Genomic DNA, 144,179 nt, shown 5'->3' on the forward strand with positions numbered 1-144,179 from the left:
GAAAAAAATGTAAAAGTATGTTCCCCACAATGTAGTTGTTTTTGACTTGAGCCTGAAGAGTTTGACAAATACTTCAAACAATTCAGCAACTTACTGTTATAACAGTTTTATGTCCTAATACTTTTCACTGGACGCACATATGAACCAGTGATTAAAGGAATTTATAAAAATAGGGCAGTAAGTAATCCCGCCAAGACTTGCATACATTCTGGCTCATGTTATTGCTAACTTGCTTAATGTGGGATCCGAGGATGGGTAACATCTTACAGGACTGAAAAGAGACTGCAAGAGGATTTTTAGGAGCGAAGAATATAAATCCCAAACATAGTACAGTCAGCAAAGAACTCCCTCTCCTCTGAAAATCATAATTTACTTGAAATAATATTAGAATTGAGCACAAATCACATGTCACTGCAACATTATTTTATCCTGAGTCATGATTAGTCTTCATTTAAACAGTCGGCTATTTTGCAATTATTTTGTAACTCTAACTCAAAACCTCTAAACTGTAAGATGACATGTATGCCAAGTAATTTCAATAGATTTGTTTTATTACAGATGAATTCGATAGCTAACTGGAAGAAAGTTCAGTTTGATACACAAGGTCAAACCTCTATAATATACTGACTTTAGATCTTGGAAAAAACAAAAGAACACAGTCAACACAGTGAGAGCTAACCACAATAACCCCACGTTACAGTGTCTCCTATTGAGAAAAAGGCCAAAGAAATGTCAGCTAGAAATAGAGAGCTGTCATGGTAACTCCAATATCTGGCTTAAACGATTTTACAAAAGCCTTTGTCCGCTCTGGACTGCTGAGCTCATAGAAACCATGGCAACACCTCAGAGAGGGGAAAACGTTCTTTTCTGGACCACTAAAAGGTTTAACAGACAAAGATGTAAACATAAAGTTTTGAAAGGGGCAACACACTTCTGTCTTCAGAAATATTTGTGCTCCTTTTATTACAGTTATAACATCACATTTGCATGATGTGATTTCCATATCTACTAATCTTCTGATTAAGAATTTGCCCATAAGTCTCCCACACATTTGATGACTTCTTCTTCGTTGTTTCATGAATAAATACTGCAGTAGCCTGCATGTGCTGGCAGATTCCATATAGACAAGCAATCTGATGTGAAATGCTTGTCCCATGAGGCAATGCACTCAGCTTATCAACATGATTCATCTTTGTGATAACATGGTGTGTGTTAGTGGTGGTGGTGGTGGTGGTGTGGGGGCAGTGTATGATGGGTGAAAAGCACAGTGATCTGCTGCTGCTGCTGCTGTGGTGGTAGAACACAGGGGGAATGGCTGGACATAAAAACACTTCATGCTTATTACATTTCTCACCACGAGTTTAGTGAATGAAATAGGGCGTTACTACCGTTATAGACACTGTAGTATTGTTCTACTTCATTCATGTAAATGTTCAATGCTCTTTTCTCTTGGTCATATAAAACCTTCTGTCTCGGAAAAATGTCTCCCAAATGTCATTCAACACAACATGAAAACACTCCTCTCCGTTATTGTTAGCTTATGGTATTGCTAATAAAATATGAAAGCAGCTGGAGCTACAGTGTGAGTGGTGACTGCAGCCCAGGTAGGGGTATAGCCGCTACGGGCACGTGGAACATTAATCATGGTATACTGCGCGTGCACTTGAGCTGAAACGCTAAGTGCTAGAAACCTTAGGGTCTCATATATAGACTACTTAGGGGGGGCTATACCAAAAAGGAATGCAGGAAAGACCAACCCCGCGTGCGTGAATAAACAGGAGTTGCGGAGCGCGAGGGCAGTCTGAAAACTTAGGCGCTGTCCACGGTGCTGAATCGCCACTCGGCGAGAGGACCGACGAGCCTGTGAGCGTCATCTTTTCTTCACGACCCGTTTCATACCTGAGCACTCCATGAAGACGGGGATGATGGACGTCTACAGTTTCAGACACCATATTTGAGTCGGACGCCAGGATGAAGGACTTGTGGATTTAAACCCCTGAATGAAGAATCCGCCTCGGCTCGACAAAATGTTTCTGAAGACATCATTTGTCACGTACTTTAACTGGCTATCTATTTACCGACCAACTCGAGTCCGATTCAGCCAGTAATCGTTCATTCATTCATTCATCAACATGATATAAGAATGAACTGATGCAATTGAGTTGCCCATCAGGCATAGGAGATCTGTGTTTTAATCTACTGTAAGAAGAGCAACCATACGCAACGAGACATGGCTCGCCTGCTTGTTTTGGTCAACTCCGTGGTCCTGTTGCTTTTTGGCAGTGACATGTTTTTGGTAGGAGCAAGTAAGTATAAGCCTCCAGGAGTCAAATCAATTACTGTGCACGTGTAAAATGCGCCATTAGCCATGGTCAAAGTATTATAAAGCTGCCACTGTGTGTGTTAAGAGTCGTGTATTTTATGATCCACTTAATTCCACCCTTAATACACATCAAACAACACCTAAAGTATGTTTTTATGCTCAGGTCTACTCACCTACTGTAGCTCATCCAGTAACACTTGTTTAACCAGATAATACATTACTGGTATGTTTAGGTTAAAGATGGGCTGTTAGACCTTTACTTTCTCATAATAATTTACAAAAACAAGACATGGTGTCAATTTAAAAAATATCCTTTTGTTTTACATTTACATTCATATAACTATATAATAACCTTTAGAATAAGCTTGGCAGCCTGCCACTTCTGCATCTAATAAAAAACTAAACAATGTACACACGTGTACAGCAAGAAACCTGCCAATAATGTCCTAAAAAGGGAATCTGCATTACAACACATCCAGGCTTTTCCCAATGTGACTTGTAAAAGCTGTCCTTGGGAGCCATAATATACAGTTCATGTACAGAGGCATTCACTTTTCTATAATAATGTGCCACAAAAACACCAGTTGCAAAGCCAACACTGTCTTCAGTGAGATCAACATAAAAGAGATTGCTTAAACTGGTCTCATATACAACAGTGTACATACACCCAGTGTAATTATGTTTGCATTCTTTCCATTGCAAGCTCAGCTTCAGACTTTTTATGAATCTTGTTTCTGTAGCAGAAACCTTTTCCATCTGCCGATGCATGCGTGCCTCTGCAGTATCTCTGTGTCTTTATCTACCTGTCTACCCCTATCACTTCCTCCCTCGCCTCTCAAGGGAACTGAGTCTTACATGCGATAGCGCCTTGAGGAAATCAGATTGGCACTTCACGGTTTGCTGTGGGTGTGTGCACTGTCTGCCTGATATAAATAATCAGAGCTTTTGTTATGTTCTGCCCTGACATGTGAAATGAAAAGCATCTTTGATCTTAGTGGACTTCTGCATGGGGCTGTCAAGAGCAGGAAAAGCCACTATTAATATAATAAACACTCATTAATATAAATATGGCTGTTTGAAGCAATGAACTTCAAAGTAAATACAAATTTATGTTGGATTCATTACTGCCAGCTTCATGCATGCTATGACACTATGGGATTCACAGTGACACTCAGCTCTAAATTAATTGTAAGCTTCTTTGGTTCAAAGTGAGGTCCATAAAAATAAAACCGCAGAAAAAGGGAGCATTTCAGTGAAGTTTCTCTTACCTAATACAAGAATGAATTTTGCTTGAATATTTTAAAAATTATGCTAAAAATATGTAATGGTGGACAATTTCTTCTCAAAGCTTTAAATTAATCCATTAAGCATGCTTCTCAACATGACATTGGGTCCAGATGATCATGTATTAAAGTCAACATTTGAGCTTCCAATATTTAGATGCCATTGAGAAAAATTCCAGTATGATGCTATGATGATAATCGAACAGTGCAAACCCACACAAGGTGTTGGATTTTTTTTGTTCCAACCTGACAAGAAATACTGAAATGTGTGTAACAATATTTGCATTCACGCAGTCTGAAAACAAGCATGCTAGAAAATGAATTCCACCAACCACAGCTTTAGGCAAACGTGAATTAGAATTTATTGGATTTATTTGGATGGTCAGGCTTCAAATTGGCAATCTGCTGTTGATAAACCTGGTGACACATTCTTGATAAATATGATAAATAAATAATGAATCCATCAGAGTGAGGGCCAATGTTTGTCTTTCAGTAGCTCACACAACTTACTCAGAAGTAGTAAACACCAACTGCAGCCAATAAAATGAATGGTACAATCTCTGTACAACGACTTGTTCATAAATCTGCTCCTGCATGCTAGCCTTTACAGTTTTGGGATGATGAAGTAATGTTAGCTTGCGGCTGGAAAGCCTTGGGGTTTGGCCAGTGGTTACATTAACCTTAGATTGGCACCTAGACCCATCTGGTCCCGCTGCAGTTTCGCAGCCTCTGAGTCAGTAAGAAATAAGACAGTGTGTACCTAAGGGAGGGACAGTAAGAACCTCTACTGTAGAGAGGCTCTGAAATGTAAGAAAAAGCTCTCCCATCTGTATACATCTAAATAGATAATTCATACTGCTGTTGCTGCACTGGATAGATACTTGCGAAGAGCGTAAGATATATATTCGAAGATCACATGAAGTCACTGCACAAACATGGCATGAAATGGGAAGGAAAGGCAGGATCTCAGAAGGGTGTGGAGTTCGGAGATAAAACTAAATGTTTTTGTTTTTTTTAAACGACATTGCTTAAGAGCTCCACTACCAGGCAATTTGCAACACTGGGGCCTGTGAGCAGATGCGCAACAAACTCCTGCTGTGCACAGGAGAACATTTAAACTTCCCACAACTGGGGTTGAAACACAACCAGATAAAGCCATTTAAAGCTTGACTGGGCAACACATCAAAATTCACGGCAGCTGTTACGAGTTATTGCTGTTATTTATAAGATGTCAGTGAATACATTATCTCACAAGTGACTGAGGCATTATAAGTATTAGAAAATGATTACATTACAAGCAGCCCTTCAAATTGTCACCAGTTTCAAGGTAATTGAGACTGAAATATGATCGATAATACAGTCCACAACCTTGGTACACCACAGTGTTTTCCATCTTAAAAGTGTATAATGCAATATAAATTATTCACCTTTGAGAGTTTTATTGTGCGATCAATCATTTGGAACATTTATGAACATGTATTGGTGAATAATGAGCTGAGCACTCATTTATGTCAGGTTTGTACGGTGGCCCTGAGAGGCCACAGCACGCAACAATAAGACAACAGGTGCAAATAAACCACAGCACGCACTAATAAGACAACACGTGCAAATAAGACAACACATGCAAATAAACCACAGCACGCAACAATAAGACAACACGTGCAAATAAGACAACACGTGCAAATAAACCACAGCACGCACTAATAAGACAACACGTGCAAATAAGACAACACGTGCAAATAAACCACAGCACGCACTAATAAGACAACACGTGCAAATAAGACAACACGTACAAATAAGACAACACGCACTAATAAGACAACACGTGCAAATAAGACAACACGCAAATAAACCACAGCACGCACTAATAAGACAACACATGCAAATAAGACAACACGTGCAAATAAAACCACAGCACGCACTAATAAGACAACACATGCAAATAAGACAACACGTGCGCAAATAAGACAACACGCGTAAAATAAAACCACACCACGCACTAATAAGACAACACGTGCAAATAAGACAACCCAAAAACACAACACGCACTAATAAGACAACACGCATAACACGCAATAGCAAAAACACGCAATAATAACACAACTAATTAAGACAACACGCGCTAATAAGACAACACGCGTAATAAGACAACACGCGACTAATAAGACAATAACACACGCTAATAAGACAACACGTAATAACACGCACTATTAAGATAACACGCACTCGCTATAAGATAACACGCCTAATATATACACACACTAATAAGACAATAACACGCAATAAGAAACACGGGGAATAAGACAACACGCGACTAATAAGACAACACGCAACACGTGTATTAATAACATCGCAAATAAGACAACAACGCTAAGACAACACGCAAATAGCATGAGAACATCGGCAAAATAAGACAACACTTTGCAAATAAGACAACATCGCAAAAGTTATCAACACGCAATAGCACGTTATCGCAACAAGACAACACGCGTAACACGGCAATAATAACACCCCTGCAAATAAGATATACCGCGCAATAATAACAGTTAATATCAATTAAGCCATTATCAACATAATTGTAATAAATAACGAGTGTATCGACTTTACGTAATATACCTCAATCATTGGTTTGCGGTACATAACGGCACCAAACAACAAGTACAATTTTAACAATTTTCGCCATTTTATTCATCACCAAATTCACTTCTGAATACGTTTTAGGCAGAAATGAACTCTTTAGATTTCGAATATAGGCAGTCTTGCGAAAATCGTTGCCGAATTGACAATTTGTTTCAAAGTTTTCGGAATTGAGTAGCTCCATAAAGTGACGCGACAGCTAGCTAGCGCCTGCCGTATTCAGAAGTGAATTTAGTGATGAATAAAATGGCGAAAATTGTTAAAATTGTCCTGTTGTTGGTCTGTCTATGTACCGCAAAGCCAATGGTTGAGGCACATGTGCATCACTTAAAAAGTGTCCCCTGGAAACACTTCCGTTGTGGTGTGGGCATTTACATACAGTGTTGTCTTATTAGTGTGTGCTGTGGTTTATTTGCAGGTGTTTCTTATTTGCACGCCTTATTTGCAAGTGTTGTCTTATTTGCACGTGTTGTCTTATTAGTGCGTTGTCTTATTTGCACGCGTTGTCTTATTAGTGCGGTTGTCTTATTAGCGCGTATTGTCTTATTTGCACGTGTTGTCTTATTAGCGCGTGTTGTCTTATTAGTGCGTTTGTCTTATTTGCACGTGTTGTCTTATTAGTGCGGTGTATTCATTTGCACGCGGTTGTCTTATTTGCACGTGTTGTCTTATTAGTGCGTGTTGTCTTATTTGCATGTGTTGTCTTATTAGTGCGTGTTGTCTTATTAGTGCGTGTTGTCTTATTTGCACGTGTTGTCTTATTTGCACGTGTTGTCTTATTAGTGCGTGTTGTCTTATTAGTGCGTGTTGTCTTATTAGTGCGTGTTGTCTTATTAGTGCGTGTTGTCTTATTTGCACGTGTTGTCTTATTTGCACGTGTTGTCTTATTAGTGCGTGTTGTCTTATTTGCACGTGTTGTCTTATTAGTGCGTGTTGTCCTATTTGCACGTGTTGTCTTATTTGCACGTGTTGTCTTATTAGTGCGTGCTGTGGTTTATTTGCACGTGTTGTCTTATTGTTGCGTGCTGTGGCCTCTCAGGGCCACCGTAGGTTTGAGGTAGAAAAAGTAGCCGCTTCCGTCTTTTTACCGAGTCATAGAACTAATTGTTACACTTCTAACTGTAAATTAGTACATGAGCTGTTTGAAAGACCATTCAAAAGAAAGAACAGGGTTCAAAACTGTCTAAAGAGATTTGAAGATGCCAATCTGCAGAGGATGTCTTTTTTTCAAGATTATTTTTTTGGCTTTTTTTAATTGATAGGACACTTGTAGTAAGGAAAGGGGGGAGAGAGACGGGGGACAACATGCAGCAAAGGGCTGTGGGTTGGAATCGAATCCGGGCCACTGCGGTAAGGACTGAACCTTGGTACATGGGGCGCATGCTCAACCAGGTGAGCTACCAGAGTGCCCCAATCTGCAGAGGATTTCTGATACGAATGGGATCCTGATAGGTCTGCTATCATATTTTCTAAAAGAAATGCGTAGAATTGTGATGTCTGCTTATCATCCAATCATTCAAAAGCAAACATCAGATGCAAAAAGCAAACACAAAAAGGAAGATATATTGCTTTTTGCATTGGTTTCACATTTCAACCTTAACACTTTTCTTCGGGCGTCATCAAACTAAACGCAAAATGGAGATAACATGCCATCTGTACATAAATTATGTTCCTGGTAAAACCGACAGGTGATGTAATCTCCAAATTTTTACTCACATCAAATTTGTTTCTGTTGTGTCACAGTTATCAAAGGTAGTCTGCAATCAAAAGCTTATTAGGATAAATCCAAAAATGGTATTGTTTGACCATAAAAAACAATCAATCAGCCTCTGCTGTTATGCTGTGAATATACAGTATAAGCAACCAATAAACTATGTGTAAATCAGGATATAATAATTGTGTAAATAACTGTGCTGATATACTGAGCAGATATACAGTAGAGGGCAAACTATGAAATACCTCGCTCTAACAAATCATACTGGGCTCCTTTCCACGTGGTTCGACAACCATTCAGAGATCCACCCGCACTTTCACTATCTCTCTGTGCACTCTGGGAAGATGCAGAATAGCTAATGTGCTCGGCTCTGGCTATACGCTATGATTCATCCTGGCAGTGCACCCACATCCCAAGAGGGTCTTACTATTTGTTTGCACTGACACACGCCTCGGCTGCTGTGACCTATTGCTGTCTGATCTCAAATCTTACATAATGCACTGTGTGAAGTGGGGCTTACTCAGGATACGTGGCTGATAACAAATACTGAAGTACCGGTATCCGCAATGACACTTATTACTACAGAAGGGAACATCAAACAAGCATGGGGGAAAGGGCTAGACTATTGGACTTTCTATTAGACTTCACATCAATAAAAATATTTGCATTAGAAAATCATGTCATCTGTTGTTTTCTCATGAGCCAGCCGTGATTACATTTTACTTCTAAAATAGGAAATTAATGAATACATTAGTTTCAGTTGGCTATATCTTTATGTTCTACAGTGCAAAAAGTCCCCTTACCACTTCAAGTTAAAAATATACTTGTCCTGCCCAACTGCCTGCAATGGCAACAACATCATATAGGGATAGGGCACTTATACATCAGTGATGATTCATGGCCTGCTTCAACTGAACTGTCACCTGCTCCATCACCAGTAAATGAGCCGCAGACAGTGCATCATGGTTACTGGCTGCTTTTTTTGCCCATGCGTGGCTGTCTGTAACCCCCATTACCTGAAGGACAATTAGCTTCAGGACAAATGAATGTCGCCGGTCTTAGATAAATGTTGCACCCGATTCTGAAGTATGTGTGCACTGTATGACACATCCTATAGGCTTCATAGTGTTGACCCATTAACTAGTCAGATTTTGTGTATTGGGAATGATGCAGTTGCAAGAATAAAAGCTTCAGTGTGGCTTTTAGAAATGCAACACTGTTCATTGTGGGGATATTTAAAAGAGATATAAAGAAATACATGTAATCCTGGTGTGAAAAAGCCATATGCAACATCTGAGAACGGATGTGTTGATTAATTTTGTTAGATTGCATGCTGTGACGCAAGTTTACTGATAAAAGTTTCAATTATAAGACCATTAGCATGACCATCACATGTCATTTAGACCCAAGGACAGAGGAGCAATTAAAAAACATACGTATGACTCATTCCCCGTAGCTTTCCAAAGATCAAGTATATATATATATATATATATATATATATATATATATATATATATATATGACTAGCTCTCACTTTTAACCTTTTGTACGTCTATCTTAACACATAAGTACCTACTTCCATAAATAATCTTCTCATTAAATGGACAAAATGAGACAGATGTAACCTCTTAACCTGTTACCAACAGCCAAGCCCTCTGTGCTACCCGCTCTCTCTACAGTTGAAAGATTAATTTCCTTTTTGTGCTCTCTACCAAAGGCTTAGCCTTAGTCTGGCCTCTTGATCATCTCATTTGCTCCCCTCCACAAACCAATCTCTGAGCGTGTCATGAGCCCGAGGAACTGAGCGCCATGCCTATGTTCATCACCTTGAACCCCCTGCCCTCCCTGAGGTTTATAATGCCACAAGGCAGACTGATAGCCTCGCCTGACCCGAGGGTCTTGAGATCTGCCTCAAAGTCACCTTTTGCACTGAACAGAGAGGCCATCATTGATCGTCTCAGAGATAAAAAACAGACAGAAGTGCAAGAAACGAAAGTGTGAGAGAGAGAGAGATAAAAGGGGACACATTGGGCGATAAGAGGAGATGGATGCGAGAGGAACTGAGCTAGAAAACGGCAAATAATTTGAAATAGCTCCCAATTTCATGATTTTGTGTTTCGTCTTTCTCAAGTGCTTGGATGAAATATTGTCCATATCGTACAGCACATGCCTTTGGCTGTCATCTGAAGATAACTGTGTTACGGGTTATTACGTCCGTGCTCCATGAAGTAATAATAGCGCTTGAAATACAAATTGACTGTACAACCATCAATTAACAACCTCTTTGTAATGAACTGCTACAGAAAGCTGTGACAAAAAAAAAATCGTACTACTGGTACTTAAAGAGCAGCTGTAGTTACATTTCATTAGGAAGAGCATTTATGTCTTTTTCTTTTTTACATATCTGACAGCTGAAGACATTTCTACTCACTCAGCCCTCTCGACATTGCTTCAATTACTTTCTGCGAAAACACACAAAGTCCATTAGGCCCACGTTAACAACAAAAGCCCTGAGGATGGCCTCCAGGACTCCATCTGCCTGGCTATTCCCATCTTACTTATCCATCTGACTCGAGCAATTGTTTGGAGACTGTGAAGCCATACAGGAACCTCAATTAGATGTGTCGCCCTCCGTTTCTCTTGCCTTTTATTTCTCAGGCTTTTGTCCCACTTTGCAATCAGCATTTCCACCGGCAACCAGATGATGATAGATGGCTACAGAGTGACAGGGTGAAGAAACGTAACCCTGTCCGAGGGAGTTGGACATGAAAAAGACACTGTGGTTACTTTGCTTAGGTTGACAGACCTAGACATAGAGGGAAAAAAGAAAAAATGTGAAATAAAATTATAAATAGCTTTGATTTTTAACAAATTCTGCAGGTTCATAATAAAATACAAGCAAGCAGTTTATTTAAACAGCTAGTAACTAGATGAGTTAACTGATCAGAGGAGTTGATACAGTATTGTGTTGTTATCAGTGGCCTCCCCTCACAAATACACATTACAAATATTGCTCTCACTCCAAAGAGTTCTAATGATTTGTTTTTAACTGAGACTACCTTTGAAAACATTTGTATTTATGACATAATGTCCTGTATGTTCTTTATGACCCTAAGGACACCAAACCACGTTGGGACACTCCTGTTTAGAGCAAAGAGTCTGTTTAAATGTGACTGGCATGGACTTTAAGTAATCCAGTAGCAATGAAAGAAATAAAGTGACACTACTTCAGTCATGTGATAAGGTAGTTGAGATGGCAACCTAATGGTTTATTGGTCTGAGGAAAGTGGTTTAGAAAACAGTGACACGTACTGTATCGTATGATGAAAGGAAGAGCAGGAACGCACAGTACTTGAGTAAAATCAAACTATGTAGCCTTTCCGAACTACATTTTCAGTCTAGTTTAGTTCTTGAACACAAAACTCAACAGTTTATTGTACATTGATGACACATACAGCCTAATATCCCATATTGCTGTATTTACTGATTCCTAATTCATCGACAAACCTGACCACATGAGTTTAATTCAAAACAAACACCTGTGGTAAATTCAGAGTGCCAATACAATACTTGAGACTTTCCAAGTGCAGTGTGGACACCGTTGGTGTGGATAATTGAATATCTAGATAAATAGGTGGATTAACAGACCCCTCTGTTTCGGTTTCCTTTCCTTCAGACCGGCCCCCAGCTCCCGTCAATGTGTCCGTCATGCACCTGCGGGCCGACTCTGCAACTGTATCCTGGGAGGTTCCAGAGGGAGATATAATAATTGGCTTCTCGATCTCGCAACAGGTAAGTCCTAAACGTAATGTAAATCTGGAAGATTACGGTGCATTTGTTTTATTTTTGCCCATAGTCATTTGTGGTTAGGCATTGAGCCTTCATCATGTCCTATTGAAATTGTGTTGGCATACCACACAGCCAGTAAAGAAGTGCACCTGGTATCCATTTTCACAGTTTGTGACAGCTTGTGGAACTCGTTGGCATAAAATGGGTATGGGCGAAACATATTTTCGGACAACAAAATGTTAATATAGTCACTGAGTGAAGTCCATAGAGGAGATTGTGTGTGCTCAGCAAACCCCTAACTACGTATCATGAGTTTGTCCAGCATACTGAGTAAGTAGTAGCACAAGATCCCAGGTGAATAAAGACGTGTTTTTGTCTGGATGTATATTCTTAGGAACCCCTTAAAGCTTTGCTTAGCATGGAGAGAGGCTTACTAAATCTTCAAGCCTGGAGTCAGGATAAAACTTGGCATGGTCGATTTGTCAAGAGAAAACAAGGGGTGCAGCAGGACTATGTGAAGCTGCCAATCTGCATTTTTTTTTTAGGCTAAACAGATTTCCTAGGCTTAAAATAGACAAACCCATGAATGCTAACACTGAATGACTGAATGCCATATGCTGCTTTAATCCTGTTTATGGTTTATGCAACTCAGGACATCATGCAGCTCTTTAACTTTACTCCGTGCGACTGACGTACGACACCCAACTCAATTCATCATGCAGCTGAATTTTGGTTATTGCCTCAGTGTATATGGCTGTTTTATAATTACATTATTTATTGTTTATGGAGAATAACAAGTATTTTTTAAATCAGATATCTCCGTCAAGCAGGGCCATTGAACACAGACATCTGGCCCAACGCCACTTCATATTAGGTGCAGATGGGCTGGAGAGCACATTAACAAGAGAGCTCTGCATGCAAGCGGGAGGAGTAATTCTCACAGCTTTGGGTCTTGATTGCTCAAATAACATTTTGAAAGGTCAAAGACAAAGTCTGAGACACTGAAAGTGTGTGACTTAAGAGCATTGCAGTCCAAAATAATCAGAATATTGACTCCACAACTTTTCAATTCCCAGTCAAGACTCCATATGGCCGGGGCGGCCTCTAGCTCACCCATGTTGGCTGAGTCCTGCAGCAGTGCAGGGTTCAAGTCCGACCTGCTGCCCTTTTCTGCGTGTCATCCCCTATCTCTCTCTCCCCCTTTCATGTCTATCACTTTCAAAAATAAAAAGGGAAAAGCCCCCAAAAAATAATCTTTAAAAAAGACTCCAAATGGCCCACTGTTATTATAATAAAGTACACCGCATGTCTTTCTCAAGCAACTTGAACATGTTTCTATTTGGTCACCTCCGTCTCTCATTACCATAGCTCATATACTTTATTGTTTTTAGTTATTTTTTTATTTTATTTTTTTTACAGGGGAGTGTCTCCGTTAGGGACACATTTGCGAACTGGTATTTCTCTGTGGTCACCTTGATCACCTCAACATCTGTATTGATTATGTTATCTACTCAATAGGTCAATCCATTCTGTTGTTCTCTGTTCCTATTTCAGAGACAGGAAGGACATATGCAGCGATTCATTCGGGAAGTCAACACCACCAGCCGCTCTTGTGTCCTTTGGGACCTAGAGGAGGAGACAGACTACATCATTCAGGTCCAGTCAATTGGCCTCTATGGGGAAAGCCAAGCCAGCAAGAAGGTCCATTTCCGCACCCTCAAGAAGACAGACCGCTTTCCCTCCAACAGCTCCAATCAAGGTAATCTGCTCTGAGATATATAAGCATTAATAATTACCTGTGGAAAATGTTTCTGTCTGTGTTCAAGGACAATAATAGAGCATGATTCGAATAGTAGGGGCTTGTGTTTCCTCAAATACTAATAAATCTTTAGATTAAAGGATATGGCTGGCATTATCTTTTCATTATCATGACGAAGACAACAATCAATCTATCCTGCTGAAAAGTATTGTTTGTGTAGCCACAGATATAGTTTATAGCTTCTTGCAATGGGACTCCATTACTGTTCAAAAACAATTAACAAAACTTGTTAGTCTACAGCCATGCTCTATATTTAACATTACATTTACCAGGTTCTTTATCTTAGTTTAGCGTGTTAGCATGCAATCATTTGGTAATTAGCACTAAACACAAAGCTGCTGAGGCTGATGGGAATGTCATTCATTTTGTAGGTATTTGATCATAACCCAAAATATTGGGCAAATTAAAATGTTGACCTGATGATGGCACTAGATGAAAAGTCTGGAGATCACTGAGGCTATTCTGTTCAGATTCATCCTCTGGCGACCATGAATGTCAGTACCATAGACTATATAAAATATAGACAAAGTCTGCGTGACGTCACCCATATGTTTCTAAAGAGCCAAGATGTAAGATGTAGCTCAAAGTGGGCAGCTCTCAGTGGCTCTGGCCATCGCCATCTTGGCAGTGCCTGAAGTCGCCTAACTCCCAGCTGATCCAAAAATGGGCAGAGAGGTGGAGCGTGGATGGAGCTGAGGTGGGCCAAATTATACCTCCAGCCTCCTGTGACGGTACCCACCTGTCAGTCAAAGCGGCACACCCTTAATTATGCATATCTTTAAGCCTTAATATAATTTAAACAGATAAGTTAAAAAATAAAAAATAAAAATAAAATCATCCCCCATACAGTTGTAATGAAGGGGAAAATTAGCTATAGATACCAAAACCGTTTTTTGTAGCAGGCTGTAAATGTTTATTTCTGCGGTAATGTTGGGCATTTTAACTTGGGGGTTTATGGATATTAGTCTATATCCACGATGTTTCACTTCCGGGATTGCTCCGTTGCCGCCCGGAATTCCGCCAAATTTCACTCTTTTTCGGACGGATATCTGGTACCTTTCGCTTTCTTTGTGTTGGAATTTTAAACTCCGGTGTATTATAAGGACTATGGTTAAATGCTCCTCAGATCTCTGCAGGGTAAATCGAGACAGCTAGCTAGACTATCTGTCCAATCTGAATTTTCTGTTGCACGACTAAAACAACCTTTGAACATTCATATGTTCTACCAAAACAAGTTCCTTCCCGAGGCTAATTTGCAGCGGCTTAGTGACGTCCATGACAACTGTGATTGGTTTAAAGAAATGGCAAAGCGAGACTATTGGGGATTGATTCACTTTGGAAGCCAGCCTCAAGTGGCAATTGGAGGAACTGCAGTTTTTGGCACTTACTTTTGAGCACCGGAGGTAGCCGTTGGTCAGTACCCAGTTTCAGTCAGTTACATTCAATAGTTGTTGATATGCTGCTAGCATGGCTAAAAACTATTAAACACACAGAAAAAAACATAAGGTTGGACTGCGTGACATTTGTTGTTAGAATTAAAAAATTGCACTTGTGGAGTTGTTTCAAATTGAACGTTTGTTGTAATGAAGATACACATTTGACCAAGTGCAGTTGTGTGGCTCTGTTTTTGGTAGTTTTTTTTTATGATAATATACAGTAGTTCCACGGGGCAGAGGTATAAGATACATCAGGCTTTGGACACCGACAATACTTGTTAGTAGGATTAATTAATTGTGTTTATGTGTCTGTTAATATCAAGAAAATTATCATTTAACTGCCAGATATTCTGTTAGTTCAGAGTCTCTGCTCAAGTCAACAAGATGCTATAAAGTTTGCCAAAATGCAGTATAATTTATAAGGTCACAATAGGTCACTGCAGCAATCTTTTTAAGTGTTTAAACTCACTCTGTTACATAACATAATGGTTTGCTTTTAATTCTGCAGTACGTGGTACAGCACAGGCCTTTTTCTCTCTAGGCACAGACAGGAGCAACCCATTACAGATGCGTTTTCTGCTGTTTTTCTAAAGCCTCTTCTGGCTGTTAAGCATGCTGACACTGAAAATGAGGTACAGTAATGGCTAGTGCCAACATAAGCCAATTGCACGTTTAGCTCCACCCACATTGAGCCACTCCTCGATCTGTGTACTGCAGTCAGGGCTTACTCGACATAAGTGCAAGTAAGTGTCTGAGTGGGCTCTATGCAGGTTTATTTTTCTCCTGGACACTAATTAATTATTAACAGACTATTCAAGCATGGCTTTAGGCAAGCCCCTCTGAATTTATACAAGTCTATATCACTCAGGGTGCCTAATCAGGATTTTGACACACACTCTGAAGGCTGGGTCATGACCGAAAGAACGAGATCCATGGGTTTCCTCAGGAGAGTGGCTGGCGTCTCCCTTAGAGATAAGATGAGAAGCTCAGTCATCCGTGAGGAGCTCGGAGTAGAGCCGCTGCTCCTTTGCATTGAAAGAAGCCAGTTGAGGTGGTTCGAGCATCTGGTAAGGATGTCCCCTGGGTGCCTCCCTAGGGAGGTGTTCCAGGCACGTCCAGCTGGGAGGAGGCCTCGGGGAAGACCCAGGACTAGGTGGAGGGATTATATCTCCAACCTGGCCTGGGAACGCCTCGGGATCCCCCAGTCAGAGCTGGTTAATGTTGCTCGGGAAAGGGAAGTTTGGGGTCCCCTGCTGGAGCTGCTCCCCCCACGACCCGACACCGGATAAGCGGACGAAGATGGATGGATGAATGGACTCTAAAGCACTTTGGATTCAGTGTCTGGGCTCATGGGCTGGAGGAAATATTAAGACCATGACCAATGGAGAATAAGTTCAGTAGCTCTCAATTTCATTCAGCAAATATATGGAAAGAGGGAGAAAAAGCTATTTGCTTTTTATAATAAGAAGTCTGGATGATTCTACATTTCAGAAAAAACACCTTCACAAATCTTCCCTGCATTCTTTCAGCCATGATGAGCCAAATGCATTTACTCTGTAAAATAATGGTATAGAAACAATGTTTTCCTCTGTTATGCGATGGTGTGACTGAGGTTGTGAATATAGGAAGTGCTGATGCAAGTGAATCATAGCTGTTTCTCTTCAGCTGACTCAGGTTTGGTACCATTAGTTAAGCTGGCAAGATCGGCGAAAGAGAAGGAAACTAATTTAGGCTCAAGCTTAACATGAGCCTATACACTGTCCATTAGCCTCAGACAAACACTGGCATTACACTCCTTTCCTATTGCTTTACATTAAATACTCAGGCAATTATTTTCTGTACTTATGTTTGATATAATCATCCAAGAAAAAAAGCCCAATGAGCTTCATTTGTGGGAGTTTTTGTAATTGTCCTTTAAATCTACCAGCCATTTTCATATTATACCAACATTTGCAGCATCTTGAGCCTACCCAGAGTAGTTTTATTCTCCCTGAAACAAGTTTCCTTTTTATTTTTAGAGAACTATAAAAAAAAAAAAAGAGATGGCAACTTTTTTTTGCAACTTTCACTGTCCACTGGTGCAATCAGTAAAACATCAAAAGTAACATGCAGCCTTAAAGTTAGGTAAACTACAACAATATCAACAACACACCAGTATTTCAGAGATTCCACCTGTGGCTACATATCCTAAAAATTTACAAGTTATGTACATTAGCCAAGCTAATATTTATGTATCGACTCCAATATGTACAATGTGATTCAAGTGAGTCTACTTGAGCAAGGAGTGAGATAAAAACATGTATGCATGCTAAATGTTTGACACTTAATCTATGTTATCAATGCTGAATTAACTGCTACAAAGGAAAGGTACTGGCAATGGTACCGCTGGACATTTTAATCGTGTTATCAAGTGCGATATTGTGGCAAGCTAATGCTTGTTGGATCACTCTTAAGAGAAGAAATGACAGCTTTTTATTATTTCCTATACACTTTCACCCATTCCAAAATATTATTAAATTAATATTAATTAACAACACCTGCTAATTAATTCCTGTTGCTTTTTGAAAATTAAACTTGTCCTTGTCCTTGCATTTGCCCTCTATGAAGAATGTTTACAATGTTTCCTCCTAAAATAGGAACCTATGTATTTGTCATTGCACCTTAATTTAATGTGACATTTTTTGTTCAGGATCTTGCTGCTGATCATTGTTCTTTAAAAAGCCTTTTTAATCGAGTTTGCTCCATCATGACAGAGCCATTTCAGAGATACTTTGTCACAGCCAAGTGCCTGCTATTGAAACTGAATTGATTTTCGGTATGTTCTAGGCATTCCCAAGAGCCAGAGCTATGATACCCATAAATCAATAATGCTCTTATTTTTTTCCTCAATGCAATTCTCTTTGATAATGTGATTATATATTAGTGCATATGCCACGGAATGTACACCTGTCCTGAGCCAGATTTAAAATCAATTTATTTCATATAAAGCATTTCCTGGCAAGATATACGCCATGTGTTGCTGGATAATTTTAATTTAAATAGGCTACTGTGGATTTCAGTATCAATATGTCTTTCCAAAGTCTATTTCAATTTCATTAGTTCCATGGAAAGCTTTTAATCAGAGTATATATTTGTGTGCTTTGTGTGTCCTTCAAGAGTGTCCCTCTTGCAGCACAGCAAAACAATATATAGCCTATTTTCTAACGTTAAAGAACGTAAATAATATCAAAATAACTTCAATTTCTATTCTTGCACAAAATATATAAATTCAAGCACTTTCAATGATCCATGACTATTTATGTATAATTTTACAAATTTTTAAGGCCTTGATTTTTTTCCCTCAAATTCACAAACTTTCAAGTATTTTAAAGACCCGTGGGAACCATGATGTATTTGCAAAGCAAACATATTTTTGAAGAACGCACATAGAATTAATAAAAAAAAACAGTTATTATTCCAGCATAATGGAGGGACTTTTTGAAATAGAAGGGATAATGTAACATTTATGTGATGTGATTTGCTGATTGATTCGGTAATTCGCTTTTGCTTACAGACAGAGATCTGTGATAAAAGTGTAGAAATGAATACTATGCTGTACTCATTAGCATGAACAGTGATGCCACAGTCAGTACACAGAATCTCCAAATACTTTATATAAATCCTTCCCAAACAAAAGACATGAAGTCTTGTTACCTGCTACCACTGAGCTGTCAAATTGTTTCACACAGGAGAGCAAAACAAAAGAATATTTTCAAAGGATGGATGCCTTGAGCAGTCAAATCTAACTAGGTAGGTATTCCCCTTAGACACAATTACTTTGTGATACTTCAAAGAGTTGCCAAGCTGTCATTGCTGAGTCAGAAGCTACACCTACTAGGCTCTCCTATTAACAACACTGAGACAAATCACTACAAATGTGTCCGTTTGCTCCCTGCTAAATATTCTTTTGACTTTAATACTCAAATTTTCCATCTTTAGTTATTGTTCTATATACATATAAGCACCAGACTTAGCACTGACCTGAGTCCTGACCTGGCATTTAAGTGTAATGTGCAGCCTGACATCAACTCTAGAGCTCACTGTGCAATGGGAAGACACAATCAAAACATTGGTTGGGATTTTTTCCCAAGTTTTTCCTAATACAACCCTTACATGTCATAAGTACAGTAGGTTGAAAGAGTGGGACACTGTAATCCACACTAGCTGAGAAGTGATACAGAGCAACTACAGTGTGAAAGATGAGAGCGAAAATCTATAGCAAAACTGCAATCTATAGTTCAGTCGAAGTTAATATGAAGCTTCAGCAGTCAATTAGTCGAATCAAGTGAATATATTTATCCTGGCAGTCGTGTGTAGGTTTATTGCCAGTGTTTTGTTCCGGTAACAAACGTACATTCTACTACGTAGAAGTATCCCTCCACTGCTGCCCTAGAAGAAGATCTCATTTCTGAGGGTTTTTTTTGAGACTTGTGAGAGGCTTGCACTGCTTGCCCTTATATCCGTTGTTTTGCTTGAGAAGTGGCCAGTGCCAAGTTAGCCTGACCCACAGTCAGAGTGGCCACAATTATGAGAATAAGAAAAATAACATATGTTTCCTTATAACATATAAATATCAAGCACTTTTCTGTGACTTGAACTAAGTAATTTTTTTTATTAAACTGTGGTGTACTCCTTCCCTCTCTCAACTCACATTCCCTTGGATACTACTACAGTACCAAGACTTTAAAAACATGGCACTATAATTGACCCCGGAATGTCTCCAACAACCATCATGCAAAGACAGCTAACAATCTGGCATACTGGGCCAGTTTCTTGACAACTTGATTCACTAAAAAAGGCAATTTGGAAGAGTGGCGCTCTGGAAGAGTTCCATCCATGCGGGATAAGAGATAGTTTGGAGAGTGGAAATAAGGCCCATAGTCAATCCACTTAAAGGAGGATTAATGCTACAGGATTGATTTGTGGTAATGCCCACCGCATTTTCTGATTACTACAATTTTATGTTAAATGGCATAACAGTCATGAGAGATAAAGGGAGTGTCCACTTTTGCCAGTCCTTACTGACTTAATGTGAGCTTAAGGTCTTTCATTATCAGGAAATCCAGTAAAGTAGCTCTGCAACTAACAGTTGTGACCGCTCTACCACTGGTAGAGCGGTCGCCTGCTAATCGGAAGGTTGGTGGTTCGTCCCATGTCGAAGTGCCCTTGGGCAAGACACTGAACCCCGAATTGCCCCCAATGCTGCGCATCGGAGTGTAAATGTGTGTGAATGTTTATATGATGAGCAGGTGGCACATGTACAGCAGCCTCGGCCAATGTGTATGAATGTGTGTGAATGGTGAATGATTCCTGTACTATGTAAAAGCGCTTTGAGTAGTCGTTAAGACTAGAAAAGCGCTATATAAAAACTGATTTTGTCTATTGGACTGCATATTAATGCCCAATGTATGTGTTGTCCCTTCCAATCAAATTAAGGGAAGGACTACATGTTCAGTACTCAGTATTTAGTGTTTACAGTAGTTTAGGAGTCTGTGTTGACTGCAACTGTCCCGTCTGTGCTCTCTCTCTTAGATGACCCCACTGTGCAGGGCCTGGACAAGTCCCGGCATCTACAAACAGGAGAGATGATCATAATTGTGGTGGTCTTGCTCATGTGGGCAGGTAGGTTTGCAGACTGGGTGAGGTAAATAATAATTCAGTCTTAAGCAAAATAAATCAAAGGGAAAGAAGAGGAAAAACAATTTAAAGTATGATAAAGAACAATACATGAACATTTGAAGGCATAATGTTCCACAAACGTACCGACTGAACTAACGTTAGCTTGCTAATATATGACCTGTTTAGATTAAGAGTATAGAGGCAATGGGGCAATGTGGTATTTCTTCATAGATGCATATACAACTAAAACAAAGTCATACACATATACAAATGTTCAGCAGTTAAGATATATAGTTTGCCCCCTAAACTGTTATTTTAGGAAGTAACAGCTTGCTGCAATTACTTCCTGTTTACGTAAGTGATTGCTTTTAAACTAGACGCTAGATGTTTCCTAGCAACCAATTTACACAATGCTAAGGTCTTCACTGTACTGTAGCTAATTACATTTACTAGTGTAATATATTATAAGCAATATAATATACTGTCTGTATACTAAGCTCCTTTGTGCTGTCACAGTAGCACAAATCTCAATGTCTCTTCTATCTTTTAAGAATGATTAATAGCCTCATTCAATATGATCTCATATTTATAAATCTAATGCAGAGCACAAGATGTTCTTGATCAGTTGTTGTCAGTGGTGAAATTACGATAAAGCCTAATAAATAAGCTAAAAGAAAAGTGAGAACTGTAACTTGGTTGAATTTGTTGTTATTGTCATTTATTGTCAGCTTAGCTGATATAGACTAATGGTGCACACAGATGTTTTACACTGTAGATTATCTTATAGTTACATCAATACATCGACACACTAATCAATAATTCACTAATCAATGGACAGTCATCCAGAACAATGCCTAGAGGGTCCATATTAAGTGGAAGTTAAAGTCCCAAAACATGAGTACAATAAGTCTGACTGACAAATAAATCCGCCAACTGTGAAAGTCGCGTCTTTTTTTAGGCTTTTTTGCAACAGTGATGTCAAACCAACATCACGCTTTTCTGAGCACTCTCTGCATCTAAGCTCTCCATTCATGTAAGAGTTTCTACTCCTTTGAGGGAGTGTGCTGAATAATGAAATGTTGAGGCACAATGAGAAGTGGCATATCTGACAGGCTGCCATGAGTGGGGTTCCCACTCCCGAACAACAGAGTGAGATGTTAAATAATACTAATGAGAGAAATCAAAGTAGCTCAGATGCTGTAAAGAGTGGGACTAAAAGAACAAAAAACCCTGCCAAATTTGCAGAGTAGCTGAGGTTTTTGCAGATATCTTGAGGAAAATGTCCCATTAAAATAACATGACAGTAAACTGCAATGTAATCCGTTTTATGCAGACAAATCATTTCTAAAATTACACAAACACTGCTGTAATTTCACCACGAAATGAACCACTGGAAATGCCTACGAATGGCTCTGTTGATCTCTGCTACAGATACAATGACATGTAGCTGCAATATTGCACTACTTACTGTACATGATGCATAAATAATAATTTGTTAATTAAATGAATTATGCTAAGCTTCTATTTCTCACAGCATCAGTACTTGTCATTACCAGGACCCCATACCACTGAATATTTAATGATGGCATTCTCATACAAATGTATAACCTCAGTGAAGCAAAGCCGTTAATTGTGAGCATACAGTCCTTCTCCAAACTGGAGGCCCAACTGCATCTGGCAGTTTGAATACTAAAGCAAAGTAAACTCCATGGAGAATTGGTGTCTTCCAAGCTTCCAGATAAAGGCACAGCCCTCACACTCCCATGGGAGCAGACTTCAATTTTTCACATGGCCTTTCAACATGCTTAGTTAGAGGAGGTAGTGACATGTCTGTGAGTGACAGTTGCCGCCTCATGACTGAATTCCATTCCTTGTTTGTTTGTGTTGCACATGTGCCCATCTCTCACCTCCCGGCAGCTGTTATTGCCCTGTTCTGCCGGCAGTATGACATCATCAAGGACAATGACTCCAGCAACAGTAAGGAGAAGGCCAAGCCGTCGTCAGAGAGGAGCACGCCGGAGCACCACAGTGGTGGGCTGCTGAGGAGCAAGGTGAGCGTTACTCCACTAAATAATACAGGCCCACATAAAGGCTCTTTCAACAGCTGTATATTTAAACAAACAGCATCTCTCACTACGGGGCATTGAGCCAGCACGTACAATTCCACGACCCAAAACTGCTAATGGATGTCAGGCATCATAATTCTTATATACACTTTTTAGTTTTTTATTGAGACGTGTCAAAATGTCTTCTTTTTGTTCTATGTTGTGCCGTTGCTGTTGTTCCTCCAGTGATTTACAACATTATTGTAATCTAATCTATGAACTCAGCCAACTCACACTGGCGTGAAGTGCCTACCTCTTTGGCTGGACATTGACATGATTACTGTCTGTCACGGAATCAGAGAATGTCTGACCCAAATGCAGAGACAGACAGGCAGTGTTGAGCTTGAGGATTTAATGAACAATAATCCATCCAAAACAAGTCCTGAAGAAAGCAGGCAAAATACAAAAACAGGAACAGGCAGAATCCCAAAAACAGGGACAGGCAAAATCCCCAAAACAGGAATCACAAAAATACCAGGAACACCAAGACCAACGGGGTAGACAACACACACTCTCACACGGAATACCATACACAGTACAATGACCTGACAACAGACAAAGGAAACACAGATACTAAATACAAGAGTTAACAAGCAAACAAGGGACAGGTGACACTAGGGCTAGGGAACAGGGGAAAGACATCAGGGCGGAGCAAACAATCACAAAGGTCGGGAAAACCAAAAGACAGGAAGTAAACAAGACAACACATAAGAGAACAGAGAGACGACACAATAAAACAGGAAATGGGAAAACCAACAGAAAACATGAAACCAACTAAACACAGAAACTTGACGAGACGTGACAGCACCCCTCCCTCAAGGAACAGCTACCAGACGGCCCTGAAATAACAAAACTAAATTGTCCACAGAATAAGCGGGACGAACAAAAGTCAACCCTGGAAGGGCGGAGGCAGGACAAGAGACCATGGGGCTCGGGAATTGAGGACAGTGGGGCTTGGGGACCAGGGGCTGCTGGCAGCCAGGCTCAGGGACAGAGACTGCGGGACGCGGCGAAGACGGAACACCTGTGGCGGCCAAGCAGGACGGCTAAGACTCTCTGGAGACCGGCAGCGAAGGCAGGAACCTTCTGGCGGCCGAGCACGACGGCGAAAACTCTCTGGAGGCCGTCAGCGAAGGCGAAATCCCTCTGGAGGCTGGCGGCGAAGGTGAAACCCCTCTGGCAGCCAAGCAGGTCGGCCAAGGCTAAAGAAAAGGCTGGAGCAGGGTCCTGAGGTGGGACAGCTGGACCAGGGTTCAGCAATAAGGCAACAGGAACAGGAGTTGGCCGAGACTCCAACAGAACACGGGGAGCAGGAGTCTCTGGATCGCCGGGTAATGGCAAAGTTTCTGAGGTGCCGTGCACCGTCACAGTTTCTGAAGTACCAGATAACAGCACAGTCTCTGATGTACCGGACAACAGCACAGTCTCTGAAGTACCGGGCATCGGCACAGTCTCTGAGGTGTCCAACATCGGCACAGTCCCTGAGGTGTCAAGCACTGGCACAGTCTCTGCGACAACGGTCAACAAAGGCTCTGGGAGACTGGTCAGCTGAGGCTCTAGAAGACTGGTCAGCTGAGGCTCCGGAAGACGGGTCAGCTGAGGCTCCGGAAGACAGGTCAGCTGAGGCTCTGGAAGACGGGTCAGCTGAGGTTCTGGACGGTGGGTCCGCTGAGGCTCTGGAAGGCGGGTCCGCTGAGGCTCTGGAAGGCGGGTCCGCTGAGGCTCTGGAAGGCTACATGTCAGCTGAGGCTCTGGAAGGCTGCACGTCAGCTGAAGTTCTGGAAGGCTACACATCAGCTGAGGTTCTGGAAGGCTGCATGTCAGCTAAGGTTCTGGAAGGCTGCACATCAGCTGAGGTTCTGGAAGGCTGCACGTCAGCTGGGGTTCTGGAAGGCTGCACGTCAGCTGGGGTTCTGGGAAGGCTGCACATCAGTTGGAGCTCTGGAAAGCTACGCATCAGTTGGGGTACTGGAAGACTGGTCTGCTGAGGTTCAGGAAGGCTGGTCCTCAGCTGGGGCTCTGGAAATCTGCACGTCAGCTGGAGCTCTGGAAGACTGGTCAGCTGAGGCTCCGGAAGACAGGTCAGCTGAGGCTCTGGAAGACGGGTCAGCTGAGGCTCTGGAAGACTGGTCAGCTGAGGTTCTGGACGGTGGGTCCGCTGAGGCTCTGGAAGGCGGGTCCGCTGAGGCTCTGGAAGGCTGCACGTCAGCTGAAGTTCTGGAAGGCAACACATCAGCTGAGGTTCTGGAAGGCTGCATGTCAGCTAAGGTTCTGGAAGGCTGCACATCAGCTGAGATTCTGGAAGGCTGCACGTCAGCTGGGGTTCTGGGAAGGCTGCACGTCAGTTGGAGCTCTGGAAAGCTACGCATCAGTTGGGGTACTGGAAGACTGGTCTGCTGAGGTTCAGGAAGGCTGGTCGTCAGCTGGGGCTCTGGAAAGCTGCACGTCAGCTGGGGCTCTGGAAGACTGGTCAGCTGAGACTTTGGGCCGCTGACAGCACGGGCTTGGGAACGCTGGACAGTACGGGCTTGAGATCGCTGCACAGCACGGGCTCTGGGCCTCTGTACAGCACGGGCTCGGGGCCGCTGCACAGCACGGGCTTGGGGCCGCTGGACAGCACGGGCTCTGGGCCTCTGTACAGCACGGGCTCGGGGCCGCTGCACAGCACGGGCTTGGGGCCGCTGGACAGCAAGGGCTAGAGTCGCTGGACAGCACGGGCTCGGGGCAGCTGGACAGCACGGGCTCTGGCTCACTGGACATCACGAGTTCTGGGCTGAAGAGAAGTTGAAGCGGGGCATGGCAATGGGAGTCATGTTGTCCTTTTCCCCGTCTACGGCCTCCACGGGTCCCACGGAAGATAGCCAGACAGGTACCCTCAAAGGACTGCTTGTAGTCGGGGGTGCCCGCTGAACAAGTAGCAGTTGAGCCAACAGACAGGAGTTCAGGGGAGCTGCTAATAGATGTACTGGACTTTTGTCTTCCAGCTTGAAGGCTGGCTGCTTTGGCCTCCTCAGTCTTTCTAGCACACATAGCAACATATTGGAATACAGTCATAAAAGTCTCTGGCTCTACTCCAGGTTGAGAAACGTCATTACTTGGAGAAGCAGGCAAAGGGGCAGACCAGGTCAAGAACAAAGATCCTGTAGCCAAAATGCTAGCAGACCGAGCAACAGGCAGGCTGGTGGGTCCTAACTGGCACGGAGATAGGCCGGGAATCCGATTAGGAGCATTTGTGGAGCTAACAGGATTGGATGAACTCAACCCATTAGCAGGTGGAGGAGCTGGAGTGGAAATGAAGCGGATAGCCCAGTTAGGAACAGAGTCCTTTAACCAACAGACAGGCAGTGTTGAGCTTGAGGATTTAATAAACAATAATCCATACAAAAAGAAAGCAGGCAAAATACAAAAACAGGAACAGGCAGAATCACAAAAAACGGAATCACAAAAACACCAGGAACACCGAGACCAACGGGGTAGACAAAATACACTCTCACATGGAATACCATACACAGTACAATGACCGGACAACAGACAAAGGAAACACAGATACTAAATACAAGAGTTAACAAGCAAACAAGGGACAGGTGACACTAGGGCTAGGGAACAGGGGAAAGACATCAGGGCGGAGCAAACAATCACAAAGGCGGGAAAACCAAAAGACAGGAAGTAAACAAGACAACAGAGAGACTACAAAATAAAACAGGAAATGGAAAACCAACAGAAACCATGAAGCCAACTAAACACAGAAACTTGTCACTGGAGACGGGACACTGTCATTTTGTAGGATGTATGTACATCTGCCTCTGCTGTACAAGTTGGAAAACAAAGAGCTCCAATATGCCAATGAATGTTGATGGATTTATCTGGAGATGATGCTTGATCAATAACTAAGATATTGCCCAGTGATGGTGTATGTAGCAGGTTCACATATACTTCTGCTGACCTACTACAACCTTCTCTCCTGTGCTTTACCCATCCTCACATTCTCATATAAAAATTGATTAACAGCAATCTGTTCCCATGATTAAAATGCAAGACATAAATTGACATTTATTTGATTAGCAAATGCAATTTGCATCTGGAGGCATGTAAATAATGATAATGTTTAATTAGAAAATATGTTTTCCTTTAAAGTAAAAAAACAAACATCTTTTATTAAACCAAGGACGATACCGTTAACACTGGTAGAGAAAAAAAGCTTGACTTTATTTTTTATTTTTTTTATTTGAATTATTCTTTGTCATTTACGTTGTATGTTGTAGACCATGCTATATGTAGACGCTTACCACTTTCTGGTACTGTACATAAATCGTCCAGTAAACATTACAGTTAACTGTTGAAACTTTACCTTAGTTTAATGCTTGAATTTACCTTTGCTGTATATAGACAGCACTGTTGCTGGAACACGTCTCGACCATATAGTTTATTTCTTAAGCTTGACCTTATATGTATACTGTATGGCAATTCATTTGAACCATTTCAGAGAAGAACTCTTGTAAAATATATACTGTTGTAAAATGCAACCTTTCTCTTAAAAAATGCGTCTTGCATTAAAAAAGCACCTAATGGAAATGGTTTCTTTTGCAGATGTCATCACAGAAATCTCCAAAGATACATTCCTCAACCGCAGTCTCCAGTACTTATAGAAAACATACAAGCAGCATGTCTGTTATGTAAAATACAGTACAGGCCAAAAGTTTGGACACACCTTCTCATTCAATGGGTTTCCTTTATTTTCATGACTATTTACATTGTAGATTCTCACTGAAGGCATCTCCTCTTAACAGTTGTTCTAGAGACGTGTCTGCTGCTAGAACTCTGTGTGGCATTCATCTGGTCTCTAATCTGAGCTGCTGTTAACTTGCGATTTCTGAGGCTGGTGACTCGGATGAATTTATCCTCAGCTGCAGAGGTGACTCTTGGTCTTCCTTTCCTGGGGCGGTCCTCATGTGAGCCAGTTTCGTTGTAGCACTTGATGGTTTTTGCGACTGCATTTGGGGACACATTTAAAGTTTCGCAATTTTCCGGACTGACTGACCTTCATTTGTTAAAGTAATGATGGCCACTCGTTTCTCTTTACTTAGCTGATTGGTTCTTGCCATAATATGAATTCTAACAGTTGTCCAATAGGGCTGTCGACTGTGTATCAACCTGACTTCTGCACAACACAACTGATGGTCCCAACCCCATTAATAAGGGAAAAAAATTCCACTAATTAACCCTGACAAGGCACACCTGTGAAGTGAAAACCATTTCAGGTGACTACCTCATGAAGCTCATTGAGAGAACACCAAGGGTTTGTAGCGCTATCAAAAAAGCAAAGGGTGGCTACTTTGAGGAATCTAAAATATAAGACACTTTTTTGTTAAGTACATAATTCCATATGTGTTCATTCATAGTTTTGATGCCTTCAGTGAGAATCTACAATGTAAATAGTCATGAAAATAAAGGAAATGCATTGAATGAGAAGGTGTGTCCAAACTTTTGGCCTGTACTGTATATGTTGCATGTGCTGTAATTATACAGAGTTGGTTTAAGATTGACACTATTGAACGCTCAGTGGTAAATTTAAGAATAGACAGGTCCATGTCTTGGAAAAATATAGACTTAAGTCAGAGGTGAAGCTTTGTGTGAGAAATGCCATTAAAAAGTACCAGCGGACAGATGTTTGCAGTCACAGCTCAGTAATGAGGTCATGGTCAATCAATAATTGAGGTCATTTGCATAGTGAGAGTTACCTCTGGCTGGGATTTAGCATAGAAACATATTGAGTTCTCTTTTTTTTTTAATTAGCTGAGGGACAATTGTAGGATTCCTCATTGTGTTGGCTTATCTCTCCTTCCAGTCCTCATTAGGTGGTCAGATTTTTACGCTAAGGTCGGTGGTTTAGCAAAACTCCTAAAAGGTGTTTAGTCTCACCACTGCTTGTGCGAGAGAGTGGATGTATGCAGACAGATCAGTGCCATATTTCTGTCAATTTAAAACATCTTCATGAAATAGTATTTGAAACTATAGATCTTGATTGTTTGAAACATATTATGTAAGAAATACACATACAGTATATATCTACTGTAAATTGTATGTATTTCTGATATTTCTTTGAATAAAATATTAGCTTTCCTTTTAAATGTTCCTCAATTCATACAAAACCAGGCTGTAAAAAAAGATGGGGGGGAAATATACCACTGAACAATCGTGTGAAATTTAACAATAAATACACCTTTCTTACTTTTTCACAATAACGATTTCTAAATCTTCTAGCGGTTAAAGTGGAATGCAGATTGTCTTCTAGCATTTAAATACGGTAATAATACCTGGGTTCATGGCTCCTCTGCCAGATACAGTATTGTTTACTGTAACAGTAACAGCGTATTTGTCTTCTATGATCAAAGCATGCCTTTATTGTAGAGGAGAAAGTAAAAATAATAATAATGATTTTTATCCTTTCTCTTACAGTTCCATCCTTCTGTGCCGTCTATCAACATCATCGAAGTTTGAGAAGAAGGAATTCCTCTCTCTCTAATACGATCAATGCATTTCCACCTTTCTCACTGATGAGTTAAAAAAACTGAAAACAGTGAAGTTTCTGAGGGTCATCATCAGTGAATAAGGTTGGCTGAGGCTGTCTTTGCTAAAGACATGCATGCACACAGTATTTATAGAAAAACACTATAAACTACAAGTGCACACCAATTCACATGACCCTACACACCCCAATACACACACACACACACACACACACACACACACACACACACACACACACACACAATACAGTAGCTAACAGAACCTACTCCTGCAGGTTGATAGTACATAAACTAATGATAACCCATGGTGCAGTTAACATTGAAGACTTTGCCAGGTGCTTAGTACGTTATTGCAATACAAAACACACAATCATCTCTGGGAGGCGGGGCTTCATGACTTTAAATACGCAGTGTATTTTTGATATTGGCATGTGCAATTAGACACCACATTCCCCTGTTATAGATAACTCAGCTCCAAATAAATCAACATTTTCCCATTGCAAATAGTGTTAATAAATGATATTGTCTCATCACAAATGTATTGTGATGCAGATTGTTAATAAGGAAAGAAAGAAAATACATGTATTCATTTGTAAGAACCACCATGACGATGTCATAACGTTTTCTAGTAATATTAAAATACCATTTGCTGGTCAACATTGTATTTTTTCATGTCATAAATAACGAACATTATGTCTGTACATAGTGCATTCATTTACTAAAGTTGCATGCAGGTCATTTGCCTGTAGAATAGCATTTGATGTGCATTCAAAGTTAGATGCCAAAAATCAAGTAATAAATAATGATTGCAGTCCTGTGAAGCTGTTCATGTTTTATTCTATTCTGCCAGCATTTAGAACAGGACGTTAACTTTCATCAGCCAGTGTTTCATTTCAGATCTCGTTCATTTTCCGACAATTATATTTTCTGAAGTGTAAAATAAATAATTTTTTGAATGTCCCATCACAAAGTTGCAGCTAATGTAATGTGATTTTTCTCACCGAAATGCTTCACTTCTAGCCTAGAAATCTAGACGCACCCTAGCGGCAGCAAAATTATTTTGCAGCCAGGGGGTCTAGGCACTCTCCGTTGACTTGCGAGCTGGAAAAACCAAACTCTGGTCAGGCCAATCACATCGTGTATATAGTAGGTGGGCGGGCTTAAATGGCGCACAAAATGCACTTTCACACACAAACTGCTCATCAACTGTCACAGAGATGCATTTTGTGCATTAAATGCTGGCTTGAGACTTACAGTACAATAGAAAAACTGCACTTCATGCACAAAATGCTTGCCAAGTCGTGTCACAAAAAAGTGTTTTAAGGCAGTTACGGAGTGCTACAAATTAATTAGGTAATTATATAGTAGTTACATTTATCCATGCATTTACCTTCATTATGAAGTACAAAATGCATATATGGATGGATGAAAAGTGACAAATTAAATCCTAACGTGTACAGTATTTTGTTGCTCAAACTGTATTTTGTGTATGTGAAACCTGGTGCATTATCCATAAAATTGGGTGGTGCACTGTAAAATATTACAGACCCATTTAGTTATGTCCACTTATTTCTTATTTTTAACTGAACGAGCTTATACAAGTTGTGGATTTTGAACTCAACTTTATGAGTTTTTGAAAGTTAAACTTGCATTTATTCATTGGGTTGACTATTTAAAAAAATGTATGTGTTGATTGAACTTGGATATGTAAGTTAAGTTATCAGTTGAAAAAAAAGCGTGTGTGTGTGTTGCAACAAAAAAGAGCTGCCTTTCGAGTTTTTTTCCACGGCAAAGTTAAAGCATGGACACAATAAATTAATTATACACCGCCGATAAGTGATGTAGGCTATTCAAATTTCTACTAAAATATAACACGTGTTGTGGCAAACAAGAAAGCACTGGTGCCCGGCGGAGGGAGTACCTGTCAACAACTTGTGAATTTCACTCTTATCAAATTGAAATGGAAAGTTCTTTTCAAAAGTCAAACGTTTAGCTCCGCCCACATTTAGCCCAATCCCGATCTGCGTACTGCAGTCAGGACTGCAATTGGTTCATTGGCTGGCCAATTCCCATGATGCAAGGCGGTAAATAGAGTTGTGTTAAAATTTGCTTAAACGTTTGCAGTTTGTTTGAAATATAAATCTACAAGATCAGTAGAGAGGCCGCTATTTCGCATGGGGCCCTGGGCCAGCCCCACCCAAGCACCCGAGCTATCGCCGCTATAAATGTGGTTATGTTGTTTTAACTTGAAACTGTGAGTTGAAATAAAGCAGAAAAGTATGTCTGTTATACTAGGCAAGGAAGGTTTCTTGCATTATTAAAGAAAATAAATTATTTGTTTTAACTTAAAGTATGAAGTTAAACCAAGTAATAAAAAGTTAATGCAACTAAAAGAACAACTTTAACAAAACTAGAACACACACATTAACTTTAATTTTTAAGTTGAGTGAACTTCGATTTTCAAGGCAGCAGGTGAACTTTCATTTCCAAGTTAAACTAACATGAAATTTATTACAGTGTGGAATTCATATTCAAGAACTTTAAGAGAACCCAGTTAATATTAAATACTGGACAATATGGTGCACAAATGAGCACAAATAAAAACCCTAAAACAATAAAACCACAACATATTCTTAAGATATTCATATTCTTAAGAAAGCCAAGTAATACAGCTGGGATTGTGATGTGATGTAAGGGATAACAGGCAGGAATTTTGAAGAGATAAACTCCTTTCTTGTTAAAGGTCTTCAGTTCAAGAGATGGAACTTGAATCGAATGGCTGCTCTGACACTCAGTGATGCTGTTCTGGGAACCAATGTTGTAATAATAATAGAAATAACATTTATTTTTATAGTGCCTTTCATGAAACCCAAGGACACTTTACAGAATTAGTGGCTATACTAAGGGAGGTTGTAGGCTGTGGTAAACAAGTGGTGTTTCAGGAGTTTTTTTTTTAAATGTCCAGGGATGTAGCAATTCAAATATCTGCAGGGAGGGTTTTCCAGAGGGATGGGGCTGCAACACTAAAGGCTCTGTCTCTGATGGCACAGAGTCTGGTGTGGTCATCCGAAGCAAACAGTGGGCGCGAGCAAGGCATCACCACCTAGCATGGACATCTCGAACCGCTTTGCACTACTGGCAACTGATGATCCTCCGACTCCGGCCGCTCTCCAGGTGGCTAGCTCCACGGATGGCGACTCTCCTGATCCAGCCCTCCATCGGCCGAACGGCAGGGCGACTGCCAATCCGCTGACTTCGGCTCCTCCACTGGCCTCGACTCACCAGCTGGCCGACGACCTCAGGCTCCCCTCCAGGATTCAGCCCCCCTGCAGGCTCCGGCTCCCCTCCAGGCGGATGGGCCAATGGCAGGTGACTACCTGGCTCTGGCTCCCAGGTGTTTTGTCAAGTGCCTGAAATCATACCTGCAAGACAGTTTTTTTGTTGCCATTGGCAACTGCACCTCAGCACCTACGTCCTTGACCTGTGGAGTCCCCCAGGGCTCAATTTTGGGTCCGCTTCTTTTTAACCTATATATGCTCCCACTTGGACAAATCTTAAAGAATAATCTTATCTCCTATCATAGCTATGCTGATGACACCCAAATCTACCTAGCTTTGAGACCTAATGATTATGGCCCATCTCTTAGTCATTGTATTGAGCAAATTAACCACTGGATGTCTCAGAACTTCCTCCAGCTAAACAAAGACAAAACTGAAGTAATAATTTTTGGTAAAAAGGAGGAAAGATATAGGATTGCCACCATTCTCGACAAAAAAGGATTTAAAACAAAGGATATGGTTAGAAATCTTGGTGTCCTCATAGACAGAAATTTTAACAGTCACATGAAAGCAATTACTAAATCAGCATTTTACCATCTCAAATATATAGCCAAACTTAGGGGTTTTATGTCAAAAGATGACTTAAAGAAACTGATTCCTGTAGGGTTGATTACTGCAATGGGCTGTTCACAGGCCTTCCTAAAAAGACCCTTAAACAGCTTCAAATGATACAAAACGCAGCAGCCAGAGTTCTTACAAAAACAAAAGAACTGAGCACATCTGACTGCTTCAGGGCAGCGGAGCGGCTGGGGGTTGACTCTCCACGGTTCTCATTGGCTTTATAAGTCCTAATGTGAAAAAGCTTAACATGGTTTAATGTATCTAAACAACGATCAATCATCACCAAAAATCCTCTTCTATATTGCTCATCATAACCACATAAATCGTTGGATTTCGATTTAGTTTTTTTGACAGGCTTAAGTGTTCATGACAAGATATGACCATGATACATCTGGTGATGATTGATCGTTGTTTAGATACATTAAACCACGTTAAGCTTTTTCACGTTAAGCGTTTTAGAATGTCCCATTACCTGAGGTTAAGTACGATTCGAGTCAGGAGTCCAGAGAATAGCCACTCAAGTCGGACTGGAGTCCGAGTCCAGGAGTCGAGTACTCAATCACTGACTATTTCACACAAAAGTAGTCAGAAACTTCATCCAACTTCCGAGTCCTATTTATTATGAATGCTCATGTCCGATTTCATAAATCCTCAAGACCAAGTCATCAGTGCGCGAGTCCAAGTCAAGGAGCGCAGAGAATAGCCACTTGAGTCAGACTTGAGTCCAAGTCCAGGACTCGAGTACTCCATCAGTGCTGTGAACATAATTTGACTGGGAGAAAAGCTCAGTGGATATCCATGAGAGTCGGACTGACATCGGTCTTAAGATTACAGTATATTGCTACGGTTCATTGATTGGAAACACAAATGAAGTTACTGTATTTGTTTACTTTCCTTAATAATAAAACCTCTACTAATAGCTAAAGGGTAGTCATCAAGCCGTTATTTAACCAACAACTGCTACATTTATCCACAGTGAAGCAGAAGTTACAACACAAGACTGTCTGCTGCAGTAAAAATTAATTAAGCCATTTCACCTGGCCTTTAAACTAGAATGTTCCTAATCAAAATGTAATTACATAGAAGTATCCAAGAATACAGCTCATCCTAAAATAGAAAGTGATTACAGCCTCCCAGGGATTAATAGGTAATATTGTATACCCTTCCTTTTTTCTAACTCTGACTCAGTGCAGCACTGCAGACTTCTTTCCATTAGTTGTTCATGTGATTTATGGGCTGTTATTATGACTGAGACAAACTTTGGTTGGAAGTGATTCAGAGATCCAAGTTTTTATAAATATAGGGTTTGCATAGGAGAGTACTTTTATTATCGTAGCACTTGGCCCCCATGTGTACAACAATATTAGCAGCGTCCTCTTTTCTCCATATGTACTTTATTTCTACATGGAGTAAACATTTTTTTTTTAGAAGACAAAGTTTTTCTGAAGTTGAAAACTGCTTTATTTAAAAAAAAAAGGAGAAAGTAAAAATAATAATAATGATTTTTATCCTTTCTCTTACAGTTCCATCCTTCTGTGCCGTCTATCAACATCATCGAAGTTTGAGAAGAAGGAATTCCTCTCTCTCTAATACGATCAATGCATTTCCACCTTTCTCACTGATGAGTTAAAAAAACTGAAAACAGTGAAGTTTCTGAGGGTCATCATCAGTGAATAAGGTTGGCTGAGGCTGTCTTTGCTAAAGACATGCATGCACACAGTATTTATAGAAAAACACTATAAACTACAAGTGCACACCAATTCACATGACCCTACACACCCCAATACACACACACACACACACACACACACACACACACACACACACACACACACACACACAATACAGTAGCTAACAGAACCTACTCCTGCAGGTTGATAGTACATAAACTAATGATAACCCATGGTGCAGTTAACATTGAAGACTTTGCCAGGTGCTTAGTACGTTATTGCAATACAAAACACACAATCATCTCTGGGAGGCGGGGCTTCATGACTTTAAATACGCAGTGTATTTTTGATATTGGCATGTGCAATTAGACACCACATTCCCCTGTTATAGATAACTCAGCTCCAAATAAATCAACATTTTCCCATTGCAAATAGTGTTAATAAATGATATTGTCTCATCACAAATGTATTGTGATGCAGATTGTTAATAAGGAAAGAAAGAAAATACATGTATTCATTTGTAAGAACCACCATGACGATGTCATAACGTTTTCTAGTAATATTAAAATACCATTTGCTGGTCAACATTGTATTTTTTCATGTCATAAATAACGAACATTATGTCTGTACATAGTGCATTCATTTACTAAAGTTGCATGCAGGTCATTTGCCTGTAGAATAGCATTTGATGTGCATTCAAAGTTAGATGCCAAAAATCAAGTAATAAATAATGATTGCAGTCCTGTGAAGCTGTTCATGTTTTATTTATATTAAGACAAAGTTTTTCTGAAGTTGAAAACTGCTTTATTTAAAAAAAAAAATTTTTTTAACAAATGCACCCATTTTTTCCTGTTCCTGTTGTATGAACATGGTTTCATAGCATGTTAACACTTCAAATACATCATTCAAATAGCAGCAACTAGACATCTGCTGTGTACTAAAATAACCTGCACAATCACACCTCTAACTCACTAGGGAATATCCACAGTACTTAAAGGTCATTGCACTCTATATGCAGCTTTCTTAGATGGAGTTCAAACTTTAGCTTATCTGACCTCCACAAGCCAGTTTCAATAGATTCTCTATATCAAACAGTAAAACTATTACCAATTAAACATTAAGCCATTAAATAAGTGTGGAACACCCTATCAGTAGTGAAGTAGCCATTTCAAAATTGTATTAAATAGCCCATTAGCGATTAATTACACAGTTATGAATACTAAATGAGCTGTTCATTGATAGATCCCAGGACACCACGGACAAATAAGACATTGGTAAAGAACATATTGCCTTGTTAAACAAGAATTCCTGAAATAGAATCTAGTGAATTACAAACCTTTTGTATTGTGACAATAGTTGGGAATATGTTCGGAGAACAATCTTGTAATGCTTAGGTCCAGAGGTGGTTAGGGTCACTGCTCAGGACACCAAACAGTGACAGTGTGGCTATTAACTGCAGAGTGGCGTAACAGGACAAAATATGTAGTTGTCCTATCCATTATTCGTACTCTTATTCACTAAAATAGGTCGCTAGACTCTGAAGACATGACATGCAGGTACTTGTCGGTTTGCAGTGAGCTCACATCTGTCAAACATCTGCAAGGAGAGCAAAAAGCAGTGAAAGTGGAGAGAAGCAGACAGGCTCTTTCCATTGACTCAGCATCTCTAGTGTATTGATTAAAACAAAACCAACATCAATGGCATTTTAAAACCTAAAATTGTGAATTGTTGTCACCACACAAATGTAATGCCACAGTGCACAGAAGCAGAAAACAAGAAGCAGCAATGTTGTGGTTGTCAATGTAGTACATGAAATAACACCAAGTAGCTTCTCAGTCTCCAGTGAGTTTTCCTAAAACATCAAAGTGATCAAAGTGCACTTTTTCTTTGATTGCTCACTGCAGTCTTTGTTCACCCACAAGACGGGGTGGTGATCACATTGAGGTTTCTGGAAAGTTCAAAGTTACAGTAGACTGGTGGATGAATGTGTTATTTGATTAGTAATTTGTATTTACCACGAGTAAGCTTGCAGGTAATTTTCAAACCCTCGTCTCATAACAAAAATTGGAGGCTCCCTGCCATGATGCAGCCTCCACGTCTTTAAAAGTTAAAATATTTGCACACCTCCATAAACAGTAATCAGACTAAACAAACACCCACAGAAGGTACTGTCATCTCACAGACCACACACACACACACACACAATTTTGATTAGATTGGGTTTTACACCTGCAAAATATGAGCCCTTATCAGAACCCTTGCCAACTCTCTATGAAGTGTTCCAGGTGCACATAAATATTCATTCGCACATTTTAATAAATGTGATGTGTGATTTTTCTGTTCATTCATAATTTTAGGTTTGGTCTTAATCTGTAATAATGCCATTTGGAAATTCTGTTTGTTAAAATGCATTTTACTTGACTAGTTCCACTTGGTGCCAGTGAACAAAAACAAAAACCTCCTTTGTGTAAGGTTCGTTGACTACACATTTTTCAAGATTAATCAGGTTGGCAGTGTGATAAATCTTTCTAAAATTTTGCAGGTGCAGCTATAAAAACATTAATTTTATCTGAAATTGAATTTCCTGGGTTAAGAATTCATATGGCCTTTCTCTATTTTCTATTTGTGATTGGGAAAACAAATAGGATATTGTTGCCTTGCACCTGGTATTTATTATTTAAGATTTCAATCTTCAGCAGTGGGCTGACTGAATAGATGTAGCAATGTAATGGTGCAGTCAGAAGGCCAAACAAGAGACAATCCTTGTTTTGGATCAACCACACTGAGCTGGAAAATGTTTGAGAAGAAAACAGATTAAAATGTTCTGGACAGATGAGTAGAAGGGTCATGACAAATAAAGTGCTTGTCTGCACAGTGAGCTGTGGTGGTTTAATTGGTTCTTTTAGAGGAAGTTTTTTTTTAAAGTTATTATTGATCAAATTATAAAGCAATCTTGAAATCAAATTAGCTATAAAAAGAAATGGCGATCATATTGTGTGGCACTGCTAAAGACCAAACTATCTTTGCAATTATTCTGTGTATGACTGAAGACGCTTTGAGTGTATCCAAACACCGGTTCTGCAAGTGGCCTTCTATATTCAATATGAAAAATGACAGTTGAGTGCAATGAAATATTTGTACAATGTCTTATTGTTTATTATTTATTATGCATAAATATGTAACAAACCATAACAGTTTCCAAATTCTGTACACATTTTACACAGTTCAGGACAACTGCTAGTGGTTTATACACAAATTGCTATTATCATAATATCACGACAGTGTTGGAAACCCACTATTGCATAGATAGTAAATAAGCACCTTCTTTGAAAAGTAAACCGATACTGTAAACATCAGTGGTTAATTTGGGCAATAGTAGCGTATCTGAAAATTCTGAAAGCATCAGATGTTTTCTGGACTCAAACCTCCGCAGCGTGATTTGTATTCAGTGCACTCCAGACTCAAATTGGCATGTTATACGTCCAAGTGCAGGTCTGTCCCCCCCGTCCCGCATGGACAATTCTCTGCCATGCCAAAGAACAGCATCCATTCAAGATTTGCAGGGAATAAGTGTACAGTATATACAATACTGACTACATGAAACAAAACTCTCAGTCCAGCAGATCAATTCGTGCCACAATACAATTAATACAGGGATTGATCAAATCTAAATAACACAGAGGGACTTGTTTGCAAAATAACATCATATTACGTCGCTTTTTTTGCTTGAAAATCAATTAAAAAAGGCAAATTCTGGGTGAAAAACTATATTTTACTAAGATCTAATAGTGCCCCTCATATGTCTCTGCATTGGAAAACAATGCAGCTTGTGGTGAAGCTGTGCAAAAGCAACTCCAGCTTTTATCCTTATTAGTAAATGTGCTTCTCAACTCTGTTTGATGGTTGTCATTATTGAAAACCATTATCGAGTCAGAGAGCTCCTGGACAACAGCCCATCTCTCAATCAGCAGATACTGAAGCCTCCACACATGAATCAATCAATCAGTCAAATCAATGACGGAGCTGAAAAGGTGAGAAAATGTTGCAAAAATCATTTCTACTTGCAAGGAAAAATGTTCAAGAGAAAGGTAATGCAAAATGACAATGTTGCATTTTGACAGTGCACTCTGCTGAACAGTCAATACTAATGATCCTCTATAGACATGCTGGAGGCTATTTATGATACCCAAACAGTAAAGAGCTTTCTTTCAATGATGCAATGGAGTCCGTATTTTAGCCTGTCAGGAACGAAACAATGCAATTAAGCTTCACGGCGGCGTAACCTGATAAGCCATCCAATTATTCTGCAGCGGGTGTCATGACAACGACACTGAGCTCCCCGCTACCTCCCGCCTCAGTCATGATGCCATGAATACAGAGAGAAGGACCACTTCTGTGGGCAAATTATAATATCCTCTTGACAATGAACGTCATCTGAGCGGATGGATGAAAATTATTTGCTGAGTCTAAGGAGAGCAATATTAGTCCATAATAAGATTTGGGACAAAGGACGTGTTTTTTGAAACAGATTGCAGTTAAGAGAGGAAAATGTGAACTGTGTGTGTGGGTAACTTTTGAAAAAATAAAGCAATTCCTGAAGTAATAAAAACCACATACAATTATATTTGTACAAATTGTCTAACCTAATGCAAAACATACAACCATCTACACATTCACATATTAACAAGAGTGATTACTGTTTTTTAAAAACAAGCTGTGTGAAGCCCCGATTCTATTTATCCTACTTCTTTGATAATCATACAATATGCATACATAAATACACAGCTTTGACATTGAAAAAATACAGCATATGGAAATAGGTTTCTTTACTCTAATAGTTTGTTTTCAGTAAATCAGTTTAAACAAGTCGATACATACCCTTCTCATCTCCGTGCGTGCTGTAATTATTATATTATTAGCTTAGCCCAGAACACATCCTGCAGGTAACTGGTTCCAACTAGCCTACTGCTCCGAATTGTGACAAGTGACAAAATTTTACACGTTTACACTATTTACATGTTGTGATTTGTAGAGTCACAGCGTGTACAAAAAAACAACGTAACATGAGACACAGCCATCTTCTATCTGTAAACAAACCGGGAACTATATTCTCAGACAGGCTTGCTGCAAGCATATCACTCCGCCCAATTACTATATTCTTCCGCCTGAGAATATAGTTCCCGGTTTGTTTACAGTTAGAAGATGGCTGTGTCTCATGTTACATTGTTTTTTGTACACACTGTGGCTCTACAAATCACAACATGTAAATAGGAACATGTTGGAGTTATTTTGTCACTTATTCAGAGCAGTAGGATTACTGGAACCATTCGCCTGCCTGTTCTGTGATGGCCTGATGCCGCTGGAGCCGTCAGACAGCTTTACAGCACGCACGGAGATGAGAAGGGTATGTATCGACTTGTCTAACTCTGGGGGTTACGGTGAATAAGCTAAATTCCCAATAAGTCGGCGTGTTCCTTTAACAGTATCATTTTCTTTATTTACAGGGGCAGCTGACTGATTGAGGAGACAATAGAATGTAAAACAGCCATTATATTTTGGTTACATAAGCCATATTGATATAAAACAGCACTAAAATTGATTGTTACAGGAATGTCAGCCTGTTTCTGCGAGAGAAAGGTTTACTGTTGTGTTGAGTGATGAAGATTGTGTTTTCTTTACTTTACAAACACAATCTATTGACAATGTTAACATAACGCAAGCAAGCACAAGGGTTATCAATAAATTATTCATTTTGATTACTGATCATCCACATTTCTTCAATAGTACGGTAGTCCTTGAGTGTGTTTTTTGATGGATTTAAGACTTTAAAACCAGATTAAGATGCGTTTACCCAAAACCACAAAAGGACAGTTGTTTTGAAGAATTGTTCATTCTGAAAACACAATATGGAGACTTATATTGTACTATGTTGTAAATATTGTTTGAACACTGTATCCAATAAAATATATGAAAAAAAAGAAGATGCGTTTACCTTAAAGGGGCACCCATCAATTTTACAAATCAAATTCAGTTTGTTCAGTATTACAAACCCCAATTCCAATGAAGTTGGGACATTGTGTACAACGTAAATAAAAACAAAATACAATGATTTGCAAATCTTTTCCAACCTATATTCAATTGAATACACTACAAATACAAGGTATTTAATGTTCAAACTGATAAACTTTGTTTTTTTGCAAATATTAACTCATGTTTTTGGGTGCCTGGGTAGCTCACCTGGTAGAGCGCATGCCCATATACAGAATTTGATGCCTGCAACACATTCCAATAAAGCTGGGACAGGGGCAACAAAAGACTGGGAAATTTGAGGAATGCTCAAAAAACACCTGTTTGGAACATTCCATAGATAAACAGGTTAATTGTTCATGATTATTAATTATTTATAAAAAAGGAGCATCCCCAAAAGGCTCAGTTGTTCACAAGCAAGGATAGGGCAAGGTGATGCAGCTCATGTGAGCAAATAGTCCAAAAGTTTAAGAACAACATTTCTAAACGTACAATTGCAAGAAATTTAGGGATTTCATTATCTACAGTCCATAATATCATCAAAGTGGAAAAGTGTGCTGTGGTCTGACAAGTCCACATTTAAATTGTTTTTGGAAATCATGGACATCATGACCTCCGGGCCAAAGAGGAAAAAGACCATCCATATTGTTATCAGTGCAAAGTTCAAAAGCCAGCTTCTGTGATGGTATGGGGGTGTGTTAGTGCTCATGGCCTAGGTAACTTGCACATCTGTGAAGGCACCATTAATGCTGAAAGGTACATATAGGTTTTGGAGCAACATATTCTGCCATCCAAGCAAAGTCTTTTTTGGGGACGTCCCTGCTAATTTCATTCTTCACGTGTTACAACAGCATGGCTGCAGTCCAGACCTGTCTCCCATTGAAAATGTGTGGCACATTATGAAGCGCAAAATACAACAAAGGAGACCCCGGACTGTTGAGCAACTGAAGTCGTACATCAAGCAAGAATGGGAAAGAATTCCACCTACAAAGCTTTAACAATTAGTGTCCTCAGTTCCCAAATGCTTATTGGGTGTTGTTAAAAGGAAAGGTGATGTAACACCGTGGTAAACATGCACCTATCCCAGCTTTTTTGGAACGTGTTGCAGGCATCAAATTCAAAATGAGGGAATATTTGCAAAAAAAACAATACAATTTCAACCATCAGTTTGAATATTAAATATCTTGTCTTTATAGTTCAATTGAATATAGGTTGAAAAGGATTTGCAAATCATTGTATTCTGTTTTTATTTACATTTTACACAACATCCCAACTTTATTGGAATTGTAAATCATTTGCAACTGCAAAAACAGTTGTATAATGTGTGACTACAAAGTCCCAGATGAGGTCATAGTGATGTCATCAGGATTATGGTCTTTCTTATATTTAAATCAAAGCCTGCCTAACAAACTGGAAGCGTGGAGTTTGGAATATATGGGTGTTACCAGGCAAGTAGGGTCTTATAAAAGACACTAACTGCATTAAGGGTAATGTAGGATGCAGTGTTTTTGGAATTTGGCTCATACAAGGGAGTACAGGTGAGGATATCTTGGCCTCTACGGCTTAAATTTGGATCATTGTTGTTATAATTGGTCTCATCTGAGCCACCCAACATTATGAAAGTGCAATACTAAATCACTGGAGAACCCCTTTAAATGCCAAACTGTAGTTGTTTGTCAAGAGCATTGATGGTGGTCCCTAAACTCTGGCTTACTGAATGCATTGCTTTAAACCCAATGAGACTAAGTGTCTGACACTACAGAGCAACACTAAGCTTGACTGTTCGTTCTTGACCTTCCAAAGCTTTTAGCAACAACTCATGGCCTTCCTCAGCAGATGACGTTTCTCAGTTGTCATGGTGAGGTTCATTTATTGTCATTCTACAACACAGTGTTGCACAAGTTGTAGTCCCCTTATTCTGCACAAAAAAAGGAAAGAAACTGTTCTGTAGTCTGGTGGTACGACAGCGGCAGGGTGTACAACCAGTTGCTGGAGTGGGTATTGTCTTATCCTTTGAGCTCTGCACACCTCACCGATATCACTAATGCTCAGTAGATGGGTATCAATGCAATGGGCGGTTTTAAACACCCGCTGCAGAGCCCTCCTATCCTGGGCCGTGCACAATCCATGCCAGTTTTGGTCACATGGTAACAAATGGATAAAAAAAATGGGTAACTCAATTCCGTCTTCTGATAATTTATTCACTTTTTTCTTGGGGGAGTTTTTCCTTTATTGAAATAGAGGTTCGTATGCTGTACAGATTGTTAAGTCCTTGGAAGCAAATTTTGTGACTTGGGAGATAGATTTTACACACACACACACACACACACACACACACACACACACACACACACACACACACACACACACACACACACACACACACACACACACACACACACACACACACACACACACACACACACACACACACACACACACACACACACACACACACACACACACACACACACACACACACACACACACACACACACACACACACACACACACACAAATATTTTTTATAACTTGATGCCACCCCCACATCTTATATAACAAACTAAACAATCTCCATGATAACTGAGCAAATCTATCTGCTGAAGAGGGCAAAGAGATTAGGTTAAAGTCCTGGATACACAAAGTAAGCAGTCTTGTGTGGGGATTTGTTGGTAATAAATGTTGCAGTGTACCACACTCTGTAAAGGTTACATGTATACCTCTTCCAGAAACATTTCCTTGATTACCCAGGTTGATTCTTTTTTTTTTTTTTAAATGACACATTTATGTTGCAATCAATAAAAAAGATGATACATGGGTACACGCATGCCGTTTCATTCTTCAAAGAACTGGTTGAATCAGCACAACAAACCGAATGCTGAACGCATAATTTATCAAACATCATGACTAAAGATTTGTACCTCTAACACTGGACTAACCGAATGCTGAACGCATAATTTATCAAACATCATGACTAAAGATTTGTACCTCTAACACTGGACTTCTTCCAGTGACTGCTGAGACTGGCAGCTGTTACTCCTTCAAGCAAACGACAAGATCAGAGAGCTTCGAGAAAGAGATGACAGCCTTTTATGTACACACATCTCTGGACTTCTTGATGCTGAGAAAATCTTCATCAGAATTTACAAGTGGAATCCATGTGTGAGTATTAAGTATTTGTTTTTATAAGAAGGAGACTCTGTGGTCTTTCTGGTCTTTCAATGCTGTTTTGCACATCTTTCATCTGGCATTTTGTGAGAGTTTGAATATGGCAGGAGATGACTGTAGGACTGAATGGAGTGTGTTGACTGGCAGGCATTCACAGAAACAGCAGTTTATAATATCAGGGTATCCATTCTGTTTTCTCTGCAGCGGTCACCGAAAATCAAACAGAGTCACTCTGATTCACCGGGAAGCATGATATGTTTTTGCTATCTGTTCAAGTAATGTTTGGTATTTGTTGTTGTTCTTGGGGCCTGAGGGGTATGATTTCCATCACATTTCGGTGGTTCTGTAAGTTGGGAAGCTATTGCCTGCGTGTGTTATTCAAACTCATTGTGGCAGACAACAGATTCTCGATGGAGACCTCCCGGACACTCAGAGCTGCATTGTCAGAGACGGGTTCGGAGCAGGGCTCGGCCAGTCTGACAGAGACAGAAAGAGAGGAAGAGGAAAAAGTAGTATTGCTACAGAGGTCAATGGCAGTAAATATTTATTCATCAAAAGGGTTCACAGGATATGCAAAGTTAAAAACAGAGAAAAAAAAAGCATGAAATGTAGAATGACTCGAATGGCGGTGAAAGGGTGGGAGGGCGAACATATAGTGAGCCATCAGGTGGAGAATTACAATATCTACAAGGTCAATCATACAAACAATAGTGACCATTAAAAACCAAATGATAACTAGAGCACAACGTTAACGGAACTGTTACTCCGTACATAAGTTTATTCATGTTTCCATTTCTGATGAATAAAAGAAATGACAAGACTATCAAATGATACACCTCAACACAAACTATGAACTAAGGTGATTATTTCAATCAGTATTTCTCAAATAGAAGATTTGAAAAATTTTAAATAGTAAATTTCACTATTAAAACTATGATGTTTAAATAACAAAAGAAATAATTTAGTCCTAACCAAATCCCCACAACTGACACCCCTAAAAAGAGATTACCAATAGTTTGCAGGAGAAGTGTCTGGCCTATATATTCCAGATGTATTCAACATGCTAAATAACTTTAATGTGAATAATATTTTTCCTGTACAGCAGGTCACAAATGTGCAAATACTAGTGGTGGACGGGGTTCTTGAGGCATGTCAGCTCATCACAAAGGGTCCAAGGATCAGAATTACTGATTTTAATTATTTGGTTATTTCTGGACAGTCTGGACGGTGCAAAAATGTAATAGTACTGTACAGAAATGAGTGGTATTCTTAATGTAAGGCCTCGTGCAACATGCAATATCAATAAAATGCTGGTCAAATCACATACCGGTGTCCATCTCCTCTACTTCCATGTTGCTGCATGCCAGATAAAAGACAGAGTAAATGACTATGTGACTAAATGTTAAAATATGTTAAAACAGAATGTCTCTTGCTAGAGACGGTCACAGAAAGGACACCAAGACTCCAGCACCACCATACATAAAGTAAAGAAACCCTCAAGAAGCTTAGAATTACAAAGAATAATAACTTGTCACATTTAGATGAGGTTATATAATTCAAGTACCTCACCAAGCTGGCAAAGGTCACCATTAATTGAAGAAATCTTAAATACAAATTAAACCATTTATTAAACCCATTTGAACTGAGGTTGATGTCAATAGTTGAATATACTTGAATAACTATATACTGTATTAACAATTACATTTTTCACAAAGGCTTAATCCCTGACCTGTGCTGATACAGTTAATTAAAAAATGATTGTGTACATGAGAGATACCCTACAAAAAAACAAACTGAAAGGATGAAAACAATACCTGCTTTATTTCCAATGTGTGTGCCAACTAGTCAACAACTAATTACTATTTGAATGTCCCATGTTAGAAGCTACACAAAGCTGCTAAAAAGGACAGAGCATTTGAGGACCAAACAGTTCACGGCTGTGGCCAGGGAACAAAATGGATCAAGATAAGCAAGCTCCCATATCTTGTAGTGCGTTAAACATTTGCGAACTGCATTTTTAGCAGAGCTAAATCTAATTCTTGACCATGCCTATAGCAAACCATGGTATTATTTAAAAGTGTGATCCCTGAACATTCCTAAAATGTGCCCAAAGACAGATCTCACAACCCTCCTCTCCATCTAAAAGCACTCTCAAAGTCACATGTAACACTAAAGAGGTGTGACAGTTCCACGTTTCAGGACAGATCGTATCCACTATTCATGCACCGCCACTAGCAAAGCCTGACATCCTTGTGGATCTCTGCAGAGGAGGTCTGCTCTAACACTCCCAAAATCCTTCAGCATTTCCTCTGTGATGTCAGATTTAGATCTAAGTGTTTCACCTTCCTCCATTTGACATCCACACTTGAGGTCAGTATTTCCTGGTCCCTGCTGAGAACAGCCACTGGGATGACCTGCCTTCCTCTTCCGATCTCCCTTCACACCCAGCCAGCTTCTACATACACTTCTGCATATAATCTCCATTTGCTTGAACCAAAGTATTGCATGCTCCAACACAACAAACCGATCCATTAGCTGCAGGCAACACAACTTAATGAGTTGTTATCTCTTTAATGTATGAGTCACCCTCCCTTCTCTGCTCTTCTCTCTTTACGGAGGGATAACACAACACTGCAGGACACATAGACACATATCAGCTGGTTATATGAGGAAATGAAAAGCCATGCAGAGGGCGCCACACAATTTGTTCTGCATGGAGGCACATTATCAAAGAGTATGTCAGAGAGACCAAGTGGATGATGTCGCAGAAGCAAGGCTACAACACAAAACCCGTTTTAACCTTGAGACTCACATTTCACATTTTAGGCTCTTGCAGGCGCCTCACGCTATTTCACAGACCGTCACGCTCTCAAAGAAAATAAAAAAAAGTGTTGCATTGTAATCCTAGTTCAGAGATAAAATGCCTGGCTTCAGTCTCTGTGCTCCTGACAGCTCTGTCAGGAGAGGTTGCCATCGTGTTGGCAGTAAAGGAAACGATAGTCACTAATATTGACTGTAATGTCTCAAGAGCGCTACATTGATCTCACAAATGTCCAAACTGCTCACTAGTTACACAGGAATTCTAATCAGTCAATCAGCTTAGTGTTTAACACAAGCGCACACTAGTCTATTCACATGCATTGATATAAATAAAAGTCAAACAAAAAAATAATGAATAATAATATATATTTTTAAATTTAAACCCTTGTAGTAATTAGCAGTAAAGTTAACGGCCTATAGCATTGGGTTGTAGGAATCAAAACTGGGCTATTTTATTAAGGTATTTCAACATAACAACAGTGTTGTACAAGGTAGTGGATCACGTCATCTCCAAATACTTGCAATGGCCAAACAGCTGATTGACCCAAAACCATGTTTTATTCAGCTTTGGTTTAGTAAGACACTAGAGCTTTACAACACCTACTTTAACGACAGTTGTTAAAGTTTTAACTTCTTTCTACTGCTAACAGCAGGGCATTTATGTAAATCTACTTTGTAAAATCTTACTAAATCGCTAAAAGCTTTCATAATTTTTAACCCCTCACCACTATTGCATGTCCCTGTCTGCGTGTATAAATTTCAATAAAAACCTGTGTCAATCAATGTGTCAAATGAAGGTGTTGTTTTTTTTTTTTAATATTGTTTGAAGGTTTCCCCACCCCCCCCCTTTAATATTTTTAAAAGTTTCCCAAACCCCCCCCCCCCCCTCGTCCTTTAAAATAGCTTGACAGCACTCAAAAGGTGATCTATCTCCAGTTAGAACTGGAATCAACATCAATAATGGTTTCATAAACTTGGTTTTGAGAGGGGAACATAAGTATTTTGAGAACAATCCCATCTCCTTTCATAAATTAAAAATATATATCCCCTGTGTTTAGCAGACTTAGTAGTCAAATGCAAAGGTTACCTTGAGAACGGATCATCGATTCCATCCTCCACATCCTGTTGGGACATGAACAATATGAATCAATACACACATAAATTACTTAATATTACAATCCTGCTGCTTCTGTGCTTTCCAAGCTCCTGTGCCTCTTCACTGAGTCAGCTGTTTGTCAGAATGTATTTTATCCAAGTGACACACAAATTAAATATCAAAATAAAAATCAAATACTGCACAATGCAGATGTTTTTACATGCATTTTCTATTCTAATCAATGTGACTGTACAGTATGACAATATTGCACGAAATATATGGATAAGGATACATTTTTGCAAGTGATGCCACCAATTTCAATTGCCTTACATAGTTCTTAATTCATGAGTTACTAATCAATATAATAATATAAATATCATTGTGTCCAATTTCCACTGAAGTTTTTGTTAATTTGGCAAGGCAAACGTAGAGGGATTTTAAACAACCAAAACAGAAAAAGAGGTATTAAAGACAAAGTTGGACTAGCTGATGAAATCAGGCTCAATTAAAGGATAAATTCTCCCAATTAGAGAAAATCAATTCAGGGAAAATACGAACAATATAGACAGATGAATTTGTGTGACATCAGCCTGTATGAAAGGCAATCTCAGGATTATGGTGCCACCTAGTGTTAATATGTAAGTGAACACCACGAGGGTGACCGATGAACCTCCTGCAGCATAAACATTTAAAATTATTTACAGTACAACTACATACATACATACATACATATGCAAGGCAATTGAAATTGGTGGCATCACAGCTCCAAATAATAACTGTACTTAAACAATCATATTTTAAAGAAGAAAACTACAGTCAACAACTAAGTACCTTTTGACAAGAGTTTATTTGTTTAATTGTCAATATTTTGTTCACTAATGGACACACTGCTCTCCACATACATGTAGGTAACCCCCTACTTTAGTATTCATTCTACAAACCTAGCAAAATTAATATTTTAATTACATGTCATTTAGCTGACGCTTTTATCCAAAGCGACTTACAATTACTATATATGTCAGAGGTCACACGCCTCTGGAGCAACTAGGTGTTAAGTGTCTTGCTCAGGGACACACTGGTTGATGTATCGCAGTGGGAATCGAACCCGGATCTCCCGCACCAAAGGCAGGTGTAATATCCATTGCGCCATCACCACCTCAAACAGAAGTCTAGTTAAGGACAGCTTATTTGCTTTTCACAAATACACAAGGCTCAGCCAAACAGCAGAGCCCACCAAAAATAGGTTCAACTCATTTGTGTTCCTCTCCACGGAAGTCTTTAGTAAAAGGCGAAAGACTTGTGCGTTATGAAGAGAAAATAAATATCTTATTAAATTAAATTTAAATTAAATTAAATATCTAAAATTTAAAATCTCACTTAATATACAACTTTTAGATGCTTTGTAATAGTAAACCATGTCAACTACAGGCAAGCATGTTTTAATACAAGTCACCAGTAACCATTGAACTGTTTTAAGCATTATTTTGGCAAAATCAGCAGTTTGGAGCCAGATGGTGTTACCTACCCAAGAGTCGTGTTTGATTGGTCGCCTTCGAGTAGGGTTACTGCGAGGCGAGGGTGAGCTGAGTGATGCAGAGAAGAAGGGCCTCCGGAGACTTGGCTCAATCCCAACAGGGTTGTGTGCCTCTGGGAGATCTGAGGGAGATGGCAGGTGTGGACAAGAGGTTGACGGGGACACAAGAGGTGAGACACATAGGGAACAGAGAAGAGGGAAAGGATGGCGCACATCCAGACACACAGCAGAGAAGAGAGAAGGAGAGACTAGTCAGCTTTTTCTGTCTCTTTAGGTGAAACATCAACTCCAGCCTGTGGCACACACTGCTTTCTCTGCAACATGCTGAATTTAAATCATCTCTGCAAAACCTTCACACAACTCTCTGTGCCCAGTCACCCCCGAGATCCTTGAGGCGTTCACATTGCATTTTCTCTCTGCCCTCGGGCCACTACCGCTGGACGTGGAGCCAGTTTCAATTGAAAGAAATCTGGAAAAGCGAAATTAACTAACAACACATTGAATGGATGACTAAGTCTCATTTTGCAGACCCTTTGACCCCCTAATGAGTGGAAAACATTTTGACCTATAAATGTCATGGCTATTGGGAAGTACTTTAAATCTCCTGCTCCCGTGATTGACCAATTAGTGGCGTATAATTAGATGATTTCTCCTCTAAGTCAATGTGAGAAGTGATTGACGGCAGTTCAATTTGTGTGTGAGAGGGTGCAGTGTCAAACTACAAAATTACAAGTCTCATTGTTGTGTACACATTACCACGGGAAAGGTCATTTAAAAGTCATTATGCAACTGAATACAGAAGCATTTACTTAATCACGTTCACTGGAAAATGTTGGGTTTTTGAGGATTAAGAAACCAGGTCCTCAAGTCTGGAGAAATTTGGTCTGTACTTACTGTAAATCTGCAGCTACTTACTGTCTCGTTTCAGAGACTGCAACATATTACAGTTGTCATCTTTACAGAACTAATCAGGTCATTGTAATCTTGTCAGTGATAGGCAGTTTCTTTCTCTCTAGCCTAATACAGTAAACTGTGATTACATCATCTTTATCCTCATCCTCTGAGAATTATAATAGTTACAATTGTAACATTAACCACTGCAGCAACAAAACCCTACCAAACAATGTGTCAAATATTAAGAATTTCTCTATAACATTAAACATACATCACTAGGTGATGATCAACAATCAAAGTTAAAGTTGATTAAAAAAAAATAGAGTGATGCGCATGCACACACGGGGTAGAATAGAAAACAAACCTGAATGACTTATTAAGAGATGAAGTGACAGCAGTTTTTTTTGTGTCTCAAACTGCACAAATCACAAAAGGATTGGGTGAAAAATTCCCATTACCACAAGAAGCATATGTACCAGTTAGCTCAGTGTGTATAATTAGCGGTTAGCTCCAGCTATCTGGTCAGAGTCAAGTGTTTCTTGTGAGTGAAGAATGTTATAAATAACCAGAAGGAGTAGATCTGTGCAGCAGTCAAACAGCATCTATTTAATGCTAATGTAGCTATAACTTTTGTGAGCTTTTAACCCTTGTGTTGACTTTGGGTCACATTGACCAGTTTTCAATTTTTGTTTTATATCAGAAAATATGGGAGCCTTAGAAATAAACGCTTAAATTTAACAATTTAAAACGTTGGGAAAAAGCAAAAACAAATTTGGAAAAAAAGGCGTCAAAAACGTCGGAAAAAAAAAACGTGTTGATGGGAAGACAACACAAGGGTTAATCTGTGCGACCCCTTGATGGATTAGGGACACACGCAGGTCATTTATTTATTTACCTGTAGAGCTAACTTTGTGTAGTTTGTGTTAGCATCATCACTGCTACTTGCTGCCATTTCTGCCAGTCAACGTTATATAAAAATAAAAGTTGTTAAAGTCCATATAAAAGCTATTGTGGCAATTGATTTTCTACCCTGCGGTCACTGTTCTTGATTGTAAATTGCAAACCCATTTATTCATTAAGAGTTTAAGGGAACACTTTGGCTTTTTAGGAAATAGGTTTATCAGTTGTCTTCCTGAGCATTAGATGAGAACACTGATACCACTCATTAATTTATTCAGGTGTGTGTTGCCATTTCTTAAATTGGAAACCAAAAAAAGTCACCATTCACTTTAAACTGATAATAAAGATGAACCTTCTCTTGTAGTAATTATCAGCAAGACATACTGCTGTGTTCAGGTTAATTGTTCAACCTTTTACAAATAAAATAACATCTCTTGTCATTGCTGTTGAACTTAATGTGATACACATGGGGGATAAGGACAAAATCAGATGAGCTTACCTGCTGGAACACACTGAGTGTCAGTTGTCTCTGTCTGCCCTTTGCTTGCTGCACAAGAACAGCAGGTCCTAGCCTTCTTGCTTTTGTCTGCAAACAGGAAAAAAGCTAAACCTTACGAAGACTACATGATGTTTGAAATGTGTTGGTATTTGAACTTTTGGTTGCAATTCAGGTTTAGTGGAAATTTTATGTGGAGGAAGTACTGTTGTGTGTCATTTATATAGCGCAGTGGAGATTGTGGAGGTCAGAATGGTGGCTGAGCATGTGAAGCATTTTCCTTCAGTCCCTTGGTTGTTAAACATTAAATAACTGCCCTCTCAACTTGGCTTAAAAACCAAAAGGATTATGAGTATTAGTTAGATTGGATGGATTACAGCCTTTCATTAATCTTTTTTTTTTTGGAAACAGTTCAAGAGAAAAAACTTTTACCCAACTGTCTCAATCTCACCTTCTTCCTGTTCCATGAACTCACCTTCCTGAGCAATCTCCCAAAGATCGAGGGCTACTTTAAAGGCCTGGGCTACCGTCAATGTCACAGCCTGAGCCTGGAGAGAAAAGTAAAGGGGAAGAATAATGATATAATAACAAACTTTATTTCTATAGCACTTTTCTTAACAAGCTTACAAAGTGCTTTCCAGAAAAAACAGCAGATAAAAACCAAGAACAACACAACCAACAACTATGAAGTAAAATACAGAAGAAAAAAAAGAGGTATCATACACAATAAAACATCTGAGAGAAAAATATAACACACACAGTATAAAGCCTAATTAAAAGTTGTGATTCAATTTGGTGTTTTGCTTTAACATCTTTAGTCTGATTATCTACTGCAATATTTAAATGAATACATTATAGATTTTCTTTCTTTAAAACCAAACTATTTCTAATCTTTTTAGATTAGATTCAGATTCTCAAAAACATATGTTGGCTCAACAGAATACAATAGAATGGTGAGCTGTAAGGTGTCCTGCCACAAGATGGAGCCACACTACTGCACTAGTTGCAGCCCAAGGGCAGTTAATTACTGAGACCCCAACCAAACTGACCTTAAGACCTGCTCAAGTCCAAGACCATTTTCCCCCACACATCAAGCTGAATACAGATATATCCACACAGGTATATACAACAAAATCACAAGTGTTGCACACTTACAATCTTCTTCTTTTGGCAGAGAAATGCATGGCACTCCAGGGTCTCATTGAACGGACTCTGAGAGACATATGCAAAGACCTTATCCTGAGTTTTATCTGCTGTGCAGTACGAGATTCTGGATGAGAAGAGACAACAACAAAAAACATTATTCCAGTATACTAACACTATCAATCCACCTGACATAAGTGCATTTATGATGATAAATGAGTAATTGCAGCAGACGGGAACCAATTTATGACACAAATGAATGAATGAATAAGGCAAACATCATTTTTAATCACAGGACACACATGCAGAACAAAGGACACCATGTACATTGCATTAGCTGCTAGCCTGCACACTCTTAATACAACCTCATACATCAAGATAAGCTACGATTTAGGCCATAACTTTGCTTTTGCAACTCAACCTTTTCCCTATGCATATGAAAAACAATCATAGCAGGATGAGAGTGCTGGTTTTGAATATTATGCTGATTAAGTCCCACAGCTGGGAATGGTGAAGCAGGAGACAAATGAGCAGCAGTGACATGAGAGCTGCTTGAAGCTGTGACTGAGCTCTTTGGTACTTCATATTTCCAGATAGTGTGTGTGCTTTATGCAACAAAAAAAAAAAAATCAACTCAAATGGTGATATAATATTGCATTGTGTATTCCAAGTTTTTCCATTCAAGGCTCGGATGGTCAATTGACCCTGAAATATTCAGTCAAGAGATAATGGAGGTAAAGGGACAACATTTACAGATTTTGTGTTGAGGCAACACACGCCAGCTTAAAAAGTATGAGTTTTTGATGACTCCCCCACAACAGCTCGTATGGGTTTGCTGACGCGATGGACACAAAACCTATGAATTTGTTTTGGTCGGATTTTATTAGAAGCGGTATCGATCTCAAGTCACCCCGTATGTCTATCTGAGGTTGTTACCTGAACCAGCAGAGTGTGTTTGTTGCTTTAAATAGATCTGTGAATGAGCCACAGCAAGGGATGCACTTGACCTGCGATTGTGTAGCATTATTAGAGTAAAATCACTCTCATACTACACAAAAAGATTCTCAATTAGATACTCAGAGTCGCTCAATGCATGTCATCATTTTCACAGTGAGGGATGACACCATATGACTGCATCATTACAGTTACTTGTAAACCGTAAACAAAAGGGATCTGCAGCTTGCAGCCACTCTTTTGCTGCACCACATCAAAAAGGGGCACTATAAATAAAGTAATTTATTTGATCAAACAACAAGCATGAACACACCAGTGCTCGGATCTCCCTCTCAGATTGTTTGCCTTGCACCACTGATGCATGACCCACATTGCAATGCCCAGGACACCCAGCCAGCCCAGTATTTCCCCATCTCCCCAGTGTTCTAACTTCTATTTGGGCTTTAATTGCAGAAAAATTTGCAGTGAAAAAGTTGAAAGGGTTGACCTATTTAAGTTTGGAAAACAAGTGTGATGTAACCAAACTGCTCAATTTAAACCTACAGTAAGTATCATCTTACGGAGATATTATCCACTTTCACAACCTAAATTTCACTTATTTCTGTAGGCTTTAATTGTCTGAGCTTCCACAGAGTTTTATGTTGCTGTGTGTGCACTCTCTAAATTTCAACTGGTTTTCAATAATATTAATACATAAATTATTGATAATAAATTAATGTATTATATACTGCACAATGATGCATTTTAATTGTTAATTTGACAGTAGTACAGTATTACATAGCAGTACTATCAATAGTAACTGTAGTGATGGTAAAGCAGTGTTCTTGTCATTTAAGAAATCAATGTTTTAGGGTTTTATTTACCTATTTATTAGGTAAATAAAGCTTATTTAAAAGCTGCAACTAATTTGATTTTCTTTATACAACGTATCGCATAGTTCTACTAGAATGTCCCATCCTGAGCATGTTATACAAAGTTTAGATAAAGGTTCTAAATAACCATGGTCACTCAGAGGAATGTAGCCTGAAGATACAAAGTCTGTAAACACAGCCATGCCTGGAACTCATTACTCCTCTCTCTTATCGTATACTACAGTAGAGAGATGCCCAGAAGATCTGAGACAGACTTTTAGAAATGCATTTTAACAAGAAATGTGGTTCATTGTCCACAACACGTTATGATTTCAGCAGTGAACATAAGCAAAATGAGCAAATACGTCAGTGCACTGCTCATACAGTGCCTACAGTATTGGCAAGAATCTATGACTGTAATTTTACAGTGAGCTGTGTCCAGAATTACACAATGATGGTGAACAATATGGATCTTATGAAAGTTGCATCCCATCTTCTATTATCAACAGAAAGAGTTTCACAACAATGTATCATGCAGTATGGGTACAAAAAAAGGTTCATTATAATACAGCATCCACGTGAGAATATTATAAATCTCTAAACGTCTCATCGGAGTGAATACGCATTTCATCTTTTTGGCAAAGACGCACAAGCTGATTCTTCCATTTACAGTCACTTCTATGGAGTGTGATGAAATAAAAAGGTAACTGAAAAACCCTTGTGCATGCAGATTTCACAGATTTTAAGACAATTGGTTAAAAAAAAAAAATAATTCTAAAAAATACTGCCACCAATGTGCTACACAATGGCTCGTCATATTCCAAGAATAAGCCTTCAGCTTGAAACAAAAAATAATTGACAGCATCACAGAGTTTTCACTAAGCTTGAACAACAGAAGCTGAGCTGTCAGTCTGCATCATATCTCCAAAGCTGTGTGAACCTCAAGCCTTTGATCTCCTAGCTGTGTAGAGCACCGGTGTTTGTGAGGCAGAGAGGGAATATCAATGGAAATATTTAAATATTTACAGTACAAAGCGTGAATAGAACTTCATACATCAAAGCCTCAGATTCTCCATTTACACTGACTAAAGCAGGTGTGCTGTTTAACACAACAATGAACTACCTTTTGTTGAACTTTTTATCTGACATAAGTGCATTCACGAAAAACCGCATTTTGCTGTTGCTGCATGGAAGCAGTCGTCAAAACATTTTTGCAAATTCTCAAACAGGAAATGGAAAAACACTTCCATGAATGTTTAGGGCAAAGATAGAACACAGACACATCGTACAGATCTAATAGTATCAGAACAATGTGCATCATCAACAGGTGGAGTGTCAGTTACACTTCTACCTCTCATGTTCTGAGCCGTAGGTTTTGCTGATTGATATGCTGGTCGGTCTCTAAGAGCTCATGTCAGCATGTGAATCAGTAACACCAGTCCAGATGGAAGCTGACACACCTCACAATGTTCTGCTCGTTGGTAGATGTAGGTATCACTGTCTGTATCATTCTTTAGAAATAAAAATAAGAGGTAACACTTTACTTTAAGTTTTCTACATAAGAGTGACATGACACTGTCATGAATACATGACACTCACATGACACTGTCATGACACTGTCATGACACATGAACCCTGACCCTAACCCTAACCCTAACGTGTCATGACAAAACCGAATGACACTTACTAAAAAAGAGTTATGTCATAAACGTTTATGACTTGTTTATAATGTTTTATGACACGTTCATGACAGTGTCATGTCAGTCTTATGTAGAAAAGTTAAAGTAAAGTGTAACCAAATAAGATTAGGTTTACACAGTATTGTTCATAAAAGCCCATCAACACAAGCCTAAACGTGTCTATTGATCTGCAAGTGGCAAATCTAACCCAAAGACACAATTTGTTTTGTTTCACCGATATTACTTACCTTGTGTTCGGAGCCATGAAATGTAAGATTTGATTAATATATACATTTGTTTCCTGATCCATTATTTTCTGATTTAAAATAATAGTTGGCATTTTCTAAACTACGCTTACTCCCTTTAGCGAGAGTTACATCAGATCTATACCACTCATGTCTATGCATGACTTACTAGCTATGGAGCTAGTGCCAGTAGAAAGTTATCTTAGATTAGTTTAGCATATAGACTGAAGCAGGGGAAAACAGCTAGCCTGGCTCCTCCAAATTTATAAAATCCACCAGCACCTCTCAAGCTCACATTACCATGTCATATATTGTTTGTTTAATTTGTACAAAAACCTAATTTTAACGTAATTGTAATGTATGTGCTTCTGAGCCATTCTACTGAATGGGTGCACTTTGCTTGCGGTAACTTAATTTTTAAGTATCAAAAACTGAGGAGGACACACTGTTGGATGCTGTCCTCCTCTCCTACTCTTTCTTCAATGCCTAACGAATCCATCTCTTTCTCTCCCTGACCCTGTCTTTCTGCTTGAGCAGCACTGGTTGAACCCCGAAAAATTGTAAACAAATTAATAACATAACTAATTACACTGGTCGGACTGTTCAGCTCTGTTTCAGACCGATACCTCCGGTTCAGGCAGGTCCTCATCCTCAACACGTGCATCTGGATTGAAGCAGCACACATTCAGTGTAAGAGTAAAAAAATGACATAACATTATTTATAATAAGATTATTTGATTCACAGCTGCATACATGCTTTGACCTTGACAACCCAACTGCATTTTACCGCAAACTTGCAACTAGTTAACTTTCTAAAGCAGGCGCAATCGCTTGTTTGCCAAGAGTCGGGTCGGGACTCCAACGTTAACACACTGACAACATTGTATTCAGAATATAAAATATTTTTATAGCACTTTTTAATGTGCGATTGTGTAAAAGGTGTTCACGAGATACCAACCTTTCATGAACTTGTGAATTTCGGTGTGTGCACAGAAGGGAGGGGCTGTGTGTGTGTGTGTGTGTGTATAGCCTATGTGAGAGAGACACGAGTGACAGAGAGAGACGGAGGAGAGCAGGGAAAGGAAATGCAGCTGAACGAATATGCTGCATGTTTTGGACATGTGGAGTTCAGTGTTGATTGTGTGGTGCACCGCCATTAGTCTATGTGTGGGGAAACCCTGCAAAGCCATATATTGCCAAATTATATTAAAAAGAAAATTATATTGTCCAAATAACCCAGCTTTACTTTTGTTGTAGAAAATCATTAAACCTCCTGAGTGGTTTAGTCGTTGGTCTAATCCCTGCCAGCAGTTAGACCTACGGCAGCACTACAAGGCAGACGTGCTCATGTTGGAAGATTAAGCTCATGATAATATAATCTGAGTGTCTGATGCTGCAAATTAGATGCACTGCAAATTGTGCTTGTCAGGAGCTGAGTGACAGTCAGTGCTGCTGAATTCAATATCAGTTTGTGAAAACTGATAGAGGATATTTAATGGTTTGTGTGTGGATGGGATGGGAGGGTCATGGCTGTGAGGATCCTATTTTTAATGTGATGGCACGATGCCTCCCTGTCTATTCCACACTAAAGCTTTGCCTGAGGGAAACAGCCCGGCTTCCAGTTAGTGTGAATACAAAATTAACTCGACAAACCGACACACATTTACATACACACTCAAATGCTCACGTCCATCCATGCATGGCCACATGCGTGTGAGCACACCCCCCCCCCCCCCCACACACACACACACACACACACACACACACACACACACACACACACACACACACACACACACACACACACACACACACCTTGTGTATTTAATTCTTTTCTCCCTTACTTGTTATGCACAATAAACAGTCTGATTTATTCCCTTACATCTACACTCCACTTTCTTTCACCCTTCACTTGCTGTGTTGGCCAATAAGTGGATTATGTGCAACTAAAATAAGACATAAGAAAGGAGGGGGAGGGGAAAAAGGGCTGTAAGGACGTGGGGGCAGGGGTGGGGTCTCATAAAGGGGATAAATCAATCCTTAGTCAACCCGAGCTCTGCATGTGGCCCTACTCATTCCCCGCGAGTATTGGCAAAGGCTGGCAGCGCGAGTTTAGTAAGTAGGCAATTAGTCGTGGGTATTCCGGTGTTCAGAGCTCTGTTTATGTTAATAAGAGCAGAAAAGAAAGATTTATTCCTAGACAGTAAAAATGAAGGGAGAGGAAGATAAGGAGAGAAGAGAAGGAGATCAAAGACGAGGCTGATTCCCCTGGCCTGTGGTCTGTTACCACTGATAAGGTGGATCAGAAAGAGATGCAGACCCACACACACACCAACCACGTGTCCTCTCACACACAAACACACGCTCTGTAACAGCCTGTTCTGTAATCACAGTCCAGCATTATGATATTTAGACTGTAATCCTCAATGACATGAGGCCCAGTCTATATTACAGGATGCTATCCAGAGAGGGCAAGCAAGCCACACACACACACACACACACACACACACACACACACACACACACACACACACACACACACACACACACACACACACACACACACACACACACACACACACACACACACACACACACACACACACACACACACACACACACCTGAAAAAGCTTAGCTTTCATTGACACAGAGAGAGACAGTATCTGACACCCCCCAGCGACCCCTTCCTGCCATCCCATTATTGGTTTCCAAGTGATTTGATCTAACGTGAGACATACAACAGCTCTGAGCAGAAAACTGCTCGGTTTCATCCTGCAGAAAGAGCCCAAGCAATGGACAGAGGGGAACGTGACCTAGATAGACTAAGTTTCTTAGTGTATCAGATGAAGCCACTTCTTTGTTACCAGCATTGTTAACATAGGTGAACCACAATCAAATATGGAATCATTTAGTTGATGAACCATGCATTTAATAAACCCATGTTAAGTGATTTTGTATCATGTCATATTGCTCAACCATCCTGTTAAAGTCAGGAAATTACTCTCTGAGGTAAGTATATGAAAATGTAAAGTTACACTCTGCATGCAGTGCATGGGATTCTTAATGCTTTACATGAGGTTTTAAATTATTTGCATGAAGCCAGTAGTCCTAAATGAGGTCACTACCACTTGTAACGTGTATTAGCAGACACTTGTTACAGTATTTAAGATATCTTTTAAACAGTAAATGGCTTGACAAAATAACAATCTAAAATACTCATGTGTGTGTGCTCTGCTGTAGTATTTGTCTCAATCAGCCCAGCCACTGAGCAAGTTTCTCTTCAAAATGTATTTGAATTCAGTACCTTTAATTTACCTGTATATGGAGACATTTTCTATGAGGTCTGTAGTCTCTGTGTCTGTCATGATGATGCCTTTTGGTGAGACCGTCAACGTTACTTTCCGAAACTTCTTAGCACTGGCTCTGGCCTACGGTGGATATGAAATATAAAAACACACATTCAAATCGAATAGGGAACATCTCGCCACGGAGCTACCTTGTCACTCTGAGATGAATATAAGATTATCTTACATCTGATTCAAATGCGACAGTGGCTACTGAGCAAAATTAGGCAGCCTGCATGAGTTGTCCCAGAAATGTGGGGAATTTATAAAAGGTGACAGAACCGGGAGGTTGGAAAGCTGCAATGTGTACCCCAGGATGAGGGCTACACATTGCAACTCGAGGTCGAGCTGGCAGCCTCTCACTCCCCCTGCCGCTCTGCTCCATCTGGAGTTTCAGGAAATACAGCCAGAGTGCTGAGCTTGTGGTCTGTGAGAGCGCCTGTTGACAATAGCAATGACCTCCTTACCATGCAATAAGATAGCAAATGAGAGCAGTTTAGTTTCACACCCAAATGATATCAGGTTAAGAATCAATAGTGTGACTGTGAGGGAATACAGAGGGGGAAGAAATTATTCTGCTTACACCCACAGCACTTACAATATGGGAAACTGACTTTATAATAGAGAGGGAACAAGTGCCATGGCTGACTGTGGCAGCTCATTCATGTAGGAAGTGCTAACAACCACGTTTTCTTCAGTCATGTTACCCATGTCGCGCCACAAGGCAAAAAAAAAAGTCGGTCAGCTTGAGATACGCCAAGTTCAGTTTTCTATACATTTGGTACATCCCCTCTTGTCTTATCATGCCTGACTAAAGCATGTAGCAAATGAAAAAGTCACAAATGTATTCAGTAATCCCATTCAGGTTAATTGGTTTCCAAGGGAACAGACAGAGACGACTGAGTTGCTTTTCCTGTCCTGTTGTAAATGAATTGAATCTTAATCCTGCCATTAGGTTCGGTTCAGTCTCTAATTGAGAAGTGGGGGGTTTATGATTAGGCTGCCTGTGCCAGGCTTTTCTTTCTGCAGAGAAAGCCTTCTGGCAGATTAGACATTCTTATTGTTGGCAGCGTTTGGTGAAAAAGGTGTGCATGTGTGTGAGCATGGAAGAAAAATGTAAAGAGAAAATATAATATGTTTGCGTTTATAAAAATATTTGTTGTATGGCTACAAACTCACTGGTTTAAATTTTGTGAAAACTGACAGGATTCTGAATTGATGTAGAAAACCATGCTCAGAAATCCCCTGTGTGGCTCAGTGCTGTTAAGTAAACATCATATCACTGATTTCACTGCTGCACATGTGGATCCCCTGATAATCCTGGATTAGCAGCTATGTTTTCATGCAGCTATACTGACCTTGATATAAACATGACTCAACTATTGCTACATGCCAAGAGAATTACAGAAAGTTGAAGGTAAATGACACAGATTGCTCAGTTTTTAAGTTGTTCTGATGGGCAGTTAGATATTTTTACAGAACATTTAATAGGACTGACCCAGGACGGTTTGTCCACGATGGTTTTCTGGCCACGAGAATACATTTGCTGAGCTGTGACTGATTGACATACTCACATAAAGGAAATCTTAAATTCAAATACTGTCTGTAATGGTACCCCAAGCTGTAGGATACTGTATATATGGTGCAAAAATACCAATTTATCATAAATGACCTTCCTGAAAAAATATTGTCCTAAAGTCTTCCAATTTAAGTCGTTCAGATAATGTGCGCTGCAGTTTGAGGCTGTAATTTCACAAATCCCCAAGATAATTTCTATAAAAAGCATTGCTGTAATTGAAATCTTCACTATGTCACTCTGGAAATTTCACGTTGCTATTGAAGGTCCTGACCTTGCCTATAGAATGATATGCAACATTGTTTGGAAATATCGAAATCACTGCACATATATGTACTGTATTCAGTAATTACAATAAAAAATAAGTGTAGTAGCAAGACTTGCATGCAAGAATAAATATAACTTCCATTATAAAAAGGTTGTAGGAGTCAGAAAGGGACCATTGACTAACCGTGGCAACAATTCTGCGAATGGCAGCTGACGCCATGTCCTCTCCTTTGGGCTGGCCCACCAGAGTCATACCCAGGTACTTTACATTGAACACCATCCCCTCCAGCAGAGTCTCCTTGGTATCTGTCCAGTTCTCTGGTAGCTCTGGTTGGACACAAAAAGGACATAGGAAATCACCAAAATGCCCCAATACAGCCTAACAAGGGCATAATGTATAATAAGAATTTTAAAGTGAAATGTGCTTCGCTTTATAAAAGTCCAAAAAACATGCAGAACTATTATCTTTTAAATAGTTGTGGATGGGTGCTTGCTAATGATAGATGAACATAATCCACTTAGTCATATCACACCGTGTATGGGATTAGAAGTTATTTTGAAAGGTGATTCACATGTTAAGAAACTCCATTAAGTCCTCCTCCTAAAAGTCTGTCAGAATAAGTTATCAAGTCAAGCTTGTTCATTGCATTGTTTGTTGGGCAGACTGTTTACAATACTGAGCACAGACAGCATGACGGTTGGCAGAGTAACGTCTCAGCTGAGTAGTGTGGATATACAGTCAGACTTTGCACAAATTATGTGTGATGTAATGATTTTAAAATTTAAAAATAAATTGTTGCAGTGCTAAAAAGTCAGAGCTCTGCAATATGTTTTTTTATTACACTTGTGTAATAAGAAAAGTTCAATGTGTGTGCATTTTAAGATAAGAATTAGTTACATCCAACTCGCCTAAGCGAAGAAACAAATTTATTTTATGTATGAAACCATCCACAAGGGATCCACGTATTCCACACCATACTTTCATTTCCTGAATTTGAATATGTTCTATTAAACTGAGCTTTGTTTCCATCTCTTACTGGGTAAGACACTATGGTCTCCATATTAGAAAACAGTATGGATGTCAGAGAAAAACTGCTGCACAGGACCAACAAAACCAGTATCAGCTGGGCTCCGATAGACTTTACAGAATGGCTGCAATGCTGTTGCTGTGACTTCCAACGGGTAGCACCAAACTGTCCTCTAGCAAAATACTGTAGACAGGGAGAGGGACTGCACCCATGCAGAGAGCTGAAAATATCTCCCAGCGACACCTGGACACCCTGCAGTGGAGCATCAGGAGAGGGATAACTTACAAAACTATGCAAAAGACCACATTCTGTGATCAACTTAATGGGGCAATGAGTGAAACATGAGGCATTAATCCCATTTAGAAGCATTCTTTTAACACCAAAGTCGCTGTGATGAAGACAACCAAACAGCACGTGCATAACCAACTGTAAGAAGAAGGGAAATGTCTATTTATCAGAGGTATGTCTGCTCATAACACACACACCCACACACACACACACACACACACACACAGAAATGAGAGAGTTAGATTGACAACGAGTGTGAACAAGAGGAGCATGTAGAGAGAGAAAGAAAGAAATAGAAGAGAAACACAATACGTGTCTAACACTCTACTGGGCTATACTGGCATCAAATTCTCCACATGGGCTGAGCCATCTGTCACTGGCAGGCCCCATGCAGCTGTGAAGGCGAACAGCAGAGAACACCATCCCCTAACGCTTCCAACAACTCTGAATTATTAACTAATCTTCAATCATGCGATGGGGACTGCTACAAAACCAGAGAGCCCATTTGATTTTATTAAATGTGATTGCTTATGTACATTGTGGGCAGTGTGGCTGGTTGCTTTTGACTTGTTGTGGATGAGAGGAGTTTGATCATTTAAAGTCTTATTTTGTCTAATAGAAGATGTTCCTTTAATACTTAAAGCAATTCATTGTTCGGAGACTGCAGGTTCACGGCCATTTAAGAAGGGTTCTTTAATGCAGTATTGATCCATGAGGGAGAAATGCATCCCTCCTCTTTTCCCTCTCCACAGGAGGCCAGAGGTCAGGTTCAGCTACTCAACACGGGGAGGGGGTTTAAGTCTGTTGCTCAAGAACACTAACTAATAATTCCATTCACTTCCATTGTATTGTGGTGACAGCAAAATCCTCAGTAGTGGATATTTGACAATCTTGGCAAATAAAACCTGAACTATCTGCATGGGTCTACACCACTTAGGTTTGAGTGTACTAATCCTTGGAAGATGTTTTAACTGATACTATGCTACTAAAAGCTGTGATTTTTTTCAGGTTTTTGACAGATAGATAGAACAGCCAATGACGAAAGAACACAAATGAGGTGAAAAAAACACAATAGAAAAATTGTATCGTCAATTGACCGTTCATTAAACCCGTCCCCTGAACAGCAATTGTACATTTATAACTTAGCAACCATCACTCGAAACTACAGGCCAGTCTTTAGCGTTTACTTAACCAAAAATATCAGAGCAAAAGTGTACCAAATTGATTAAACAGTGTGCTCATCTGATTAACATAAGCTGCAAACATTAGTACGCCCAGCTAACAAGCTTACCATCTACCCTTCTTGGGCCAAAAGTTAGTATATTCCTAGTATGGAACATCCACTATGTGGGAGCCAAGATGTTTCTATATCAGAGTTTGGCGTAACAATAGTGGTTTTGTCCTGCTCTTTATTTGGTTTGGGGAAGTTTAATGCTAGCAACCACATTACTATTACCAGAAGTAGCTTTACCAAACTCACTGGTTAGTTAGTTCTCAACATAACTGTTAAGCATTTCTGACTTTTTACCTGGGGCATCTAGTTTTAGTCTCAGTCCTAATGCTGTATATCTATATAGCCGCCATGTGAGTGCAGGGTTTTACAGGGTTGTAAGTCAGCTAGTTTTTAACCAACTCATGGAATTAGCGTTACTTAGCTAGCTAGATTCAGCTGATCAAATCTGCTGGTCATCATTTCAGGTGTTAAAATCAATGGTTAGCAACATCATTGTAAACTGTAAAACACACCATGATATACTGGAAAGCTTGAGGTGTAGCAACAACAGTAATTTATGATAGTTACTGCTAGTTAGGGCTGATTCCAAACACTTAAAATATGCTTGACCTTGATAAACTCCAATATCAATCCTTCAGTTTAGTTTGGTTTATCCCATGCTGTAATACATAAACTCATGGTCAAAAGCTAAAGTGCTACAGTCCATGTTGCGTCTTAACCAGGCTACACACATGAATTATTAAAAGGGCTTCATGTTGATGCTGCAGGGTTTCCAATATATTATCCCCCTAAAAGAGGAGCTCTTAAATTTTTAAAAAATCCTGTGTGAAGGGACTGGCACTGATAAGAGTGACAGGCACAAGCGGAGGGAGGCCAATTGGATTTTAACATACATGTTGAAGAAAATACTGAGGAAGACTGAACATTTGCAATTTGAACTTTTATTTTTCTACATACAGTATGCTGTACATTTGTCATCTGTGTGAGTCTGTGTTTGTGTAAGGGTGTGTGTCGAGGTGATCTAATTTAAAAAAGCACAAAACAAGATTAGGGAGAGTGAGGGCATGGTAGTGCACTGATGACGTTTGCATCTTTATTAAACTGATGCCTGGCAACACTTTCACAGCCACGTTCTCAGCAGTGCGCTGATTCTATTACGTTCACACAAAAGCCTCACAGTTGGAACACAATCTAAAGGAATCAATGCATTACAATAAAAGGCACAAAACGATTTGACGACATTTTGCTGCACTGGGCCTCAAGTGTATTCACTTTAACGTTATAGTATAAGTTATAATACCACCGCCCGGAGATGTAGAGCACTGTAAAATATTAAAAACTCCTGAACAGAAAACTAAGTGTAGCCATTTCACAGTAGCTAATCCGACTGTTGTAAAATAATAATAGGTACCATGTGCTCTGCACGCCTTCAGCTACATGCAGTGATCACCAGCTGTCTCCATGAGCTCCACACTCAGTAATTTGATTTGCAATAAGAAGTCAAAAATCGCACCCGGATGAATTCTGCTCTGGCTGAACACCTACACTGACGGTTAATTAACAACACAAACAGGAGCGTGAAGATATGCACACAGGCACAATAAGGCAAGAAAGGGCATGTGCATATGGAGGGGGCTTACACACACACATGATTTCTTCAAGATACCATTATCAGAGTTAATTGCAAAAACTGTTGGAATAAGTGTGTGCTCCAGGGTCAAAATAACAAAAGCATTCCCGGTTTTCAATTCCCCTACAGGTCGATAAGTCTGGCCATTTTTTGTAAGGATGTTTCACACAGCATATTGGTTAAAATCCAATGGAATGAATAATAATGTTTTATTATTGTGTGGAATAAGTACAATACCAATATATGAGAAACTAAAAGAAGCATTCAGCTTGTTTTTAGACCCAAGTGACACCCCCATCCTCCACATCCTTCGCCTTACTGTTTTACTCATCTGATGGAACTTTGAATCTAGGACACCACCTTGACAGGGAAAATAGGCCGCACATTCAGGGAAGATGGTGGGCTGGGATGGTGTGTGTGTGTGTGTGTGTGTGTGTGTGTGTGTGTGTGTGTGTGTGTGTGTGTGTGTGTGTGTGTGTGTGTGTGTGGGAGGGGGTGTAACTGGTTTCCTGATTCTGCCTTGAGGCGGAACCAAGTAAAGCTAAGTCCTTCCTTTCAAGCTCTCGCTCTTCTCACTGTTTTCTTAATTCTATCCCTCCACTCACCTCTCTTACATACTGTATCTTCACTTCCCCTGGCTCTGATTGAACCTTCACATTACAAAGACATCCCCCTCTTCACATATAAGAGTATATCTTATTAGAGGGCCTTGGGAAAATGTATTAATATTTCAGATTATCAATCAGACCTACAGTACAAGCCACTACTCAAACATCAACAACAACAACAACAACAAAGATGGAGTCATGGGATCATCAAACAGCCTATGTTGCTAAGCAACCACAGATTCTATCACCAACAGCCCAGCGGCAGCATGGAGGTGGTGCCACATCATATTACTGAACACCTTGGCTAGGCATCAAAGGAAGTGTACAAACTACATTAAGTGCTCAGATAACAGTGGAATTACCCTGCGCTCTAATCTGGAGCAGTACATAAAACTCTGGAATTGAATATTACACATCCAATGGGCCCAAATGCAAAACCTCATGCCAAACTATTTCAAAATGCTGCCACGTCAACTTTGACTTCCTTCATTTTACACTAACACATAAACCTGACATAACAGGAATGTTACAAAGCAGCTGCTACCTTAAGATAGTGTTGCAAAAGATTAAGAAGCAAGTGTCACAACAGACAAAAACGGCAGCCCCTTTATAAAATAAAAAATGCCCATCGCAAAATTCTTAAGCCAATCACAAAATTCTTAAGCCAAACGTGACATCTTCATATTGCTCTTTTTGTCCGACCAACACTCCAAAATCCAAAGATTATCCATTTACTATCAAGTAAAACTAATAAAAGCAGCACATGACTGGAACTGAGGAAGGATTGCCATTTTTGAAACCAAAAATCATCTGAAAATATGATGGATTTTGGTCCCTTTATGATGAGTACAGCCACTTTGTTAAAAGATATACTAGCTTATACATCAAGCATCTGTCATCAAACTTTTGTTGCATTCTCACTGACAAGAAAAATCATTGGGGAAAAAAAAATTAAAAAAAAAAAAAATCAGGGTCATGAATCAACTACTTGCCCTGGAGGTCCTATATGAATCAGTGTTGGTGTGGCTCTTTCATCATAATCCCCTTTTTACCCAAAAAACCCAATAATTGCTTTCACTTCAAACACTCTATCTGCTCTTAATCATAATGATGATACGAGTTATCTACAGTATATGCATGGCTGAGCAAATAGAGCTACTGCAAAGTTAGGATGGAAGAAATATGAATTTGTCGAGTGACTGGCATCATGTAGCATAAACATAAGAAATAGCAAGACATTTTTAACATGGACATCAATCATGACCTAGCACAAATAGCTGTAGCTGTTTAACCGAATGATAAAAGGTGAAATAAATTATCATAATCTCGTAAACTACGTATTAATACGTGTTGCTTTATAGGATAGTTTGACATTTTGGGAAATAAACTAATTTGCTTTCTTGGCAAAAAAATGAAAAGATCAATGCACTTTTATGTTGGAGAGCGTATCAATCTTCTCATAAATCTTAGCAAAAGGTAGAGTAGCCTATTTCCCAAAATTACAAACCATTCTTTCAACTACAGCAAGAAATGGAAATAAAATATACTCCAAAAAAAAATCCTCTCACTTTCAACTGCTTTTATTTTCAGCCAAGTTAACATGCATAAAACTTTGTATGAACATTGTTAAGTTTAGTTCTTAGTAGGTGAATTTTTTATGTTCATACAAAGTTTTACGCATGTTAAGTTGGCTGATAATAAAAGCAGTTGAAAGTGAGGACATTTCTTTTTTTTGCTGAGTATATATGTAGCAATTTATAGAAGGCTACTAATAAAAAAACTGAGCTGTAAAAAACTGTTAAAAGCATTTAACTGTTAATTGTGCCTGGAAGCATTAAAAACATACAGTATGTGCGATAAGTAAGTTATTAAAAATGATAACCACAATAGCAACTTCCTGAAAGACTTTCCTATAATGTCCTAAATGCAAATTGCCTTTGACTGCAGTTATTATGCAAAACATAGGCTTCGCTCCCCCATCAGGAACCGTCCTCTACTGTATATCGTTAATTAGACAGGAACAAACCAACGTTCTCACATACAGCAGTAAAACAGCTTTATCTTCTCTACTTTAAGAAGCATGTTTTGTCCTCAGAAGATGTCCAGAGAATGAAATGGGATTAGGACTGGGGTTATTTTACGGGCAGGCATTATTACATGCCTCAAATTGAAAGTCAACACAGATGTTTGACTTTTGTTCCTGAACAACTTCCTGTAGTCTATGTATAGCTGGTATCCCACAGTAAGAATTCTGCTAATATTTGCTCTGCAGACACTGATTGTTAATGTGATGTTGTGCAGAAGGACTGAGATAGAAAAGCACATGATTTGTTCTAAAAAAAATATAAAATAAAAAAGCACAATTGCATTTCCAGGATGCAGAATTCATAGTGTATAGTGGCACCACAATAACTGAAAATAACACCATCCAGTAACAGTGTTGATCTCTAGAGGACTGAGGTAAAATAGTGCTGATGTATAGTGTATCTGGTTAATGTCAAATGTTATTGGAAGTAGACTGGGATGTCACTGCAGCAGCACTTTTTCATGACTAGTGCAGTGCCTGTTTTGAGCATGGCGTGCCTGTTCAGAAAGGGCCGATGGCTTGGTTCCCATTATTTTTTCCAATTGCAATGTGGCCCGGGACAGTAGGGTTAAGTACCGTTCACATTTTTACTGGTACCTGAAATTCGGTTCCAGTACCCAACGGTACCTTTTTTTCGGTACTTTCCCCTAAAAAAAAAAATTAATTTCTGTTTTTACATAGAACATTGTGTCATTTATTTACAACATTTAACACTCCACACAAAATAAAACCTGCCTAAATTTAACAAAACCTTAACTATAGAGACTTAAATGAATTATTTTTTGGAGCAGACATATGGGTCATTTTGAACGGCACTGATAACCTATTTTGCTGTTTAGGTCTGAGGACTTGCTGGCCTATCTGTTAAATAAGGGTTTTATTCAGAAAAGCTTGTGTGAAGCCATTTAAATGCTCATTTATCTGCTTCACTTTGTGCCAATTAATCAAACACAACACTGCCAGAGGAGAGATTGTTCATTATACACACTGTTTACAATCTCCTGACAGTTCTAGTTTATCATTGACCAAAGGACATCAAATATGGAGGTGACTTGCACAGTAAGTGTCCATTGTAAGCCCCTTGGATCATTTTTACTGAGTGACCACTGTTTGTCTATGCCCGACATGTAGACAGCTGCTGTCTATTAAATTAATACTTTTGAGATTTCCATTTAGGTCTGAAGCACCAAAGTCAAATTTTCTACCCAATAACCTTGTATGCATATGTCGTCCTACATGTATTACTTTTTTCAAACAAGGTTTATTTTCATTTATAAACAGTTTATGCAGCAATAAACGGGCACAGAAACTCAAACAACACCCTCCCACCCCAGGATGGCAGGCAGTTCAAAGTGATGCAAATCTACATTTATTACTTTAACAATTTCAAAGTTGTTTGTATATGTGGAAACAGGAATTTCAAAACACTGACCCACTGAGGAGAAAATCAAAAATAAATGGTTAAGTATAAAGAGAAAAAGGGCTCCATCAACACCTATATTATGGAAGTACAGTAAAGTTCACTAGAGAAAGCGTAATAATCATGCTAAAATAACAACCACATTAACAATGCAGATACTGAAGGAAATCTTTCCTCACGGCTATTTATTCATAAAGCATAATTGCTTAGCACCATGAAAGGATTGTTTGCATTAGCAATTCAAACAGGGCATGATTCTCTCTTTGCTGATACAGATCTCTTCCCCCTGGAGTCTGCTGGCTCCCATTTCAACATCTTCATCAACTATAAATAGCTCCGTTGACAGAAATCCCTTCATGAAACAAAAGGTTTATATTTAATATTTTGTTTTCTATTCAAGGGTAAGACTGACTTTTAAAAGAAAAAAGGAAAAAAATGAATCCAGAGGTTTACTGATCCTGATCCCATGCCGAGTTCTAGGAAAACAACACTTTGCTTGATCATTAGCTTTCCCATCCATTATCACACTGAAGCGAAAACAAGTCACCTTCGAGAGCAGCTGATCTCATTTAAGTATCTGTGGCCCCTGTAACAGATGAGGGCTTCCCACAGGAATCCTCTCTAATGCGGTAGAACACTTTAGACCCATCCAGCTGATTGATGGATGCTAGTCTGACACAGCCGGAGACCTCGGCTTCTCAAGTCTCAATGTCTCTAGCATATCGAAAAGTATACTCAATGTGAGTGTTTGAGCTGTGCTACACAGTTTGGATATGGCCCATTCAAACTAATTCATACATATTTACCGAATATGAATGAGAGTTAAAAAGAGAATAGGCTGGATTTTATTGTTATTTATTTATTTATTTATTTATTTATTTACCATGACGTCAGAGACACAAGCAAAGACAAAAAAAGGTTAAGGCTATGTCCTATATTTATATAAATCTATCAAATTACATACTATGAACAAATTGGTTATTTCCATAATAATGGTAGTAAAACAAAAACAAGACTAAAGACTCTACAGCTATGCTACTGGCTTTGTGGGGCTGTACTTGGGTAACAGGGCTTTGAGCTAAATGCTTACGTAACTCCTTGTCCAGTCTTTTTACACAAAACGTAATGGTGGTGCTAGAGGAAAAGTCAGAGGATAACCAACGTGAGTAGGCTTCATCCTGTTGGGACCATGACTGTCTGTGGAAGATTCCATGGCAATCCATCTAATAGTTGTTAAGACATTCAGTCTGGACCAAAGTGGTGGACAGACTCACCGTTAAACTGACTTTGACAACCATAGAGCCGCCAAGTATGCTATGTAAATGATGTAAAATCATGTTTAGTTTCTTTGACAGACCTGATCTTCCATCCTGGCTACAAGGAGCATGGTGCTATGTCTAGCATCTTTTAAGGAGAACATAAAATAAATAAAACAAAAAGTCTGCAAATCACCCCAACATTCCCAGTTAAATTGAGGCCCTTGTAATCATGGTATGACCTTATCTAACTTAACCAGGGGCACCTAGAATCTAGAAAAACCTAGAAAAATACATCAAGATACCTTCTACTGGGCTCTTTGTGCTTTGTTTTAACCATAACAGTACGCACAAGGTGTTTCTATACAGCACTACAGAAGTTTTCCATTTTCACTTTGACGGTACAAAGTTATTTTTGGGAGTGTGTTGCTCGGCATGATTTATCAGAAATTGTGAGGGGAATTTGAATTTTTCAGGAGGAACAGAACACGGAGATTGGCTTTAGCTCTCCAGTGGAGGACACGGACACACACACACACACACACACACACACACACACACACACACACACACACACACACACACACACACACACACACAAACACACACACACACACACACACACACACACACACACACACACACACACACACACACACACACACACACACACACACACACACACACACACACACACACACACACACACACACACACACAGCTCAGAAAGACTCTTACACTGGAGTGACCGCATATCCCATTTCACAGACAGCTGCCACAGACATCAAACAGAAAAAGGACTCGGCTGTTAAGACTTCACTGTACACACTAAACAGGAAGCTGGATGTTGTATGTGTGCAAGTGTGTGTATTATTGCAGCAGCTCTCCCAAGATAGGGTCTCTCAGTTTCCTTGTGTTGCATAATTCACTTGACTTCAGGCTGGGGAACCTTGTTGGTGCTAAAAACACTACAGAGAGACTGCAGAGAGCAGCATAATAATGAGCTGTATTTAAGAAACTAAAACTGTACTTTGATTACAGGTGTTGGTGGTTATTATGGAGGTGAAACAAGGAGCCAGGCATGCATTTAGTTTGTGTTACAGAGTGCAGGAGTAAAGGCAAGGCAAGGCAGCTTTATTTATATAGCACATTTCAGCAACAGGGCAATTCAAAGTGCTTTACATAAAACATGAAAGAGCAGTTAGAAAACAATTAAAAACAATTTAAAAGACAAGAATAAATTTTACAGTGCAGTATAAGAATTTAAAGAAATGAGAGATAAAATAGGCGGATAAAGAGCAGTTAAAACTGTTAAACCTATAAATGCAGATAAAATAGGTTAATTAAAGAAAGGACCAATATGTACCAACAATGGGTCCAGACGCTTCACAAGGCTTGGAGTTTTCGTTCCCCATAATGACAGAAACTTTAGTATACTGTGATTTTACAATGTGATCGTCACCACAAGGCTAGGTTATTTCTTCGGCAAATCTTCGTAAAAAACCCGGTACAGCCCTGCAGACAAAAATCTCTTAATAGTCAAGAACTTGTTCTTAAACTATTTTATTTCTTCTGCAGCCTGTCTCTAAATAGTCCAGAGCTCCTTTAAAGTGTCATAGACTATATTTTGTAAGTAGTCCAGAGCTTCATTTAGAGTGTCATAGAGTATTCCATAAATAGTCCAGAGCTTCATTTAAAGTGTCATAGACTATATTTTATAAATAGTCCAGAGCTTCATTTAAAGTGTCATAGAGTATTTCACAAATAGTCCAGAGCTTCTCCAAAGTGTAAAGGATGCCCTCAAGGTGGTCAATTTTAAACTGGCTAACATTGATAAAATATAAGCTTAGATAACCTAGGAGGCTTTAGTACAAGTAACCAAACATAACCACTTACTACACAAACGATATGTACTGTGGGTCATGAGAAAATGTTATACACTAGGGACTCTCAAAGAAAATCAATATAGAATATGATGTGGAGCAGTTCTTAATAACATGAGGCCGAGGCTTTAAAATCAATATTTGTGGAGTGTAACAGTGAAGTAAATATACTCGCAGCTTCAAATGTTACAGGCACAAGACAGAGACAGCATGTGAAATAGTGAAAGAAAATCGTAAAAAATTGGATTCAACACAAATGTTTAGTTGAAATTGAGTTATTGGAGATCATTTTCAGCCTAAGATCGATACAGCAGTTAGAGAGACATTTTAAGTAACATTTGCAGTAACCTTTCCAACTAAATAAAAAAAATAGGTTTTAAAAAGAACACACACACACACACACACACACACACACACATTGGGGATTACAAGGCATTAATAAAGAAATGATAGTTGGACAGAATACCCCATAGCAACCGCAATATTAAAAACACAAGAAGACAAGTGTGACAGGAGGAGCATTTAGTGTGGTGAAGCACTTAGTGAGAGGTTGAAAAGCATTGTTCTCACCTGCCCAAACAAACCACAAAAAAGGCTCCAGAGTTTCATTTAACCTGCTCCAAACATGTTTAGTGTGACAGCAACCTAAATCTTAATTTAATGCTGTATCTCAACCTGTATTGACAACCCAAAACAGAACTGGATTTATAAAAAGGATGATGTAAAACAGACATTACTAAACAGATAATAAATTCAAATTGAAAGCGATCGTGTATAAAAAATAAAAAAAATGTCAGTAGGCCACTGACCGGGATAACGATAAAGAGTCTACAGCCATGTTAACAGCTCTTTGAGGCTGTACCGCAGTGCTTTGACCTAAATGCTAACATCAGCATGCTAACATTCTGGCAATGGCAATGCTAAAGTGAGATATAATGTTCACCATCTTACTTTTTTGCGTGTCAGCATGATAACATTTGTTTATTAGCGCAGCTAAGTACAGCTAGTACAGCTATTGGATAAAGTGAAATGTTGACCTGATTATTACAATTAATTCTGAGAGGGACATAAATGTTTAAGCAAAATGTCATGGCAATCCATCTAATAGTTGAGATATTTCAGCCTGGACCACAGTGGTGGGTAGACCGAGAGACACACATTGCCATCCCTAGAGCCTCGTTGCTAAAAAGTGTGGTTGGTACAAGATCATGATAACAATATTTGATCTAATGTCAGAGACACAAAATAGGAAATGATGAAAAAAAGACAAGTCATGGAAAATGTGCATAATGTTCCACATAAATTAAAAGCTAAGTGAGGGGGAAAAGAGTCAAGCAGAATGTGACCATTTACAAAGTCTGTGCAGAGCTGTCACTGAAGTAGCCGTGCTTTTGACAATAATCCAACTGATCACACTGTTGAGGGGATTTAGCTCATGTAGTTCTCTTCTGAACAAAGTGGAAAAAGGTCATGCAAAAAAAACTCTATTAGTCATACAACCAAATAAAACTGCAGCTGAACATCATACCGAGTCATATTGTTAAATCTACTTAAGATCAAATCTTGATTATATCATTATATTTGTCAACAGGATATCATGACTTTGCGTAAACATACGCCACTTTCCTAAAGCCAAGTGTTGTGTTAGCTGTACGCATTTTGAGCTATCCGCGTGTAGGTCTACGCTGTATACAGCGGATGGCAGTCTGCAACGTCACAGCGTAAACATACACGCCAGTCTAAAGCCACGTGGTGCGTTATCGCGAGGCTATGTGTTATCGCGAGGCTACGTGTTATCGCGAGGCTACGTGTTATCGCGAGGCTACGTGTTATCGCGAGGCTACGTGTTATCGCGAGGCTACGGTTTATGAAAAGAAGAACCGGTTGGGATTAGAAAACGTGACACGCGGGTTAGGCTTAGGAAAAGAAGAACGGAGTTGGGTTTAGGAAAAGAACAAACGTGGAAAGGAAACCTCACACGCGGGACACGATCCCCACTCTCCTGGGTGAAAGTTCTGCGTTTTATCCATCCTCCACCCCGGCCAACCTCCCTTCGTGGATTTTCGCCCTTTCATACTACTAGCTATGGCGTAAATTCACAAGCAATCACAAGGTAATGTAAGTCAATGGAGGCCAAACAGCATTGATAAACACGCTAAAAAGGGAGTCTGCGTCTTGATAACATGCCAATAATGGCATACAAATTGGCGTGTCATACATACGCCACTTCATGACATCAGTCTGTAATTGTGAACTTTTTGAGTCATGAATTCAAAGGACCCTGAGGGATACACAATGGGTTTAAATAAGTTAAATCATCAATGCAAGAAATACCTCGCAACTTTGGCAGCTGCTGATCTTAGACGAAAGTAACCTGTCTAATTGATTTCTTATTTCAAAGCACGTTCAATGGAAATTCATTAGCAGTGCTTTATCACCTTATCTATCCTCAGTCTGCGACTGGTGAGGCTGATGAGTGTGCAAGCATGAATTATGCAGCGTATAGGTGAGAAATCTGCTCAATTAATTTGTCGTCTCATGCACTGAAGCTCAGCTAGGAGCACATATTGGGTTTAACTGGTCTTATAAATGGCTGTGTATATTTTACATTGAGTGCAAGGTGCAATAACTGAATGTTAAACGTAACTGGAAACGCTGGTTATTTAATTTATGGTTTAGAAAGCACATTGTTGCTTCATTTAAATAGCTCCATCAGAAGTCTCCAATGTGGTTGAGAAAGATTATCCTTAATATTTATCAGACAGATCCTGTACCTTAACTATAGGAAAGACTTAATATTTTACAACTGTTAAATGGAAAATTCTGCAAAGCCACCTAAAAACAAAAACACGTACAGTATATGCAACTTAAACCTTTGCTTTTTGTCTGTTCTTGGTACACGTTTTGTGTGTGTGTGTGTGTGTGTGTGTGTGTGTGTGTGTGTGTGTGTGTGTGTGTGTGTGTGTGTGAGAGAGAGAGAGAGAGAAGGTCATGTATTGTATGCAAATTCAACCTTTCCTGTAGACATCATGTTAAATAAATCCAGGGCCTGGCCACTGAAAGCATGGCATTCAGATGATGCTAAGGTAATGCAAATTATTTCTACTGTAAACTTTTTCAGAGCACAATTTGAGGATTATCAAGAGTAAACTAGGAATGAATAATTGCTCAGTGGTTCAGGCAAGTAGAGGTGAAACAATTGGTTAATTAACAAAACAAATCTGCAACTAAATTGATAACTGATTAATTGGTTTAGTCATTTTTCAAGCAAAAATAATGGAAAAGGCCAAAGATTCTCTAGGGTCAGTATCTCTAATTTCTCAGATTTCCTGTTTGTCAGAAGACGTCACCTTGGACATTTTATCGATTAAACAAGCATCAGTTAATTGAGAAAAAAAAATTCAGCAGATTAATCAATAATGAAAATAATTGTTAGTTGAAGCTCTTTGAGCAACACAAACAAAAGTCCCCACTATTTCTTTGTGGTCGCAGCAGAAAACATATCAATGCATATCTTAGAGAAAAACAGATAATGGGCAGATGAAAACAAAACTAATCGGTTTGGCTGGATACCACTGGGGGTTGGTGGGGAAATGTGTTTTCTGTAATTTGGGTAAAGCTTCTTTTTAAATGGGTTTCCCAGTCTACACAGACAGATTATACCATAGTTGGTACTCAAAGCCGCATTGATGACGTCTTCATTCTGCATCATAACACAAATCCAAATGCTCCATCAGTCCCCATTCATCAATTCCTCTTTGTATCACACTGAAAGCAGAGGGATGTATTGCTGACATAGACTCTATCATTATCCTGTATATTCCCATCATTCCCTCCCATTGCTTCTGCTCTGCCTCCTCTTCACTGGCGTGCCCCTGACTCACGGGTTCCTGAGTCTTAACGAGCCATTGAGGGATAATTGCTCCTTGAGGTGTTGGTGCTAACCGACACCACTGCCTCCTGCAGGTCATTCAGTCAAGCCCCTGTCAGCTTTAATAGAACTGCAGGCTGTATTCACTACCAGAGTTTCCAACCAGTCGAACCTAACGACTGTTGAGTCCACTAATTTCAGATCAAGCTCTTCTCTGGACTGCAAAGCACAGCAATACAAACCGCATATTCTGACATTTTCCTTACAGCCATGAAGAACACTTGAGATGTGCATTCAAGAACTAAATGAAGCTACTTATTTTCAGTTTTTTTCTTTGATACTGATCACACAGCTGTGTGGCAGAAGCCACCACTAAAATAATTACATGAAACAATCCCGGAACCAAGGACACGGTTTCAACTCAGTCTATCCCAAAGCGACACAATTTTAAATTGATGCAGACTGTACTGTCCTTGGTGCCAAGGGCAAGTGTGTGTGTATGACTTGAAAGGTCTGTACTGCTATGCTATGTGATGTGATCCAAAGGGAAGGCTTGTACTCCAGGCACATGCTGTGTCCTCTTCCGTCCTGCCAGTGGCTTTAACCTCAACAGATGACAACGGACGGCCACGAGGGGCGATGGGGAAGTGTGGTACATGTGGGTTTTCTGCTGCCATAAGAACTGAAGACTGGTCTCATACATGTCCAGAAATATATCTTTTTAGGTTAGTAAGGTAGAGTAAAAAAAAAAAAAAAAAAAGTATTATTCGTTAGGGAGTTAACTTATTTCTCATGTCTCATCCTGAGGTCGTACAAATACAGAAGAGGAGATTCGGTTGTAATAGTTGTCACAGGTCCTAATGGATGAGTCAGACATTACACTATGAAAAGAAAACAGCATTTAAAATGTACACTAGGAATGCCACAGTCGGGGTGACAGTCAAGTAGTTCAAAACAGGACATTTTAAAATGCTTGAATTTTAGTTTTTTTCAGAAAGGAAATATGTAACATTGCTGTTTAAAAATACAACATGAGATTATGACTCTGCGTAAACATACGTGCCACTTTCTAAAGCCAAGTGGCACGTGTTATCTGTACGCATTATGGGCTATCCACGTGTAGGTCTACGCAGAAGAACGGGACGTTGCATTTGGAGCTCTGGTTGGGTTTAGGAAAAGAACAACGGGACGGTTGGATTCACGAAAACAGTAACAGATATCGGTATCAAGTATATCACAGGATGCACCAGCGCGGCATTTCAAGTTATTTTGCCATTAAAGCCTTTAATAAAGAACTCTGTGTGCGTGAGGGACGCTCACCACCTCTTCTCACGGTAAATTCCTGAATAAAGTTTCTCACATCAGTTTCATGATTTATTACATAGCATCCTGTTGCCTATTTCCTGAAGTCCAAGAGTACCAAAGATTAGAATGACAAAATGTTAAGTTGGGACACATAATGTAAGTAAAGCATTTTGCTGGATATTCATTTGCAGAATGAAAATCTAAAATGTAGGGAGGGAGTGTTGGTTTGACTATTACTGTGGCTGTAGCCTCTTTCACTCCACAAGGGAAAAGAACTTCAACAACCTAACATTGGCTCCTTCAGTGTTTTCCAGTTCAGACTTGGGTTGTGTTGGATGTGTAACTTCGTCTGACATAATAAGGTTGCTTCATGACTTTAACATCTAAAAAGGGACTAAGGTGCTCATTCAGACATTAGAACATCATATGAACTTGCCATTAACCAAATGAGGTGCATGGCCAAAAGGGCTTTTGAGACATATATTAGTCATTGACCAAACTGTTGGTCAAGAGGAAAGTTTGACCTTACCGTGGTGTCAGCAGAAAGGTCAGGTGGCAACCAAATTAATCATGCCGATATATTTAGTAAAAGCTTTTTCAATGTGTTTTTGAGTGGCGCTGCCCCCCTAGAAATAAAACACTCAAGTCCTCAATCAAAAGCTTCGGTCTCATCTCACCTTCACACTACAGTCTCACTTAAAATGCTTGACCTGATGGCAGTTCAAATATATTGTGATATTTATTTTCTATCATACAAACAAGCAAGTCCTTAAATGATGTCTCTGTATAATTTCACTATTAAACAACTTGGCAAGGCCCAGTTACTAAACAGAATATGTTAACTGTATATGGTCATTAACTTGGGTTATTTAACTAAGGTGGCCATTCCTCCCGTCCATAGACAGGACACAAATAATTCATCTCTTTTTTTCCCCAACTTTAAATCACACAAAATGTGTGCGAATGTGCCAAGCAGCTGCAATGTTGCCTTATTTGCATTCTGACAGCCAGCTTTGACGCATCGCCACAGGCTGGCACACAGACGCTGTCCTCTCTCTCCAAATTGCCTGCTAAGTAGCTCCTGGACATCAGCAGTCACCCTGTCTGTCTGTACTGTTTGTGACGGCTATGTTCACATTTTTCCAGCCTGATTCCCCTGGTGGCTCTCAGACACAAACTGCTTCTGTCATCTGGCGTTGAAATACAGCTGGATTCTGCTCCGATAACATCATTCGACTTTTTTTTCTTCCTTCTCTTTCTGACGCAAAAAAACAATTGGAGTAGACATACACAATGCAGAGGCTCCTGCTAACAATGTGACAATGTCTTTCAATATAAGATGTTGATGGTTTGTTTGTCAGATTTTGTCATCATAAAGTCACCATGGTAATTTTGGAGAATATGGTAAAGTTGGCAGTGTTGAGGAAAATAATAACAACTCCCATCCATCAAAGTTTGCACAAAAATCAAGATCAGAAGTTTTAGTCCAACAGCCATCAACATCTTACACTATTTAGGACAACCTGTCACTTAATGCATCCAAAAGCCATCAGAGACTCCAAGCCCTAATCCAATGATAAAACTTTTGAATCCCACACTCAATACTCAATATTCAATCATTTATATAGAACATTAGTAAAGATACTAAGCACATCCTCCTAGATGTGAAATTAATCAATCATGTTTAATTAAAGCTGGCAAGGGCTGCCGATTATTCAGTGAGCAGGAATCCAGAATGAGGCAAAAACAGCATGGTAGCATTTATGGCAGCGAGAAGCTCACAGGCGATGTAGCTGCAGGGAGGGAGCATTCAACACTTCACACATCGGGGAGACGGCAGAGCTGCAGGCAGCAAAGCAGCCCCTCACTCCGCCTGTCACTGATGGTGTGTCAAGGTCTGTTACTCTGACCCTTCACTCAGCACTCACAACCTCCTGTACTTCACATTGTAGTAACCCAGGAGCAATATGCACATGCTGTATAACATTTTCTGAATCATTTGAAAAACTAATAGCAAATAATACAGTATATTAAAGAACTGTACAATACAACGTTGTCAGTTTACACAGAAATTCATTATACCACTGATATTTGGTTGTGGTCTATCTATTTATCTAAAGTCATTCTTAAAACTATCCTATAAAAGCATAAGGTTTACTTTAATAACAGTATGTATGATATTGTCCATTCCTTATTTCTTAAAAAGGTTTTCAGTATTGAGTCTAACATTCTGTATATCTCTAGTTGTAGGATTTGATTGCATGAATTGGCGGTAGAAGCCTAGTATTTAATTTTAGGGCTGGAACAAATGATGAATTGTTTAATTTATGAAATGTCAGAAAACAGAAAATTGTCTACTGCAAATTCTAAGGTGAACAACCAACGGTTCAAAACACAATATTAAATAAAAAAAAAACAGCAAATCCTAACATTTGAGAATTAGAATCAGCAAATATTTGGCATTTTTAGCTTTATTAAACATTTAAAACGATGAATCAAATATTTAAAATAACATTTAAATGCTTCTGTGGATCGACTAGTATATATATATATATATATATATATATATATATATATATATATATATATATATATATATATATATACTATTCCGGTATCAGTAGCTAGTTGTAATTAATGCTACAGTTGTTTTGGTAAAGGACAGTTGACAGTGGGACTAGCCAGCTCACTCAGAAGGAAGTAAAGTAAAGCAAAGACTGAACTAGCTACACAATAGTCTACATAGTCTACACAATAGTCTGCCTGTAATTGAAAAGCTATTTACACCACGTAACATTCAGCTTAGCTACGTTTGGCAACAAGACAAACAAAAGCTCTCCAGTACGTAAACACTACAGTCCATTAGCTTACTACGAACAGCCAGTGGCTCATATTGTCCTTCCCCTCTCTTGATACATTTTACTGCCTTTGCTACGTCGCCAAAAAAATAAAATCTTTCCAACACTGTACCAAATCCAAACATTACAACAGACACATTGTCTCACTCACTTTCGTGCTTTGAAGTTCCCCATGTGTGCCGCGGAACTCCGGGGCTCTTGATAATCGCTCTGCCGGCGGATTTCAGGGCATCCATCCCGAGGTGTGTCTGCTCTCCGCCAGGTGGATTCCCCAGTCTCTCTACCACAGGGAGGTAAATACAACAGACTGGGCTCGACGGAGGATGCGCCAAAGACGGAAGAGGCGAAGAGAGAGACCACTGATATAAGTTCCCACCCTGAATCGCTCTCGTTTTCTCTCCCCACTCATAAACTGGTAACCAGCTGAGGGTAAGCACGTGCACCTACTGCACCGTCTCCAAAGTTAAGGGCGTGTCCCCCTAACCTTGATGAGCTGACAGTCCGAAGTGCTCCAGTTTGGAGGAGCGACCTTAATGAGAAATCATTATTGCAGTGTGAAGGACTTACACTCACTAATGAGTTTATGGATGTATAATGAGCTGACAATTGCACTTTTTTGTCTCATATGACTTTCTGTGGTTTATTGACCTTAGTGGATGCAAGTTGGTTGCCAACTTTTATTCTTAAAGAGGCCCATGTCATCCCTTTAACATGTTTAATATTTAGAAACAACAGATATTGTTGTTTTAATCATGACAGAATACTGCATAATTTAGTGATGGACTATGTTAAAGCCTCTTAATGCAATTAAGGCTGGGTCACAGATTTGTCAAGTAATAGATTTTATTTTTTACCTGAATACCTATTATATTACAATAGATTTTGGCACAAATCATCAACTAACAAAACTAGGCTTCAATTTGAAAAAAATGCTTGAAGTTTTCTTTTTTGTATGTTGGCGCCCTCTAAAGATTGCAACCAGTTATTACAGCGTTGTTGTTACCCATCGTCACTCACTCCACACACTGTAGTAGGCTATACTGTACGCATGGTGATATTCTGGGATATCAGTAGTACTGCTAGTAGCTGTAAGTTCTTTTTTTTAACAATATACATTAAAAATGTAAATCTTAAATAATCAATAAAAAAATTAAAATAGTATGCACGTCCTGGTGACCTAAGACCATGGTTCCCAAACTAAGGATCAGGACACCCACATGGGGTCACTAGATGATTAACAGTAGAGACAAGCAGCCACACAAAGTTATGTTACTGGCTTTTCTCTCATCTTTGCTTTTTTTTCAAGTGAATTACTGGATCATTCTACTTAAAAAAATATATTCAAATAGCATAAAGTACAAAATTATTGAACTAGACTTGGAGCCAGTTACACAGGGTCACAAGAAGACATTTAAGAGGTCACAAGCATTTGGCCCCCAGAACCTTTGTATGAGCTGTGCATTATCCCAAAGTGTCCTGTCTATACTTCTACTGTAATGCTATACAATAAAGTCAAAATGCCCCAAAAAACAATTGTGCCAGATTAGGAAACAAAGAACTCTCCAACTCCACTTGAACTTCCACTAAAGAAAAATCAATTTGTGACAGACACAAAACATGCATTGTGTTTTTGTCCTTCATGGTGAAATCTTTATTTCATTTCTCTCCACAACCTAGCACAGGTTATGATGTCATGTCCGAGTTCATCTCTCACAAGTATTTCACACTGAGGAGGCTAAGCAGAGCATGTATAGTCATGTATTAAATCGTCTAGTAGGGGTTATTAGAGTTTGGCCTGAGGTGGCATGCTGCTGTTGTAATTTTGGTGCTCTCATTTGAGAGGGTCTTTAGTTTATATGTAATGCTCTCAGCAGCGCACACTACTGCAACTACACTTACTGCTGTGCGTGTGGGCATATGTGTGGGTGTGTGTGTGTGTGTGTGTGTGTGTGTAAATTTGCGTGTGTGTTTATGTTACATCCTGGATACACAGCAATTAGTAGAATCATGCAGCTACTGTACTTTTAAATTGAAGATTCTTCAGAAAAAGACTGCAGTGTTGCTGCCATGTTGTTGTCACTAATGCACACAAATATCTGCATTAGAATGAGCATTTTTACAAACTAAAGCAGTGTCTCCCTCTCCAGTTTAAAAAGAAATAGCCTTTTGAAGGCTAAAAAGCTGCACTAAAACAATGCAAATGTGACATTGCCTCCTGTCTGCTTTCATGGAAGACTTTGGATTTGAGATTAATAATTATTAATGGTATTTATAAGCCATCCAGTCAATTAAATCACTGCCACAAAAGACAAATCGTAACAGTGCAGCATGCATCGTCTGTTTAAGGTTGCCCAATTCAGGTGTGACCACTGCATCTTAAAATACCGGGAATATTATTTAAGTTAGAAAAAAAAAGTCACTCCTACTGTGTAGCAACTTGGCTTGAAGCATGTGATATTTACTTGCTGACACAACAGTTGTTAGATTCTTAATCCCCCATAAAACAAATCATGCTTGTGGGGGTCTCTTTATTTGTAAAGGGAGAGGGAAGAGGGAGGTGAGGTCACTAAAAGAAGTGTAAGAATACAGCCAGATAAAGAGAGGGCTTCATGAAACAGATTCATAATAGAGGGGGAGTAAGGTAGCCTTTTACAGAAAGGACAACATAGAAAAAAACAGACTGAACCAGTCAGCTAACATGCTTTCAGTCACTTCTGTTTTAGATTAATTGATGGATGCTATCCTGTCTGCTTCACATTTTATCCCCCTCCAATTTTTATGTCATAGTCTCATGCTATTTGTCTCATACACACAATCACACACTTTTTCATTTGCTCTCTCTAAACCCGCGTCTTCCTTAGAGGCTGGAGCTAGAAGGCAACTGGTGGGAGGGCCTGTCTTGGAAGCAGGAGGTGGCCTTGACCAACGATTCTCAGGTCAATCCAGTGACATGTCAGCTCATGGATTTCTTTATTTCCATAAAACCTGACTAATCTTCAACCAAGTACAAAGCCTGCATTGGAGGACCTCATACACTGTCTATTTCAAAGACTGGGAAAACTGTCCCTTCGTCTCCTCCTGCTTCCCCTCCTGGTTTCTCTCGACCCTCCTGCTCCTCTCCTCCTCCTCGTCTTCCTTCCAGTTCTGAGGCACACAGGTAGTCTTGGGACTGGGACTGGGAGTGTCCCAGGGACTCCACTGACAAGCTTCGGCTGGACAGGATGCTACTTAGGCTGGACTGGCGGGCGCCTCTGGGATGGGTCTCAATTTCCACACGGACCTCAATATTGGTTCCTTCTCTGTGGTGACAGTAGAGAGACATAAATAAATCAATATAAAGCTACCAGGTAATCAAAATGTTTCTGACTTGACATTGCCATCCCTAAAGCCCCCCCCCCACCCCCCCCAAACCCCCCCCCCAAAAACATTAAGAGAGAAACACATAACGGAGAGTCAGAGGCAACATTTACCTCAAAGGATGCGCTTGTGTGTCATCGAGCTTGCTGTCAGGCACAATAACCACCTCGCAGTCTGACTGGCTGTTCTGCTGGGTGTATCCGTGGTGTTTTGTGGCTTCATCCAATTCCTCATAGCTATCTAGCTCCGGTGGCGTGGTGCTTGTACTAGGGAGGACGCCCACTTCCTGTACACTGACTCTGACTTCCTCGACACTGGTGTCGCTGAGCGTTGGGTTGTTCTGACCTGTCCAGTGGTCACTGACTACATGAGAGAATAGAAGATCTATAAGAGAAGTTGAAACTTCATCAGATCAGGTCGCGCTTTTAGAGCAAAAATTACCATGCACAATTGCAGTTGAGCTGGTTCCCTCGGCTTCCAGTCTTTATGCTAAGCTAGGCTAATTGCCCCCTGGCTCCAACTCCATGGCTAAAGTAGTAAATGCCGTTTTGTCATCTAACTCTCTGCAAGAAAGCGAATAAGCGCCTTTCCCAAAATGTCAAAATATTCCATTAAATTCTGTACTCACAACTCGCTAAGTCCTCCAGCTGGATTTTGTGTGTTTCAGGGGGCTCACTCGGCGGTCGACACCAACCATTCCTACAGAGCGACATTGGGACCACGCCATATACATAAGTCAGCATTAGCGGCACACCCACACCTGCAGGAAAACAGAATTATGAAGTATGAGAAACCAATTCATAATATATTTCTTATAATCATTTGTCTAGAGTTTGTGCCAAAATACATTTTAATAACATACAAATGTTTTTAAAAGAGTATTCTTGTGATTTAGTATTTCACTAAGTTTGAGGACTTGTGAGTGACAGGTTTATAAAAGAATGGTCAAAATCAAAGCAGCAGAGGTCAAAATATCCTGGTTTTTAGTCCCTCGTATGGGTCAGGCTCCAACGACATTGGATTTCAGACTTCCTATAATCAAAAAAGACGATGTTGAGCACATGCATGTAGTTGCTGGTGCAGGGCAAAAGAGTAAATGTTCAAAGAAGGTAAATCTCAAACACAAACAATAAATACCCATTTTAAATTACTTCAGTATAAGTGGATAATGAGAACATATGTAACACCAACACAGCTAAATAAATTCAGCCCCAATAATCCCGACACATGCTACAAATGTGGTACAAAGGGCACATTATATCACTGCCTATGGGACTGCCCACAAATCCAGGCTTTTTGGAGGGAATTGATGGATATGATTTTACATGTCACAGGTATAAAGCTATTATTAGACGCCAAACTGTGTATCTTTGGCCTCTTTCCCGTTAATCATAATCTCAGCAAGGTAAATAAATCTATGATCACTTTCTGCATCTTACAAGCTAAATATACCATAGCCAAATCCTGGAAATCCACTATCAAACCAAGTGTTAATGTCTGGCTTGCAGGACTGTCTGACTGTCTTGCACTGGAAAAACTCACTTTTACATAATACAATATCTCATCTTTGACAATATGTGGACATCCTTTATAGTGTTCTTAGAGGGGAGGAAAGCATTGGAGGCATGCTCTCTGTGTGTGTCAACCATCAACAAATGAATATTGCTATGTATTTAATATACGTCTGTCTTTGCTTCGTTATATTTGAAGTGCTTTTCTCTTCGGGATAAGTTAACATTTGGACCACCGGTGATTCTTAAGGATGATTTATGCTGACTTATTGTACCAAATATTGCTTATTTCAGCCCTGTCATGTTTGTTTATTTTATTGACGATGAGCCTTTCTGTGACAGTTCTGATTTGCACCTGTATTATTTGTTGTAGTGTGATTATTTTCTGAAAATGAATAAACACACTTGTTAAAAAAAAAAAGTTCAAAGAAGGTAAAGTCAGTGCTCCAAAAATACTTTAATAGTGCAAAATAAGGCACAGGTTTCCCATAATGCAACAGGATACCATCTTTTGGGAGACCCTCCATAGCCAATAAACCCTCCAATCTTTCAAACTGCACATTCCTAATTTATAATGCAGTACTTTACTATTTTTGTTCAGATGTGTAGCCCAAACTGAGTAATGTCACTTGAGTAATTTTCTCAGACTTGACAAAGACATTTTACAAGCTGATTAGTACTCCCTGTGACTAATACATGCACTTTTATGTTAATGAATTTGAAGTTTTAAGACATGTTAAAGGTGCAGTAGGTAAGACTTATAAAACTAACTCTCTGTCATATTGCTGAAACTGACCCTATGTTCGAGTAGAACTACATGAAGCAGGTAATTTAATTTAAAAAAATCCATTTCCTCTGGCACCACCTATAGCCTGTAGTGCGATTATACCGCTCACTGTTCAGATGCACCAATCAGGGCCAGGGGGGGTGTCTAACTGCATTTCAATCACTGCTCATGCACCTGCATTCATTCTGGGGAGAGGGGCTTAAGGCCTCTTTTGGGCTTAAGCGGAAAGGGGGGAGGGACTGAGAAGTTGTCGATGTTCAAAGTTTTTGGTTAAGTCCTGGATCTTCACAATCCTACCTACAGCACCTTTACATTGGTGGACTGCCCATTTAAACAGTTTTATCATATTATTACTACTGCAATATCCAACATAAACACAAGAGGGAGCCCCTCCTGCTTCACACTAATGAAGCAGAATAGAGCCTCTTTGTAGACTGGAAAACTTTACTGATTAGTCTTGGCATCTTAACCTCCATATCTATGCAATTAGATTGTTCCTCAAGGAACTTTCAGGAGCCTATTTTCTTGCATACTTTAAAATACATTCTCTTTTAATTGAAGGCAAGCCAATCTAGCATTAATCATTAATTAATAAAAAAAATTTTATCTACTGCATATCTATTTTATGTTACCTGTTTTGGTTTATTTATTGCTGTTATTTTATCAATTATTTATTCTTGTTTATTATTCTCTTCATATTTTATCTAATTAATTGTAAGTCTGTGTAGTAAGTTTTGAAACCTCTATGTTTTATGTGGTGCTGCTATGTTGTCCGGGACACTCCTGTAAACATGTTTTTGAATCTCAGTGAGGCTATTTCTAATATGATGAGGTTGCATAGCCATCCCTGCAGTGGAGAGTTAGAAGTAAAACAGCAACCTGTTTAATACAATAAATGACTGAATCAATCAATCAATCCCTTTTCATGTTTTATCATTATGTCATTATTTGTCATCTTATCTTCTGATAATAAAAAAGAAGTTTTCAACACACAATTTTGACAAAATGATAAAATAATAGATGAAGTGTTCCCTACAATAGATCACCGGTCTTTGAATCAGGGCAAAACAAGAATAGAGCAGTGCATAACTACTCTAGCAAAGCCAATTTTATTTCTCCCCACTCTCCTTCATATAAGTACTTTCAACAAGCCCCCAAACTCTATGAGCCATCGCCTCGCTACACTGTGTGATTATGCAACCTGTGATTGAGATAGGAATTTTGGAACACAAAGCAGAGTGCCGACCAAACAAAGGGACATCATTAACACAGCGGGAACACTGGGACGCTATTGAATCAGCAACAGGGTGAAACCAGGGTAAGAGGATGAGCCTGCCAGCCAAACAGTCCACAGAAAGAGAGTATGTGTGTGTGTGTGTGTGTGTGTGTGTGTGTGTGTGTGTGTGTGTGTGTGTGTGTGTGTGTGTGTGTGTGTGTGTGTGTGTGTGTGTGTGTGTGTGTGTGCGCCAAGGGAGGGCCCATCAGTGTGCAGTTCAGAAATGGCCGTGACACTGCATTGGGAAGCTCAGAAGCTGTTAAAGTCTTAACTGAATGTTACCAAGAGTAGGAAGTGGCATGAGTCATCAAAATTCTACTTTGCACTGTATGTGTGTGTGTGTGTGTGTGTGTGTGTGTGTGTGTGTGTGTGTGTGTGTGTGTGTGTGTGTGTGTGTGTGTGTGTGTGTGTGTGTGTTAATGAAATCAAGTGGTATTGCATACAGAAACCAAGTTTTAGGGTAATTATATGGCTGTACACTAAAGTTTTCTGCCATATCAAGCCTGGTTGCACGTTCAGGTGTGTATAGATCATTATTTTCCGCTTATTTGCTTTCTTACCAAAATGGTTGATACCACTTTTATGTCTTTATGGTAAATGTGAAGCTCCTGCCAGCAGCTGATTAGCTTAGCTTAGTACAAAGTTAGCCTGGCTCTGTTGAAAGATAACAAAATCCACCTAGTAGCGCCTCACAGCTCACTGATTAACACATTGTATCTTGTTTAATCAGTGATTGTCCAGCCATCTTTGTGCTAAGCTAAGTTAGCTGGCTGTTAGTGGTAGGCATCATATTTATTGTACAGATATGAGAGTGGTATCACTTTTCATATCTAACTCTCAGCAATAACGCTAATAAGCTTATTTCCTAAAATGTTTAACTAATTATTTAATTTTTAAATGTGTGTGTAGAGTGTGAAAAGATGTGGTGTTTTCTCTCTCTTGTTGATACCAGAGTCCTTACTCATTATTATGGAAGGTATTATTCGAGACACTTCACAGATCATCAGTGTGCCAAACAAACCACATGGAACATCTTAATCTTTGATGACTTTTTGAGCCACATGAATACTGCCCTCAGATATTACAAATTTATTTATTTTTTATAATAGAAGCATATGAGGCCTCTTTGGTGTCTGACCTTCTGTGTTTCAGGATATTGTGGTGATATTGTGGTGAAAAAAAAATCAATTTCTGACCTAATGTGGTCATTTTTTGTTCCTTACCCACAGTGACAGCTGCTATGACCGGCGACACAAACACTGACATCATCACCCCACTTGCCACAGTCAAGTAGTGCTTACTTCCTGAGATATTGTTTTTCTTACAGCGACCATGAACCTGGAAGATAATAAATAGAATATAAATTAGGCCATGGAAATTTAATTTGTTCCTTGTTGTTCTCATTTTCTGCAACCACTTATTCTAGTCACTTATTCATGTCCACTAATACATGCATCCCAGCATGCATAAAGGCAAATGAAAACAGCCTGAGACCTGTACAAGCTATTACAGAGCACAAAGACAGACACACTTAATGAATATTAAGGACATATTAAGTTGCCCTTAGGTGTGCCATTAGTTTCCAATTCACGTGACGTGCATGATTTCCATGTTCAAAAGCTGATTTTACATCAGTTGATTACATGCAAAATTACCAGGACATTGTAGATACTACTGTATCTGATGGAAGATGTTGGTTGATTCAGAATAATTCATTCAGATTGATTTGGTCACTTTAAACATATTAGTCAGCCATATGGGAGCAGCTTGCACATTTTGGACTGTCTGCTGTCTTTGCTGACACATGCACAAATTCAACCAGTCGCTCAAAAAGTATCCATTCAAAACAGTTAGGTGACACAGGATTTACTGGTTGTTTTGTACCTTGCGGCCCATGTAGATTGGTATGCCCACAATGATGACTGGGATGGCGATGCCCGCTATAAGGGAGATGACCACCGGTGCTCCGAGCAACATGCCCACCTGCCACAGAACCTTGCGGGTCTGGGACCATGGCTTCTTCCCCCAGAATGTACATCCTGAGGGACTGAGACACACAGGAGACACAACTATCATCATGCACAGAGTTCAGAAAATAAATGGTACATATTAAAACATATGGCATTTTTAGACACATAAGCATTGTGGGCAATGGGTGGCAATGTCCTTCTGTCGGTCAGTTTGTCCTTCAGTCGGTCCTCCTGGTCCACACTGAAATATCATAAACACTATTGGATGGATTGCCATGACATTTTGTACATACCTTGAGGATGAATCCAAATGACTTTGGTGATCTCCTGATGTTTCCTTTAGTGCCACTATGGGGTTGACATTTTTGGTTTGGAGTGAAATACTTTATTTCTGGTGCAACTATTGGATGGATTGCTGTGAAATTTGCTACAAATATTAAAAGGTACAAATTCTCATGACCTTGGTGATTACCTGACGTTTCATCTACAGTAGTGCCATGATCAGGTCAAAAGTTTCAATTTGCCCAATTATAGATGGCTAGATCTTAATTTTCATTGAATATATTTGTATAAACAAACTATCCAATTATGGCCAAATGCCTGCAAAACTAATTCCCACCAGCATTCCCACCAGCCTCAGCTGTACTTTGTTTGTAGTGCTAAATAAGAAATGTTAGCATGCTTACAGGCTAAACTAAGAATATAACCTGCTGAGCATGTTAACATTTAGCTCAAAGCACTGCTGTGTCTAAGCACAGGCTCAGAGAACTGCTATAGCATGGCTGTAGACTTGTTATCACCTAATTAGTGCAGACTTTTGCAAAACGTCATTCTTAAAAATATACACAAATGGTATGTGTACACACAATCACACAGACACACTCATAAGGATCACAAAAGCATCATCATCATGCAGGTCATGGCTTTTCATGCAGCCTCATCCAACTCTGACACAAACATAAAATGATTTTAAATGATTATCTTTTAAGAAGCAGGTGAAATAAATGAGTACTGACAACGACAAGACAACAGTAACTGATGTCATCACATCATTAACCAAACTGAATGACCTCATCTGCATATGTCATTCTAGCTGTGTCCTCTCCCTCAATTACATTCATTTGCAGTTACCTATTCACATACTCACTTATCTAAGTCTGTTTACGAGTAATACTCACTTGATGTTAGGCATAATAAGTTTTGCCTTAAGTGCTTGTTTATTGTAGTATCAGCCATTGGTGTTGTGGTGTAATTCTAACTCTTAAGGAAAGCAGAACAACACTGACTAATGCTGTTTGGTCATAATCAAGCAGCGATTAACCTGTTGGAGCAGCAGTGATAATCTGAGAAACACAAATAGCACCTCAGGGCTATGCTATTTCTCAAAGCATGCATTAGTATTACAACAGCAGATGTCACTTTGGGGTTCAAAAAGCCTGAGTGTGGGAATTATGGGTATGACATATTAAAGTTGTGCTCTGATGCTCTGAACTGGCAGATTTGCTTTGAGATGCTAAAAGCTTTGCCCTTCTATAGGACGATTACTGTCATGTGTAGTGTGACAGACAGGTAAAAAGGCAATCCAACCTATGCAGACAAACACAAAAACTATCTTTCTCATCTGACACATTCATCACCACATATGCATGTAACATAGGACATGAAAATGATAAAAACATGAAAAATGAATACATATCTGCACGCTGTAGTTCTAAAATGCACCTTGGCCAGCAGAAAGATTAAAATGGTTCTTCAAATGTAGCTAATCAGCTTCTAGCTGGTCTTATTGCTTGAGTTACATATTCTGCTGCATGGAAATATGGAAGCAGATAGAGTTGATTAATTGATGGCAAGTCAGCAGTGACTCCCTTCCAGAACTGGAAAAATCTATAGAAGCCCAGATGAACAGTTTAAAGCAGCGCAGCCTCTAAACAATGACATTATGTACATGTCTTGTTTTTATCTCTGATTAGGTATTGCTTTAAAACATACAGATGGAATAGTGGTGTGAACACATATATTAATTTTAGCGAAGCTAGTTGTTTTTTTATAGAAAGAATTGAAGAAACTCTTTAGTATCTCATGCCAAAGTTGGACTTGTTCCACAGAGGATTTTCTCACCACATGCTGCTGTGAGACTAGGATCAAATTCTGCTGCTCTTTCTTTTGTTTTTGTGCTGTCCTTTCACTGTATATGTGCCAAACACCATTATAGTTCACTGTGGGGCTGATACTAATGATTCTTTATATTATCAATTTAGTATATAAGAAAATAGGGAAAAATAGCCCAAGGGGATATCTTTAAATAGCTTGTTTTGACCAACCAACAGCTCAAAACCGAAATATATTCAATTTATAGTTAAATTTAAACATATCCTCACATTTAAGAAGCTGAAAACAGTGAATGTTAAGCATTTTTGCTTGATAAATGACTTGTATGTTGGTCTATGAGGTACTTATTTATAGTCAGTACCTATGTGGTTGGCGGTCAGCATGCCCTCAAGTTTGGAGAAACAGGCAGCAATGTACTGCTCTTGACGACGCCAGCGCAGGCGAAAATGTGTTTAAGCCACCTAAAAAAATCTATCTGTTTAAGTATTAGCTATATTTAGAATATTTTCACAGCTTTACCATGCTGTCAGACAGCCCTTTCCAACAGGAAACAGATGCCATTATATTCACCTATGCTTTCTTCAAAGCCACCAGACTCCTTTGACAAAAACAGTTATTTTACTGAGCTGAGCACAGGAGTTGCTGGTCTATCACTGCCTGGATCATATAGTTTGTTGGTGTTAGTGTATGACTTTGGTGAATCTGAACTAACCCTTTGAAACACCAAAGTCACACATTTACAAACAAAATTTACTTAGCTTCCGTGTCGGTACTGCTGCCTGCTTCTCCAAACTGGGGCGTGCCTGACTATGACTACACACTGACTATATATAAGTACCTCATACAACCCCACTTTAAAATATCCAAAATATTCCTTAAAAGGTAAATACAATTATGTTAGATGTGGACAATTGGTTTGGTGTGTTAATGTGATCATGAGCTGAGTGTGAACTGAGTACCTGAGGTAGTGCACGTCGGTGATCTCCTGCATACACAGCCAGCAGAACTGACAGGCACACACAGTGCAGTTCATACGGTTACAGCTGCCATCGTTGGTCTTCATGATGTAAGCACCGCAGCGAGGGCACGCTTTGATCTCCTCTGCATCTTCAACAACAGAGTAAATGTGTGAGAGGGATGTCCACACACCACTTACTCATCCAGGAAAAATAACATAGTATACTGAAAAGAAATCCTCTGGTTTCTGGCACTAAAGGATTGGAATAAAAGAAGAAGGTAACAGCAGCTGCTAGTCTCACCTCCTCCAGGTTCTTCATTGAAGACGTACAGCGTGGAGGCATCATTGCCGCCTGAGGTGTGGCGGGCCCGCTGGCGCCGGGCCTGGTCACACGTCTGGTTGGGGTGCCATAGCTGGCGACAGTGATAGCAGAACTCGGTGTCACATCCCTCACGGCCACAGCTCAGCTTGGGACACTCTGCACAGCCGTAAGCTATCACTGCATAGCTGAGGAGAGCAATAGAGTGGACATCATTAACATTAATATGTTCATTGATCCTTAAAGGGGGATTCCTTTTGGGAATCAGTAACAACTGATTTTTTAGGACACCTCAGCATCAGGCATCATGGGAGGTTAAATTCCAGGTGCTCTCCCTACTCACTATTCCACCCTGTTTCCCTAACTAAGAATCACAGTGGCTGCAGTTTCATTTAAGCATCACAGCTGGCTGACTGGAATATCTTTGATAAGCTGCAGTAAGTTTCTCATCTAATGCTCATATCTCCAGCCTGGTGAAGCCCACTGAGTTGTTCATTGTTGTCTTTGCTCACAAACAGTACATGTGTTGTTGACTGTGTGCCTCAGTGAATCATAATTCAAAGAGAGAAACAAACTGGGGGGGACTGGTTTCCACAGTTCAACACCTGGAATAATTCCAACCTTAGACCTTCCGTCCTTAGTCATTATGATGACAACGAGGAGCTTAACGCCGGGGGACCTAATCTCACTCACATATTCAAAAGATGTACAAGTGAAAGGCCTTTAGGATCCAGGCAGTACTGCTCTGCTGTGGAGTATTTGAAAAGCTCCTCCAGGCTTTCTCCTTTGGCATCTCCAGCCTTTTGTGGTTTTCAGGTTTGTCAGAAAGGTAGATGAATCAGAGAGGCTAAGGGCTACACACCGCTACACACCAACACACACACACACACACACACACACACACACACACACACACACACACACACACACACACACACACCAACACACACACATACACACACACACATGCGAAAGGATAATTAGACTGCAGCCTGGATCCCAATTCAGAGTCAGACAAAACTGCTTGTGTCTGATTCTCAAGTCAAACCCATTTGGCTGAACAACAATGTTAGCGTGGACCTGCTCATGCATACAAATATGTTTTCAGGTATCAGTGAATATCTTTATTTTAAAAAAGCAGCAATAATTGGATTATTTAGATTGTAACCCCCTTTACACACTTAAAGAGGTTCTGACAAAACACAGCTGACAACTTTCAAATCAATCACATTTTGCTGCATTTTTATTACTTACCAACGTCATAGCTAGATCAACATTTTCTCAAAGTCTTTTGGAAAACACATCCTCATATATATACACATATAATAATTCTTATAGACCCCCTGGTCCCTGTTTGTATCTTGTGCACAAGGATGCACATGCATGCACATGACACAAGCATAGCAGTGTGACAGCAAATAGGATAGAAAAGTAGTCTTGAAATAAGTCAAAAGAATCAACCATGCAAATGTAATAATTTGTTAGGCCTAAAGAATACACACAATGTACACTAAATCTACACAAAAACAAACCACACACACTTATTTTTGTGGGCATTTACAAAAGTCAAGAGTTTGGTAATGTTAGATAAATTGTTATTTGACAACACAGGCACAGAAGGATTTCCACTTGAAATACTTTTACTGCGGATTCTGTCTGTGTAGGCTGAAAAAATCCCTTGCAGCTTCTCATTTGAAACCACCTACAGTACAGTAGCATCACACATGCAGCAAAAACAGACATGAGTGTGTGCACGTACACAGTGCACCACATTTTACCACACTTCTCTCAGACTGACATAATCTCAAGCTAAGCTTCTGTCACTAAGACCTCAAGGAATGTGTGTATGTTGAAGCATGGGAATACACAAACCATAACTGTGACCAGTTTACATAATGGGTCACCACTTCAAAGGCTCTTCTATGTGGAAACTATCAGTCATTTCAAATTTAAAACTCCACTGACCTCCAACATTTTTTAAATACTCATAATTCTGCAGATTTGCTGTAGAAACTTTAGAAATCTGATCTTGTTTTCCAGAGTTATATTTAATTCACCACAGCATTGGACAGATTGGCGTATTGATTTTTGCTCCACTCATTTATCATGAGCAAGCTGGGAGCACTGACAGTTGAGGAGACAGACAGTCTACCACTAAATCCTGAACCGTGGTGCATACGTGCTTTTTGACCACAGATATTCACTGGACACACGCACACACACACACACACACACACACACACACACACACACACACACACACACACACACACACACACACACACACAGACATTATGATTTCCCATCAGCAGCCCTATCCTGTTACCCCTCTGTGAACATTTAGGTGATCCAGCAATGGATTGGTGTCTGTACAGCAGAAAAGATGAGTTAACACAGAACACATCTTGTGGTTGCACTGCATTCTGGTCTATTGAGGTTCCTGTCAATGGGAAAAAACAACAACATATCTATCACTTTTCCATGGTGGATTTCTCCCTGAATGATTTATGATAATGTCTTTGATCGATTCTGCAATGAAATTATACCAAAGCTGTGCTTCAAACTTTACTATGATGTAATACACATTTCAGCCAGTTATCCTCAGGGAGCAAGAGAAAATCAAATTGTCAGAGAAATGTACATTTACATAGATTCTTAAAAGGTTTGTAGATACAAAATGGAAAGAGGCCTGCTTTGGAAAGAGGCCACGACCAGTCTGTTCTGTTTCAGGATCTTCAAAATAATTTGGTCGCATCAAACTTTTAACAGCCTTCGGATGCATGTAAAGCTCAAACTTTCACTGAGCTTTCACTTTGCTGTCAGTTCATCTTTTCGAAGCTCAGTCAATCATTCTGACTCGTCACTGAAAAACTGCTCCAAGTCTTGTGTTTTAGAACATAAAGCCGGTGGTGGGATGACAGGGTTTTGACAAGTGCTGCCATATTGTAACATTGTAATTACAGTCATGTAAATTGTTACCGTGTGACTCAAGATGTCAAATAAAAAGTGAATTTCTCTACAAGTTTACACAATCTAGAGAAGCCATTATTTTCATTATTCACGCCTTTTTCCTCTCCCTTATTACATTATCTTCTCTCAATGTTGTTAGTTAACGGTCTATATACCAGAATAAGATCATGATTTTGAAGTGAAATATTTTCTAGTGTAAATATGGATAAAAGTATGTAGAAAAAATCTTTTTGATTTTGTGGTGGTCTGATTCTCACCTGCAGTCAGGCGCAGGGCACCAGCGTGTATCTGGGTCAGCAGCCAGGAAGCGCCTCAACTGGTACTCCTCAAACCGCTCCAGCAGCGCCCGGTCATCCAGGATGGCACGAACATCCAGTGGCGCCAGTGTCTCAGGGCACTGAGGGCACGCAATGCCCACCCGGCTCTCGGTTATCTCAATGCGCAGGTACTGGCGGAGGCAGTCGGAGCATGTTCGGTGGGAACAGGAGGTGAGTCGTGGGAAGTGGCAACGCGGTTGACTGAGCAGGCACAGCGGGCACTCCTCCAGGTGTTCATCCAATAGCTGCTCCTGGCTGGTGGAGGATAGGGACAGGACCCCAGTGGAGCCGCTGCTGACCCCGCCCACGCACTCAGCTGTGGCGGCACCGTCCTCGCCTACCTCCGCCGCTGCTGGCGGACCTCCTCCTTCTCCTCTTTCTCCTCCAGAAACTGCGGATTCTCCAGCCTGTTCTGCTGTGAGGCTGAGGTCCTGTCAACAATTACAGAGCTGCTGAGTTACCAAAAGCCAATCATGTACATTTGTTCTCCAGCACAGGGTGAAACGCAGGGTCACACGTAGAGTTGTGAGAATGTCCTGCTGCTGTTCACAAATGGTTTATTTTAAGAAATACATGAAAGCAAATGGAACAGCCTCACATTTCTAATTACAATCTGCATTGCTGAGTTTGTATGTACTGTAGGTGGATACTTGGTTTCTTGGCAACATCATTTCTCCAAATTACCAATTAAATAAACAGTCTAATGGATTGAGGTTATGACAGTATGGGAGAGGGAGGAAGCAAGCAGAAGCTAATACATTCAAAGTTAATGATCTACAGCCTCTCTTCGGTTTCTTCTTTCTCTCGTGAGACATTTTGATTCTGGCAACAAAACTAGACATATATCTCATATGGAGGGATAATGAACTAATAATAAACATATACAGTATTCTGCTATTTCAAAAGGATAGTACAATTTATAATGATAATAGTGATTGAAATAATTTGAGAAAAAGAATAATGAAAAAAATAAAAACACCTTACACATCACCAAGTTTGCCAACCACCAAATTACCAAATCTCTGTGTGTGTGTTTACAAAGACAGCACTACTGATACAATTAGACCTGTTAACGGACTTTACAGGTCAAACTGGAACAAATACAAAACTAAGATCAAACATTTATTGAAAAGAAAACTGCTTAACTAAAACTTACCAAGTCTTCCCGAGGCCGAAACAAAATTAGGAGATTTCCTCAGTCTTACCTGCTCTGGATGCTCGCTCGGGGTCAGGGTGATTGCCACCTCCTCTCTGGGCCAGGCTTCCACCGGCCTCTCGGGCTTTGGCTCCGATTTGGGCTTTCTGCTGAAGAAGTTTAGGAAGCTCAGCGGCCCCGTCTGCTGCTTGGGCCTCTTCATGGTCTAGAAGTAGAGCAGGAGCAGTGGCTAAGGAGGGCAGGCCAACTACCATGAGCAGGATGCAAAAGCGTGTGTGTGTGTGTGTGTGTGTGTGTGTGTGTGTGTGTGTGTGTGTGTGTGTGTGTGTGTGTGAGCACAGTGAGCTGTCACTGCTCAGAGTCTTGGAGCCGGGCGGCTGCTCTGCTGTGTGAGGGAAGAAAAGTGGGAGAGATGGAGAGGCGGACGACGGGGAGGAGGTAATCCCTGTCCGAGGGGAACATCACTAATTTGGAGGCTTTCCAAGGTCTGGTCTTCGGGTTTTCTCCCCCCTCCTCTTCCTTCTCCACCTCCACTGCAGTTCCTTCGGTCTGAGCTAGTCCTGAACTGGCCGACTGTCCTTCATCATTTTAGGCCTCCTCTTCACTGCGATCAGTCCCTTACCCTGGAAACAAACACAATCATGACTAGAGTGAATCAGAAAGGATGGGATGTGCATTATACCATTAAATATTTTGTTAGACAAAGAAGTCCCTATGTGAAACTGTAGCTGCTAAACGCATCAGAGGCTCTGCGATAATTCATTATAATTATATTATATTATAATTCACAGTTCTGTGGGATGGCATCATAATGATTTGCTTATACTGTGTGTGTGTTTTTCCAAGTGATTCCAATAAAACTGTGAAATGCAAAAAAATACTTATTAAAATGTATGTTTTGTTTAATGTAATGCAATATAGTAGTAGTAGTAGTAACACAATTCATTGCATTCAACATCACATTAATTACCATATTTGTATGTAATTACATTACGCATACATCTTTCATATTATGATATACAGTATACATATCCAAACAGATTCTACATTATTATGAATATCTTGAGACTGGAATTGGATTTTAATTTAATCTCTGTGATATTGATATCAGGGGTTCCCAGCCTGTACATACAGAGTCACAATATGATTAATAGGAAAGGAAAGCACGAAAAACATATTTCTGCTATACAAAATTCAATATACAAATGTCCTGACTTAATTCATGTTTGCTCTTTTCTCGTGAATTCATGGGTCATTTTACTTCTTCAGAACTCAAAAACTATTTTTTTTGTAATATCTTTGGTTCAACTGGTCACAACCGGTCAACATGCAACTGTGACGAAGGGTTGCAAGTAGACATGTCTTTGTTTTAAGGGATCACAAGCTAAAAAGGTTGGGAACAGGTGATCTAAACCCTTTTTTTCTCTTTTATTTGACATAGTGCAGTAAAGAAATGGGGGAGAGAGAGGTACAGTATGACATGCAACAAAGGCCCCAAGGCCAGAATTGAACCCGGCACGTTGCGGTTATATGACATGCGCTTTCGGCTACCAAAGTACTCTGATCTAAACCATATTGTCCAGCCCTACATCAATGCCATTTACAACTGTGTAACAAAATGTGATAATAGATGTAATAAAATATTTAAAAGCATTGCCGTCTACCATATATTCGACCATAGCTTGCGATTCATATTGTAAGTGAACTTTATTCTCTTTTGAACATTTTTTATGTAGAAAAACCTCTGCGTGAACCCCATGCACATGAATATAAATAATATCTATGAACTTTTTCCCTCTGGCTGCAAATTCTGAATCCTATTATACAGAACAACAACACTAATCTCATATAAGCTCATAGCTGGCTCAATCTGTAATATGGTGTTTTATTTGTTATACATTTATCATCATTGGCTTTATATTTAATTACTGCAAAACTACTCCACATAAATACAAGATATATTATGTATTAAATAGTGTGCTTAGTCTCTTTTATTTACTCAAAATCTGAGCAGACCTTTTAATAATGTCACAAAAATAGCAATTTCAAAGATAACTATGCAGTTTTACTCCTGAATATCTATATAAAATCCCCTGTTAGTCTTTTATATGGAATAAAATTCCAACTGAAAAGACACTGAGTGCATTGGGTCTCTGTGACCCGGCCTGCCCGTCATACAGCCTCAGACTCAGATGAGCAATAAGGTCACAGCCATGAGACACAAAGAGCAGATAGACCAGACTGGTCAGAGTTGTGACTGGTTCTGGACAGAAAGGATTATGGGAGATGGAGGGTGAGGAAGAGGCAGTGATAGACAGAAAAGACAACTCATGTTGTCTCCATTAGGCAGCAGCAGGCTTTCATAATCAGGCCCAGAGAGCAAAGAGAGCAGGAGGTGATTCATTAAACCCTAGACCAATTAATTCTCCATATTGACACGTCTAATCGGACCATGGAATACGGCATGAAATATGATATGGTGATAGATTATCAGCTATTTAAAGATCCTAAACTGTTTCATTTTCTCTAAAGTCAAATCTATTACAGTATCTTTTAGAGATTGTTTTTTTTCTCAATATCAAATTAATTGCAATGACCAGAGGCAGGGTTTGGCTACAGGAGCTATGTTTCTACGTTTCTTCATCATTCTTTTTAACAGGGATGGACAAAGATTCTGGACATTTGTCCAAGCAAAATTTAAAGATCCTCTTAGAAGCAATATTTTAGGGAATATCTTTAAAGAAATGTGTATAAACCAAATATTCAAATAAATTAACAGATTAAACAAATTTGTCAAGGCAACAACTAATGGTGCAAGTCAGTCTTATGCCAGAAATTAAATAATACAATTGTGATTTGCAAAACCCAACAAGGCCAAAGATGGCCTCCAAATAATGCTGTGGTCCTGGTCTTCTTCCAGAAAACTCTAAGTTTATGAACACATTCAAAGCTTTTTGTTTCACACAGTCAGACAGCACATAGTATACATTGGCAAAGTGACACAGCTACAGTGTCCATATACAACTCTTACAAACTGTTTCCTGCCCTGACAAATTAACTTAGGACCAAATCGTGATGGTGCAGTAACAATTGTAATTTCTGCTGTTTAAAACTACTGAACATACATAGTCACAAGCGCAACAACAGAACAGATGCTCGTCAAAAGCAGTGTTCCTTTTAACCTCACTGACCCACCATAAGGCTAGTCATCACCACACATGTTTATGGACAAACATTTCCTTGTTTAGTTGGTCACTGTTGTCACATATAATATAGTATATGACACAGGTTTTTCCTCAGTTTGAAGGGAAACCCTGGATTAAAAAGTAAATTGCATTCAATATTTCAAAAGGAATGAATAGATAAGAGAAACTTTTCTTTTAATTGCTTAACAAAGTGCAACTATGGTAAGATACATATCCGAAAACATTGTGGTGTCAATCTATTTTCTAAAGAGGTTTGTGCACACAAAAAGCCTCCAGGTTAACAGCTAAGCTTGTAATGAACATCATCTTATCCATCCTCTTAATAATATAATATAATATAAATATAAATATATATATATATATATATATATATATATATATATATATATATAAAAATACTGTCTCATATCCATACCTGCACTACTTGGGTGCCCACTTCCATTCCCCTCGATTATTTTTTAAGAATCCGGTGGTTAAACACTCTTTAAGGATATGGGTTCAACTAAGGAAATGTTTTGGGTTGCATAACCTCTCTCTACTGAGCCCTATTGCATCGAACCATCTTTTCAAACCATCAACGCAGGATCAGGTCTTTAAAGACTGGCATAGGAAGGGTTTGGCTCGCTTCAAGGACCTGTTTATAGGTAACACTTAGCGTCATTCGAACAGCTAAGCGACAAATTCAGTCTTCCAAAGTCAGATTTTTTCAGATATTTGCAAACAAGACATTTTGTGTTGTCTAAGATGTCCAGCTCTTCTATATCAGCGACCACTTCCCTTGTTGATATGGTTCTTTCTTTAAACCCATCTCAAAAGCGACTTGTCTCTCCCTTGTATGGCAGGATGCTGGATCTAAGGCACGCCCCTGTGGACAAGATCAAGGCGGCATGGTAAAAAGACCTGGGCCTCTCATTGTCGGAAGATACATGGAGTTCTGTTCTTAAACTGCTTAATTCCACTTCTCTATGCGCTCGCCACTGCCTTATTCAATTCAAAGTGGTCCATAGGGCTCATATCTCAACAGCCAAACGATCTACTATGTACCCAGACGTTAGCCCACTTTGTGTTAAATGTAAAATGTCTGAAGCCTCTCTTATCCATATGTATTGGTCATGTCCCGGCCTTAACAAGTTCTGGAAGGGGGTCTTCCAAACATTATCTCAGGTGTTTAAAATCGTATTAGAATCAAAATAAACATTTATTAATCAAGCACAGTTTAATGAATTACAGTGTCACTGGGACAGGCGGATACTGACATTTGCTTACTGGCAGTGATTTGGGAGGGATTACTTTGAGTATTTTGGTCTTTCTTTTGATGTTGTTGGTTTGACTTGTATGGCATACACTGTTTTCTGTTTGTTCCTTACATACAGGTTGACAGCTTTGTACGTTTCTGCACTGGAAACTAAATAAAAAAGATGTTGATTTAAAAAATACTGTCTCATTATTGAATATTTATATAAATAAATATTCAATAATGAGACAGTGGGGGGTAAGAAAAAGGAGAAAAGAAGGGTCCTGCTGCTGTCTTTAATGACATCCCCCAGAGGGCTCAGAGTTAACAACACGAGGGATGGACACAGATGCTGCTTGGAAAGAGAAAGTACATCTTAGGTTTACAGCTTAATGATTTTCTGTTTTCTTTTTTCTTTCTTGCCAACTACAATGATCAGGATGCAAAAGCGCGTGTGTGTGTGTGTGTGTGTGTGTGTGTGTGTGTGTGTTTGTGTGTGTGTGTACAGTACATTTTGAGGCCAAAGACACACTTTAAGATATGATCTCCCCTCTTTACACTACAGGAGAGGACTACAGTTTCATACTTAACCTCACTTTTTAGAGAACTCTTGGCAAAAGAGAATGAACAATCCGGTTACACGGCCTTGCCATTTACAATAATTCAAATTCTTAAGGCGTCTTTGGGGGATTACAGAGAATTAAAGGACAAATTCAGAATCTGTCCTAGAACTTTCTTTCTGTGCCAGAGCACAAAGAGCTTGTGAGCACATGGAAATTCTACCCTTAATACAGTATAATGTATAACAGACAAATGTGTTGTAAGACATACTTATTCATATAATCTGTATAATTTACAGATAATGTACTGGACTAGTTATTGTTATCAAGTCTATCATTCACAAAGTAATAAGAAAAAGGAACTATCATGTACGTCTTAGACAAGATGGCTGTTTGACCTTGTTACCTGCTGAAGCAGTTTACGACCGACACCTATTCTGTGTACTATTAGCTACGCCAGCGCACAAATACAAAAACTTCAGCCACACGTCTTAATTCATAGCACCACACAGTCATCTTTAATTTATTTCCAACAGGAAAAAGAAAACTGATCCCTTGTGCCAAGCATCAGCGGACATCATTACATAATGTACAAAGGCTTTGGCTGGAGTCTAGTTTTCTTACCTACTGACATGATTCAGCATGCTGATTCACACAATCAGACAGTAAAAGCAGCACACACTCAACACACATTTCTACAAAAAATGTAATACAGGTAAAAACTTTTAAAAGGGGCATTCCACTGATCTTACACATTAATGACACTTTAACTCTGATGATGCCATGAGGGTTTTCTCGGCTTAACCACTCCACTTGAAACCCGCGTTACTTTTACCAGCAGTTTGAGTGATGACAATATCCCTCAGCTCAAACCGAGAATGAAATCCATTTCATTCATTTTCTCAAGTTAGCTAGCGACAATAAGACAATCTCCCCTCTTTGCTCTACTTGCAGACTAATATTGGCGCCGCACCAGACAGACGACGGATAGCAAATCAAGTCTGAAATATGAAATGGCGTATCAAATTCGTGTGATCTAGATTAAACACACTAACACTCTGAGCATGCGTATTAATCATTTCCCACGTACAAAGCACATTGCATTGTGAGAGAGGGGCTAGCCCCACATTCAGGCTACCGTAGCGTACCGCGAACATGGGAGAACGCAGTCTGAAGCAAGGCAGGGACGGACCAATGAATATGAAATAAAATCCTATTACAAATTATATACAATTCAGGAAAATGTCATATTGATAAAAGATAATAAATCATAGGAGATAATAATCTTTGAGAATTAAAAATAACATAACATTTGTTTGCATTTCTTTCTGGTGTGTGCCCCACCTGCCCCTAACGACCCATCGCCACTGTGTGTGTCAAAAACTGGAGACATGGAGTTAAAAATACATTTACATGGAAGGTCAAATGGCATGATGCTATTGGTTGCATTATGGGAAATATAGGATCCAGTGTTTTTGCAGCTTGAATCACATTACAGACGTAAAGTCAGGAAATCTGGGGCTCTGATGCTCCGATTTTGACCATTCTTCTTTTAATCTGTCTCTTGTGGGTCCCCCAACTTTATGAAAGTGCAGTACTAAATCGCTGGAGTAGCCCTTAATAGGATATGCATCTAGGATACTCAAGGCACTGTTCATGATGAAGCAGCTTGTACTGATTTTTCTCCCAAAGGTGTACTATCATTAACTCAACTACAGGGGAAGATACACTCAAATTAGAAAAATGTAAAGAAGTAGTAACATACATTAAAGGCGTGGCCACTGTGACAGAATATTATTTCAAATCATACTCAATAAATATGGACAAAATGCACTGTAAGTAATTCTGTGAAAAAACTTTCATGTGAAAGTTATTCATGATTTAATATCGCCATTCTGATATCACATCACAGCCTATGACTAGTTAGAGTCTAAAGTGTGGCACACTGCCTATTGATGACAGATATGACAATGACAGATGGGATTATTACACAACCAGCATCTGCCCGAAGCATTTCCCCTCCTTTGAAATGCCAAACTGGCAAGAAACGGGACACCTTTTTTTCTGTATTTTGTCCTTTGAATGAACCATATCACAGCATGTTATCTCCGCAGTTTTGAGGCGTTTTTCGAGGACACTTGTTAACACGCTGTTGCTATGCAATCATTGAACAGAGAGGATGTTGAGTTCTGCCTTAGCGGAGGGAAACCTGATGATACACCCTATTAAATATCTCTTCACTGGACACAAGCCCACATCAGCAATGCGGGTTTCCGAGGCATGAGAATGACCTCAGCCTGACACACACACACACACGCGCGCGCGCGGGCACTCCGCGGCATCCCTGACCAAAATATTCTGTTTCTGCACCATGTGGCGCCTTAGTGACCTCTGGCAGCCTGCAGGCTACTTTATGTTGTTGAATAACCACAATATAAGGGATTATTTTCTATGTCATATTATAGTAGCCTATATTGGTGTGGAATTTCATAACAGTGTTGTGTTTTTATAACTCACTGTATATGTTTACTTCTACAGTTGAAATAAGTGAATTCTTATTTAACCAAATAACACAATAAACCACAAGGGCAGGCCATATTGGGTGTGCAATTGTAAACTGAAGGTAGGCTACTAAAGGTATTATGAAAGCGGACTGATCAAAGGCAGCCTTGCATAACATACACATTTATTAAAAAAATTATTTCCACATTTTCATACTTCCATTTTAATAATTTAAAGAGGGTCTGTCCAGAGCATCGGCTATTGCAGGGAGTGGCATGTTTTAAACGGCTACGTATTCGCGTTCACCTCCATCTCCAGATGTCCCTCATAAACACGAGTAGGCCTAATAGCGAAAATAAAGACGTCTACATGCGAGTTTCAAAGTCTGCAGATAAAACACACAATCATTTCTATTACGTAAACGGTATCTTACCTCTCTGTGCGGCGCCTTCTCTTTGCAGCGTAGAATCAACAACTGGCTCCTCCCCTTGAGAACCAAACAGTAGCACAGAAATCTCCCCCGTCTCCTCCTCTTTACTGCTACACACAAAACATATCTGACCGTCAAAAGCTGCAGAGAGGCTGGGTACGATGGTCAGGTCCGGTCCAGTGCAGGAGCGAGCTGAGGAGTTCCGCGTTGAGGAGAGGCTTCCCCCCCGGTATGCAGCAGCAGACTGATGGCTTACTGTGCGGCGGCCTGAGGGGAGGCACTGCAGTGACATGAACCAATGGGATGCGCAGAATCCCAGGATCTCCTATTCAGAAATGTCCAGTACCATACTCACATGTTTTCATTGCCAAATATACAACCACTTCCCATCTCTTTTATATATTTTGTCCCAGTCAAATATGCAAATATGGCAGGATTTATGTTGATCATTTAATATTAAAAGGTAGCCTACATCTTAGGTCCACTGCTCAAAGATGAGTGTTTTTCTTGTTTTTCCTTCTATTCTGTAGCTATCTAATACGATAAATTCCAGTAAAGTAAAAGATAACGTTTCCTATCTCTTAAGCACCCTCAGAGGCCCTGTGGCTCCAGTTGAAAAAAAAAAACACTGCATTGTTAGGTCACACATTCAAGTGAGGTGTATAATATTCAAATTTGTGGGACTGCGATGTGCATACATGAATTACAATAAACAATTATAGGATAATACAATTTATTTTAAACCATTTTGGGACAGATGAAAGTCGTCACAGAGTGCCGCTCCCTGTCCCTGATTACAACTTTTGATTCCTTTGTCAGGCTAAATGCAGGTAAGGACCTAAATTGTCACAAGACATAATGCAAAAATGATGCAACATTTGCATCCTTGCCCATATTTTACAGGCATTTTCAAATTCCACTTTATTTTTTGCACTTCCTACATTGTTACATTGTATTACCTACATTGTAGCCTATCTACATTGTATCTTCATCGGCATGAATTCTCATGGGCTCTGATCTTATAGTTTAGGTTTTAAATGGTATTAGTGGGAGTGGCTTCTTATATATTTTGCTATATAAATATACAATAAGGTATTTCAATTTCCCTTCCGTTAGATGAGTGCATTTTACTGACTGATCATAGACAGTATGGGACTGACATGATCTGTTTTTAAGTGACACACGCAAGCCCAGAACTGTAAAATAATTCAGTAGAGACGCTGATAATATGGATATTTCAGCTACTATGTAGCCTATGAGAACTACAACTACAATAATTCAGTGAGGTCCAGCAACCGGAAATTATTTTCGGAAACGGAAACCCAGCTAAACGGAAGAGACGATACAATGGAATATCCCGCCAGCAAAAATAACACGTCCGGTATGCGTCCCTGGCCTTCAGAGTAAAAGCCAAGAATTTAACTTTTAAAATTAGGTTTAAAAATACTGTAATTTTGAAATCAACAGTCATACCAATACAATTAAATGCAAAACATGACATAATTGGTAGCCTACACTGTCTTGCCACGTTGGTTTATCTGAATTAGTAGAAATATAGAACACCAAAAATAAAAATATATGCAAGCAGAGTGCAATTATCTTGAAAATAAAATATAAAATCAACTCGTTATAGTATAGGGTTGGATTTTGCATGTTTTTCTTCTTATGCAGGTACAGATTAAATGACAATATAACAATAAAGTAACATTCAATAAGTATTAACTGTATATTGTGTGCAGTTGTGTGCTTAATTTAACATTTACATTACTAGTAGTGGTTATGTCACTTTTATTCTGAAGGATGAAGACAGGAAGTCGTATTGTTGTTGCTGCTGCTGGATCACAGGCGAATCAGAAAATCAATTAAGTTATGAAAAATACCATTAATTGCCTTTCTTTGTCGCCGCTGCTCATGAAGAAATGGCGGATCGCCAGACGTTGTACATTTGAGGAAAAACACTTCGCATCTAATGGCGTGTATTCCGATGACAAAGACCATCTCAATCGACACGGATATTTACGTTTTTTAGGTAAGTTAGCTCTAAGCTAACTAGTGAAGTTGGCATTAGCTGCTCGGCTAATCTAGCTGGAGGTTAACATGTTAAGCCACGGTTTATATTGACTGAAGATGGCACCTGCCAATCAATCATTACTAGCTACGTGCTGATGAGGACGCGTTTTGTTTAGCCACTCATTAGGTTGCGTACCTTCAGTTTTCCCAAATATTGCTGACATTTCTTGTTGCACAGTGACAACATCAGCTAGCTGTATGCTAAGAAGACATGTTTCAGTTTAAATTGCTAGCTGACTCGCTTGATTGCTTTCTGTCGGATTGCAGCCCCAGAGCTAATGTTAGCCATTTTGTATTTCTACTTAATGGTGGATTTTCGGTTTGTTTACAAAAAAAATATAGCTCAAGTCCAGATAATACACCTATGTGACATCTGTATCCTGTGATGTTAGTTACACTGTGCAATGTCCTCTAACTGGCTTCATTAGGACATAATGGATAAGCCGAAAAATGACACTGCAGTGAGACACTGAGAGTTAGTGACTGGCTTCATGTGTTCAAAGCATTTATGGTTAGCAGTGTTATTTAAGTACGAGGCTTAACAGACGTGGAATTATAATATGTACTGTGAATGTGCAGTATTTGTTTTGATGACACTATCACTGATCACTACAGACTTGTCACTCTGTTGTTCAGCTCAAGGAGTAACATTGATCCAATTCAGTTACAAGTAAGCTATTGACAATGGTAACTGAAATATGTGACATTCTATTTGTAGGTAAAGAGCTGAAACAATTTGCTGGTTAATTGGTTAGTTGATCAAAAGAAAAACAAATCTGGAACAGTTTTAACAATTTGTCATTCAAGTCATTTTTTTCAAAAATGCCACAAATTCACTGGTCCAAGCTTTTTAAATGTGAGCATTTGCTGGTTTTCGTATTCTTCTGTGATAATGAAATGTCTCTCTGTGGGTTTTGGATTGTTGGTCAGACAAAACACGCACATTTTAAGATGTCACCTTTGGGCTTTAGGAAATTAATATTTTACAGACCAAACAATTGAACTATTCATTATAAAATTAATCAAGTACTAATTTGCTAATTCATTTTGTCTTGCATGAATAGAAATATTGAAGAATATCTTCCAAACGGATGAGAATGAGCTGATGGTTGTGGAAGTCTGCAAGAAGACGTTGCTAAAAAGAGAGAGGCTGTCTGGAAGATGCCAAGAAAAAAACAACAGAATCCACAGCCAGTCAAGTGTAGGTATTCAGAGATCTTTTTAACATTGAAAAGTTGATACATAGCCAAGCTACGGAAATCTCTCATCTTACAACAGACAGTTGTGGCTTCACAATTAGGTCTCAAACGATATCCCTGTGAGTATTGGCCTGCTCATTTACAACGTGTGCCTCTTTCTCCGCTCACATCTGGACACCAGGCGTTGCTGTTTAAGTAATGTTTCACATCAATCATACTGACCCACAGTACTGTAACTAGTCATGCAGTAAAATCTATTGTCACATTCTGCTTCCATTAGAATGATTGTGGAATGTGCACACTGCAAGTTTTTTGTAAAATATTTAAAGTTATAAATGTACAGATGTGACGTTTGGAGCTATTTAATGTGTGTGAAAACCGAGATGTGAGCAAATTCTACTTCTCTTCGATGCCTTTTATTCTGCGTAGTACCTGATTTAGAATGAGTTATGTTAGTAATTAGCTGCTTCATACGGAGTTTAAGCTGTTACACCCACAGTACATATGCTGCTGATACCATTCATGCTAACAAAATGTGGCCTAAACTAATTTCTAAACCCATGCACCACACACAGTATCGCTACATGTTTGTGTTGCCAAATAGCAGGAGGTTTGTTGTTGCTTAACTAACTTTTTCATCTCCCGACACTCACACAATGTAATCGCTACAACAACATACAAAGCTAAATATAAACTGTCAATACTTCTTCATCTACTTTATGTTACTACCTCTGCTTTGCATAGACAAGAACAGCAGTTTTGGCTGCAGTATTTCAGTGGGGGTCAATAGGTAATGTCAACAACACCATAAACTTACAACCTTGAAAATGCTCAGTTACTCATCACTCATTATTGATCAGTATGTACTTAAAACACCAAAGATAATGTTATTGTCATGCAGTAATAATACATCCAAGGGTTTTCTTCACTGTTGCTTTTTTACAGTCCAATATTTTTATTCACTTGACCAGCATATTCTAGCAAGATTGTTTCTGTTTGCACCTATTTACTAGCCATCTATTAATCGAATTTGCAAAATGACCAGTAGATGGCACTATAGTGCTGTTTCTCAAGGATTTGCCAAGAAGGGCTGATGAGCGTAATGCCCTTGAATTGGCTTGGTGGTAGTTTTCTGAACAGTGACAGCTGTGTGATAGCTGTTTGGATTCCATCAAGCTTGAGAGACGAGTTAGGATTTCAGGCATCATTAGCTGTAAATGCAGTAAAAGAGTTCCATCTGTCAACTGAAAGTAGTTCAGTTAATGTTGTTTGTACGCCGTTGGGAATTAAATTAGATTGTCTTCTGTGATTATGTTCGACCTTTTACTTTTATAAGTTAAACAAATAACATTGTAACTAAAAAGATTTTCACCAGCAGAACGACAGACCAATTACTGATGACCTGACTAATTGCATTTACATGCACCCCATATTTGTATGCTTGACTAACCTAAATTAATTCATATATAATTCTGCACAATTTTACATTAGTGGGGTGGATCAAACAATTGCACACAATAGATGATAAGGCTCCACGAGGGTTGTCCAATGCTTTTGCTGCAAAATGAGAAGGGTGATCATTTTGTTTTTAGCATTTATGGAAAATTATAATGCATTTACTTGAATTTACTTTTTGAGCAATATATATACTTGCAAAAAGCTTTCGTTAAATAATCAAAACCAATATGTATAGGCTACTGAATAGTAAAATTCACTTGCAGGTTAAAGGTAAGGCAACTTTTTCAATACCACCAGCCTCGTTCAGCCAAGCTCAATGTTCATAATAAGTCTGTCATCTGTAAGAATTTTAGACCACATCTACACTGTAGGTATGTCGATACAAATCTTTGCTAACTTGACTATCGATGTATTTCGGCAATAAAACAGTTACTAGCCTGTATGATTTCTCCATCAGGCTGCCAACTATTCTAGTCACTGAAAGCAGAAAGTAACATGTTAGCTACACAAAGCTGCTTATGTGTCAGTGCCTTGAGAGTTTAGCAATAACAGGGAAATATTCATGCAAATTGATTAAAACTGAGTGAAATGATAGTAGTTATCAAATGTTGTTAATTTGCTCCTTTCTATGACTGCAGTGGATTCTGAAGATGGTGTAGCCATTGAAGCTCCAGGAAACCTCACCTTAGACACAGACTTCCTTCTAGGACAAGACCTAGACTTTGGCGATCCTGATCATGACAACAAGATTCTAGGCCTTGAAAAGTTCTCAGGTTTGTAAACAACTTTTTAGTTATTTATTTATTTATTATTACATTTGTCTCCACTTTGTCAGAAATACAACCAGAGAGCAACTAATATACTCAGCAAAAAAAGAAACGTCCTGTCACTTTCAACTGCTTTTATATTTTAAGCAAACTTATATGCACATATTTGCATGAACATTAAAAGATTCAACAACTAAGACATAAACTGAACAATGTTTCACAGACATGTGACTAACAAATGGAATAATGTGTCCCTGAACAAAGGGGGGGGTCAAAATCAAAAGTAGCCCTCAGTATCTGGTGTGGCCACCAGCTGCATTAAGTACTATGTGCATCTCCTCCTCATGTACTGCACCAGACTGGCCAGTTATTGCGGTTGTTGTTGCCATCCTGTACCTGTCCCGCAGGTGTGATATTCGGATGTGCCGATCCTATGCAGGTGTTGTTACACGTGGTCTGCCACTGCAAGGACGATCAGCTGTGCTTCCTGTCTCCCTGTAGCGCTGTCTTATGGCCCTGACTCACCAACCCGATAATCGGCCTTCGGACAGTCTGGCGAGGTCAGTGACTCGAGTCTGTTCGGTGTGTTCCGTGCCGTCGTCCTTCATTTTGGCCGACCTGACTTGCTGGGTCTGAGGGCGGGCAGTCGGACTCGGTGACCAATCTGATTGGTGGAGTGCTAACCCGGAAATAATGAGCGGGATGAGTGACGAACGCCTGACAAAATCTTTTAAACTGACCTTTGACGATCTGAAATGAAGACAGATTCAGCAACTGTATGGCCTATTTCTCGCTTAAAATGTTTTCAGAAACCCATTTCAGTGAACTATTTTCGTAAAATACGAGATTGTATTTCGAACAAGCCGCCATTACTATCGGCTGGACAAGCCAGACCCACATGGCGCGTTGTCATTTCCGGGTTTTCATTTTTTGTATTATGTCTCGCACAGAACGTACGCTCAATATGGCGTCACTTCGGTGTGTTCCGAGGCACTTTTTGGACCTCGGGGAGCTGAGTGATCAGTCCGACTGCCTTTTCTGCCGACAGTCAGCCGTCGGGTTGGTGTGTCGGGGCTATAGGCGTCTCACAGCAGGGACATTACAATGTATTGCCCTGGCCACATCTGCTGTCCTCATGCCTCCTTGCACCGTGCCTAAGGCACGTTCACGCACATTAGCAGGGACCCTGGGCGTCTTTCTTTTGGTGTTTTTCAGAGTCGGTAGTAGGCCTACACGATTAATCGTTAAAAAATTTTCGATCTCGATTCACGATAAAAAAAATTTAATGGCCATTTTTGGCCTTTATTTTGATAGGACAGCTGAAGACATGAAAGGCAAGCAGTTAAAGAGTGTGCTAAGAAATCATTCTGTTTTTGATACTGTACTTAAATTGGCAATTGACAAACTCCATTTCTCTAGAGACTGAAGCTGCAGCATGATGATTGACATGTTTTAATTATGTAAAGACATGTTCAAGGAGTTCAGATAGAGCCTGTATCAGGGCCATATTTAGTTCAGTGTGTTATATATCACTATTTTTGGTAGCCTACTGTACTTAAATGGCCAGTATGTACTTTATTTTCTTTATTCACTGAAGCCTCTGTGTTTACAGGCTTGTGGTGATGTGCAATGTGCTATAGGTGCCAAAAAAATCTGTTTGGTACTGCCAATTTGTTTTGTTATGGTTCACGTGTGCAATAAACATTACACTTCATGAGAAAAAAATCGTGGCAGAGAATTGTGATATCACTAAGATAAAAAAAAAAATCGTGATTCATATTTTTCCGTGAATCGTGCAGGCCAAGTCAGTAGAAAGGTTGCTTTACTTTCCTAATTTCTTTTAACTGTGACCTTAATTGCCTACCACCCTTAAGCTGTTATTGTCTTTTCGGTGCATGTTCATTAATTGTTTATGGTTCATTGAACAAGCATGGAAAACGTTGTTAAAACATTTTACAATGAATATATCTAAAGTTGTTCTGATTTTTACAAAAGTATCTTTTAAAATACAGTGTCCTGAAAAAGGGACGTTTCTTTTTTTGCTGAGTTTAGATCGGTTTACAGCACAGCCAGCCAAACTGAACTGTTTGTTCAACAAACAAAAAATGCCAAAAATGACCTTGTCTTGTTTTGTACATGCATTTTTGATTGACTGGGGTCAGTGTTAATCTCGTGACAAAATACATGCGTTTCCTGAGGTTTCTTCACAGTAAAAGCCACCACGTCAAGTCAGCCTCTACTTTGAAAAACACCAAACAAACTACTAGCCCCCACGTTGTTTTGCGGTACGGTATATGTAAATAGGCATTATGGTTAAAGCGTACAAGAACTGATCACAAAATTAAAACAATGTCCACATTCATTCTTTCAATAAATCAGTCAGTCAAATAAATAAAACAAAATAAAGAAATAATAAAACATAAAATGGAGAATGATACAACACAAAAGTCTTGATCGTGGAGGCTGAGTCATTTAAATTGTGTGAATAATAAGTCAAGCCTACTAATAAAAATAATACATTTTCAAAGGCCAATCTGACTTCAAAATGACAACTTCCCCTTTCCACAGACCAATTTCACTTTGAAATGATAGCAGACCACATAGTGTTACTCAGACAGTATCCGGAAACTGTTTTTAAAAGGAAAGCTTTTATTTTGAAATCACTTCTTACATGCTATTACTAGTAATCGTAGTAAATACACATACTGTACTGCAAATCAACATGCGGGCTAGTTTGACTGTGTTTTTCAAAGTGGAGGCTGACATTTCACCAGGTGAACCCTCTAATGGGAGCAGCAGCAGTAGGAAATGTTCAGTGTGCAGAAACGGTAACTTAATCCAGCTTTGATGCAGGGTTAGGAGAGGGAGCAGTAAACAGTGAGGCAGATATCACTTGAATAACATTACAAACCATAATGCTGTATTACCTGCTTCATCATTTCCTGGTAATCCCTTGTGTGTAGGTAACCAATTTAAAGCCAGCGTAAGGATGGTGGACTCTACTATCAATGAAAACTGCTACATAAAGAGATAATTCCAGAATGTTAATACATTGAATGGTTGTTGCAGAAGAAATGCTGACTATAAATAGTATTGAAAACGGCGTTTGATCTCATTATTGGAAGGATTATAGCTTTAAAAGGTGGCGTTGTGTTTGCCTTCTTCTGTTATACTTATCTCATTCTATAATAGGGCAATTTATATATATATATATATATATATATATTTTTATATTTTCTCTCTCTCTTTCTCTTTCTCTCTCTCTCTCCTCTCCTCTCTCTCTCTCTTCTCTTTCTCTTTCCTCTCTCTTCTCTCTCCTTTCTCTCTTTCCTCCTCTCTTTCCTTCTCTCCTCTTTTCTCCTTCCTTCCTTTCCTCTCCTCCTCTTCCTTTCTTCCTCTCTTCTCTCTCTCTTTCCTCTTTCCTCTCTCTCTTTCTTTCTTTTCTCCTCTTTCCTCTCCTCTCTCCTCCTCCTCTCCCCTCTTTCCTCCTCTTTTCCTCTTTTCCTCCTCTCTCTCTCTTTCCTCTGTCTCTCTCTTCTCTCTCTTCTCTTTTTCCTCTCTCTCTTTCTCTTTCTTCCTCTCTTCTCTCTCTCTCCTCCTCTTTTTTCTCTTCTCCTTTCTCTTTTCTCTCTCTTTTCTCTTTTTTTTTTTTTTTGTGTGTGTGTGTATATGTGTGTGTGTGTGTATGTGTGTGTGTGTATATATGTGTGTGTATGTGTATGTGTGTATATATGTGTGTATGTATGTGTGTATGTATATATATGTGTGTATATATATATATGTGTGTGTATATATGTATATATATATGTGTGTGTATATATATATGTGTGTGTACATATATATATATGTGTGTGTGTTTTTCTCTTTTAGTGTCTCGCTGTTTTCAGTTGTTGCATGTTCACCAGTACGCGTTTTCTATTAGTGTATATAAAAACATTTTATAGTACGGCAAATGTGTCGATTGATTATACAACGAAGGGAACTGGAGGATCACGCAGCCTGATCATTACACTACATTACAATTGACTCCACAGTTTGAACTGCACTTGGTTAGTGAATAGACCATAGTATCGTTATGTTTTGTATAAGCCCTCATTTTCACTTCCTGGAATTAATCTGTGATGTAAATAATTTTAACGTTTTAATTTACCAAGGATGTGGTGGCTTCATTTGTAAAGTAGCCGAACCACAAAGAGGTCTTGTAGGCTTTTTTACAGTGGGTTTCTCAGTGATGAATCATAGCACCTCTGTGTGACAGTAAGAGAAATGGAACTACCAGCTCATATTTCCCAGCATGACTCTTTGTCAGAGAGAATGATCTGAAAATGTAGAAAGGAGCTGAGATGCCATTATTATGAGGGTCATAAAAAAATAGGACCATTACCATCAAGGACACCATTATGAGAGGGCATTTATTCATCATCATCATCTGCTGCTGCCTCTGCTCCCAACTACCCCACTGTCATTATCATTCCCCCCTCATCATCATCATCATCATCTACCCTCATCATCATCATCATCATCATCATCATCATCATCATCTACCCTCATCATCATTATCATCATCATCATCATCATCATCATCATCATCCGCAGCAGCAGCCTCACCATTATAGTCATCATCATTATCATTATGCTCGGTAATCATCCACGAGGGGTTTCCATGGGGCAGAATAAAAGGGCACCATCGACTCTCGCCTTCCTCACATCCTGCCTCGGCATCTGTGAAGGAAGGTGGGTTTCTTTTGGCTTGTTTGCTTTCAGAAGCACACACTGAAGCTGGAGAGTGCTGCTGTGTCTCGAAGCTTTTCTTAAATTCCTCTGGGAAAAGTGTCTCTCTCGTTGTCTTTTTAATGACTGAAAATCTCGGATGGCGTAACAGAACCGCTCAAACGCAGTTGACCTTGCAGGTAGCACTGTGAGTATGAATTGTTTCTCTGGAAATTCACTTTTCTCACTTTTTTTTTTGCTGAGGAGAGAAATTCTGTCTCCACTGCGGTTATCTTTTTCAGTGTGATGGAAATGGAGCGACATTATCTGAAACAGCTCGGTGCTGCTGCTCGTTTTCTTTGTCAGACAGTTTGGAGTCATTCAGTCAGATTTGTTAGAAGATACCGTTTGAAAAGGATGTGTGCCTTCATTTGTACGGGAGTGAGTTTCAACGTTAAACAAAAAAATGTGGTGTCATTCTTAATTTTACTAACAGTGTAAACAATATGATATGCTATGGTTACTTCATGCCACTTTTCAGTGGGGTTGTCATCAATCCACGCCCCACTTCCACCTTAGCCAATCATGTCTCCAGCCTCTGTACTATGAAAATAAAAGTGATGGAATTACATGTTATTGTAATAATTTAGTATTTGAAATATTTCACAATGTATCCGTTCAGTTATACATTGGGTTGTATTATTTTTTGTGATATTTCAAAACGTCAAAGTGGTCATTTTGGACTTCCATACAATTGTGCTCAGCATTTAGTTGTACTTGTTCTGTTTGATTTAAGTTGTGAATAATACAGATAGTCTTGTAGTATATTAATAGAGATGTGTGTGATTGTCTCTGATGCTGTTTGTCTATGTGCTTTTGTGTGACTGGCTATGTGTGTTGTCTTCTCTGTGTATTTGTATCTGTCTATGTACTCAGGTCTGTCTTGCAAAAGAAATCTTGATCTCAACATTACCTGATTAAATAAAGGCTATATACAGTATACTACAGAATAAGCCATTCCAGGTAGAGAGGACAGTTGCAAATGTAAGCCTAGTGTGAAATTCAGTTCAAATATTGAATTGGAATGTTATAGGTTTAATAAACAGCAGTACAGAAAATGTGCTTTGATTTTGTCAAGGTATGTAACAACATTTAGAGTGGATTGTGAAGGTCTTTGTTCTGAAAACATGCAGTGTTTGTTACATGTTTTTCTGTTTGTCTTCCCTGTTCAGAAGTAGCAGCTGAGATTGGTTTCTCTGTGTTTCCTCTGGGTGATGAGGAGAGCCCTGCTTACAGCCAGCTCAGCATGGAAAGTGAAATAGACAACTCGCACGGCACAACTGACAACGGTAGGGAAGACGAGGGCAGAGCAGCCCAGTCCGAGCCCAGTTTTCCTCCCTACCTGTCCTGCAGGGGCTGCGGACAGCTCCGTGATGAGCCTCTGGGACCTGGCATAGACCTGGTTGGTCCATACTGCCTTAGGTGCTGCAAAGCCTCCAGGGAAGCCAAAAGTACAGACTTTTGTTCACCTTTTGGAAGCATCGGCGGGATGCGCTCAGATTCCCATTTGCAGCTTGACGGCGAAGGGGTGGGAAACGGGATGGGCGACAAAACCCTGACCGCCGAGGACAAATTGGCCAAACTGCACTCGTGCCACCTCTGTGGCTTCTCCTCGCGTTACGCCAACCACGTGAAGCGTCACATGAAGACGCACAACGGGGAGAAGCCCTTTAACTGCCCCTTGTGCACTTACGCCTCAGCCCAGCTGGTGAACCTGCAGAGACACCTGCGCATTCACACAGGGGAAAAACCTTACAAATGTGACATCTGCACTTTTGCCTGCAGTTCCCTTGGCAACCTCAAGAGGCATCAGCGGATGCATGTGCCCTCTGCAGTGGCGGGACAGGACACGCCACCACGACCTGTCAGTGGCCAAAACAGCCTGAAGAGGCATGTGACTGGGCAAAGGCCCAATGATGAAGCGTCGGGTACTTCAGCCAAGGGTACGTACCATTACTTACATACCATTACTATCATGACTTACTTTTACTATTACTAATTATTTCATCATCTACATAACTCTTTTTCTTCATTGTTTATATTGCGACTCATGATGCACAATCTTGAAATATGGTGCACCCTTTTGATATCTTTGATCAGTCATTTAATATATAATAACTCATCTTTTTGTGAAGTTTCAGACGTTGCGAGGCCAACTTCAAACCTGACTTTAGGAGCCCAAAACAATGACTACCTATCAGCCTTTGATGGCTTAAAGGGAGCATCATCACCACCACCACCACCACCACCACCCATAGCATCTTCTAACCCAGCTCCTGGCCACCAGCCTCCACCCCTGCTGGACACCACAGGAAGTGGCGGCGGCAGCAGGGCGACCAGAGCGGGCGTAGCAGACGGTGCCGCCCTCCCCCCTTCACTTTTCCCTTTCACTTGCCGGTTGTGTGGCATTGTCCTGGAGGACGAGGATGGCTCCTCAGCCCAGATTTGTGCCAAGTGTACCCTCGAAATGCTGACTAAGGACTCTTCATCCTCTCCCAACAGCCCTGGTGAGCGCAGCGACAAGGTGTACACCTGCGCCGCCTGCCCTTTCCTCACACACTACCCAAACCACTTGGCACGCCACATGAAAACTCACAGCGGCGAGAAACCGTACAAGTGCCCACAGTGCGACTATGCCTCAGCGCACTTCGACAACCTCAAGCGCCACCACAGAGTGCACACAGGCGAGAAACCTTACAAGTGCCATTTGTGCGATTACGCCTGCGGGAACCTGGCGAACCTGAAGCGCCACCAGCGGGTGCACTCGGGGGCAAAGCCCTTCCAGTGTGCCGTCTGCAGCTACAGCTGCAACCAGAGCATGAACCTGAAGCGGCACATGCTCCGGCACACAGGAGAGAAGCCGTACAAATGTCAGGAGTGCGGCTACACCACCGGCCACTGGGACAATTACAAGAGACATCAGAAGAAACACGGCCTGGCCACAGACGGCTGGGTCAAAGTTCCAATGACTGGCAACAACGAAGAGGAAGAGGAAGTGAGGAAAGGAATGGGAGTTGGCATTCCAACTCACAGAAAAGAAACGGGGGTTGATATGCAGTACATGTCTAGGGAGGGAGGTCAGACAATACACTCATGCTACAAACTTGAGATTGCATAAAATATAACTCAGCAAAACTAAGCTACCAGCAACTTGTTTTTTTTTTTCACCGAGCCTTTATATTGTTTTAGTGTGTGTCGGTCTTAAGTGTTTTGTCAGATGTCTTCAGAGGCTGCTAATTGATCATTTTTAGAATATTGCACAATTATGTAACAATTCTGAATATTTTGATCCTTTTTTTTTTATTTTTTTAATTAAGGTGGATGAGTCTCTTCAGAGTTTGTCTTCTACTCTGTATTTCTGTCAAGACAAATGGACTTTATCTACTGTGGAAGTCCTTACTGTCTTATTCTGTATGTTAACACCACACTCGGCTAATTCAAATTTTCCCTCTCCTATTACAACACATATCTGGTTCTTCATTCCAGGACAGAGAACACTACCAAATACTCCAATACATGTGCACATTTTTTGGCTGAACTGTTGAGCTGCACTGTGTAGTTTTTTCAATTTTATTTTGTATTACAAGTTTAGGTCAAACCTTTTTGTTTTGTGCCAAATATCTAATGAAACAACTTGAATGTTACTGATAGATGATCATTCACCTGATTTAACTTTGCTTTGCTTCATGAGGATATTTTGACTGCACAGTGCAGCTTTAAGTAAAGATGGGTCCTTGTAAGGACCAATATTGTGCTTTTTATTTGCATTGGGGCCCAAGCTCTGGTAATGGCATGGCTTCAGAATAATGTACTAATGTATGTACTAGCAAGGTGCTATTTAATAATACTGGACTTGTTTCACCCTTGATAAACTATATTGATTAATTAGGTTGCGTTAACTAAAAAAAAAAAAAAATCTCCCATGTCTTAGACTGCATTGTCATCTTTGCAGAACCCCTCAGGATTATGAAATGTGATTTAAAAAAACAAACACTTAACTTGCATGCACATTTTGAAAGGCCCCCTTTAGTCTTCACTTGGTTGTATGGTTAAAGAAAAAGCACAATCATACACACCGTTGCATTGAACATGTTTGCGACTAAGTTGTGGAGGGGAAATAAGCATTGGTTGACATGTATTTGATTCAGGAGTAACAAATTGTAAACGAGCTTGTTCAAAAGATTATTTTTTTTTAACCCCACAAACTTGTTCTTGCTACATATCATTAATCTTTTAATTTCTAATAATTTGGATCATGTTCCTTGTGATTACGGTTTACTATCGACTGTGAAATTAGCCCATTCTCGTGTTTTTTTACTTGAAAAAGATGACTATTAATAAGCATGCAAGTGTGTAATAGTGGTTTTATTTTTCTAATGTGGCTGTAATACACTGCTAGAAGTGCATACTTTAATATATATAATTGTGTTTTTATTATTTTGAATGTGTGATGTGTCATTTAGTTCCCATGGGAAAAATATTAGGGACTGTGATTTAAGTTTACGCTCTTTTTGAATTACTATAATATGCAAGGGAGATATTTTTCAGGTTGCCAACTTGCTGTGACACAGTGGAACATTGATTAGTACTGGCATCCCCCAAGTGTCCGTTTTTGTCTTCATGCAGTGTCTCATAAATGCCTTAAGTGAGGATTTTGAAATAAACATTGAATTCATTTCATTGAATGTCAGACAACAGACTGGATCTCATTTTCCCCTTCAAATCTCAGAGGCATTTTCACATACATACAGTGCATCTCATTTTTAGACGCACACACTATGGATAACTACTGTCAGTCTGTCGATCAGTCCATCATTTTGGTCTTGACTGGAAGATGAGGTTGACAGGTTGTGGTTCAGAGTGAAATATTTTGGATGGATTTGAATTTGCAACAGACATTCATGTGCCTCTTGGGATGAATTGTGTTCAGGTCAAAATTCGAAAATGTCCAAATACTTGCAAATCTGGCTTTTCCCTCAGCCTCAGGTGTACTTTGAATTTAGTGCTATTGTCACACGCTACACTAAGATGGTGAACATGGTAAACAACTTAGCATCAGCACCTTTGTGCTGTCATCGTGAGCATGTTAGCATGCTGACGTCGGCATTTAGTACGACTCGTATTGCCAGACCTTCTTCCACAGCGCTGCGAAGGAGGGTCTGGCGAGTCCACACGGCATTCTGGGATGGGAGAAAAACATGCTCTGGTTTATTGGCATTTCTTTAGACAAATCACAATCATCTTGGGCGGTGCTAAGCGCCGGACGGAGCAACGTCGTCCCTGCAAAATACCCTCCGCAAGGAACTTGTTTTGGTGGAACGTGTGTATGTTCAAAGGTGGTTTTAGTCGTGCAACAGAAAACTCAGATTGGATAGATAGTCTAGCTAGCTGTCTGGATTTACCCTGCAGAGATCTGAGGAGCAGTTAACCCATTAAGTCCTCATAAATCCACCGGAGTTTAAAATGCCAACACAAAGAAAGCGGAAGGTAACGGACATCCGTGGAACGCCGTGGATATAGACAAGCGTTTAGTTCGAAACGCCACTGTGCCTAATGTACATCCTCCCACAGCTGCGTCAGTTTCTAAATGAACTCCAATATAACTTTGTCATTTCTCTACTGACATTTCTTGTGTTTTTTGGTTGACAGACGTATCTGCCAAAATTGATTTATCTGTGCCAAGAAAATTTTGTTGGCACAGATAAAATCAGTTTCAGCAGATGCGTAGGTCAATAAGAAACAATACATTTCAGTAGAGAAATGACAAAGTTATGGCTGAGGTAATTTGGAAACTGAAGCAAGTGCATCATTGCAAAGTTTTAATTTTCAACTGTAAAATGTCTTGTTTGTGTATGTTGTGTTTATGTAAAAACTGAATTATTAGACATTATCAGTTGGGCTATAAATAGATAATGAATCAAAGCACTTTCTTCTCAGTTCCAAATACCTTCATGAGGCGAGAGTTCTCTTTTATAGAAACTTAAAATTATTTGTAAGTGGTTGTGATGTACGGATTTATATCACTTGGTTGCTCTATACTGATTAAGATTCCTGCCATGTTACATGCCTGAGAAACCAAACCTGCTGCCGATGAAGAATGCTTAGTGATGATAAAATAAAGTGGAAAATTAAAAGACCGCTAAGAATCTGAAGATAATGTGACCTAATTTCAGAGTTTATTTTAGCATCATGACAGTTGTCCCTGACCGTACCACTAAAATCAAAATGAAAAGTAGCGGAATGAATCAAGTCAATACAATCATCACGAAATTTGACATTTTCTGTAAAAGTGATGCTGATGAAAAATGCACTTCAATTAGGCACATACACATTTATACACACCCAGAACCTTGCAGCTTCCATGTAAGTCGTGGTATTGACCGGATTTAAGAGAATTAAAATGAAGAGTGGTGTCCACATCCCCCTACTGTAAATACAACTTAAGACAACAGAAAAAGCACAGCAGTGAAAGAACAAGACATTTATATTGAGAACATTTTGTGTACAGTTCTGGCTACCAGTGAGAGTAAAGCTGTTGATAGGTTGGCATCGATTTACATTTAGAGGCTTCGAAACATGCCAAGATGCAGCTCAACAGATGCCAACAGCAATAAAAAAATGGAATGACTTCTTATAAAACAGCGGGATATGTTCAGTTTGTTGCCTGCTCTCCATGAACTTTGTTCTCCAGCAATTGTGATCACATTAGCCACTTCACCAAAGCACCTTTTCAACTACATCCTCTGAGATGATTGGCACAATGTACATACACATTACGATGAACTGAAGCCCCAAAGAATGCTCCCCGCAACACCATCACTCGCCCAAAAAAAGAACTAGACAAAAGAAAATCAGATGCAAAATTTGTAAACACTTTACATTTTAACTAATAAAAGTTCCCTAAACATTATGTAAACAATAATAAATGTTAGTCCATTTAAACTTTTTTGCTCTATACAGTTTAGATTACATTTGATCTATTTGATTACAATAAGCTATGGATGATAAAGATATTAGTAAATGTTCAGAATACTTAATTGCATGTACATAATATAAAAAGTGACATTGTCATAATTTTTGTTTATTTTGTGCAAAATGCTTTAGTAAACTATAATTTGGCATTTATGAGAAACCTTTTAAAAAATGGTTAAAAAAAAAAATCAAAAAAGAAAAATCAGATTGATTTACAGAGCCCCTTGGGGAAAGAAATCTCCACGTTTAAAGTCATGCTCAAGCTTCCACTCGAACATTCATCTCCACCTGTACTGTAATACTGTGCAAAAGTGATGGGTTTAGCAAGTGCAAGCAGCTCGGCCAAATCAACCATCTATCAAGTTCTGCAAGATTCTAGGTAACACTGGCTGACACTGACGTTTATTTGACACTTCAACCAATGTCGAGTTAACCCACGAGGCGAAAAAGTAAAAATGAAGGCATCAGACTATTTCTGAAGGCAGTATGAGTGACTGTGCCTCAAATGCAAGCTGAATAAAAATGCTGGTATCCTGCTAAGATATTTGCTGACTTGGCACATGAGTAGCATGACACACAGAAGATCACTAACGGTATAAAAACATGACATTTTGGTATATAGCCAAGCCAAACATTGATCATCCATATAAGTAAGCAGTTGCTCTGAGAGGTCTACAGTTTTGAGATCTATTTCCACACATTCACTGGAATCTGGGTCATTTTGAGAACTGTCCAGTTGTGCTGTATTATCACTAGTGCCAGGTCTAACTAAACATTTGGCTCTCAGGTTGGAAAGGAACATGCAGCCACTGGGGGAAGAATCCAAGATCTAGCAGGTTTTCATTATGTAGTTTATAATATATATTAATTTACTTTGTACCTCATGAATTCAACTGCATTATTAAAAAAAAAAAAAAATCACATCTACTGTTGATGAAACAGTAGTCAATGTGAATGAAACGAATGAAGTAAGAATTTGTCAGTAACATACAAAAACAAAAGCATCCCTGTTTGCGTACCTGTAGCTTTACATGCTATTTACTGTATGTTGCCACTAAGTTAATAACATAGGGACAATGGTTCAATTGAATATGATGAGTGTTACTAAAATACAAATCAAGATGAGCTTTTAGAGTCTAAAAGAAAGGACACGGTCAAAGATTAAATGAGACCTTAAGGCAGCGATTTCTCCAGGAAGCTACAATCTTGCAGAATCGGAGGCGTGTGGGGCCCAATCGGCTCGGCTCAGCTCAGCTTGTTATCTTTGTCGTCCCAGTCGCTGACATTGGAATGAATAGGGGAGGAGGGCAGATCTGGGGTTACAGGTCATCATCCCCGATTCCCTCGAAAGCATAGTTGCCATGGAAATCATTGCCGCTGATATCATTTGCTGAGTTGGAGGCGCTGATCCCTCGGAGGGACACCGAGCTCAGCTTGGTCTAAATGGAATAATCAATAGTACTCTTAACACTGGAAATACATTGATCTATTAGAATATGTTGAAGGTTCTGGGAATACATTATATGACCCCATCATTCAGCTGCATGCTTTGTGAACACATTGTTTTTAAGAAGCACTGTACTAATTAATAAAAAAAAAGTTAAATCTATACTCACTGAGAGTTTGACGATTTGTTCACGGTTCGGGTCAGGGGAGTCCTGCAGTCAGAACAACAACAACAACAACAAATGATCCTATAATCTATAAAAAAAAAAAAAAAAAGTCCCAATCACATTCAAAGTCAGGGCATACCATCTCATTTCTCACCAGTAGAGGGGGAGATTTCACAGCTTGCTGACTGTCTGACCGGTGGATGGAGCCGTTGTGTCGTTTCCTCAGCATCTAGAAGGGGACAGCAGAAGAAGTGAAGAATACTTCTCATCAACAGAGTATCCTGTAAATCATGAGCTATGCTTTGCTTGTGTTCTGATCCAGCACTGAAATCTATTGACCTATTATCTCCACAATCAGCAAAATAAAAACCATTTATAGATGTATACACAGTAAGATGGTATAATGTGTGTATTGATTGTTAAATTATTAGGATGCCATATATACATATATATTAAAACAAACCTTCTTAATGCTGCCGCCTGACTTCTTCACCATTAATTCATCCACCATAGACTGAAGGCAGATACTCATCATGATAGCCTGAAATCACAACTGTTAAGTCAATACAACTGAACAGTATTGAGCACACTTTTACTTCACATCTTTCTTAGACATTTTGAAAATACATCCTACTATTTTGAGTAAAGAAGAATTGCGAGAACCAAATGCTCTGAGCGTATCACAACAATTTAACGCTCTGCTACCTAATGCTTGTCCCCCTACATAGACTCTTGTCTGTGACTTCTGTCCTACCTGTTGACTGGTGATGGTGACCCACTGGAGGCGGTCCTTGCTCATCAGATACTCGAAGGCCAGCTCCAGTTTGACCTCACATTTGGACGAGCTGCAGGAATTGGTGGTGCCGTTGGCTATTGGGACTTGCTGCAGAGTCGGACAGAAATATGGAGTTATGATTTGGCGTTTGGGTGGGATCATCAAAATTCATCCTCTAAATACCCCACAGCTGTCTGAACTGTTATCATATGTTTATTCTATTAAGGACTTTTTCTATTTCATCATTCAAGTTAAATATGTCTACTTATGTTTGAAATACAAGGAAAATTATAGCTGCTCCGCAGCGGTGGTCCGGGCCGAGCATTTTCAACTCGCAGGGAAGGTGTCCAAAGCGCAACGGCTGATTATGTATAAGATGTGACATTGTGACCGTTGAGCTTTGAACTCACAATCTCCGGGTCCAAAGGACCATGCTGATCTCAGAGAGCTAATTGTCCAGGTGATGACTCTTCTAGCTATTTGGGCTATATTTTATTGAGTCAGCCTGATTTGACTCAATAACATGATTTTCCTAAACTGCAACTGGACCAATTGTTAATCAGAATCAGGTGTTTTAATGCAGACACGCATTGAAAATATGCAGGGTGGCTGTCCATAGCACAATGCCTGATTAGATATGTGTATGCTCATCTTGCAACACCGTGGGCTCGAACTCAGAACCATTGAGGCCATAGGCGGGTTCTCAGGGAGCTATTATCTGGGTGATGTCACAAGTGGCATCTAGTAGACAAGAAAAATACTGAATTGTAAGCTGCTGTAACAAAATTAATTTCTTATTCAAAAATGCTGAGAATTTGAGAATTTGTGTACTTTGTTAAGACAACATGGAGATGCCTGTTATTTATTTTCAAAAAGATCAATAAATGCCAAACTGATGTTTAAAGATGCTCTATTTTGCATTGACTGCAATGTGTAGGACACAATTCAAACATTTTTTTTAAATTCACATTTTGAGATTAAATTCTGAAATTGTGCACCCCAAATCTACAATGATCTTTGAATGTTTTTTCTTTGAATGATTTTTTTCCATGAACATCAAAGATTTAGTTTGGAAGAAATTGCAGTATTTGTTTACACTAATGTATGCAGTAAAACCTTTTAATGCACTGTGGGCTCAATCTTTAAGAAATCAAAAATGTGAATGGTTAATTTCTGGAGGACAGTCTAAAGATAAAGTTCCCCAAATTGTGTGTCAATTGAAACAAAAATGTGGGAGGAGATAGGTTTAAGAAGTTTTGCGGTTTTTGCAAAAAGTAGAGTGATGGACTTGAAAATTGCCATTAGCAGAGTACAGTTTCTGCTCTATTGGGGCTACAGTTTGGCGTAACATTGTAGCATGTACAGCTGATTTGTTATACATTTTTAAAGTTTAGAATTTTAAATGGCTGTTGTAGTGTCTCTATGGTGTTTTAAGCCCCCAACGTTGACTTCAAGGCAGCGCTGCGACCGTCGACTTCAAGGCACCTAACCCTAACCCTAGCCTAATCCTAGTGCCTCGCAAGGGGGTAAGCTTCGCTTCAGAACTCGAACCTTCGATGGCACCATTTTGTTGCTACAAAGGTATCACCTCCTGTTAGCATTCCACTGACCACCATTTTTTTTTTACGTCACTTGACTGCGAATAACTTTCCATCTGAAGCGTTTAAAGACTATTTGTCCATTGTTTAGTTCTAAAGAAACACAACAATGTATAAAAGGCTCCATTACCTTGTACCTCACGTTATGGCTCCGTAGCAGACGTTTTTGTAAAAATAGGCTAACGATTGTGTCATAACCAAGTGACTTACTGTCGCACAGTAGAGGAATTACCGTATAGTACAGGAGAAGCTCGCAGGCAGTTTCGACTTGCATTAGCTGTTTAGGTTTAATTACTAATGTTAACTAGCATGTTAGTTAGCAATAATTAGCCTGTGCTTATGTTATCTCCTTACATATACCTACACTCTCCGTCTCTGTAAGATTGGGAATGATTGAGATTTCTCTTGGCACAGCTACCAGCAGACTTACAACTTTCAGACACGTTACTCAGGTCACATTTACGTTGTCTCTCTCAGTTGGAGGCTGTGCAGTAAAGCAAGAGATCACCGGAAAAGTGCTTCTAATAGCCTTCACTGGTCTCCGTCCAGAGCAACGGGTTGTATTGGTCCATTATATATATGTCAATGGTGCCTTGTAGGGAGCGCTGCCTGGAAGACGACTTTGTGGGCTTATTAACACCATTGTAGCGCCACCATCAAGACAATTAGCACACAAATCGCACTGATTGCGTTTGGCACAGGACTGGACTTGTGTGCAAAGTTTGGTAAGTTTTTGGGCATGGGAACATGGATTTCAGAAGAAGAAGAAGAAAATAAACTGACTTCCATATTGCTTAACCAACATCCAACTTGCATTCAGAGATACATAGCCTCCCAGGAGACGAGCCCTCATTCCTCATTTATGGAGCCTGTGCTCTTCACTGAGACTATTCCCTCCCATGCTAACCACACACACAAAATATTTTAGAACTTAAAAAAAAAAAACAGACAAAAACAAAGGTCTGACACACATATACACAAACACTTTAAATGTTTATACATGTTCTTCCGGATGCAATTTGAGATTTGACTACGAGGGGGGTTGCAGCGCTCCACCAAATGCGATGTTATGAATGAAATGAATAGTTTATTCTGAAAGGAAAGGGCTCATTAGAATGACTTTGACATCTGAGAATGAGCTCAGGAATTAACCACACCGCTGGACAGCGCGGGGGCTCAGCCTGTAATCAGACGAGCCAAGATGCATTTTAATTTTGGATATGTTGTCCAGATCTCTGTGCAAATTAACCTTTGGAGAATCATAAAAGTGTCTGTGATACAAATGACTGTGCTGAACACTAATGCAATACAAAAGTGAACTGCTTTTCCCATCTACATTTAAATGAGGTCTTTTGGCGTCTAAAAAAAAAGCTGAAATTATGTGTTTAGAGCTGCATGCAATGCTTTTTCAGCTATTCACAGAAGTTAAAATTGATTGTTCAGGCTTTCACAGGAACGCTCTTTTTAAGACGACTGACTGGGTGAAAGCAGAAAAATAATGCAGATTCAGGGCAGATCAACTCTGTGGTGCATGATGGTCTGAATTTATGCTGATTCTGGGTGACAATTATGAAGATTATTTATTTTTAAGACCAGAAATTATTGCTCTGAATTTCTTGCCTGCTAAAGTTTCAAATTAACAAAAATAAAGCTGAAATGTATAATATAATAAATAATCTTTTTAAAAAGGGGTACTTGTAATACTGACAAAAAAAGTATTATTTTAACAAAGTTGAAAGTCTTAAAGTTTTAAACCCAAGCCAAGATATTGCCAATGACATCATCAGTTATTTTCTCAGATCTTAGAGAGCTCCTCCAGGACCACAGAAGGCATTATAAACAGCTTTCACAGGCACAGTAGTACTCCCCATAATGAGTAAATTGATATAAAAATAGGTGAAATGTCCCTTTATTATTCATTTAGTTCATGCTTTTATTATTCCACATTTTCTTGTTTTTTCATTCATTTGAAATCTCATCAGTTTTGCCCTCCTGTGTGGTAAGTTGTTTTTTTACACAAATGCCCTGCTGACTGTAACTGATTGAATCTTCTGCCTCCATTTCCACATTTCCTGGAAAATAACAAAAGAAAAGAAAGAAAAAAAATGTTGTGTTTTTTTTTTTCCCCAGTGAAACACACTGTATTAATTAATTACTGTGATTCACACCTACAATGGGTAGGCCTGCTCGAGCAATCATGGTCATCTGCTGAGCCGAGTCTGACAGATCCCAACAGCATCTCATGTTTACTAATCAATTACTAGGTGGCAGTCTCAACAGTAGCCTCATGCGTTAAACATAATTATGGTCTTTGTTATGTGGAGCAGCACCTTTGCTCTTTCTGTACTCTCCCCAAATGTCTCTACGGTTTCATTTTAAAAAGTCCATTAGTTTATTGTGATGTTAGTGGAGCTGTACCGATGTATATAGAGTGGGCTGTGTAGGTGCTTCCTTGTGCTGCATGCCATCAGATTTCCTTCTCGCCAATAGACTATTATCAGTTTGAATAAAGGATGCTGCTGTGTGTGTTAGGCTGGCGGATCGATCCTTGTGTGGGTTGCGTTTGGGTAATTGGACTGATCAAGATGAATGGTGTGGAGGTCAGCACTTTGAGAGAGCAGTAGGAGTAAAAACGAATGCTTGGCAAAACTCAAGACATGTGTTTTTGGTGCATTGGTGAGAGGAGGTTTGTAAACAGGCAGCTTTGGAGGCACAGGAGCCCCTGTTGGTTTGATGGACTCCAGCCAAAGCTGTTGCATCTCTACTCTGCCGGTTCGTATTCTCTTAATAATAACGTTATTTTCTGTATTTTCTGCTTTCACTGTTTTGCTGGAAACCGATTTGATGTAGTCGCCGTCAGCGGGGCCGATGATAAGGTGCATCATTGGTAAAAAAAAAATAAACAATTTTAAGAGAAAAAAAAATTGATTTTAAAAATCATCGCAAAAGAAATAAATCACGATACATACGATTTTTTTTCGCCCCATTTATGGAGCCTGTGCCCTTCACGGAGACTATTCCCTCTGGGCCAGAAACTAGCTGTACCTCCCATGCTAACCATACACACACCACAATACACACAACCACACACTAAATACAGTATTTTAGAACTTCAAAAAATACACACATATACACACACACTTTAAATATTTATACATGTTCTTCCGGATGCAATTTGAGATTTTACTACGAGGGGGGTTGCAGCGCTACACCAAATGCGATGTTATGAATAGTTATAAATGCATTGTTCGCCCCCAACCCTAGAATTCACTCATCCTCACTCTGTCACACACAGACACACACAAATCCACTCACTGAAGACGTGACTCGCCAACACCTCATGCGTGTGACCTTGAAGCTTCCCTCCTTCATCTGTTCGTTGGGCAACTTGACGTGGAAGTTGAGCTCATTGTTGCCGGCACTGACGATGACTTGGCAGCCCTTCTCGGGGAAGTCGGTGATACAAGGGTCAAACTTGATATAGCCATAATATTTGAGAGTCTGACCTAGATGGATAAACTGGGGGAAAAACATAAAGAAACCATTTTTTTTTTAGAGGAGTAATTTTTCTAAAAAAGAAAATCTGTCTTTGTCTAATCCCTGGAGACAATGAGTTTGAATTCTCTACTGGATTGGTGTAATTAAAAAAATCATATCAGGGGAAAAACTAGGCTAATTGCATCAAAGAATGCACTAGAGGCACCATTCTCTACGGTCTACAGATTTATCCTTGGACAAAGACATTTCAAAGTATCAGCTGGACTCAAGTATGCAGAATCATCTAGAAGAGATGCCCTTTGCTTACTTCTTTCTTGGAGCCTTTTTCCTGCAGTGATTTGAGCTGCCTGTCCTGGTCCTTGTTGACAAGTATCCAGCCTCGCTCAATGTCAGACACTGTCTGGTGAAGCAAAAACAACAACTGAAGTTCATCTTTCTGCACAGATGCACAAACAAAGCAGGTTTTTGGGTTTCCATGTGGGAGAAATCACACCCTAAGCCCTTCATGAAAACAGTGCAGATCAGCTAACAATTACACAGAAACATGCAAACACCATTTATTTTTCTTCTTTCCTCTGCTACACAGAGGCAACTCAGCAGTTCCAGATTTTAAATCAAACTCGCAGCCCCAAAAATGCTTAACAAGACAACAAAACACAGTTCTCGCAGCAAAGGGAATACGCTATTAATAGGGTCAGAGAGGAACACAAAAAGGTACAGAGTTCAAGGTGTTGTAAAGTCAAAACAAGCTGATATTGCAATCAGATAACGGAGGGTCCAGGGGATGGACAAAAGCATTTGGCAGCCCAGGGATGAAGCAGCACTTGATTTAGTTTTCTTGGTGTGATGCTGGCACCAGGCAAGCTCAATAAAATACAACAGCTGCGAGATGTAAACAAACCCAATCACGTCTAATTTGGAGTTTGGTTCCACATCTGAAGGGAAATTTAATTGAAAAGATTTTGTTTTAAATCACAGTTTCAGCTGAAAATAAACAAGAGCGTCTGGTTTACCTGCGTAATCAAATGCCTTACCTGGGCGTACAGCAAATTCAGGCCAACTCTGTTGTCCATGACATCACCATCGTACGCCATGTCCCAGTAGCTGCAGAAACAAAAGGCACAGTCGCTCTTTCCAAATCTATATCTAAACATAAATTAGAAGAATTAACAAAGTTTGTTTGAATGAGAAAGCCTGACTCTATAAAAATACAATCCTATTTGGCCATGTGCCACGAAGAATATAATTTCCTATTGCTCTGTCTGCACACCAAGCACTACATAGCATAGATGTCCTGTGTGAACAAGGTCTCTCAAAAAACAATCAACTTTTTATGAGTTAATAGAAAAAGGGTCTGTTTTCAGCTTTGTGATGATGCATTTTTCAAATAGATTGTTTGTAAAATGTTTATTTAGTTTAATACTCACAAAGGAAGTGGATCAGCAAAATTCTAAATCACTAAATTTGGAAAATCTATAATCAACTTTGATACAATTACAGTGGGGTTCATAAGTTTAGGAACCCATGCTAAAGTTGACTAAAAACAGGAATAAAAAAAATCATCTTTTGAATATTGATACCTTAATTAAAAAAATTAGGAAAAATCTAACCTTTAAAGGACACCAATTTTCTTTGTGAATGAATAATGTATCGTAAATAAATAAATGTTCTTCCTTAAAATACAGGGGGCATAAGTATAGACAAACCTATGTTAAATTCTCATAGAGGCAGGCAGGTGTTTATTTTTAAAGGCCAGTTATTTCATGGATCCAGGATACTATGCATCCTGATAAAGTTCCCTTGGCCTTTGGAATTAAAATAGCCCCACATCATCACATAGCCTTCACCATACCTAGAGAATGGCATGGGGTACTTTCCATAAAATCATCTCCCAATGCAAATCAAACCAGCTATTAGGTTAACTGAAATAAAACCATGCCAATGGGAGTGACTTGTAGACTAAATTCTTCAACTCAATGTCAATGAGGCAACAGTGTAAGAGCATTCATCTCAAGGATTATTTCCTGTAGAGGTTGAAGGGCAGTTGGTCTGCTGAAGGGGATGTGACACTGATTTTATACAGAAGTTTAAAATTATTGTCTGAGGCAGAGCACTGAATGTTTTATCCATGTATCGTATGCTCTTTGGCAAGAATCTCATTTCATTCATGTCTCTCAACACTTCACTGCAGGAGTGAAATTTAACATGTTGTAAATGCATGAGACAAAGGCTGTTTGAAGATAGAGTTAGAAGTTGTTCAAGCAGATGTAAAGCATGCTGCATGGACACATCAGCAATTCAAAGCAGGTAACAAGAGATAAAGAGGATGGAGAAAGGTTCGGGGAAAAAAAGAGTAGTGGAAGATGTGTGTTGGAGAGTGCTTTTATTTTGCTGCTTTAGTTTCAATCAAAAGTGCACTGAAAGCCCCGGTTGAGTCATATGGTCTTTGTTTGAATGACTATTATCCACACTTTTGCATTGTAAATATATAAGTGGTTATCAATATATTGCTGCTGACCTACATAAACTTCCACTATGATACATATTCCTGTTTTTATTTCATGAATACTTTGCTCTGTAACACATGCTAACACAATCAGGTTGAAAATATGTAAATTTAATGTTTTCACTGAACAGAGATGACATTTCCTCCATTTTTAGCATGCACTTTTAGCCAAAAGGAGCTTTTCAATTCACTGACCTGAAGGCTATTTCACAAAACCTAAATAGCGGATTAAGCCGGGATTTCCCTGTTATCCTGGATGACTTAAGCCTTGACTCAGTTTCACAAAAGCAGAAGCACCCAAGTTACCATGGAGATTTATTCTGTGCAGCTAGCCTGCTCCTGACCAGGCTAACAGCCAGGATGCATTAATCCTGGCACCTTTTCTGTTCACTCAGCAGTGGTTTTACCTTATTTAGTTTATTATTTATTATTATTATTATTATTATATTATTATTATTATTATTATTATAACATTGTGACTATTATTTTAAAAATGATTCATTCGACAGTCGGTGCGGTTACATTGCTGAATGAAGACTGCTGTTCATATTGTTGTTCGAAGTTTGGTGAATATATTATGGCAGTTGTTGTTGTTTCAAATGTGTTTTAAATGAAGTCAGTGATGAAGGGCAGTATTTAAAGTGCTATACTACATGTGTGTTTCTATAGTGGTTCTCACAAAGGCAGACTGGTCAGAGACCAATAGATTTATTTATTTTTCTATTCTTTAATAATAAAGGATCATGTGTAATGCTCTTCCATGTGCTTTTTATTTGCCATTCTTAGCACTCAATTTGGGTTCTCTCCAGTAAACTGGGACTATAATTTAAATTATAAAAACCTATCCTAATTGTACAATCCTCCCAAATTATAGTCTAAGTATACAGTGCAGGCTACTGTACAGTTATGAAACAACAGGGAGAGGACACCTCAATGTTTTTTCACCTTATATTTTTTGCTGGGGGGAAATAACTGATGAATACTCTGTTACAGTCATGTTTACAGTGTGCATTGAGTTTATCACTTAATTATCTTCATCATCTAGAGTTTGGAGTCCAACTTTTCAGGGTCTTTTTCTATGTCCATATATACGAGGAAGCAAAGCATATTTGGGAAGAAGCAAACTCGCTATAATAAAAATTTAAAGAAATTGTGTGGCAGACAATAGCGAACGGACTGAATGATAGTCTAACAATATACATTTATGAACCACTTCTTTTAACTGAAACCATTCTGCTCACTTTTAATCCTTTTAAAAGTGTCATGACGGTGTCATGTGTTCATGACAGTGTCATGTCACTCTTATGTAGATACCTTCAAGTAAAGTGTCACCATCTATTTTTAGGCTACTTACACATTGAGTCGGTCCGCGATTGTTTGCTACGTTTTCTCTAGCTGTTTCATCACAGCGGCCGTGTTTCTTACAAATAATGTGTTTCACTTCATCAAACTTCCATAAGAAGCTGCTGCTCACTCTGTGTAAAGTATGCACAAAATGCGTATTCTCCATTTTAGCATCAGTAAATCTGTGATTGACCTTGCGGTCTGTTAAGGAAAGCGATGAACGCGCATCTATCCAAATTACTTCAGCCTGGCCCAACCTAGTCGCTTCTCCTCAGCCTGGCTTAGCCTTCGTCAAACGTACCAAGCCAGGATGCACAGATTAGACTGGATTTATAAATTCTGCTTTTGTGAAACAGACCCCAGATCCTCCCCAGGATCTCATACAGTGGGGGTCTGTTTTGAACTCGTTAGTTCTAAATTCATTCTTTCCTCGCTGCTATACACTCCACAGCCACAGAGAAACTAGGTCAGGAGTTCCTTGAGGCAAACAGAAAGTAAACATCCTGTGTACCTCAGTCAGTGGGAGGCAGGGTGACGAAAGAACAGACACACAAGGAAGTAGGAAAATGTTGTGGAGAGAAACAGTCGCTAACTTCAGGCTTGGTGGGGAAACATCAGTGTTTTCTATGCATAGAGTTTGTTTGGGGGGCCCACCCAGGGAGATTTTTCATATTTCTGTGATTTGTGTGACATGGAGTTCTTGCTGACAGATGCTCATTTCCCTGTACAAGCAGCCCTGACCCCTTCCCTCTCATAACAGGCAAAGTTGTGCATTTTTATCTGTAACTTAACCATTTTCAGAAAAGATAAATAGACCAGAACCACAGGGTATTTCTGTAAAGCCAAAGTAAATATTGTTTCAATACACCATGTGGGCTCTGTTGTTGGATAGGCAGTTACTTGGTTAATTAGTAAGCTTTATACTGAAGTTTAAAGAAAGAGTTTTGTTTCAAGTAGCTGGGGATGATTTGTGTGTAAAAACTATGGTTTTAGTTTTAAACAGTCCTCGTGTCTTGGCCAGGATAGCTCAGTTGGTAGAGCGGGCGCACATATTCAGAGGTTTATGCCTCGACGCAGAAGGTCCAGGGTTCGAGTCTGACCTGGGACAATTTCCTGCAATTTCCTTCCCCTTCTCACAACTTTCCTATCAATTAAAGGCGGAAATGCCCAAAAAATAATCTTAAAAAAAACATTCCTCATGTCCGTGTCACGGAGGAAGCCACCCACCTTCCTCCCTCCAAATACATTCTCAACAATGAGCATCCACACAATCCTATTCAACAGTTCTCAAGAAATACAACCTTTTTAAATGATTTAATGTTCAAATTTAGTTGAGAGACTATATCTGACACATCATTGCAATTTTTGAGGCCATTTGTTTCTCTTCAAGTTTCACGCTGTCAACCTAGCTCTAGGTCAAGTCATCGAACATTAGCTATTTTAACTACTAATGTTTAACTAAACTAATGTTTACTATCAACCATTAACTGTTAATCTGTCAATGATCATTGAAGATAAGTTGAAATATAATGATAGTAAATGACCTGTCTGATCTGAGCTTATTGGTTGGTTAAGCTTCTAGTTGTAGGTTATTGTCAGTTTATAGACAGTAACTGAAAATTGCAATGACAGGACATTTTGGTCGTGATAAGTTTAATAATGTACTCAATCAATTGAGCTTTGCTGCAGAACTTTTCTGGTGTGACAGTTGAATGTACCACGTGTCTAGTCATGATTACTAATGTCCTTGGCAAAATAAACAGTAGAACAAATGACTCAGATCTCTTTTCCAAATTAACTGCCACTTTGTAGAAGATGGTGAAGTCCGATAAGCAGCCCGTGGTTGGGCTAATCACTGCTCTGAGACATTAAGAACAAGTGCCTCCCTGGAGATAAGCAATGAAATGAGCAGCACCCAGAATAAAAAAAGAAAACCGAGCGCCTTACTGATTGACTGATTTAAATTACACCAAGTGCAGCAGATTAGTTAGTTAATGCACTGCTTACCAAAACAGAAATATCTGACCTGCTTCTTTACAGGATTAGATAAGTAATGCATTAATACTCTGGACAATGAATCACAGCTATGATTACATGTGGAGGAGAGCACTTTGAGAAGAACATGATACAATTCAAAGTCATGATGCGAGCAGGTGGTGGGTACCTTTTCCGTAGGAGTATGTGAAATTCAGAGCTCCGCAAGCTGTTAATGGATACATAAGGCAGCTCAAACTCCTGCAGCTTCCGCACAACTGAGAGAGAGACACAGAAAAACAGAGAAACAGAGAAAGAGAGTTAGGAACAAGTGCAGCGCCAGTTAAGTCCCAAGGACATTTGGATAATGACGGCAACAACAAACAATGAGGGATGGGAGAACTCCATTTGCACAGGTCCCAGCAGGGTAAAATGTTTTGGGTGAGTATTCAAATGTCAAAAAAAATAATGGGCTCTATGTATGTCTGTGTTTAGAGTGCGTGTGCGTGTGTGCGTGTGTGTGCGTGTGTGTGTGTGTGTGTGTGTGTGTGTGTGTGTGTGTGTAATCTGCTGTCAGCTGTTTGATTGCTGCACGTTCCCTACGGAGTATGAAAGAGATCTCAGGTGCTTGTGGAGACTGCTGCTGTTTTTTCAGGCATCAATAAATGTGCACACAACACTACAAATCCATTAGGTTTGTAAAAGTACGTTTACTCCTTTATGGGTAGATATGCTGTGTACAGAAAGCAGAACACATGCTGGTTGGCTTGATGTTGGAAAAGGATACAAATTGAATGCTTAAAATGTTTTGGAACATTCTTAGGCCAACTAAATAATCAGCAGGAAGCTGCAAAACAACCCTAAAATGCAGATAAGAAGACTGGTACTGCCATGTCAAACAAAATACTGATTCTTCTTGACATGTCTTTGCATATTTTACAGCAGACATTGATTTACAAACAGACGTCTGAAAACGTACTGGCTGTCAGAGGAATTGGATTCTTCTAGCTATCCTGTTATGTCAATACTCCCACCAGCAGTTTTGTTTGATCCGCGGCCTGCTGCGCCAGATTTATTCTTGTAGCCGAGTCGTATTCAACACATGGCCCTTCTCTTTCATGCCGCTCAGAGTTTCAGATTTAAACGGTGCCAAGAATATACAAAATGCCTTCAATATTTACAGATTCCCCCAAGTTCACCCGGCAGCATATCAGCCTGGAACGGATTTGGCGGGAGGACGAGTGGGGGAGCAATTGGCAGGTGGAAGACGAGAGAAGAGAACCTTTGGGACTGAGGGGGGATTTGACCTGACAGGGCTGTGATGAAATGGAAAAAAGGGATAAACTGGAAAACTGAAATCTCTTGATGTGGAAAGCTGTATGCATGTGCCACTGTGGAATTCCTTGTAAATGCACATGCAAATATTCTACTATGATTTGCATTCACACAGTTACTTATGAGTAAAAATGAGTACAAACAAATATATCAACATCGTATGATAAAGTAATGGAGCACAGAATTCTAACTTCAAAACAATACCTTGAAAAATACCATGGGGATAATATATGGGCTAGCTTGTATCCTTTGCCTTCCCTTGTTGATTTGCCTCACCAAGGAAGCTCTGCGCTTGTCATCTTTGCTGAGCTAACACCATAACAAAACCCGCAGATTTTAATATTCAACCAGAGCAAATAAGACGAGTGAAGACAGCACTGAAATTGAGCGGGAGGAGGCAGGTTTTTTAGATATGTAATCGAAAATACTATATTTTTGACACCACAAGTCTGCTGAAATAGTCTTTCTGGAAAAATTACATCCTCAATCAGTTAGCCTGTGAATGCAAGACCACAACAAATACATTGTCAACCTGAAAACACTGCACACAGCCTGTTGTGAAAGCTCACACCACTTGAAACACTGCACAACCGTTTAATGAACCAGCCAACAAACACACAGAGCCTGGCTCTCACTGAGCTTCTAGCAGCTAATAAATAAACTAGGCATTCTAGCCAGAGATACAGTAGGAACTCCAATACAAGAGACAACTCTCAGGGGGCGATGCAGTCCTTTTTAATTAAACTACAGTAGATCCCCAAAAAGTAACCCCTGCCAGAGCTTTACTGTTTCTTGTGGAGAATTTAGAGAGAAAGAAAACTAACATTAAATGCGTGTAATTGCAGCACGTAATTTACCCAGAAAGGTATTCTTCAGTGCAACATTATCGATTGATGATTAATGTGTGTCTATTTTAGTGTGTGTATGTGGATTTCTTTTTTTTTTTAGAACTCTGGAAAGTGTCTTTGAGTGTTGTAAAAAGCGCTATATAGATAAAATGCATTATTATTATTATTATTATTATTATTAACATAAAAAAATGTTATAGCTAATAATTCCAACTCCTAGTTCCTTTTGTTTCTCTGTTTGTAAAAATAATTTGTCCTCTAAGTTTGATTTGTGTGTGCCTAGCTGGCCCGAGGAAGTAGATTATATTGACTTTATTTTATCAAAGCGCTCTGTGTCCAGCACATTCAGTTTGCTTCAATAAACAAGACTGGTTACCTGATGGTTTCCAGTTGTAGTGTGTCAAAATAAACGAAGCCTTCGAGATGCCTATTTTAAGACATTTATCAAAATGCATTCCAGGGTGACTATAAATAATCAGCAGTAATGTATTACGGAGAACACTTTCTATTAGTAATGACAGAAAAAGATTAGATGTTTTCATTCCTTGAATTCCTGATTGTTTAGAAAGTTGTTGTGAAGACTTACATGTTAAACCTCCATCCACACCCTCACGGACCAGGAAGAGACTGAAGTAACCAACTAGCTCATCTGGAAGGTCAAGCTTTGTTGCAGCAGCCTGCAGAAAGATGAGTGAGAGAGAGAGAGAGAGAGAGAGAGAGAGAGAGAGAGAGAGAGAGAGAGAGAGAGAGAGAGAGAGAGAGAGAGAGAGTTCATTTTCACAATCAAATTCAATAAAACTCATTCATCTGATTTTTATATTTTTGACAAATGAAGATAAAAGTGTTTGAAGACCAATAGGATAAAAAACAGCTCAGTATGAAATGGAAAAATGGCAATGATTTACTGACTGGTATATCCTTATGCTCTTCTACACATGCTGTATACCATGTAATAAGTTTCAGCCACATTAAGATAAAATTTACAGTGATAACACAAAGTTAAATTCAGCATGTACCCAGTCCCCACAATACTTTTTTGGCCAATCCCATTCATTGTTGCAAAAGGGTCAAATGGCAGTACATGCACCTTGCGTTCTTCTATTACACAACCAACTGTGGCAGATTTGAGATGGAGGATTTAGTTAACAATGTGTTGTAGTGTAAAACAAGACTTTAGCCGGTATTTTTAAGATTCCATTTATCAGGAGCTTTTGGTTTGCAGGATATGACAATTAAAACAAACTTTGAAAAAAAATTTACAATCATGAAACACAAACTTGACTGATGTTCTTTGGTTTTTAGTGTGCTGAAGTTTGGTTGTATTTTCATTCATGAAGAATGAAATTCATCAAACCAGCAACCTCGATAAGAAACATGAAGGTTTTCCGATTATAAAACAAAAAAACTAATAAGGATTCTTTCTTGACACCAGAAAGGTCAAGCCACAACCAAATGAAGCCCAAGTCAAATTAAAGAAATGTAATGTCTTAACATTCTCACACGGAGCATTCTTTGACATTTTTGCTGCTTTTAGTACTATTTCTCCTTTGACCCGTTTTTCAACTCCTGCAGTTAAACCGCAAACCGTTTCGCAAATGTTTCAAACACATACAGCACAATGAGAAACTATATTGTGATTCAGATATAGTACTGGGCTCTGAGACCTACTGTGGTGACTTGAGGTTAACTCCGGTTAAACGTTCACAAGAGCACTTAAAGAACACCCTTAACACGCTGGATTTACTTCAGCATATTTGTTTTGAGGAGTTATTTTAGAATGCGTGCAGTTGTGTGTGTTTTTATGGTAAATCAAGAGCAGGGGTGAAGTGGAAGTACTAAAAGGTTTGGTAACAACCACAACCTGACCTATAAAAACATTAACCGGAAATCGTGCACTATATAGATAGTGTTCGAGTTCTCAGCGGTTCATTTTATTCACTATATAGTCTACCATAAAATACCCACAATGCACAGCTAATTTGAGTGTACATAAGATGTACCCCACATTTTTCTCCCGTATACCACAATGCAACGTGGTCGTGTTTTCCCAGAGGAGAAGAAGAAGGACCAGGCTTTCATTTATAAACATTGGAAATTTAACATGCAACACATATAAAACCTTTGACTATCCTTCCGAGTGCTCGGTTTGTTTCAGAGATGTACAATAAGTAATTTTGTTTCGGTTTAAATTACACAATGCTGGGCGCGCCCGCTACCGTCACACAAATAATTCGAATGAAGCAACGATGTTTGGAAAATTTCAGCGTAGTGTCCGAAATCTCGTTTGGTCATTCCCTATATAGTTCACTATTTAATAAATACTTACTACTATATAAGAAATAGTGAGTGAGTGAATGAACGGTTTCAAACACAGCTATTATCACATTGTCTGATTTTGTTTTGTGATTTTTGATGAGTTTGATCGAAGTAGCCCTGACTTCATAAAGTCCTTTGATGGTTGCTTTGGTGACGAGGTTCTATATAAATAAATGTGACTTAATTTAATATACGATAGGGTATGCAGTATCCGTAAAACAGCAGAGCTCAAAGAAGAGTCTACAGCAATATTGCTTGCCTGAAGGAATGCCCAAGTGTCTGTCAGCATTGTTATGAACAGCAGAAACCAAATGCTCTGAGTTAAACATACACAAACACTGTAAAGGTCGATAACACACAGTGTTTAAAGCCCAAGATGATGTTAACCCTATCAAGACTTCTATTAGGGTTGTACCGATGGACGATATCATCGTGATGCCATGCCCCCCCCCACCCCGTCAAACACACTAATCCTAGTCGGGGGCACTGGACGGGAAATTGACAAGTGCGTCGGTCTTAAACTAGCAAAGACACAAAGACAAGACATAGGGCTCCTTAAGTGGAAGCTACTTTTTCCCCCTTTACGTGCAACCTATTTGTGAAAAAGACCATCGCTTTAGTGATACTTCCTCTCTCTCTACCTTTCAGTTGTAGCTCGCTCTACCTTCTAGTAACGTTGGACACAGCGGTCTCGAGTGAGAGAGAAAAAAGCGTTAACGTGGAACGCTATCACACTTTCCTTTCTCCCCTCATTGGACTAAGTTTGTGGACACTACTACTGTGCGTGCGTCAATAAGTAAGTCTGATGTCCTGTAGGTACGGGACGATGCTATGCAGGATTTATGAATGTACGTTAGCAACAGTAGGCTAATTCACGAGGGTGCTATTTTATATGTGAGCTTATATTGCGCATCTGTTCATGTGCGCTGCAAGAGTTATGTTTTTGTTTATTGAATGCGTTATTCAGTGCAAACATAACCGAGAATGTAGTTTAAAACTCAGTAATGATGGTATATTAGGTTATTACTGTCGCTCTGTTGAAGGCAAACGTCCCACTGTACTGTCGTTACGCAGATCACGGACATCTGATTGATTTTACTGCACCGTACTTAAGTGAAAGTAGGTCAAGTTGTAAAAGCTACCAGCAGGGCACCATTTACAGAGGGCATTTAAATGTATGTCTAATCATTTCTATGTTAACTGTTGGCCCATAATAGTAGAAAATGTAAAGAATATGTAAAGAGCTACACACCGCTGCCCTGAAAATGAGCATAATATGAGCACTTTAATAATTAAAATGAAGTGGTGCATCTGTTTCTAGTTCATTTTATCTATCAAACTGAATCACAAATCACTACAAATGATATACCAGGTGGAGTACTGGCTCAAACAGTGTTTGGATGTACTCATTAACAAAGGCACACTCCAGCACTTACATCAAGGACGTCCTCCGTCTGATCCGAAGTCAGAATGTTGACTGTGACCTTCTGACCGTTGGAGAGGCAGATGTCTAGAGCAACTTCTTCTGTGGGAATCTGCTGCGTCTCCTGTGGGAATGGCACAAAACATAACAGGCTTTCCTTCGGGTTCATGGGTCAGCTACGTGTTTTCATTCCTCTGTCAACAACAAAAATCACACCAAGTCACACAGGTGTGGAAGTCTGGCTGTTTATTAGCGCAGACATTGAGGGTTGATTAAAGGCAAAACAAAAGAATAAGCACTATGTAAAAAAGTTAAGGGAAATTAACTATAGCAGAAAAACAGAACAGAAACGTGCCTTGGAACAATTCCTACAAAAGAAGGATATGTTTGCCTTCTTACTGACCAGCTTTGGTAAAAGCCTAATTTAGCAGCTGGCCCCGCTGGTGGCCAAAAGAATGGAGCTCAGCTCAAAGCCCGTTTGTTTGTTTGTTTGTGTGTGTTTGTGTGTTTGTGTGTGTGTGTACAGATTGCGTACAGAGTCATTTGAACTATGCCCTGTTGATCACTTCTCTTGTGCAGTAGAAAATACAGAGCAGACTCCCCAGACTACTGTTCAATCTTAAAAGACTGAGCTTAGTCTGGTGATAGCCAGACTACATAAATATTTCAAGACTCTAAATAATATATTCTGAGCTGATATTAAGAAATCGGAAATCTTAAACTGGATAACTCCAGCTTCTGCTGTCCCCGGGCAGTCTCTTACCCCCTCTGCTAAATCATCTCTTATCTTCCCTGTTCCCTCAGCAGGGGGTCTTCCAAGTACATCCCTACCACTGAAGGTGCAGATGAAATGACAACACCGGGTGGTAACTCATCTACTATTCTGCACCTGCTGTCCCCGCAGTACATAAGGCGCTGGAGGGGGAAGGGGGAGAAACAAACACAGCCTCTAATGAGAGAGGAAGACAGAGGAGGAGAAGCAGAATGGGTGTGACGTGGCTGCAGATGGATGAATCTGTCCATGAAGGTTATTGGATTAACAGCCCTCCTGGCAACGCAGGTCACAGCTTGAATGATGACGAATCAACCTAGCTAGTCTGAATACGTCATTGACAAACCATTCATTTGAAATAGCCTTTTCTGTCAGGCAGCAACAAGACACCATGAGTTTGTGTTCTTACAGCATCGTTCACTTCAGCTAATATTTGCTTGCTTTTTTAGCACTGCAAAAAATGCAAATTTTGTGGCATGACTCATAATGTGGCTTACTTTTTCTTTTTCGTATGATATAATGATCCAAAAGGATCCAGCTCCCACACACACAATGCAACTATGAGGCAATATTTGGCAAAAATGTTGCTTTCCACTTTGTGTCTGATGTAATAATTTTTATAAAGTTTCTACGTACAAGCCAAACTTAATCTGACACATTGAAACAACAACATTACAAGTAGAGATGACACAACCCAAGATAAGGGCACATGCTGCCACAAACCGAATACATCGACCTCACTCTACCACATTACCAAAAGTAATTACAAGCCGGGCAGAAATTACTGCACCAGCCTTTTGGATCAAGGAGCACGCCCTGCCCCCTCATAGGCCTGTTAACCATGTGACGCAACAGAGAACAAACAGCCTAATGCAGGTACAGTAGATACAAAAAAACCCTACCAACCTGCTGTGCTTTCCTTAAGAAGCTGTTGAACATCTCACTGGCTCCAAG

The 144,179-nt window shown here is 39.5% G+C and overlaps 5 protein-coding genes, 1 long non-coding RNA gene and 1 other non-coding gene across 15 annotated transcripts in view; 3 read left to right on the forward strand and 4 right to left on the reverse strand.

Moving 5' to 3' along the window:
* The first annotated feature begins 1,638 nt into the window (after positions 1-1,638).
* On the forward strand, positions 1,639-35,609 carry fndc4a (fibronectin type III domain containing 4a). Of its 4 annotated transcripts, none has more exons than XR_005637008.1 (7): positions 1,646-2,306; positions 11,634-11,749; positions 13,301-13,505; positions 20,573-20,662; positions 22,577-22,710; positions 29,221-29,375; positions 34,714-35,609. XR_005637008.1 is itself a non-coding variant. In XM_039782305.1 (6 exons), the coding sequence occupies exons 1-6, from the start codon at positions 2,231-2,233 to the stop codon at positions 23,993-23,995; spliced, it is 984 nt and encodes a 327-aa protein (XP_039638239.1). In that variant the 5' UTR covers positions 1,639-2,230; the 3' UTR covers positions 23,996-24,347. The 4 variants fall into 4 exon arrangements, 2 of the variants coding, with proteins under 2 accessions (XP_039638239.1, XP_039638240.1); XR_005637007.1 differs by lacking the exon at positions 34,714-35,609 and adding an exon at positions 32,342-32,754; XM_039782305.1 differs by lacking the exons at positions 29,221-29,375; positions 34,714-35,609 and adding an exon at positions 23,633-24,347 and having other exon boundaries at positions 1,639-2,306.
* Positions 35,610-43,402: 7,793 nt separating this feature from the next.
* si:dkey-71h2.2 (low density lipoprotein receptor adapter protein 1) lies at positions 43,403-81,777 on the reverse strand. The gene is given in 10 exon segments (XM_039782307.1): positions 43,403-44,450; positions 44,453-44,531; positions 47,963-47,997; positions 49,497-49,627; positions 51,799-51,885; positions 52,271-52,343; positions 52,951-53,065; positions 59,984-60,096; positions 62,040-62,182; positions 81,474-81,777. Coding segments are annotated over 10 exon segments (882 nt in total). The 5' UTR covers positions 81,559-81,777; the 3' UTR covers positions 43,403-44,429.
* Positions 49,181-49,296, reverse strand: LOC120547347. Its single transcript, XR_005637051.1, has one exon. It is a non-coding gene; the product is annotated as a U5 spliceosomal RNA (small nuclear RNA).
* Positions 81,778-82,944: 1,167 nt separating the features above from the next.
* si:ch211-278j3.3 (E3 ubiquitin-protein ligase RNF19B) lies at positions 82,945-106,255 on the reverse strand. 3 transcript variants are annotated; one of them, XM_039782035.1, is made up of 10 exons: positions 105,991-106,255; positions 98,105-98,678; positions 96,840-97,330; positions 93,595-93,800; positions 93,295-93,442; positions 90,138-90,300; positions 89,477-89,591; positions 85,308-85,439; positions 84,793-85,042; positions 82,945-84,621 (listed from the first exon to the last, which is right to left on the reverse strand). In XM_039782035.1, exons 2-10 carry the CDS (start codon positions 98,255-98,257, stop codon positions 84,351-84,353), a joined length of 1,929 nt encoding a protein of 642 aa, XP_039637969.1. In that variant the 5' UTR covers positions 98,258-98,678; positions 105,991-106,255; the 3' UTR covers positions 82,945-84,350. The 3 variants fall into 3 exon arrangements, with proteins under 3 accessions (XP_039637969.1, XP_039637968.1, XP_039637967.1); XM_039782034.1 differs by having other exon boundaries at positions 84,793-85,063; positions 93,295-93,436; positions 105,991-106,253; XM_039782033.1 differs by having other exon boundaries at positions 84,793-85,063; positions 105,991-106,253.
* A 1,558-nt stretch (positions 106,256-107,813) lies between these two features.
* znf513a (zinc finger protein 513a) lies at positions 107,814-120,943 on the forward strand. Of its 3 annotated transcripts, none has more exons than XM_039782036.1 (5): positions 107,814-108,016; positions 109,122-109,258; positions 111,353-111,487; positions 117,424-118,194; positions 118,387-120,943. In XM_039782036.1, exons 2-5 carry the CDS (start codon positions 109,219-109,221, stop codon positions 119,367-119,369), a joined length of 1,929 nt encoding a protein of 642 aa, XP_039637970.1. In that variant the 5' UTR covers positions 107,814-108,016; positions 109,122-109,218; the 3' UTR covers positions 119,370-120,943. The 3 variants fall into 3 exon arrangements, with proteins under 3 accessions (XP_039637970.1, XP_039637971.1, XP_039637973.1); XM_039782037.1 differs by having other exon boundaries at positions 118,393-120,943; XM_039782039.1 differs by lacking the exons at positions 107,814-108,016; positions 109,122-109,258 and adding an exon at positions 111,889-112,041 and having other exon boundaries at positions 111,372-111,487.
* A 1,462-nt stretch (positions 120,944-122,405) lies between these two features.
* Positions 122,406-144,179, reverse strand: part of snx17 (sorting nexin 17) — a 30,770-nt gene continuing 8,996 nt past the window's right edge. The window contains exons 4-15 of one of the 2 annotated variants that reach the window (XM_039782042.1): positions 144,132-144,179; positions 142,467-142,577; positions 139,301-139,391; positions 136,722-136,809; positions 131,742-131,811; positions 131,015-131,107; positions 130,525-130,728; positions 125,591-125,719; positions 125,300-125,377; positions 124,976-125,065; positions 124,840-124,881; positions 122,406-124,662 (exon numbers count right to left, since the gene is read on the reverse strand). The exon at positions 144,132-144,179 is cut by the window's right edge and continues 17 nt beyond it. In XM_039782042.1, the coding sequence (XP_039637976.1) occupies positions 124,543-124,662; positions 124,840-124,881; positions 124,976-125,065; positions 125,300-125,377; positions 125,591-125,719; positions 130,525-130,728; positions 131,015-131,107; positions 131,742-131,811; positions 136,722-136,809; positions 139,301-139,391; positions 142,467-142,577; positions 144,132-144,179 (1,164 nt within the window). In that variant the 3' untranslated portion in view covers positions 122,406-124,542. The remainder of the gene's footprint in view (positions 124,663-124,839; positions 124,882-124,975; positions 125,066-125,299; positions 125,378-125,590; positions 125,720-130,524; positions 130,729-131,014; positions 131,108-131,741; positions 131,812-136,721; positions 136,810-139,300; positions 139,392-142,466; positions 142,578-144,131) is intronic. The other variant, XM_039782043.1, reaches the window with a different exon arrangement.
* LOC120546825 lies at positions 136,806-139,124 on the forward strand. Its single transcript, XR_005636952.1, has 2 exons — positions 136,806-136,972; positions 137,715-139,124. It is a non-coding gene; the product is annotated as an uncharacterized LOC120546825 (long non-coding RNA).

This window comes from Perca fluviatilis, chromosome 18 (genome assembly GCF_010015445.1).
Source record: "Perca fluviatilis chromosome 18, GENO_Pfluv_1.0, whole genome shotgun sequence".
Lineage (NCBI taxonomy): Eukaryota > Metazoa > Chordata > Actinopteri > Perciformes > Percidae > Perca > Perca fluviatilis.

Excerpts from the sequence above, each read along its gene's own strand:
- fndc4a (XM_039782305.1), top strand. The coding sequence starts at position 2,231 with ATGGCTCGCCTGCTTGTTTTGGTCAACTCCGTGGTCCTGTTGCTTTTT. Across the intron at positions 13,506-20,572 it reads CTCCAACAGCTCCAATCAAG|ATGACCCCACTGTGCAGGGC; the intron begins GTAATCTGCTCT and ends TCTCTCTCTTAG. Across the intron at positions 20,663-22,576 it reads GGTCTTGCTCATGTGGGCAG|CTGTTATTGCCCTGTTCTGC; the intron begins GTAGGTTTGCAG and ends ACCTCCCGGCAG.
- znf513a (XM_039782036.1), top strand. The coding sequence starts at position 109,219 with ATGCCAAGAAAAAAACAACAGAATCCACAGCCAGTCAAGT. Across the intron at positions 109,259-111,352 it reads GAATCCACAGCCAGTCAAGT|TGGATTCTGAAGATGGTGTA; the intron begins GTAGGTATTCAG and ends CTATGACTGCAG. Across the intron at positions 111,488-117,423 it reads AGGCCTTGAAAAGTTCTCAG|AAGTAGCAGCTGAGATTGGT; the intron begins GTTTGTAAACAA and ends TTCCCTGTTCAG.
- si:ch211-278j3.3 (XM_039782033.1), bottom strand. The coding sequence starts at position 98,257 with ATGAAGAGGCCCAAGCAGCAGACGGGGCCGCTGAGCTTCCTAAACTTC. Across the intron at positions 93,443-93,594 it reads CAATGAAGAACCTGGAGGAG|ATGCAGAGGAGATCAAAGCG; the intron begins GTGAGACTAGCA and ends CTGTTGTTGAAG. Across the intron at positions 85,440-89,476 it reads CATAGCAGCTGTCACTGTGG|GTGTGGGTGTGCCGCTAATG; the intron begins GTAAGGAACAAA and ends GTTTTCCTGCAG.